Genomic DNA, 118,815 nt, shown 5'->3' with positions numbered 1-118,815 from the left:
TTCAAAACTGGGCAAAGGACTTGAATAGACAAATGGTCAATAAACCCATGAAAAGATGCTCAACATCACTAAACATCAGGGAAATGAACATCAAAGCTACAGTGAGATGCCACCTCACACCTATTAGGATGGCTCCTGCCAGAAAAACATAACAGATGTTGGTGAGGATGTGGCAAAACAGGTGCACTGTTGGCAGGAATGTAAAATGGGGCAGCCACTATGGAAAACAGTATGGTGGTCCCTCAAAAAATTAAAATGGAATTACCATATGGTGCAGCAATATCACTTCTAGATAGACACCTAAAAGAGTTGAAAGCAGGGTCTTGGACCCACTGTTTGGGAGAACGTATTTGGCAATGATGCATCTGATAAAGGGTTAATATCCAGGATATATAAGGAACTCATACAACATAACAAAAGGAAGACAAACAATCCAATTAAAAAATGGGCAAAGGACCTACATAGACACTTCTCCAACGTGAATATATAGGTGGCTGAGAGACATGAAAAAATGCTCAAAGTCACTGATCATTGGAGAGATGCAAATTAAAACAACAATGAGGTATCGCCTCACACCTGTCAGAATGGCTACCATCAACAAATCAACAAATGACATGAGCTAGAGAGGGTGTGGAGAAAAGGGAACCCTCTTACACTGCTGGTGGGAATGCAAACTGGTGCAGCCATTATGGAAAACAGTATGGAGTTCCCTCAAGAAATTAAATATGGAGCTGCCATTTGACCCAGTGATCCCACTTCTGGGGATATATCCTAAGAAACTCGAAACACCAATCAGAAAGGATATATGCACCCCTATGTTCATAGCAGCACAATTTACAATAGTTAAGATCTGGAAACAGACCAAGTGCCCATCAGTAGATGAGTGGATAAAAAAGCCATAGTACATTTATACCATGGAATACTATGCAGCTGTAAAAAATAAGAATGTCTTACCCTTTGAGGCAGCATGGAGGGACCTGGAGAGTATCATGCTAAGTGAAATAAGTCAGTCAGAGAAAGACAAGTATCACATGATGTCACTCCTGTGGAATCTAAGTAACAAAATAAGCTGATGAACGGAGTGGATCCAGAGACATGGAAGCAGGGAACAGAGTGTGGAATCTCAGAGGGAAGGCAGGGAAGGGATAGTAGAAGGGAGGTAATCCCCAAAGACCTTGTGTGCAAATATGCATGGCCCATGGACGCAAACAGTGGGGCGGTGAGGGTCTTGGGCCAGGGTGGGCTGGAGGGGGTCTATGGGGGGAAAGGGGGACATATGTAATACTTTCAACAATAAAGATGAAAAAGAAAAAAGAAAGCCGGGTCTCGGAGAGATATGCACAGCCGTGTCCCCAGCATTATTCACAGTAGCTGAAATGTGGATCCCATCAATGGATGGAAATGGATGAGCGAAGAGTTACTCAGCCGTACAAAGGAAACCCTGACACCTGCTACAGTGTGGATTGGCTGAGGACACTGCTCAGTGACATAAACCAGCCACTAGGCAGTGGTTCTCAACCTTCTGGCCCTTTAAATACAGTTCCTCATGTTGTGACCCAACCATAAAATTATTTTCGTTGCTACTTCGTAACTGTAATGTTGCTACTGTTATGAATCGGAATGTAAATATCTGATATGCAGGATGGTCTTAGGCGATGCCTGTGAAAGGGTCGTTCGACCACCAAAGGGGTCGTGACACACAGGTTGAGAACCGCTGCACTAGATAAACACTGCATGTGGGTTTTGTGACTAGCCCGGGGGTAGTGGAACAGAAGTTGTGGTGCTGCAGGAGTCCCGTGAATGGGCATCTTAAAAACAACAGTGAGCCCTGGCCGGTTTGGCTCGGTGGATGGATCGTCGGCCTGGGGACCGAAGGGTCCTGGGTTCAGTTCTGGTCAAGGGCACATGCTCAGGTTGTGGGCTCAAACCCCAGTGGGGAGCGTGCAGGAGGCAGCCGATCCATGATTCTCTCTCATCATTGATGTTTCTATCTCTCTCTCCCTCTCCCTTCCTCTCTGAAATAATAAAATAAAATTTAAAAAACCACAACAGTGACTGAGAACACCTTCACCTTTATGCTTTTCATAAAAAGGCTAAGAACACATTTGATGTTCACAAAGCAGCGGGAGGTGGCCCCGGGCAGGACGGCCTCTCCTCTGGGGCGGGAGCGGCTCGGCTGGGAGCACAGGGCTCCGGGCGGCACAGGTGCCCGTGTGGGGCCCTGCAGGCGGCCTCCGCTCCTGGGAGGGTCTGTCCGCCTCAAGCCCATTCTGACCTGCACAGGAGCCTCCGACACTCCCGGCGCAGATGGGAAGGGGGGGCCGCATGTCAGCACCCTTACAGGGTGGGGTCTAGGGGACCCTGGGAGAAAGGGGAAGACCACCTGTCAGCACTGTTATGGGTGGGGGTGGGGCACTGCGGGCGGGACCACGCGCCCCATGAGTTCCAGGTCCGACGGGCAATGCGGGCCACAAGCCGAGTCCGGGGCTGCGGTTCAGTCATTCCCCGGAAGACCCGAAGCCAGCCCCGCGTCCGAAGATACCCGCTCCGCTGGGCCCGTGATGGCGTCCCCTACGTCTTGGCGCCCCGACCCGACAGTGACCCTGAGAGACCCCGCCTCGCCAGGGGCGGTCCCGGAGTCCACCTCCCCCGGCCCGGCCCGCGCCCGCCCTGCCGTTCCCGGCATTGCCGCCAGGGGCTGCCGCCGCACCCCTATGACACAGCAACAATAGGGGCCTCTCTGGCCCGCGCGCCGCCGGCCCGCGCTTCCGCCGGAAGGGAGACGCCGGCGTGGGGGCGGGCCGGGGCGGGGTGATGGACGGCCGCCCTTGCCAATCGCTCGCGGGCCAGTGCCGGCCCGGCCTCTGACAAGGTCCAATCGGCGGAGAGAGCGGCGGGTAGGTGGGGCGAGCTGAAGCTTCCGGCGGGGCCCGGCAGGCGCCGAGGAGGAAGAGCGATCACGCACGGTACATCTTTCAGCCGAGTCTCCGCGTTGGCCAGGTTGAGTGGGGCGACCCGGGGCGGAGACGGCTACGGGGAAGGCTGGGGGCGGGGCCTGCGCCTCCGGGAGACCCCCAAGCTGGGCGCCGGGTCCGCGGAGGCCAGAGGGGCGGGGGGTTCGAGGTAGAGGGGCTCGGGGGCTGAGGGACGCGGGGGCCTGGAAGCCGAGGTCCGTGAGCAGTCCGGCGCTCTCGGGGGTTGGGGGCCCGAGGGTCCGTGCGCGGGGCGAGGACTTTTGGGGTCGGGGACCGCGGCGTGGACTCTCGGGCCAGCCTGGGGCCCCGCCCTGCTGCGAGCCGCCCCGGCCCCTCCGCCCAGCGCGGAGCCGAGGGCGTCGGGCTGCCAGGTGTGCGGGATGGGGCGGGCCGTGCACCCCGCAGACTTTCTGTGTTTGGAGGGAGCACACCTGCAGCTCCGCGGGCCCGTGTCCGACAGAGATCAGGCGTTAGGCCAAAGCCTTGCGTCCCATCTGATGTTAGCGTGTCCCCGTCCAAGTTTTTAAATTCTTGGGGGCGGGGGTCCCAGACTAAGGAACAAGTTTGCAAGTACAGAAAGTGGCCGCGCAGCGAGCGCTGAGCGTGCCGAGAGCAATTTCTTCTTTGAGAAACGTGAGACGTGGGTGTTGGCTCCATTGCTCAGGTGCCCCCCCCCCCGTGTTTTGAGCTTTGGGGTGCTCCCTGGCGCCCAGCGTAGCAGAGCCCGGAGGGTTGGCGAGGGCGCGTTCACCGGGTCGGTGCCGACCGGCATTTGAGTGGTGACTGCTGGCCCTCTTTCAGGATGGCGACTTCAGGCGCGCTGTTTCCAAGCCTGGTGCCAGGCTCCCGTGGGTCCTCCAACAAGTATCTGGTGGAGTTTCGGGCAGGAAAAATGTCGTTAAAAGGAACAACTGTCACCCCAGACAAAAGAAAAGGGCTCGTGTACATTCAGCAGACGGATGACTCCCTCATTCACTTCTGCTGGAAAGACAGGACGTCTGGGAACGTGGAAGACGTGAGTCTCTGCCCTCTGGGCAGCCACTGGCGGTGGCAGCACCGTGAGGCCGTGGGTGGGGTGTGTGGCGTTGCTGTTTGGCTGCCCATGAGCTGTTTTGATGTGCTTATTGGTCTTCCCAGTCCCACTGATGACATAGGTTTCTCCCGTCACTGTATATGCTTTATTTACTTATTACATTTTTATGGATTTCAGAGGAAAAGAGAGAGAGAGATACACGAATGATGAGAGAGAATCATGGATCGACTGCCTCCTGCACACCCCACACTGGGGATCGAGCCCTCAACCCAGGCGTGTGCTCTGACCAGGAATCAAACTGTAACCTCCAGGTTCATAGGTCGATGCCCAGCCACTGAGCCACACCAGCCGGGCGTCACTCTATATCCTTTAAACTTTGAAGATTAGGTACTAGAGTGGGCGAAGCCATGTAAAAGTCCTGGCCTTTACTCCAGCCCACCAGACAGCTCCCTCCAGTGGTCATTCTACTTAGTGTTCTTTGTCCTTCAGACTAAATTGTTCTGTGTTAGGTTCAAGGGCAGGTCAGAGTTGGCTTTTTGACTCATCTAGGAATGCTCCCACGATGTTTCTATTAAAAAATCCTTCACGAGCCCGCGTTCCCTGTTCAGCGCCAGGCGCAGGCCTGGCCCGCAAGCGCTTCTCCTTCCTGGGTGCCTCTGACCCTGGCTTATCCGCCCCGAGAGACCCTGCTGGTGAGGAGGGTGGTCTTGGCCCTGCGCCCTCCTCCCCTCCCTACACGCTGAGACACAGCCCAGCATGTGTTCCTGAGAGGCTCGGGGGCTTGATGTGTCACGGGACCATGACTCCCCCCTCCTGTGGCTCTGCAGGACTTGATCATCTTCCCTGACGACTGTGAGTTCAAGCGTGTGCCGCAGTGCCCCAGCGGGAGGGTCTACGTGCTCAAGTTCAAGGCAGGGTCCAAACGGCTCTTCTTCTGGATGCAGGTGTGTAGGTTTTGTTTGTATGTTTTCTTTCCTCCTTGTCTTAGAACTAGGTTAGAAACCTGCTCGCCAGATGGTAGAATTGGCTTCCACAACCAGCTGGGGCTGACCAACATGCTGCGGCGGAGCCTGGAGTCCCCTGTGTGGCCCTGAGTGCCTTTCAAGGGGTGGAATGCTTTGGCAGCAGATGGGTGACTCCAGGCTAGGCTCCATCTCAGGGCCTTGATGGGCACTTGGCCTGTGGTTTGCTTGTCCCCAGTGCCCCCTCAAGGGTCACGAGGACCCCAGGGCAGAAGCCAGGATGACGGTGTATAGTCTCCAATGCAGTGTTCTCTCCGAGCTCTCTGAGCCCTGCCGCTCCCCTAATGGAGTGCTCTGGAGTCCTGGGGTCAGCACGCACGCGTGCCCACGGCTGTAGGCCGTCCTCCACCAAGTCAAGCTCTTGCCATGTCTTGGTTGCTTCTGCTCGAGGCAGTGCCGTGACAGTCGCCTTGTGCCGGTTACTGCGTGTGTGAGGATAATGTGTGTGCTAAAATGGAGGAATGGCTTGCTGGTACAGTGGGCACACCTGTGCAGTTTTGACAGGTGTCAACATGTTCCCCCCCAGAGTCTGGACGTGGAGGGCCGGTGGGAAAGGGCTTCCTCTCGGGGGGCCCAGCTGCTCACTTGTGCCGAAGCAGCGGGGAAGTGGCCGGACCGGGAGAGCATGCCTGGGCGCGCAGCCCGGCTCCAATCCAACTTCATTTGCAGACTCAGACGGGGCTGAGGTTTGCAGCCGCTGGGGCAGAGCTTGTTTCTCCAGTTTTGCCAAGAAATCTTGTCAGAGGTTCGCCTCACACCAGCTGTTTTACCAGTTTTGCCCATTTGACATCTCTCCTGCGCGCCTGTGGAGTCCCTGTGTCCCCACACAAGCACATGCTCAGTGGCTGTGGACAGATCCATTTGGGCGCTCTGTCTGGCGGTTCTGGGCACTGACAGGGAAGCATGCCCGATGGCCCCGTCACACCCAGGGAGGGCTCATTGTGGGGCCCTGTTGACCCCGAGGGGCCTGGGCCGGGTGTGGTGTGTGGGCAGTGCCGTGGCAGAGGTCAGTTCATCGAGTGCATGTGTTGAAGGAAGGGCCTGGGGCCTGCGGGCCGGGACCTGCCCTGGCACGACTCGCGTTCTTAGTGCTTTTGTCTGTAATAGGCACGTCCGTCGTATGGGACTGCTGGGTCTTCTCCCTGGTGCCATGGGAACGTGGACAGTGGCTTCATCTGTCTGAGCCTAGGTCCCTCATCTGTAAGTCTGGTCTGTGGTGGGCGGGCTGCTCAGCTGCGGCTGTTGTCCTGTCTTCCCACAGGAGCCTAAGACGGACCAGGACGAGGAGCATTGCCGGAAAGTCAACGAGTATCTGAACAACCCACCGATGCCCGGAGCACTGGGGGCGAGCGGGAGTGGAGGCCATGAGCTGTCTGCACTGGGCGGTAATGCTCCCCCCCCCGTGTGCTCAGAGGTCCCAGGAGGTGTCAGATGGCCCTTGATGATGCAGACCATTTGTGGTTTTTTAAAACTGATTTGAGAGAGCGGGGGAAGGGGAGAGAAGCATTGCTTGCTGCTGCTCTTGTGCGCTCACTGGTGGGTCCTCATGTGCCTTGACCAGGGATCACACTCGCCATCTTGGCCTCGTGGGGTGGTGCTCTAGCCACTGAGTCCCTGGCCGTGGCCCAGACCAGCTGTTTTAAGTGCAAGTGAGGAGTCCCAGGTAGAAACCCTTCCCAGGTCCCCACTCCCATCCTCATAGGCGAGAACAATGTCAGAGACTCACCCACCGACTCATTTCATGCAACGCTCATGGAGGGGCAGTCCTGGGGGCTGTCGGGCTTAGCTCCTCGCCTGGAGGCGCCAGCAGTATGAGCCCTTCCGAGAGCACCTTCCCGAGGCACTGCGGGGCGGGCGCAGGCGGGCCCTGACCTGAGCACCTCTGTCTTCCAGGCGAGGGCGGCCTGCAGAGCCTGCTGGGGAACATGAGCCACAGCCAGCTCATGCAGCTCATCGGACCCGCCGGCCTCGGAGGACTGGGTAACGCCCTCTGGCCCCGGGGCCTTTGTTTTAATTTGGACAACCTTCAGCTTGTGGTTGCTTTTGCCTTGGAGTCCGTTTCCTTTAAGCTCCTATTTGGCTGAGTGGTGTCTATGTGTTCCCTGCGTTGCCTTCTCTGGGGGAGGGCCTGTGAGCCTTCTGGTTTGAGTAGGAGCCGAGTGGGCAAGGCCTTCCAGGGCCCCCAGTGAGGACCCCGCTGTGTGGCTCAGTGGAGGAGGGGCCTGCTGCCACCTTCGGGGTTTGGGTGGGTGTGTCTCATAGACAGCTAGGATGCACTTCTCTGCTGGATTTGCGCTGCTATTACCTTGACCCCAAGCATAATGAACGGAACAGAGGCATTGACTTAGGAATTGGCTTCCAGAACACTGATCTGAGCAGGCACCACCCGCTCACAGGGTCCACACCTCCCCCTGCTCGTCCCTTGACTTCCGTGCGGGGCATTTCTGCTGCTTTGGTGGGCGAGGCGGGCGCTCCAGGTGAGTGACATCTGAGCGTGTGTCTCCTTGCTCCTCGTAGGTGGGCTGGGGGCCCTGACTGGGCCAGGCCTGGCCAGCTTACTGGGGAGTGGAGGGCCTCCGGCGAGCAGCTCCTCATCCAGGTGAGCCTTGCCCCTGCCCCTGCTGCACCCTTGAGTGCCACCAGGAGTGAGTGCCCTTCTTCAAGAGGACTGGGCACAAGACTGCTTTCAGGGCTCACTCCTATAGTTTGTTACTGGAGAAGTTTCTCTGAACGTGTAGAGCACCCGAAACCATGAGGAGGCGCAGCGTTCTCTCCTGAGTGTGAAGCCGCCTCTTGGCTTGCTTCTGCAGCTGCCATTAGCCACTGATGCTCGTTCTTCTCTTCCTAATGAAAGAGTCAGAGGGAGAGAATGCCTTCTGAGTGGCTTTTGAAAAAAAAGAAGACTGGACAGAGGAGATGCAGGACAAAGTGGGCTTCTGGGAGGGTCCTTTCATAGCCCAGGTTCTTCCCGGTGCAGGGCCTTTGGGGCAGGACCAACGTGGTGAGGGTACCTATGTGGGCGCCTGGCGGCTCCACCTGCCCTGCTCTTCCCAGCTCCCGGAGCCAGTCAGCAGCGGTGACCCCGTCCTCCACCGCCTCTTCTGCCCGAGCCACCCCAGCCCCTTCTGCTCCAGCAGCTGCCTCGGTGACCAGCCCGAGTCCCACGCCCAATCCAGGTAATGGAACCAGCACGGCAGCCAGCCCAACCCAGCCCATCCAGCTGAGCGACCTCCAGAACATTCTAGCCACTATGAACGTGCCGGCCGGGCCAGGAGGCAGCCAGCAAGGTAACGCGCCTCGGTTCCAGGGGTGAAGGTGCCCGCTGCCCCCTGCCCACTGGCTTCCCCAGGCACAGCCGAGCGTGCCCCTGGGCCGAGCTGCCGTCCTACACATGCGCTGCCGTTGCTCCCTCATCTCCTCTCGTCACACCGCACCCAGCAGAGCACAGCCTAGTTCGTCGCAGCCCTGCGAATGGGCACCTGGGCCGGCCTCAGCCCTCATGGCCGTGTGCTTGCGTCCTAGTTGACCTGGCCAGTGTCTTGACGCCCGAGATCATGGCACCTATCCTCGCCAACGCGGACGTCCAGGAGCGCCTGCTACCCTACCTGCCCTCTGGGGAGTCGCTGCCACAGACCGCAGAGGAGATCCAGAACACACTGACTTCCCCCCAGTTCCAGCAGGTAATGCCACGGCCCAGCTGCCCGTCTTGACCTCGGCGCCCATCGCCAAGAGTCCCTGGCCTGCTGCCCGTGGCCCCGCCCCGTGCTTGCTCAGAGACGTCTGGCTCTTCTTTGCAGGCCCTGGGCATGTTCAGTGCGGCCTTGGCCTCAGGGCAGCTGGGCCCCCTCATGTGCCAGTTTGGCCTGCCTGCAGAGGCCGTGGAGGCCGCCAACAAGGGTGGTAAGTATTGCTCCTCCGCCTGCTGCTATGGCAGGACTTGGCGTCCTGTGGTTAAAGGCACAAGCCTCCTTGTTTGCACAACATAGGGCTGGCTGTCCCCAAGGCCCAGGAAGTTGGCCTCAGGCTTTTCAATGCGTTGTAGATGTGGAAGCTTTTGCCAAAGCGATGCAGAACAGTGCCAGATCGGAGCAGAAGGAGGGCGATGGGAAGGACAAGAAGGACGAAGAGGAGGACATGAGCTTAGATTAAGTTATTTGCTGTCTTTTACGGGCGGGGCTCCTGGCTGTGTGGACGAGCAGTGTGTTTGTGGGCCGTCGCACACCCTCACACCTCTGTTCTAACTTGCTAATAAATAAAAGTTTTTTCTTTTATCTGCCAACTCTGGTGTTTCTGTGCCCCGTCCCTGCGACGAGCTGTCCCTTGGTCCGCGGTGTTGGGTATTGTGACTTTGGGGAGGTGGGCCATGAGCCCCCCCACCAGGCTCTCCCCACGTGTCCCGTGCTGTCCCTCTTTCTACATTTAAAAGTCAACACTCATAGGGCATGTGCCGGGGGTGGGAACCACGGGGAGAGGTCAGTGGGGGAAAGGAGACATGTAATACTTTAAACAATAAAGAATGAGAAAACAGGTGTTAAAAAAAAAGTTGACACTCAGTTACATAAGCTCCTTTTTAATTTTTGTTTCAAGAGAAGGGACCAGTGATTTACAAATTTCTCAATTAAATTGATGGAAGGAAAATCTCACAATTATAAACGATACAAAAAAAACCATTTTATTGTATTTTAAAGTTTCATTTAAAACGTCAGACATAACTTAAGCCATTTCCTGTAGACTCAAGTCTAGGTAAGTTTATACAAACTTCATCTAGGAGACTGGCGGAGGGTGGTGGTGTCAGCAAGCTGTTAGGACAGCAGGCGCCCTGAAGGTCCTCCTATGTGGCCGGGCAGCCACTGGCCCCCACCGCGCCCTGGACACCCGCAGAGCGCGGCAAGGTGACAAAGGCCCGGTTCACCATCAGATTCCTCATGCAGCCTTGGTAGAATGGAGGCCAAGGGTGTGTGGGGGTGGGGTGCCCAGCCTGTGTGTCCGAGGGTCCTGGGGTGCAGGGGAAGAGGAAGGGAGACAGGTTGGAGGAGATTCCCACCACGGAAGGTGGAGTGAGAGCAGGTGACCCTGGTGCCTGGTCCCCGAGGGGCAGCTCCCCCACCTAGGCTGAGGTCACACTCACCGGGCAGGCCCCCCAAGTGCAGAGGCACTGGGGTGCTGTCTGAGGCCCGCAGCATGGGACCCAGGGTCTGGTTGCTCTGGGAGTCCACCTCCAGCCGGAGGGCGGTCCTGCTTTTGGTCACTGTGGGACATAGGCTCCTTGTGGCAGGACTGGGAGGGCCTCTCGGCAGCCGCAGAGCGGGAGGGCCCACCTGGAGTTTGGCCTCTGCAGCTTTGTCCTCCCGAGTCCCTCCCAGGCTCTGCTCTGCAGAAGCAGGGCTGCGGGATGTCAGGAGTATCTCTGGTCGTGGGACAGGGGGCCCAGCTCACCTGCCAGTTGGTGCCACTGCCCGTCACACAGCTCCTTGGAGAGTGTCACCGATGCGGAGAACTTGCCAGCACCATCGTCTGCCCACAGCAGGACCTGGGTGGGGGCTGGGCATCAGGAGGGCCCTGCCAACCCCAATTCTGCCCTTTGGCCATGGATTCCCTCCCCCACCCCAACTTACCTGCTTCTTCAGCACCTGCAGCTCTAGGTAGGGGGGCACCTGGAACTGGCCCAGGTGGAAGATGAGGCCTGTGGCTGTCTGGGGCCGCACCTCCAGCCTCAGGCTCACGTCAGGAAGGGTGGTCCCCAGGGTGTCTGCGGGGAGGGCCTGTGAGGGGACGAGGGCCTGGCCATGGCTCCCTCAACCCCACAGCCCAGGGCACATGCAGGGAGCAGGGGACAGCAGACAGACCTAGAGTGATGGCTCCCCTACTGCCGGCAAAGAACAGACCCATCTCCAGGGGTTCTGACAAGCAGGGTGTGACCCCCACCATTCGGCTGGGGGTACTCAGGGGCTGCCCGTCCACCATCAGTCTCCTCACACAACCGCTGAACCAGGAGCTGCTGATAAACATCTGTGGGGGCACAGGTGGGTGGACATGGGGTCAGGTTCAGGGGCTGCTGAGGAGGGTGGGCTGGGCTCGGACCGGGCAGGGGATGTGGGGGAGAGGCAGTTCTCACTGGGAGCTTGGGGCCGTGGACAGGAAGACCCCCCACAAAGAGCGTGTAGGGCTGGGGGCCTTCTGCCCCCTGATACTGCTGGCCAGGCTCCTGGCCAGGCTGCTCCTGGCTCTGAGTCCAGACTCCGTCCACCTGCAGCTGGATCCGAGTCCTCTGCCATCGCACAGACACCTGGCGGCGGGAAGAGGCACATCAGGCGGGAGCCCCCAGGGCCCCGCCCACATCCCCTCTCTTCAGTCCCTCACCTTGTGCCACTGGTCAGCTTTTGAACGCTGGTGACTCAGGACGCGGAGCTCGGGCCCTGGGCCTTGTGTCTGAGCCACAAAGTATCTGTGGCTCAGGAAGAGCGCCAGGGAGGGGCTGCCCGCCGCCAGGGGCACGGCGAGGAGCAGGAGTCCTCTTCGGGTGCGAGGGCGGACCACCATGGAGAAGTGGGCCCTGGAAGCCAGCAGCCAGGCGGTGTCAGCCTGGGCAGCCCTCACCCCCGCCCCCACCTGGCCCGGTCTTACCAGTTCTCAAAGGGTGCCAGGATGGCTGTGAACTCCAGATAACTGGACAGGGGACCTCCAAACTGGTAGGTGCCGTGGACGGTCCCAAGGGGCCGAGGAGGCGTGCAGGCGGAGTCCTGGTTGGGCTGCCGGGTGTGCCGGGAGACCTGTGGGGTCAGATGGGGATGCAGAGGTGCTGAAGGGCCATCTTCTGCCCACACCCAGCTCCACCTGCCTCCTGCCCTTTACCCTCACCCCCTGCCCTTGTCTCTCCCCCAATGCCTGTGGTGCCCACCTTCTGAGCCACTGTGGCCTGTAGTCCTCGAGGTGCCTGCACTGGTGCCTGGGTGCCAGGGGCTGCTGGGGCACACCCTGAGCTCACGTTGATGCCGCCCACGTTCTGCTGCAGGTCGAGCACACGCTGGGGCCCCATGAGCCTGTGAGGACAGCGGGGGCAGTCAGCAGCTGGAGGCACCCGAGTAGGTGGGGTCAGCACAGCCCCCGACACCGCTCAGCGCACCGTTGCACAAACACGTTGGTGATGCAGCCGCTGAAGTTACGGATGGTGTTGGACGCCCCCAAGCCTCCCAAGAGGAGCCGATGGGGCCCCTCAGGCTGTGGCTGTGGCTGGGGCCTGGGGGGCGGCCCCTGGTGGGGCTTCATCTGCTGAAGCTTGTCGTCCACGTAGAGCCAGACCCTGTGAGGAGAGCAGTGTTTCGCCACCCTGTCCGCACACCTGCAGCAGCTGCACCCAAGACCCCGGCTCCGCTGCCGCCCCACCCTGTCCCCGGCTCACCCTGTGGTATTGCTATAGAAAGCGACATAATGGGGGGAACCATCAGCAAAGCCCCCTGGCGTCTTCACCTCGGTCGTCACAAACCGGAGTGTCACGTGGCCCTGCTGCAGGGACACCTCACATGGCCCAACCTGGGGACAGTGGTCAGGTCAGCGGACCAAGCCAGGGGCCCAGACTTCCTCCAGCCACATGGGCCCCCCACTCTGCTGCAGTTAGTTTCAGGGAGGGCTGGGCAGAGGTGAGACTCGGGGAGGGAGGGCTAGGTCAGGCTTGGGGAGCAGCAGGCGGTCAGACCAAGACTGGGTGGACACACCGGGGACGCTCTGTGGTACAGCAGACCGCTGTCCTGGGTGCTGCGGAAGCCGAAGCCGGAGTAGACGCTGCTGGTGAGGGGGGCCACATCTGGGAGCTCCAGGGGCAGGAAGCCATGGCCATGGAATGTCATGGCCCGTCCCACCTACAGGGAGTGGAGTGTGAGGGCCCCAGCAAGCCTGCTGGAGAGGGGGCTGCTGGCTGGAGCGGGTGGGGGGCTCACCAGCAAGTCCGCGGTGCAGCCGGCACTGATGCCCGTGGTGTTCAGCCGCTTGAGATCCACATACTTGCCCAGAGCTTTGATGCCCTTGATGCAGCCACGCACGGAGCCTCCGGATGGGAAGAGCTGGCGCAGGCTGTCGGGCAAACAAGTATTGGGGCACTGGCCTTGGGGAGAGAAGGGGGGCTGGGCGTGGCTGAGACAGCGGGGAACCCCTGCCTGCCCTGTGTGTGCTCACCTCGGGGGCAGCTGGTCCGGAGGCGCACCCCCCAAGTAGTAGGCGTTGGCCAGCTCCAGTACATTCTCCTGCTCCACACTGAACACAGTGGCCCTCTCCACGCGCACCAGCACGCGCTTGCGGGGGGCCCCCAACAGGAACACCTGGATCTGATGGCAGGGCGGGGATCCTCAGCACCTGCGGTGTTCCTGCTGCCAGCCCAACCCTGCCTCGCCCTGCCGATCCTTCCCGCTTTAGCCTTACCGCCTTGCTGGCCACCGTCAGGGGCGGAGGGGGCTGCGTCGGTTTGGCCTCCTGCAGGCCCTCACCAAAGTCATAGAGCAGCACGAGGCGGCCTTCCAGCACGGCCAGGCACAGGAACTGGCCCTGTGGGGCGGGTGGGTCAGCATGTGGCGGGCCCAGCAGGCGGGGGCGGGGCCAGAGCGAGGCAGGCCGAGGGGTGGGTGAGTGGAGGTGAGTGAGGGTGGCGGGGGGCGGCGGGCTCGCCTGGTGCTGCAGGAAGAAGATGATCCCACTGTAGGACACCAGCCGCAGCTCCTGCTCGAAGCGCTTGGTGTTGCTGATCTGACTCTCCACTCTGATGCGGGCAAAGCCAGAGCCCTCCAGGTAGGAGCCGTCTGTGAGCCATGGGTCTCCAGTCGACTTGGTGCTGCAGGTCAGAGGTCACAGTCAGTGGGGAGTGGGCCGAGGAGGGAGAAGGGCGGGCCCAGGCCGCACATACCGTGCACAAGGCTTATCCACAGCTGTGTTGAGCTGGAAGGTCTTCTCGAAGTTGTAGAGACTGACCACCGCCTCGTTGAGCGTGCCCATCTCAATGCAGCCCCGGTAGTGGGGGAAGCGGAGGGGCTCCGGGGGCTGCGGGCACAGCACCTGGTCAGGGCGCCTCCCCGCCCAAGGCAGGCCCCAGAGGAGGGGCTCAGGCTGCGCAGACCCACTGAAGCCAGAAGCCCAGCAGGACTCGCTGGGACAAGAGTTCAGAGGGGTGGCCGAGGGGCAGGCCCTGCCAGGCTCACCGTGAAGTTGCTGGGGTAGCCGCCCACATAGAAGACAAAGTCGTCAGGGTGCAGGCTGAGCAGCCCCTCGGGCCCAGGGGCCACTGTGTCGCCCTTGGTCTCGTGGCTCATCTGTTTCTCCACAGTGACAGACATGTGGCCAAACTGTAGGGTCCTGCGGGCAGAGCGAAGGGGTTGGAGCGGATGTGCAGCCTGCCAGGGGCCGGGGGAGCACGGGGCAGGCCTCCCACCTCTCAAGGCTGATGGCTGCAAATTCCTCCCCAATGTTCTCGTCGATGCTGAGGGTCGCGGGGCCTGCGCCCCCCAGGCGGTATACCCAGTGCACCTTCTGGTTACGCAGAGCCACGCCCATGTAGTCGCCAGTGGCCTGTGGTGGTGGGAAACTCAGTGGGACAGGAACCCAGTATGGCCCACCCACTCCAACCTGATGCCCATCTCTACTCAGCCTGCTAAGCTGGCCCAGTACCTGGCGGCTGCCCATATAGAGCACAAACTGATCCTCAGAGACCTGGTCGGACATTGGCTCTGGGCTCTGGAGGTAGAACTTGAGGGCAGTGTAGGCAGCAAGGTCAGTGAGGTCCCGAGGGGCACGCAGCTGCACCCCCGAGCGCCCGTTGAACTTCATGGACACCTTGACCTGTGTGCAGGGTGCATGGCCCATCAGCATCCACCACCCAGTCCCCCAGTCGCCCCCCTTCTGGCACTCGTGCCCACCTTGCTGGCAGCTCCTCGGGCCTGGGCAATGAGCTCCCGCACACGGCCGATGCTGGCGGACAGGGCCAGGCTGGCGTTGTGCCCCCCACGGTTCTCTAGCAGGTTCAGCTTGGCCAGCAACTGTGGCAGCGTCTTCTCCAGGGTAGACACTGCAGGGGGTAGGGGGAAGGGGGGTGTGGCCTGAGAGCCCCGCTTCCCCCGGCCCACCTGCTCTCACGGGTGCTGCGTGCATGGGGGGCCCACCTGAGCGGCCGGCGTCCAGCACCACCTGCCCCAGATCCTGGCTCTGCAGACCCCCGTACTGGCCTTGCCACTGCTCCACGTTTCTCTGCATGTCTCGGAGCTGGGACTGCACTCGGGCGGCCGTGTCCTGTGCTTTGGTGGCCACAGCCTTGGCGTGAGCAATCTTCTTGCTGGTCTCGTCTGTGGCAGGCAGTGAGCAGGCTTCAGCAGGGTCAAGAGAAGACCCTCCTGGCCTCCCCTCCCATCAGGGACATCACCAAGTCCCCTCCACTAGGACTAGCACCGGGGGCGCTGAGGACATGGAAACCCACCCTCCCTCCCCCACCAGATGGCTTCTCCGTGCCAGCCTCTTGGGCCAGAGCAGGGTCACCCTGAGCCTCCGCTCAGCCCTGTCTCCCCATAGCCACCACTGCCACCCCAGGCCATGCTCACCTCCCTGGGGCCCTGCCAGAGCCCCTGCGCCCCATGGCCATGCTCACGATGATGCTCTGCCCTGGGCGGCCACAGGGATTCCTCCAAAGCCAGTAAGCTATGGCTCCTCTGCTGCGAGCCCCCTGGGCTCTGCCACCCGAGCCTCCACCTGGCTCTCCTGCCACACCAGTCCCCTTGCACCCCCACCCACCTCCGTGCCTGCCTATAGACTGTACCTTCCCCGATGTCCCAGCATCCTGACCTCCCTCCCCCATAATTTCTCTCCAAAGCACTTCCTGTCCCTTCCCAGTTTTCACTTGCTACTTGGGTCTATTTTGTTTGGTATTTGTCTCCTGACCAGAGGCGGGTCTCCAGGTCCAGGGTTGCCCCCTTTGGGGGTCTCTTCAGCTGTCCTGGTCACCATTTTGCATAGCACAGGTGTGGATGTGCCCCCACCACAGAGCCCTATGGGGCAGGGCTGGCTGGAGTGGCCGGGCAGGTGTCTGTTCACCTCTGGGGACAAGCAGTGAGGGCAAAGGCAGGAAGGAGGCGCAACCTACCTGTGTCCATAGCCAGCATGGCCTGCACCTCCTGCACCCGGGCTGCCAGCTGCTCCTTCTTGGCCCGGGTATCATGGAGCTGGGTCCCAGTGCCCTGGAGGGTGGCCCTCACTGCAGAGGAGGCAGCCATAGCACCAAAGAGCCCCCACCCCCACTGCACGTGTGCAGCCCACTTTGGCTCCCCTGACCACAGAGGTCTAAGGCGGGCAATGCCCACTGATAGATGAAGACATCCAGTCAGCAGGGCTCTGGCTCAAGGGGAGGGGTGAGAGTACCCCGAGTCTCAGGGCTGCCTCCCAGTCCCACAGCAAATATGTAATCCTCCCCATTTTATAGACGAAAGCATGGAGGCTCAGAAAAGCCAAGCCATTGCCCACAATTCTAGCTAAAGGGGGACCCTTCCCACTCCCCGCCTGCCCTTTCTCATCCGAAAGTCTGCCATGCACACAGCCTCCAGCCAGGGCAGCAGGAGGAACCATCAGCTGGTCCAGTGCCCTCTGCCCTCTACAGCCCCAGGGCGGACACACCAAGCCAGTGGGGAGCAGGGTCCCCACAAGGGGCAGCTGACACTAGAACAATGCACAAACCCACACACGTGCCCAGAAGCTGAGGGTCCCTGCAGAGCCCAGCACTCACCGCGGCCCAGCCTCTGCTGCTCCCTGAGAACAGCCTGCTCCAGGGCACTGCTGTTGGCCCGCAGCTCCCAGGCTCGGGGCGCCAGGCCCTGCTGCACCGCCATCTGCAGACATGGGGACAGGGCACACTTCATACCCACGCAGTGGGAGCAGCAGGGCAGGGGCAGGGGCAGGGGCAGGGGCAGGGCCTCACCGCCCACGTGTGGCCTGCCTGCTGCAGTGCCTGGCCGGCTGCACCCTCGGCGGCCTGCACAGCCCGCAGGATGCTGCTGTAGGCGTTGGCGGCCTCGATGGCCCGCTGGATGAACCGGTCCTGGTTGACTCCACGGATGATGCTGTGGAGGGAGGGGCCCAGATGTCCTCAGGCCAGCACATGGGCCCCCACCATCAGTTGCTAGGCCAGCCTGCCTGTGGGGCCGGCCTCCTGTGAGGACAGTGACTTCTCCCTCTAGGACCCGCCGGACCACCTGTGCCCCCTGGAGGCCTTGACTCCCCTGGCAGGGACCTGACTGTGTCCTTAGGGCACCCCTCGTTGGGCCCCGCACCTGGAGAGGTTGTGTGCCAGCTGGTCCAGCTGCCGCGCGTGGGCCTCAGCAGCCTCCACCAGATCCACCTTGCCACTGGCAGGGGAGAAGGCACGTATCTTCTCCAGCAACGGTGTCCAGGCCCCATCGAGGCTGGCAGCCAGGTGCTCATACTCCTGGGGGCAGAGGGGCTTGGTGAGACCCTTGTCCCCACCAAGCCCCTCTCGCTATCCTGATCTGGGACCCCAGGGGTCACACTGCATGCATACTCGTCCAACCTCTCCTGGGGTACAGCCCTGGGAGGGGCAGTGCTCACCTCCTTGGCCCGGTCCATGCCTTGCAGAAGCTCAGAGACCCGGGCCAGGGTATCGCTGGCAGCCTGCAGAGTGTCCCTCAGAGTGGCATTGTCACGGAACAGCTCCTGCTTCCAGTGCTGGAGGGATGAGGAGTGAACAGGAGGGGACAGAAACACAGAGGCAGGATGGGGTGAGGGGGTGGGTAATTGGGTGAGGGCTGAAGGGGTGAAGGAGGGTGATGGGAGAGGTGGGGCTTCAGGGCAGGGAGGATGAAAGGGTGAGAGGAAGTGAGGGGGTAAGGGGGGGAGAGGGAGGGAGGTCCCGCACCAGGGCCTCCTCCAGGCGCTCCTGGTTGCGGCTGTTGAGTTCCTCGGCCTCCCGCGTGGTGCCCACTGCCCGGTTCAGGGCTTCTCGCAAGTCCATGAGGCCAGCCTCATGCTGGGCCAGCTGGTCACGCGTGCGGGCAGCCAGTGCCTGGTTCCCCTCCCAGCGGCTGCTCAGCTGCTCCTGCACGCGGGCCAGCACTGGCAGAGACCCAATACGGGGATGGTCACTTGGGCAGTGACCACTCCATGCTGACCTCAGCCCGGGACTTCTGGCTGAGTCCTCGCCCCTCCCCACCTCTGCCCTGTGGGCCGACCACTTACGTCTCTGGGCCTCATCCAGCTCGGCCTCAGCCACTGCCCGTGGGGCCCCCAGGTCACGGGCCCGCATTTCCCCCAGCAGTCGGTCCACCTTGGCCAGTGTCTGACGCAGCTGCTCCCCGGATGGAGCCGAGGCATTGCCCGGCGACAGGTGGTCTGTCATGAGCTCTGAGGGTTTTGGAAGACGCCATCAAGCCCAGGGCCGACCTCGGCCCACTGGCTTCCAGGCCGAGGCCCTGCCCCAGCATCATCAGCACATCCCAGGAAGCTCCCTGCCAGCCTGGCCCTCTGGCCCACACCCCTCACTCCACAGCCCCACAGCCCCATCCCTCTGCTCAGCCACTCCCTTGGCCAATCCCTCCTCCGGTCCAGCGCTCAGCTGACTGCACTTCTCCCGGACTCTTGGGCTGGACCAGGTCCCCTCTGATCTCTTCTTGGTGTTGCATTTCCGTTTGTAGTGACGGTGCTCACCATCGAGTTTTCCCAGAGAGGTAGGGTGCCTGTGAGGGATGCTCAGGCCCATTCTGCAGTGTCTACCCGCCCTCGCGCTCTGGCCACACACGCCACTGCTCCCACCTCCCGACCGCCCTGCTGTTCCCTGGGTGAGCACATCTCCCCGTTGAAGCATCTGGACCCTGCCGGCTCCTCAAGGTCCAGCCGCCTGGAGGCAGCCCCTGCTCTGAGCCTTGAGCATCATTCTGCTCACCCGCTGCCCCGCCTGCCTGGGCCAGCCCCTACCGCTCAGGGTTCGGTCCAGGGCCAGGATGGCCTTCAGCAGCGCCTGTGCCCGGCCCAGTGTGGCCTCCGTGCTGTCCAGCAGCTGTCCAGCCCTGACTCGGGCCCCTGTGGCCTGTGGACACAGTACCCCATCAGCCCACAGCCTCTGCTGGCTGGAGGGTGTGGGGAAAGGCCAGGGGCCTGGGGAGTGGCCTTGGGCCCGAGCTGAGGGTCGGGAGTGACAATGGATGGTTTGGGGCTCAGGGAGAGGGGCCTATGAGAGGAATCTACTGAGGGGAAGGGGCCTAGGGGCCTCGGGTCCTGCCTGGCTGTCCATCTGCTGGGTGTCCTGCCCGAGGCTCTTGCTCTGTCTCTCCAGTGCCTCCAGCTGCTGTGCGGTCTCATGGCGGGGGCCTGCGGGGCTCCGGAGCTGGCTCTGGGGGGAAGGGACAGTGAGGGCCTGCCGCCTGGGTTGCGGAGGCCAGGGGCCACAGCTCAGTACCTGCAGGTCCGCGATGGAGGCATTCAGCCTGTGCAGCCGGGCCCAGGCCAGGGAGCTGGTGTTGACGCCTCGCAGCTGCTCCCGGATGGCGGGGAGGAGGGTGCCGGCCCGCTCCAGGTCGTCCAGGAGCAGGACCACGCAGTGGTCACACACTGCGGGCAGGCGGACAGGTCAGTGCAGGGCGTGGGGTGGCCATGGGCAGGGAGGTCTCGGGGTCCACGTGGTGGGGATGGGTCAGCCAGGGGTCATGGAGTTGGCATGGGGGCACTGAGCTGGGTTACGGGGACAATGCTGGTGAGGGCCAGAGGTCTCATTGGGAGGGGGTCCGAGGGTCAATGGAAGGACAGGTGTGGGGTCCCTCGGAAAATTGAGAGGGAAATTGAAGCCACAGGACTCCTCTGCAAGTTCAAGTTCGTGCTGGGGTCACCAGGGCAGTGCCAAGCTGGGGTGAGACGGGTGTGGTCAGATGGGTGGAGGTGACTGTGTGGACTCACCTTCGCAGTGCACACCACCGCTCCCAGGACCGCCAGGCACCAGCACCTGGTGCTGGTGGCTACAGGTGTCACAGCGCTCCCCGCTGAGCCCAGGGGGACACGTGCATCGGCCCGTGTGCACGTCACAGTGGCCCTCCTGGCACTGGCAGCCTGGGGCGGGGGAAGGGTAAGATAGGGTGTGTGGCTGGCAGAGGGACCTGGGTACCCGCCACCCTGAGGTGCCCCACCCCATGGTGCCCTGCCTGTCGCACTCACGCCTGCAGCCCTGCTCGGGGAGCCCCCAGTGGCCGGGGGCACACTCTCGGCACTGGAGCCCCCCAGCCCCTGGCCAGCAGTGACACTGTCCACTCTGGGGGTGGCACTCGGAGCCCTTGGAGGCTGGTCCACAGGCGCACGGGCGGCAACCCCCGCAGCCCTCGAAGCCGAAGTGTCCTTCCTGCAGGCACAGGTGTGGTCACAGCTCTGCCCAGCCCTCAAGACCCGGCTTCCTCCACTCCTTCAACCCCAGGCCCGCCTTCAGCACTGAGGCCCCACCCCTGCAGCCCCAGGCCCCTCCAGTCCCGAGGCCCCACCCCTGCAGCCCCAGGCCCCTCCAGTCCCGAGGCCCCACCCCTGCAGCCCCAGGCCCCTCCAGTCCCGAGGCCCCACCCTTGTACAACAAGGCTTGCCCCTCCCAGGCAGCCCTACCTGACAGCGGTCGCAGCGAGGTCCTGTCACACCTGCCTTGCACAGGCAGTACCCGCTATGGGGGTCACAGGCCTCTGTCCCACACGGGGAGCAGTCGCACCCTGCAGAAGATGGGCTGTGACAGCAGCCCTCCCCTCGCCAAGCTTCTTCCTGCCCTCACCAAGCTTCGTGAGCTCCTGCTCCCTCCTTCTCCTCCTGCCCCCACGGGAACCCTGGGACCTCACTTTGTACCCACCTCCTCCACCCCTGCTCCAGGCCACTCCAGACGGCCAGGCCCTCCGCTCCCATCACACAGCTGCTGTTTACGTCCCACTCTGCCCTCCTCCCCTGCAGCCCAGGCTCAGCCAGGCCTGGCAGGAGCCTCACGGATGCCTCAGCAGAGGCCAGGCCCCAAGCTGCCCTGGATCTCATGGGGGAGGACTGGCTGGGTCCACCCTCTTCCTGCTGGGCTCAGCATGGGACACAGCCTGCTCCCAGGGGACACCCAGCATCCCCTCCCACACTGGACCACTTCTCCCCTGGGGCCTACGGGTGCAGTTGCCAGGCAGCAGGGCGTTGCCATAGAAGCCTGGGGCGCAGGTCTCGCAGTGGGGCCCGGTGGTGTGGCGCAGGCAGCTGTGGCAAGCGCCCGTCAGGGGGTCGCAGTCCTTGAAGATCATGTTGGGGTCCCCGTTGCCACTGCAGTTGCAGGGCTGGCATGAGCTGCCCAGCACCAGCGGGTTCCCGAAGAAGCCAGGGGCGCACCTGAGACAAGGGCGGGGTCAGCAGCCGGTGTGGCTGTGCTTGAGTCCCGCCCCCACCCCCAGCCCAGCTTGCCCCCAGCCGCTCCTGCCAGGCTCACCGCTCACAGGAGGCTCCTGCGTAGCCGGGTTTGCAGAGACACTGGGGGCGGCCACCTGGAAAGACGCAGCCCACCGCGAAGCTACAAAAATGGAGGGTTGTCACGCACCTGCACACCCCGCGGGAGCACCTGCGCATCCAGGCGGGGCCCCCGCAGCTGCCCAACCTCCCGGAGGCCAGTGCCGACTCAGCCAGCTTACTTGTTGGAAGGCACCGACACCGGGCAGGGGCAGCTGACGCAGGGGGCTGCAGGGTCCTCTGTCCCAATGCGCACGAAGCCAGCCTGGCAGCGCTCACAGTGGTCGCCCTCGGTGTTGTGCTGGCAGTCCTGGGCGGAGGGACAGGTCAGCGCTGACGGTGGAAGGCCCAGTCCCACCCAAACCCGGCTGGGGGCTCTGCCCAGGGCGCTGACCCACAGGTCCCCACTGGCTCCCTCCACCGAGTCCCACTCACCATGCAGGTGCCCAAGCCTGGGATGCAGAGGTCTGAGTGGCCATGGCACTGACAGGGGATGCAGCGACCCAGAAAGAGACCTTTGATGTCCCGGTAGTAGCCAGGGGCACATTCCTGGGGGGGGGGGGGGGGCGGGCATCGGTGGTCAGGAAAGGAGGCTCATAGGTCAGATTCAGACCAGCGGTGGACGGGGCAGTGGATGGTCAAGGGCTGGCAGGGACACAGGGTGACAGTAGATTAGTAGACAGATGAGCAAGCGACTGGCTCAGCCTGCGGTGGGAAGGTCGGGGTGCTTGGAGGGTGACACCCAGCGGGTGGAGAGAAGGGTTGGTGACACCCATGGGGATGGAAGGCAAGAGTGGACGCTGGGAGGGGCGGGGGGCAGATGTGCGTGGGTGGAGCAGCCTGGCGGTGCCTGCCCCTCCCCGCCTCACCTGGCACGAGTCCCCGAGGTAACTGGCAGGGCACATGCACAGCTCCACATTGCTGGCCGGCGGTCCCCCGCCCATCTTGCTGGTCCCCTCCAGGGCCACCCTGCCCAGGGAGACGGCTCTGGAGAACTTGGAGAAGAGGGCACGGATCTGCAGCTGCTGCAGGCCGGCCAGCACCATCATGAGCTCCTCGCGGGACACGGCGCTGTGGGTCTCTGTGTGCCGGAAGTTACCCTGCAGGGTCACCACAGGTCCTCAGTGGGGCAGACCAGGAGCCCAGAACAGACCCTCCCGTGGGGACGGGGCTCTCGGGTCATGTGGGCAGGAGGGGGTTACACTCGAAGCTGGAACCACCCACCCTGGGGGGAAGCAGCGCCGGGTCCCTACCTCGTCACGCACAAAAGCCAGCTTGGGCATGTGAGATTTTAAACACACAAAGACAGTTTAAGCTTTTAGAGAAAACGTATGTGCGTGCTTCCTGATCTCAGAGAGACAAATACTTCCCTAAGAGAGACACAGCAATACTAACTGCCAATGAGAAATCCATGAATCTGAGCACATAAATGTCAGAACCGTTCTTCAGACGACATCTTAGCAAAGACAGGTGAGCCGGCAGCTGGGCAGCAACAGCCATGTCTCCAAAGACAGGAATGACTCAGAACTCCTCTCGGAGGATAGACAGCAGGCCGGGAGAGAAATGGGCGAACACACACAGGGCCCAGCTGGGAGCAGGGATGAGGGGCCAGCATGGGCTGGGAGCGCTGCCCACGGGCAACCACAAAAGCGAGCGTGGGACCAGCCCTGTCCTGCTCCTGGACCACTTTCCAACATGAGTGGGCACAGCAGTCCTGGCCCCTTTTGGCCTTTTCTGGGCCACGCTGGGTCCCAAAGGGACGTGGGCCTGCAGCCAGCGCCACTCACTTCCACCAGCTGCAGCTGCCCCTGGTGCACGTGCCCAGGCTCCGAGTATCCCGGCTCCAGGAACATGATGCTCATCTGGTTGCCCTGGGGAGGTGGGCAAGTCGTGGTCAGGGCTGCCCACTGACCTGGCTCGGCTGTGCCCGCCTCCCACCCGCCGTGCCGCCCCGGCAGCCACCTGCAGCAGCACGTCTGGCCTGCTCTCTGTGGGGAGGAACACGTCTCCCCGCTGGCTCTCCGCGTGCAGCTCATAGCGGAGCGTCCCCCCGTAGGACGACACCTGGAGAGGGGACAGAGGAATGTGACCTGGCCAGACCCTCGCCACAGGCCAGCGTCTTGAGCAACACTGGGCCAGTCCTGTGGGTTCATGGAGCCCCCACGCCTCCCAGGACACGGCACCCTCCTGAGCCCGATGTGCCCGCTCACCCGGTCCCCCAGGTAGGAGGGTGGTGCGTGCCAGTACAGCTCAGGAACGGTCTCAGGGACGTGCTGCAGGTCCGCGTGGAGCAGCCCCGCCTCCGCCCGCAGCTCGTGGGGCACCACTTGCCGGTCACTGCTCATCAGCATCCAGCCCTCCATGTCCACGAACTGTGGGTGCACGGGTGGGCACCCCGTGAGCCCCACGTCACAGGGCCCACCCCACACTGCAAACCCGCCGGTGGGGGGCAGCGTGTGTCCTCCCGGAAGTGGGGAGCCTCTTGCGGCCCTGCTCACTCACCTCCTGGCGGGTGTGGACGGAGCTCCCGCAGCGCTCCGTGGCACCGAAGCAGAAGCAGCGGGTGCAGCCTTTGGGGTTGGCAGCGTCCAGGGAGAAGGTTCCCAGGCGGCACTGGTCACATCGGGGGCCCTGAACGTTCTCCTGGGGCAGGAGGCCAGGGTAAGGCAGTTGGCCAGCGATGTCCTGGCCCTCAACCGCCTCGGCTCCCTGTCAACCCCTTGCCAATGGGCCACTCTCCCAAAAGCTTCTGGGGAGCCCGCCCTGCCCACCCCCCCCCCCCCCCCCGAGCCTCCTGTCCCTCACCTTGCAGTGACACTGGCCCGTGAGGGGGTCACACACGCCTGGCGCAGAGCCGGCCTGGTGGCAGTCACAGGGGCGGCAGCTGGGGTAGCCGTAGAAGCCAGGAGCACAGGTGTCGCAGCGGCGCCCAGCCACGTTGGGTCTGCACCTGCCGGAGGGGTGCAGAAGCGGACTGGGCCTCCCCGCTGCCAGGACCCCTCGCGCCGGAGCGAGAAGGCAGGCGGTCCCCTGCCCCTCAGAACTGAAGGAGAGGGCGCTACGACCAAGGAGGGCGTGTGGGCTCAGAACCCTCTGGGCCAGAAATGCCACCCTGGGCCCCAGGACCACCTGGCGGCGACGGGCACCGGCTGGCTCACTTGCACTGGCCGCTGTCCTTGTCGCAGGTGGGGTCTGCCAGCTCCTGCACTCCGGGCCTCGAACAGTTGCACTCCTCGCAGCCAACCAGCGGGTGGCAGCCGAAGGTCCGGGGCTGGCAGGTGACGCAGCCGGGCGGGACGGTGCGCGGGGGGCACAGGCAGTGGCCCGTGAGCTCGTCACAAAGGCGCCCCTCACAGTCGCAGGCTGCGGGGAGCGTGTACAGCTGGTGGCCCCTCTGCCCCTCACGGAGGCCCCAGACGGCAGCCCTGGGCTCGAGGCCAGGACAACCCTCCCCACCTCCCGGCCCTGCTCCACCCAGCTCTGGGCGCTGGCCTCAGGCAGCTGCTCGGATGTGGGCTCAGCCACCTGGAATCGCCGTCCTAGAACCTTCTGGACAACCCTGCAAAGCCTGGGCCGGCTGCTGCCTGAGGTCCCACAAGACAGGAGGTGGCTGGGCTGGTCTGCAGGCTCAATGCTCTCCTGACCAATGTCCACACTTCCTGGTGGGAAGCCCCTCTGAGTTTAGGCACCATCCCCTCGCTGGCGGACCCGTGGACTGAAGTACTCACGTCTGCAGTTGGGGAAGCCCCAGTAGCCGGTGGCACAGCGGGAGCAGTCTCGGCCAATGACGTGAGGACGGCAGGGACACTGGCCCCCATAGGGCTCACATGTGGGGCTGGTGGCACCCACTTCATGGCAGCCACAAGGCCGAGCCCCATTGTTATAGAAGAGGGAGAGAGAGGTGGCCGCATCTCGGCAGAACTGGGACGAGCTGGTGGGGCTGGGGTGAGGGGCAGGTGGTGAGGCCATCTCCCTGCCCGGAACCCCCGCCCTGCCCCCCCGCCCCCCGCCCCCCGCCCCAAGCCCACCTGATGTGGTAGCCATGGGCGGCACACTGGCTGATGAAGTCGTAGGACTTGTCCAGAGGCTCCTCCTGGAGGTAGCTGGAGCTGTAGGCATCCTCGGGGACCACCAGCACGTACTCCTAGGGAACCAGGGTCTGGTCACCTCCCATGGACCCAGCAGAGGACCCCGGTCAGGGGACTGTGCCACAGGCCGCCCGCCGGAGCTCAATTCCGGGGGCCTCTGCACTGGCCAGGCAGCTGAGACAGTGGGGGCATCACCCCAGCCCTGGGCCCCCACCTTGACTGCTCAGAGGGAGGCCAGCCTCCGTGGCCTAATGGGAGCTCGGGGAGCTCGGAGGCAGCACCGCGGAAGAGCACCCGGCCTCCCGGGGCCCCTCCCTCCTTTTCTGCCGGGCACCCTTCCTCTCCACCCCCTGGCCCCACCTCCTCCAGGGAGACCACTCTGACCAGCAGGACCTGGGCGGCCCCCTCTGGAGTCTTATGTGGGGGACCTGGAAGTCCCCAGAGGCTGCTGGCCCCTGACCCCTGGCATGGGGCTAGGCCATGGCAGGCAGGGGACGCATCCTGGCTGAATAACTGCTGGTGGTGTGACAAGTGTGAGGCCGGGTGTGAGGAGTGAGGTGTGCGCAGGTTCAGGAATTCTACATCAGGGACACCAGCCTCGGACTCACCACCCAGAGCCAGCGGCCCTCGGGCACACGCACGGTCACGGTGAGCTCACTGTCGGTCACGTCCAGGATGGCCTGGCCCTCACACACCACCAGGCTGCGGCAGCCATAGCCATGTGGGCAGAAGGTGGCATTGGCATGCCCTGGAGAGGCAAGAAAAGGCAGGTCATCCCCAACACTCACAGAACCCCGGCCCCAGGCCTCCTCCGGGCAGGGCCGTCCTGCAGTCACCAGGGAGGAGGGACGAGACCCTCATGCTACTCGGACCAGCCGTGGCCCCTGGGCTTGACTGAGCGGGAACAAAATAGGCAAACACATAGAACACGTCATCAAGTGCCCCGTAGCAAACCCTCGATTGCCTGTGGGTGACAGGTGACCCCTAACTCCTAAAACAGACCTGAGGAGCAGAGTCAGGGAGGGGCTGGGAGGCGGGGCTGCCGGCACTGGACACTGGGTGGGCCCGGGGGCATCTCGTTTGAGAACTGACGACGGGAGGGGTGTGCGGACCTGTCACTCACAGCCGAGTGACAGGCACCGTGCCATGGGCCACGGGAGCCACACACCGTCTGTGCACATTGCGTGGTGACCACACGGGGCTGTGTGGATGCGGGAGCCCTGCCGGGCACCTGGTCGGGAGTCCGTCCCGCCCCCCCGCCCCCGCCCCCCCGTCCAATGCGCTCACCCTGCCAGATGCGGCCCCCGTTCACGAGGACCTCCACGGCGAAGGTGGGGTGGGCGGGCTGGTAGCCGTGCAGCAGGAAGGCATAGCGGCCCAGGGCGGGCACGTGGGTGGTGAAGACCACTGTCCCCTGCAGGGCCAGGCTCCGTGAGTGGGCAGGTGTGTGGACACGGGTTCCCCTGCACATCCCGCCATGCCCACACCCGTCTGCGGGCCTGGGTCCTCACCTGGGGGTGTCGCAGCAAGGTGGGCTCGGCATCGGGGTCCACGGCAGTGGGGGGCCGTGGCTGGGGTCCAGACGGGGGTGCTCCCGGCGTGAGCTCCTGCGAGTGGGTCAGTGGGAGGCCGGGCGGCAATGGCAGCACCAGGCAGTCCCTGAGGATGGTGGGCTGGGGCGGCTTCGGGAAGCGGGAGGGCAGGCAGGCGGCACTGGGAGGGGCACGGGGATGAGTGCGGGCCTGGCCGTGTGCCCAGCAGGCCGCTCAGCCCTCCCGCCGCTCAGCCCCTCCCAGCCCCACTACCTGCTGGGGCTGAAGGCCCCGTGGCTGCTAACACAGCGGACCCGGGGCTCCACAAACTCCAAACTGAACGTCTCCATGGGCACCAGGGTGATACTGTGCTGTGGGCAGAGGGCCAGGCGTGGACGTGGGCGCGCAGGTGGAGTCTGTCCACACTGGTGTCCAACCCGAGTCCTGCTCTTGACACCAAGTCCCTGCCTGGCTCCGCCAGCTCCTCCTCTGGCTGCACAACCTCAGCCCTGAGTGCAGCTTCTGGGCCTGGGCACCTCCCAGTGGTCCGCCAGCCACCCCACTGCCACCTGCAGGTTGACCGCCTGCCCCCCAGCTCCCGGGATGGGTTTACGGCGGGCATTTCTGCCCAGTGCCGCCCACTGCGATTGGAGGTGCAAGCTTGACAAATGTGACCAAGCAGATGCACCGCAGCCGAGGCAGGAACGCTGCGTGGCCACGGCAACGCACGCGTCGGTCCCCACAGGGTCAGCGGAAGGGCGCCCTGTGATTGTCACAGAAAGTCACTGAACAGGCAGAGGAAGGGTGCTGCCCGTTGGGGGGTGGCTGCCTGGGCGCTCTCCCATGTGCATGGAAAGCTGGACACACCCCAGTCCACGACCACCAGGCCGGGCAACGCATGGGGTCCCAGCCCACAGCCCAGGAGCAGCCGCAGTCGTCCCTGCCGTTAGCACGGCAAACACACGGCTCCACAAAGAGGGACGAGCAACCCTGCCACGGCCACAGGCCGCCCTTCGCGTGGCCAGGCTCTCGTTGGTATTGGACGCTTGTATAAAAACGGTGCACCTATCGCTCTGAAAACGCCCTAAAGGCCTAGGGAAGTGGACGCAACAGAGGGCGAACGCCGTCGTGTCTGGCCGTGTGCTGACAAACCCTGACGCTTGGTTCTGGCTCCAAAACAGTGATGGGGGTTGCAGTGTTCTGTGACGGCTCAGTCACAACGGCTGCGTCAGCGCTGTGAGGCCCTGGGTCGGCCCTGCCACCATGCTGCTGGGCGTCAAGCTTCAGGACCCCGCACAGGCTCTTCCCAACCCCAGGGAGGGGCCCTGTTCACACGGGATCTGCTTTGGTAAATTACACCGGAAAATGGACTTTTATGAAGATCACCTTTCTTTCCTCTCCTACTCCACTGCATCGCACTTCCTTATGTGGCCATGGTGCTATTAGTAAATAAATAGACATGTTATGCCCCCAGGAAAACACCCTGCAGGTGAGAGGGTTCTGGAAGAACAGAGACAGGGCACGAGCTGACGGCGGCACTGGTGACGGGCACCTGGGCTCATTACAGTCTCCTACTTTCTTTGATGTTGTTAATCCTCACCTGAGGACAATTTTTCCATTGGTTTTTAGAGAGAGCGGAATGGAGGGAGGGAGGGAGGAGGAGAGAGAAAGACAGTGCGAGAGAGAGGGAGAGAGAGGAACATAGATATGAGAGAGACACATCGATTGGTTGCTTCCTGCACGCACCAACGGGGCTAGGGATTGAACCTACAACCCAAGTACATGCCCTTGACCAGCAATCAAACCCAAGGCCCTTGGGTGTGCAGGCTGACCCTCTAACCACTGAGCCACAGGCCAGGGCTCTTCTCTCCACCCTTTATGCGGGTTTAAGATCTTCTGAGAGAGCTGCCACCATGGAGGTCCTGGGCCATGAGGTGAGGTGTCAGGGCCTTACCAGGAAGAAGTGTGCCTGCTGGGCCGTGAGCCGGACGCTGGCCTCTGTGCCCAGGTGGAAGGCCACCAGGTGGTGCTGCTCGTCCAGAGCGGTGCCCCGGCAGAGGGTGCTGGGGTGAGGCAGGGGCAGTCAGCAGGTGAGCAGCCCTGGGGCCCACATCCTCCCACCTCCTCCCTGAGTACCTGTACAGGCAGGGGAGCAGAGTGAGCGCCCCCTGCTGGGGGAGATGCTGGGGCGTGTGCACGGCCACACCCACCTCCTGGTGGGCCTCCTCATTGGCGTACTCCACCACCAGGGCATAGCGGCCTGGCCTCGGTACCGCCACCTGCAGCTGGACGTCCACCTGGGGGGGCAAGGCAATCAGAGGCCTGCCCAGCCCCCACCTGGAGAACAGGACCCCACATGCTCCCTGGGACTCGTGCTTGCTACCCTTGCTGCCTGGGTCCCCCCCACCCAGCACTGCAGTCACTAGGCCCTCTGCCCTCTGCTCACTCTGGCCTCCCCGTCCCCCCAGCCTCATCTCTGCAGAGCACAGTGCCCAGAGGTCTGGCCTGAGCCTTGAGACTGAACCCATCACCCGCCACGTCCTCACAATGAGCCCAAGGGCTGGGGCCCAATACAGATGAGGCCCTGAGGGTGTCCTGCACCTGTGTCCTCTCACTGCAACATGGACCCCGTCCCCCAGGCCAAGGGTACCCTTCCCCACAGGCCTCGGCCCCGCCTGCCCCCCGTGGGGTCCCGGGACACGCACGTCGTTGCCCTGGCAGACAGCCAGCAGTGGGTGCGCGGGGCTGAGCTGCTCCCGGGGGCAGGGCCGGGGGAGGCTGTTGTCACGCAGACACAGGGCCTCGAGCCCAGGAGCCGAGGGGAAGCCATCCAGGGGCAGGTGGGTGTAGAGTAGGCAGCTGTGTGGGCGACACAGTCTTCGGTCAGCATGGGGCCAGAGGCCTGAGTACAGTGACGGTCAGGCCCCCACCCCTCGCCAGGCCGGCCCTCACTTCTCCCCAGAATGCTGGGCGGCCGGCCGGAACGTGCAGGCCTCGGTCACCCGCAGCTGCAGCAGGGCCGCCTCGTAGTAGGCGCTGGGCAGCAGAACCGCGTAGTCCTGCCGGTGGGAGGGGGGAGTCAGTGCTGCGGCCCGTCCACCCGTTCAGCCCCCCGCTGCCCTGTCAGCCCCCGCCTCACCAGGAGCACCCCTTCAGCCTCCACGAGCAGGGCCCAGGTGCCAGGGTTCAACACGAAGGGCTCCCCAAAGCCCCTCTGGGGCACGGTGACAAAGGCGGGCTCAGTGCTGGGCGGGAAGGCCACAGGCTGGCTCTGCTCGGTGCCTGGGGGTGGGGAGGGGGCGGGGCAATAAGAATGGACACAACCCCGACAGGTCACCCCAGGCCACACTCCGCAGGGCCAGCAGGCAGGCTGGCTTCCCCTCCCAAGTCGGGGCTGGGGCTGGGGCTGGGTGGGATGGAGGTGTGAGTGGATGCAGGGATCTGGGACAAGGTGGGGAGGGGAGGGGGGTGTGGGAGTGGCCCCCCGATGCACTCACAGTTGGCACAGGTGGCAAACTTGCCCTCCTCCTGCACAGAGACCCGCCCACTCACAGTCAAGGACCCACGGTTGACATATCGGAATACGAGCCAGAAGAGGTCCGGGGAGGTCACGTTCAGCCTGGCCACAATCCTGGGCTGGGGGGACATGGTAAATCGGGGTCACCCTCCCGCCATTCACAGCTGGGTCCTGTGGCCTCAGCGGCCTGCCCGCCCCACTGTAAGCTGCGCCCGGGGCAAGGGCAGCCCACACCCACCTGGATGGGTGCCATTTGTGCGTAGCCCCTCCAGCTAAAGTTCTCAAACTCAAGGGGGTTGAAGCCAAAGCGCACGGCGTGGCCCTCGGGCGTGGCCGCCTCCTCCAGCTCCAGGCGCAGGTGGTGCAGGTCAGGGAGGTAGTGGTCCGGTGCCGGCCTGGCCACAACATGGGCGTCAGAGCAACCCGCAGGCTGTTGGGGTGGGGAGGGCTCTGGGCCGGTACAGCCCCCAGGATCCCCAGGGACAAACCCAGAGGACCAGCTACCTCCCACAGGCTGCTGCCCCCCAACAATCGGAATGGGGTACCCACTCGCTGCAGGTGGGGCCATGCGTGTTGGGGCGGCAGCGACAGGCGCCCGTTCTCGGCTCACAGCCCTGGCCCAGCGCACCGCCAACATCACACCGGCAGCCTGTACAGGAGGGAGGGGCGAGGTCGGCGCTGCCTGGCCCTCGCCTGCCTCAGTGCTCCTCCCACAGCCTGGCCCAGGAGACAGGCCCTGGGGCTCCGTCCACCTTGTCAGGAGCAACAGGGGCTGAGAAGCCAACTGGGACTCTGTACCAGGGAGGCTCTGAGTCCAGGTCCAGGGCAAGGGAACTAGGAATGACTGGTGATGTCTGCTGGGGGTGCAGGACTGGAGGGAGGGGCCTGAGAGCAGAGCCTCTCCCACACCCAGCTCGGGCCTGGCCGGGCATCAGGCACAGCTCAGTGAGTCCCAGTCCGACATCTGGGCCTCCCCGTGCCCAGACTCCACCCGGCTCTTGACTCATCTGTCCCCCCCAGGCCTCAGCCCTCCCCAGGACGTGGTCTGAGGGCCCTGTAGGAGGGCACTCACTGCGGCAGCCGAAGTAGCCGGCCTGGCCCAGCCCGAAGAAGCCATCCTTGCACACTGCGCAGGCCTGGCCGCACACGCGGGGCTTGCAGAAGCACTGGCCATTGCCCTGCGGGTGGAGGGCGAAGGTGGGACTAGGCAGGGAAGGGTGTCCCAGTGCATCTGCCTCTAGAGCCCCAGCACCTTGACCCTCAGACTCACCAGCTGGCACTCGGCAGCTCCACCCAAGGTGCCCCTGGGGTCGCAGTTGCAGCCTGGGGGAGGGGAAGAGCAGGCCTGACAGTGGGGGAGGGAGCAGGAGGGCCTGGACCCTGTGGGGCCAACCCTCACCTCCCTGTCCCTCCAGGGTTCTCCCCCAGCCCCCACATCCACTCTGGGCAGACTCACGGGTGCAGCCCTCAGGGTTGCTGGAACTCAGGCCCCAGAACCCAGGTTTACAGCGATCACAGCTTGGCCCCTCCACATGTGCCCGGCATGTACATGGGGCCTGTGCCTGGGAGAGGTTGAGACTGAGGGTCAGAGTGGGCCCCTCCCCTCCTATCCACAAACTCTCAGCCCTGGAGCCCTGGCGCTGCACCATCTCCGGCATCCCCCGGAGTGGGGACAGAGGACCAGCCAGGGGAACAAATGAGCCTGGAGATTTCCATAGTGACCAATCAGCAGGGGAAGCAACGTCTCAGCCCCACCAAGGGCTGACGTGGGCTCACCTCAGGAAGGACACGATCGGCGGGGGCCAGGCCAGCAGGGTGGCAGGAGCCAGCTGTGGAGACACCCACTCGGTCATTCCTTAGTCACTGACCCAGGCCTGGCCAGGCCCCTTGGCTCCCACATGTGTCAACAGGCATGAAGATGTGCACCTCCATGCTCTGGTCCCCACACCACAAGGGCATGTGCCCTTCCCCCTCCCCAGCACATGGTCATGAACATGCCAAGCGCATCCAGCACATGAACACATGTGAACACACATGGACCCATGCACAACACATGGACACATGCACCGCATCTGAACACACATGGACACAACCACAACACATGAACACACATCCAGGAACAAACATGCGGAGATGTGCATGGACACTAACAAGGCACATGGATACACACCCACAGCATACGAACCTCACATGAACACATGCAAGAACAACCACATGGACACACGCATGGGCACAGAGCACACAGACAGTGGCATGAACGCCCAGCACATGATGTGTGAGCCTGTCTTGCACATGGCACCAGCCTCACCTTCACAGTAGGGGAAGTTGTAGGTGCCGGGCACACACGTGTCACACCGCAGCCCGGTCACTCGGGGCCCACAGCTGCACTGCCCGCTGCGGGGGTCGCAGGCTGCGTCCAGGGAGCCGTGGGCAGAGCAGTGGCAGGCTGGGGAAGGACGGGGGTGTGGGCTCGGGCATGCGGTGGGATGCGCACCCCTCCCTGCCTCCTGCAAGGACACTCACGGGCACAGGCGGGGAAGCCGTGGAAACCAGGGCTGCACTCCCGGCAGGTGGTGCCTGCGTAGCCAGGGCGGCAGCGACACACCCCGCCCACACTGCAGAGCTGATCCAGGGCCCCCTGGGGGTCGCAGTCGCAGGCTGCAAGAGACAGGGCAGGCCATGGGCACCGGCGGTGGCTTCCTACACCCCACCTCCAGGCTTCTGCCCAGTCCCGGCCCTCTGCTCACCTCGGCAGTCAGGGTAGCCATGGTGGCCGGGGCGACAGCGGTCACAGTGAGGGCCATCGAACTCGGGCCGGCACAGGCAGTGGCCAGCCTCGTCGCAGCCCTGGGACAGGGTCCCCGCGGTGCTGCAGCCACACACTGCGGGGCGGAGAGGGACACAGGCTGCTGAGCAGGGCAGACAAGACCGCAGGCCCAGGCCCACCGTGCCCACTGGGGAGGCCTTGCTCACACTGGCAGAGGGGGAAGTGGAAGTAGCCAGGGGCGCAGCGGTCACACGTGGCCCCCTGGAAGCCTGCCCGGCATGTGCACTGGCCCGAGTCACGGTCACAGTCACCGTCCACCACTCCGGGGCTGGAACACTGGCACGCTGCGGGAGGGGAGGCCACACTTGGTCTGGGTCTAGGGGGGATGGGGACGGGGACGGGACGGGGACGGGGCTGGACTCACGGTGGCAGTCCTGGCCATAGAACCCTGGGGCACAGAGCTCGCAGTAGATGCCCTGGAAGTTGGGTTTGCATAGGCAGCGTCCAAACTGCGGGTCCTTCTGGCAGGCGTTGTCCTGGGTCCCCCCAGCGTTGCAGTCGCAGCCTGGGTGGGGGCAGGACGGAAGCCTCAGAGGCCCTGCCGACCGGCCCCTCCGCAGGAGGCCTCCCTTCCCCACAAGCCCAGATCCGTACATTCTACTCTGCACACGTCTAGACTGAAAGCCCATCCAAGGCGGTGGCACTGGGCTTATGGGGAGATCACTTCATAAGGTGTACAAACAACTAACCACTATGTTGGACATCCAACACTAACATAATATTGTATAAAAACTGTAATTGAAAAAATATATTTTTAAATTTTAAATCAAACAAATAAATGACAATAAAAATCCCAAGAAGGGAAAGTCGATGTTCCAGGGAAAACAGTGGTGAGTGACGAGATGAGGCGACTACACACACGTGGACTCTTGGTCGTTTGTGATGTAGACACCAAGTCAACCATGGGCGTTCACACAACCACAAAACATTTACACTCAGAATCACGACACGCCAGGAGAAAATTCTAGTCTTTTTTGTTGTTATTAATCCTCACCAGAAGATATTTTTCCCATTGCTTTTTAGAGAGAGTGGAAGGGATGAAGGAAGGGGAGAGAGGGAGAGGGAGGGAAAGAGAGAGAGAGAGAGAGAGAGAGAGAGAGAGAGAGACATTGATGTAGACACATAGATTGGTTGCCTCCCGATTGGAGCTGGAGATCAAACCTGCAACCCAGTATGTGCCCTTGGCCAGGAATCAAACCTGTGACCCTTCGGTGTACAGGCCAACCACTAAGCAACACCAGGGGTAGGAAGAAAGGAGAAAAAATGTGTTAAAGTCTTAACTTGTGCATAAAAAGAGGGCCATACGTACAATTTAGATTTTGTTACTGAGAGAAAAAAACAGCTCAATATTTGTCCAAAGTATAAGGGTGACCATGGACCAGACTTTACAAACCCTCAGAGAAGAAAACACAAACCAACCAACCAAAACCAAAACATGTTTGGTTGCTCGACCAGCAAAAGGCAAGAGAGGAAAAATTAAGCAGAAAGGAGAAACGCCACCACCCCTGTCCCAGGCCAACTCCTGTCCGAGACAAAACCCTAAGGCGTCAGGTTGGCTCTAAAAGGACAATCCGGTCCGTCCTCCTGAAAGGACGCACCTCGAACTACTCAACAGGAAACAACGCCGATGACGCAGAGCGCTCAGCGCAGGCGCAGAGCGGGGAGCATGGAGATGAGGGGCGCACATCCAAGGCCACGAGCATTAATGGGGCACAAATGGGGTGTGTGTTGAGAAAATGGACTTGTGCCTCCTCACTCTGAGAGGCAGCAAACCCAGGCCTCTGAGAGCAGAAAAAACATGGTCTTAAGGTGCAGGAAGCTGAATAAACTACCAACATTTCAAGAGTTCGGCAAAACCAGACTCCTATAGAGACAGACTGAATAGGCTGTTCTCAGAATGGCAAAAACCACCCTCGGACAGAGTGGATTTAATAGCATAATTAACACGCGTGCTGGAACAGGTGCACACAGAGATCTGTATCCAACAGAGAACACATGTTCCTGCCACATGACCATGGAACAACCCAAAAGGGTAAAAAACAAAAGATTAAATTTCAAACACAAAAAGCAGAAATCGTCAGGCTACTGAATCTGACTATGATGTAGTAAAACGAGGACTAAACCAACAAAAAAAGGGCAGAGGCCTGGCCAGTGTGGCTCAGTGGTTGAGTGTCAATCTACAAACCAGGAGGTCATGGTTTGGTTGGTTGGGGCACATGCTGGGGTTGCAGGCTTGACCCCCAGTGTGGGGTGTGTGTGGGAGGCAGCCGATCGATGAGTCTCTTTCATTGTTGATGTTTCTATCTCCCTCTCCCTTTCCCTTCCTCTCTGAAATCAATAAAGAGATATTTTTTTTTTAAAAAAAGGGCAGAAAGAAAATCAAACCACCAAGAATGACAAACATGCTTCTAAGAACTCTGGTCAAAAGCAAATAAAAACTGAAACGACCGAGTATGTAGAAAAAAGCAATAGTGAGAACACAACAATCAACCTTGTGGGATACACCTAGCCAAAGTTATACTCTGAGGCAAATTGATAGCTTTAGCCCACGTTTCTCAACCTCAGTACCACTGACATTCTGGCTGGACAACTATCAGAGGGGTGGGGCCGTCCTATGCACAGTATGCTTTTTTTTTTTTTTAAAAAAAGATGTACTCTTCTTATTTTCTTTTAAATATATTTTTATTGATATCAGAGAGGAAGGGAGAAGGAGAGAGAACTAGAAACATCAATGATGAGAGAGAATCATTGATTGGCTGCCTCCTGCACACCCGACTCTGGGGATCGAACCTGCAACCCAGGCATGTGCCCTGACTGGGAATCGAACCGTGAACTCCTGGTTCATAGGTCAACGCTCAACCACTGAGCCACGCTGCCTGGGCATTGTATGATATTTTGTATACCCCTAGCCTCCCTCCACCCACTGGATGACAACAGCAGCCCCAGTTACAACATCCAAAAATACATTTTAGACATGTTCCTGTAAAGAAATAATTCAAGAAGCTATCAAAAACAATATTAAACCACAAGAGAGGGTAGAGAAGGAATTAGAGATTTTAGTTCCAAAATTTCTATATAAGGAAGCAAGACCTCTGCCCCACACAAGTCAGAGAAAAGCCCAAGCAATCCTGTGCTATAACCGTGGGCTGTCCTTTGAAAAAGCAATAAATTCAATGCACTTCTGTTAGGTCAAATGAAGGAAGAGACAAAAAGAAAGAAAGAATAAAAATAGACAGTCAAGAGTCACGGGTTTGATTCCCAGTCAAGGGTACCTACCTGTGAGCCCCTTTCCAAGTATTTTACAAGGCGACTTACACACCAAAGCAAGATGGCACAAACAAGCAAGAGCCCTTTCAACCAGCCTCACTAATGAACCCTTATGTTCATGGCGGGTCCATGTTAATAGAATTCGTCATATAATTCACAGGTTAAAAGTGAAATATGCTTGGGTGGGAACCTACTGAATTGAAGAAGATATTTGCAAACGCTACATTTGATAAGGGGCTAATATCCAAGATATATTAAAAATTCATAGCCCTAGCCGGTTTGGCTCAGTGGACAGAGCGTTAGCCTGTGGACTGAAGGGTTCCAGGTTTGATTCCGGTCAAGGGCACAAGCTTGGTTGTGGACTCAATCCCAGTAGGGGGCATGCCAATCAATGGTTCTCTCTCATCATTGATGTTTCAATCTCTCCCTCTCCCCTTTTCTCTGAAATCAATAAAAATATGTATTAAAAAACCCCTCATACAATTCAATATAAAAATAAAAAACCCAAACAGCCCTGGCGAGGATTTCTCTCTCTCTCTCTAACAACAACAACAAAAATATCAATGAAAAATATCGTCAGGTGAAGATTAAAAAACCCACAGCCAAATAATCCAATGGGCAAGGACCTGAAGAGACACTACTCCAAAGAGGACATACCGACGCCAAGAGACATAAGAAAACACGCTCCACATCGCTAATCACTAGAGAGATGCACATCAAAACCACAGTGAGGTACCACCTCACACCTGCCAGGATGGCCGCCATCAACACATCAACAAACGACAAGTGCTGGCGAGGATGCGGAGGAAAGGGAACCCTCGTGCACTGCTGGGGGGAATGCGGACGGCGCAGCCACTGTGGAGGACAGTGTGGAGGTTCCTCAAACAATTAAAGATGGATCTGCCATTTGACCCAGTGATTCCACGTCGGGTTATTTATCCAAAGAAAATGAAAACACTAACTGGGAAAGCTGTCTGGCCCCAGCGATCCCGCAGCCTTACTCACAACCGCCGACGCCATGAAAGGACGGTGCCTGCAGATCAGACTGTGGCGTGCCCTCCACCAGACAGGTCCCCATTCCAGAGACGCTCACGAGGAGGAGTGTCGCCCGTGGGTGAGGACCAGGCTGTCAATATAAACCTTGCTGTGTCCCAAAGCAGTGACTTGATTAACGCGCGTGCCAACGCCTGACGCTGGCAGATCGTTTCACCTGAGAACCAGCTGGCGTCCCAGCCCGAGCGCCCCACGTGTGCCTGCCGGGCCAGGCAGACCCTCTCTGGGAAACCTTCCTACAGAAGGACTGAGGAGTATGGGAGGCTTGAGCCGCAAGGATGTTTATCGGAACATTATTTTAAAAAGACGATTGGAAAGAGCCCGAAACCCCAGCGATTGCGTGTTGGCTGAAGAAACGCTACATCGTTCTGTGTGACACAGGACGAGAAGCGACATGTCTGCAGGGGGGCGGTGGGTGGGAAATGCAATTCTGCAACAGTAGGCAGAGCACACATCCGTGTGAGTGAATGCCAGTGTGCATGTCCAGAGGTCCCGGCGGCGCGAAGCGGGGTTGTTGGCGGGGCTGCGACGCGGGGAAATGTCTCCTTCGACGGTAAGCTTACTTAGATTTTTGACGGTTTTCTAGCATGAATATGTATTGTTTGCATAAAATGAAAAGAACCCAAATCAATGTGACTGAAGTGACTATCCCACCTCTCTGCGGGCCTCCGTGTGGCCCTCCTGCCCCTGCTCCAGGGGCACCGCGGCGGAGCGGGGGCCTCAGGGACACTTACTCACAATCTGTCCGGCCTGCTGCACCTGTGCCACGGAGGAGTTGCGGGGGGAGGACACAGCTGGGGAGGAGACACGCATGTCAGCCAGGTCGGCTCAGCACATGGGGGGAGGAGGGAGGACCAGAGGGTTCCCCAGGCCCGCCCCCGGCCAGCACCCTCACAGTAGCAGTGTGGGAAGCCCGTGAAGCCCGCAGCACACGCCTCGCACCGCGCCCCCGCGAAGTTGGGCCGGCAGTAGCAGCGGCCGGTCAGGTCCTCACACGTCCCGTCTGTGAAGTTTGACTCGCAGTTGCAACCTGGGTGGGGGCCGGGAGTCATGAGACCCAAGCCCAGGACTCGGGCCCTGGACGGGCAGTCTCTCCTCAATCCGGGCAGCGGGAGGAGAGCTGTGGCCGGGCCGCCCGGAGAGGTGGGAGGGCCCCAGGAGGCAGGGGGCCGGGGACCCTGGGATGCCCTGCTCCCAGCCACCCGTCCCCAGGACACCCCAGCCAGGTTGACCCCACTCACGACGGCAGGTGTGGGGCGAGTCCAGGGGCTGGTCGGGGTCGCGGTAGAAGCCGGGCAGGCAGCGTTCACAGTTGATGCCGGTGGTGTGATGCTGGGGGTAGGGGAGGGCCACTGAGTCCAGGGTGTCCCGTCCAGCAGCACCTCGGCCCCACCCACCCCGCGAGTGCCGCGGTCTCCTCGGAGCCCCGCCCACCTGGCAGGCGATGCACACGCCCCCGCCTTGGTAGACGCTGTCCTGGTTCTGGCTGGCATTGTGCCTGTCCACCTCAGGGTCGTAGTAGCAGTCGTCGGCGTGGCCATGGCAGTTGCAGGCTGGAGGGAAGGGCAGGCACCCAGCTGTCAGCAGGACCCCCAGGCTACATCCCACAAACCACAGACAACCTCAGATGTGGCCAACCACACACATGTGCATATGCACTGTCAGTGTGTAAGCTTGTGTGAGTACAGCTGTGAACATGCACGTGAGTGCCCGCACATGAGCGGGGGAGCACCTGTGTCCATGTGTGTACTGTACATGCATGTGCAAACATGTGTGTGCTCATGCGAGTATGTGTAAGCACGTGTGTGTGTATCCACGAGCACTGCGTGTGTATGTGAGCAGGAGTGAGCGCTGCCAGTGTGTAAGTGTGCATGAGACATGTGCACATATGAGCTTGTGCAGAAGCACGTGTGCACGTGGGGGGCACTCACACTGACACTCGTTGGCACTCTCAGGTGTGGCCGGCTTCCACTGCTGCTGGTTGAAGCCGGGGCAGCAGCGCTCACAGGAGCCCCCACACGTGTTGTGCTGGCAGGCGCACTTCAGCCTGTGGGACATATGGCACAGCGGGCTCAGACCCCGCAGAGGAAGAGGCAGGAGGAAGCGGAGGCGCAGGGGCTGTGCGGGTGGGTGAGCTGTGCACGGGGGTGCTGAGCGGTCCACCTGGAGCACTGGGTCCTGGAGCTATGCCATCCCCACCAGGCCAGGCCCTGAAGCCCAGGTCTTGCTCAGCAGGCAGCCCTGAGCTCAGTCAGAAGCCCGTGAGTCCAGGGCACTCCCCAGAGGCAGGTGGCCAAGCACAGCTCCCCCTTCCAGCCGGGGGCGGACACCCGTGGGAGGGCTGGAACCCTGGCTGCTGTCCTCGAGAGCAGCTCCTGTTGGCTCAGTGGCAGGGGACAGCTGGCCGCAGCTGGGAACGGAGGTTGTGGCCACCTCCTGCAGACACTCATGCCAAAGCCCCACCCAGCCTAGGCCATATGTCCACCAAGTTGGGGCCAGAGTGGGCCCCATCTGAGCTGTGTGTTTCTGGGTCCTGGGCCAGCCCTGTGCATGACCCAGAGCTCCAATCCCACCACCCTAGCCCCGTCCCCATGAGGGTCCGCAGGGCCTTGGGCGTCAGCACTGGTGTCCCTTGGTGTCCAGGGGCACCGGGAGGGCCTGCGTGGGAGAGGGGTCGGACAATCTGTCGCAGGGAGGCAGCCACAGGCTGCAGCTGCTGTTAGACTTTCCAATGGTCGACGTGGGCAGGGCACCCCTAAGCTAAGGAATTCGCGTAGAGTTGTGCCAGGTTGGTGATACCCAGCGTGTTTGGCAAAAGCCCTCACAAAGCCACTCTGGAGGCTTCTTCCCGATCCAGGGCACACGGGAGTCACAGAGGAGCAGGGCCGCCACCGCAGCAGACACAGGGCTGACCCAAAACCTTCACGGAGCAATGGGCAGACACCGTAAAACAAGGACGCTTAAAGACTGTCACCTAAGGCAGCTAAAATTCATGAAAAAATAGGTGGGAAAATTAAATTAAAAAGAAAAATAGGTGGGTGTGACTAAAGAACCAGTCAGAATTCCTATAGACAAAAAGCAAAAAGACTGCATTTAAGACTCAATGGGCAGAGACCGGTTTGGCTCAGTGGATAGAGCGTCGGCTTGCGGACTGAAAGGTCCCAGGTTCGATTCCGGTCAGGGGCATGTACCTGGGTTGCGGGCACATCTCCAGTAGGAGGTGTGCAGGAGGCAGCTGATCGATGTTTCTCTCTCATTGATGTTTCTAACTCTTTATCTCTCTCCCTTCCTCTCTGTAAAAAATCAATAAAATATATTTAAAAAAAAAAAAGACTCAATGGGTGGGCTGCGCAGCAGGTCAGATGCAGTGAGGAGGCTGAGCGGAAGAAGGCAGCTTGGAGACAGGTGAGGGTCCAGACGTCCCGAGACCGAAGGAAACCATAACCGAATTCCGGAAGGAGAAAAGGGGCAGACGAGGAGCCCAGCAGGCAGAGAGCTGACAGCCACGGGTGTCAAAAGGCCTGCGCCCTGGCCTGGCCGAGTGGCTCGATTGGTGGGAGCATCGTCCTGTGCACCGAAAGGCGGCAGGTTTGATTCCTGGTCAAGGCACACACCCGGGTTGTAGGTTTGATCCCCAGTTGGGGCATGTGCGGGAGGCAGCCGATCGATGTTTCTCTCTCTCCCTTCCTCTCTCTACCAAAAAATAAAAAAATAAACAAAAACCACAATTAAAAAAAAAAAAAGCATGAGTCCCGAGGCAGAGAAAACATGTCCACCCCTTAACACCAGAGTGGACCAGCAGAGCACCAAGACACAGAAACTTCCAGAAGATGCCCAGGCAACACGCGCAGGATGGGGGATGCTCCCAAGCACCCGGAGATGCCGAGAGACCACGAAGCGTTGAGAGACATGACCTGCAGCCGGAATTTCATAGTCAGCTGAAGCTTCACCCAAGAGTGAGGGCACACAGCCGTGTAGGCGACAACACACAGAACCGGGAAAGACTCACCAGCTGCCACAGACTGACGTGTCCCCCCAGTTCACATGTGAAACCTGACGCCCAGACGGCCTGGGGGTCAATGCGGGGGTCAGGTCATGAGGGTGGAGCCTTCATTCAAGGGATTAGTGTCCTTATAAAAGCACCCGGAGAGTCCCCTGCCCTTCTGCCCACCATGTGCAGGTGCAGTGAGAGGACGCCTCTGGGACCCGGGAAGTGGCCCCCAGCAGCCCCCAAAACTGTGAGAAGAGAAGCATGATCTGTGGTGTTTTGTTATAGCAGCCAGAGCAGCCAGACATGGCAGCAACCTCCACGACCTTCCAGGTCTAGGGACGGGGAGCGGAGACACTGGTGTGTGCTGGGTGCTGGTGCCTGGGCCTGGGGACGCTGTGCAGCCCTGTGCCGCGCCGGGGAGCTGAGCTCGTCCACGCCCACGTGCAGTGCCGGTGAGTCAGGGTGGGTGCCGGTGCCGCCCAGTGGGCAAGGGCAGACCTGCCTCTCTTCCGAGACCAATTTGGCAGCCTAGTGTGCGCCCCTCCCAGGCCTCACAAGTTCTTACTTGGCACCAAGTTTCTCAGAGCAACGACTGTGCCTGAGAGCAGCAGGCAGGAACCTGCGCCCGGGCGGCATGGAACCTGGACAGCAGGTGGGCCCCCAGGGCCTGCCTGTCCCTCCCTCTTTAGACCCATTGGCTGCAAAGGACTGGTTTGGGGTTCGCCTCTATGCTGTCTGGGCTTCACTTGTCTCCCTATAAATTGGGGTACAGACAAAGCAATAAAAGCCCAGCAGAAGGCACAGAGAAGACCCCAAATCCAAGAGCGTGGTGTGGGGGCTGCGTGATTTTGAGGCAAAGAAGGTACAGGGCACACACCTACTGGCCGCTTGTTAAAGATGCAGACGCCCGGGCCTTGCATTACTGGCTGACTCAGGCCCAAGGCTGCTGCCTGCACTGTGCGGGGCGCCTGTGGGGGCTCGGCACCCTCAGCTCCCCATCCGGGGGCTTGGGCCCTGCCTGTGGTGGGAGGTGAAGGTCAGGGAGGGGGGCGGCAGGGAGTGTGTTTGTGGGGTTGGCAGAGGACAGGAATGTGCAGCCGCAGGCTGACGCCTCCCTCGGCGACTCCCACCCGTCAGGCCCTGGGCTCAGGGTCTGGACAAGAACTTCACCTTCACTGGCAGCAGGGCCTAGGGCACTGCCCCTCCGCCTCGCTGTGCACATGGGAAAGACGCCATGGCGTGGCGGCCAGTGCAGCTCACAGGGGCCAGGGACACGGTGGGCAGTAGAACCAAGCCTCCTCTCCTGGGGTGGCAGGGAGCGGAAGATCTCACCTGAAGGGGTCTGCAGGGTCCACGGGGTCACACACATCCGCGTGGCCGTGGCAGACGCAGCGCCCGCCAATGCTGATGTCCTTGATGCTGTAATAGTACTGCACACCTGGTGTGAGTGTCGTGGCCCCCACGCCAGCCCGGCCCGCACACCTGGTGTGAGTGTCGTGGCCCCCACGCCAGCCCGGCCCACCCACCTGGTGTGAGTGTCGTGGCCCCCACGCCAGCCCGGCCCGCACACCTGGTGTGAGTGTCGTGGCCCCCACGCCAGCCCGGCCCGCACACCTGGTGTGAGTGTCGTGGCCCCCACGCCAGCCCGGCCCGCCCACCTGGTGTGAGTGTCGTGGCCCCCACGCCAGCCCGGCCCGCCCACCTGGTGTGAGTGTCGTGGCCCCCACGCCAGCCCGGCCCGCCCACCTGGTGTGAGTGTCGTGGCCCCCACGCCAGCCCGGCCCGCCCACCTGGTGTGAGTGTCGTGGCCCCCACGCCAGCCCGGCCCGCACACCTGGTGTGAGTGTCGTGGCCCCCACGCCAGCCCGGCCCGCACACCTGGTGTGAGTGTCGTGGCCCCCACGCCAGCCCCGCCCGCACACCTGGTGTGAGTGTCGTGGCCCCCACGCCAGCCCGGCCCGCCCACCTGGCTGTGAGTGTCGTGGCCCCCACGCCAGCCCGGCCCGCCCACCTGGTGTGAGTGTCGTGGCCCCCACACCAGCCCGGCCCACCCACCAGGCCCCCCTGGCCCAGACCCGCCCATGTGATCCGAACCCCCCACACCAGCCCGGCCCACCCACCTGGCTGTGAGTGTCGTGGCCCCCACACCAGCCCGGCCCACCCACCAGGCCCCCCTGGCCCAGACCCGCCCACGTGACCCAGACCCCCCACACCAGCCCGGCCCACCCACCAGGACCCCACATGGCCCAGACCCGCCCACGTGACCCAGACCCCCCACACCAGCCCGGCCCGCCCACCAGGTGTGAGTGTCGTGGCCCCCACACCAGCCCGGCCCGCCCACCAGGACCCCACATGGCCCAGACCCGCCCACGTGACCCAGACCCCCGCATGTGACTCGAACCCCCCTCGAGGCCCGGCCGTCCGGCGTGCTCACCCGGCGGGTGACGGTGGGGTCCCGCAGGGCCTTGCCCATGAGGTGGCCCAGCAGTGTGTTCGTGCGCAGGAAGCGCAGGCGGATGTTGGTGGCTTTGGTGAAGTCACGCAGCAATGGCGAGTAGGAGAAGTTCATGGCCCCCGGACGCCCGTTCACCAGGGACACCACAACCTGCAGATAGGATGGAGTCAGGCCGGCACCTGACTGCCGCCACCCCCCGCGGGGCCCGCCGCTCCCGCCTGGCCCACCTCGCCGTTCTCCAGGGGCACGATCCGGGAGTACTCTGTGCTGCAGATGACATCGTCGTCCTGCGTGATGCGCTCCAGCCTCGGCACCCCGAACCGCTCCAGGCAGTCCCTCCTGGAGGCTGCGGAATGGGGGGCGGGGGGGGGGGGCGGCGGGTGAGGGTGCAGGGCCAGGAAAGCGGCCTTGCCCTGTGTGCCTGAGCTCCCCAGAGCTTCGTGGCCTGGTCTGTGAAGTGGAACTGGTCCCACGTCAGGGAAGGGAGCCACTCAGCCCCACCTGCCTTTGGGGTGCGCCCCCCACAGTCTTGACCCAACAGAAGCTGGGTGTGACAGAGCGGGCAGTAACGCCACCCGGACGCGCCTGCCAGCCCTGGGCTCCGAGAGACTCACAGGCGAAGAACTGCCAAGGCTGGTAGGTGTGGCCGAAGTCCACAGAGCGCTCCAGCACCCAGAGGTCCGGCCGCGGGGAGTTGGCAAACTTGATGAGCACGTAGGCCACATGGAACACCTGCGGGGGGAGGGGGTGATGCCCGAGGCCCTCCTCTTGCCTGGAGGGCTGGTGGGAGGGATGGGCGTGGGCTCCCTTCTCCCACAGTGGACATCTGTGCGTTTTCCTGTGAGGGCCAGCCACTCCCAGGGGAGGGGGCCAGCCACACCCAGGGGAGGGGGCCAGCCACACCCAGGGGAGAGGGCCAGCCACACCCAGGGGAGAGGGCCAGCCACACCCAGAGGAGAGGGTCAGCCACACCCAGGGGAGAGGGCCAGCCACACCCAGGGGAGAGGGCCAGCCACACCCAGAAGAGGGGGCCAGCCACTCCCAGAGGAGGGGGCCAGCCACACCCAGGGGAGAGGGCCAGCCACACCCAGAAGAGGGGGCCAGCCACTCCCAGAGGAGGGGGCCAGCCACACCCAGAGGAGAGGGTCAGCCACACCCAGGGGAGGGGGCCAGCCACACCCAGGGGAGGGGGCCAGCCACACCCAGGGGAGGGGGCCAGCCACACCCAGGGGAGGGGGCCAGCCACACCCAGAGGAGAGGGTCAGCCACACCCAGGGGAGGGGGCCAGCCACACCCAGAGGAGAGGGTCAGCCACACCCAGAGGAGAGGGTCAGCCACACCCAGGGGAGGGGGCCAGCCACACCCAGGGGAGGGGGTCAGCCACACCCAGGGGAGGGGGCCAGCCACACCCAGGGGAGGGGGCCAGCCACACCCAGGGGAGGGGGCCAGCCACACCCAGAGGAGAGGGTCAGCCACACCCAGAGGAGAGGGTCAGCCACACCCAGGGGAGGGGGCCAGCCACACCCAGAGGAGAGGGTCAGCCACACCCAGAGGAGAGGGTCAGCCACACCCAGGGGAGGGGGCCAGCCACACCCAGGGGAGGGGGCCAGCCACACCCAGGGGAGGGGGCCAGCCACACCCAGGGGAGGGGGCCAGCCACACTCAGGGGAGGGGGCCAGCCACACCCAGGGGAGGGGGCCAGCCACACCCAGAGGAGAGGGTCAGCCACTCCCCGAGGAGGGGGCCAGCCACACCCAGAGGAGAGGGTCAGCCACTCAGGGAGTAGCCCCTGGGCTGGATGACCGCCCATGGCCGCTGAGGCCTACACCGGGGACACTGCCATTCCTAAGGGCTCCCCACCTGGATCTGGGGGTACATTGGTCCAGGGCCCAGACCTGCCTGCCTCCCCATCCCTGCCCCGGGAGCCCAACAGCCACACTGGTCCTAGGGCTCTGAGGCTAAGACTTGGGGGGCAGCCTATCTACAGACCCTACAGAGGGGCTGGGCAAGGAGAAGATAGGAGCTCACCCTCCCCCCCACCCGTCACACAGCTCCGATGGGCAGTGGCCAGGCACGGCGGCCTGCCCCCATCATGCCTGGCCTCATCGCGCAGCTGGCAGGTGACACCCCCTCCTGGGGACGGGTGCCTGTGCTAGTCTCACCTGGTCAGATCCCATCACTCTCACAACCAATCCGAACCCGCCCCTTCACTCTCTGACAGCCCCCAGGCACTGAAGCACCCCCGCCCCGGGGGGGGGGGGGGGGTGGACGGGGCAGGCGCAGCTGGACCCAACGCCTCTGTTGTGACAGGTCCCAGGGAGGAAGACAGACTGGAACATGGGAGCTGGTTCTCACTGCCAAAGACACCCCTCATCCCGCTCCCCGGGATGATGCACACGGCGGAGGCCCACATCACATCGGCACCTGGAACCCTGGACCCCAGGCCCAGCCCCCAGGAAAGACCCCTGGGCCCCTGGGACCCCTGGGAGCGTCAAGGGCTCAAAAGCACCTGCTCAGCCCGAGGCCTCGATGGCGAGGCGGGGCCACCCAGGCCCCGAGGTGGGTGCGTGACAGGCTCACCCTCACACCTCTGCCCCCACAGCCCCCTGGGAGCGCCCACCCCAGGCTCGTCTCCCACAGGGAAGGACGGTGGTTCCCAGGCAGCTCTGAGGACAAGCCCCTCCCCTCGGCCCCAATGCCAAGGGAACAGCAAAGCCGACAGCCATTGTACATGCTGAACTCTGTGTGTGGAGTGTGGGCTCCAAGGAGATCCGTACAGGGTAGTGGGGGGACACAAGCACCCCCAGTCTGCATCAGGAGTGGGAGGTCCAGACATGCTGGTAAACATGCCACATGTAGTGCGTGTCCACCCCGCCCCCCACACCAGGGCTGCTCACAGGGGCACCCCCTGTGGGCTCTGAACTGTCCACAGACCCCTAGGGTGATATGCTCCAGGCCACCGTCCGTACCCTCCGAGGGCCCTGCCCAGCCCAGAGGAGCAGGTCCCCTTTGGGCGTCCACTGGTCTGAATCCACCTGCGACCAGTTGAGGCAGAGCAGGGGTCCCCTCCAGGGCTGCCCAAGGCCGCCATGGTGACCCCATGGAGGGACGGTGAGCCCTCAAGGCCCAGCCCTTCGGAGGCACAGGCTGCTAAGAATGCCAGCGGGAGCAGGTCCCGCCCGGAGCCACGCCTGTGCTGAGGTGGCGCTCCAGGAAGGCCTTGTCTCGGGGACGGCCCCCCGTCAAGCCCGGGGCCTTCCTGGGCGGGGGCAGGGAGAGCCTATTCACCCATGTCCAGGCTCTGAGGTCATCTTCCCTCCCTGCTGGGTGGGGGAGGGTGCGCCCCGGGGGACAGACCCTGTACCCAGCCAGCACCTTGGCCAACCCTCAGCATTCCAGGGAGCCCCAGGGGACCTGGCTGTGTGTGAGTCACCCAAGGCCCCCAGGAGACTGAAGGCTCCCCCCAGCCATGGGGCCCACCCCCGCCTTTCCTTGAGTGAGGCCACCAGGCTGCAGCCGCCACTGGCCAGCTCTGCCCCCCCATCGGCGGCAGCTGCATTTTTCCCAGCTGAGGGCACTTGCACAAATATTGATTTGAAGACACTGATGAGGCAGGACCGGACGTCATGGGAACTGCCCCCCACGCCCGTCATGCTGGGACGTTCTTAGAGAAAGACCCCGCCCCTGCGGCTGTCCACCTGGCCATCTGTCTGTCACACAAGAGGCCCTGGCACAGGCTGGAGGGGAGGAAAGGCATGAGCCCAGTGCTCTCTCTCCATCTGTCCCCGACCTGGTGCCGCTCCCAAGGCCACACTGGGCATGACCCGGGAGAGCCTGGCTGCCGCGCCCGCTGCCCTGCCCCCACCGCCCGCCGGCTCTGCTGCCAGCGCAGGCTGACCTTTCCCGCTGCAGAGTTCTTTGCAGAAGGAAAGAACGTCTTTTAAGCAAAAGCCAAACAAAAGCCTCCTGAGTTATTTTTAACAATCTGGCTATTTTGGGGCAGGCACGTCTCCAGGACAGCAGCCGGACGGCCTCTCGGTCACTACACCCTGGCCCCCATTCCTGGCCTGACCACAGAGGGCCCCCCAGGAGGGCTTCTGCCCCCCCTCCACCCGTGACCAATGCCTGACAGGGGCCAGGCCAGAGCAGGAGGTCCAGGTGGGCTCAGGCACTAATGGCCAAGTGACCCCGAGTAGCCACATCCCCTCCTGGGCACAGGAGCAGTGGAAAGAAACAAAAGGGCCGGAGGCACAGAAGATGCACCTGTCCCTGAGGTAGACAAGCAAAAGCAGCAGCACCTGTCCGGACACTGCGCCGGGTGCCGCGCTCCGCTCCGCAGTGCAGAGGCCCGGTGGGGAGGGGACTGCTCGCTGGGCGGCCGGGGCTGGGATTTGGACACTAGAGAGGAATGAAACCTGGAGGGTGCAGAGGGTGGCCAGCAGCCTCCTGGGCTCAGGCACCTCTGTCACCAAGGGCAGGGTGGTGGCTGGAACCCCTGGTTGCAAGCACACCCCATCTCTGCCCTGGCCCATCTCAGAGCGAGGAAGAGCCAGGCTGGCCAGGAGCAAAGGGCCCAGCCCCCACCCACCAGGCAGGCTGCGTGAATCACTGGGCAGTCCTGACTCAGCCCTGGCCCTGCCGGAAGCAGGGCTGATTCCTGGGGCTGGGCCAGGGTCCCAGGCTGTGGCCGGGTGGAGGCAGGAAGCCCCTCCTAGACCGAGCGTCCGGGCTAGCTCCCAGGCCATTCCCCTCGAGTGAGCAGTGGGGCACCCAAACCTCCTGGATTCCCTGCCCAGGTGCTGGGCCAGCTTCTGTGTCCCCACCCCTGTCTGCTGAAAGCACCCGGCCTAGCCCCTCAGTCTGCCCTCTCCCCAGTGTGCCCACCCTCTCAGCAGAGACCCCTCTGGAAACCTTGATAAAGATGAACGCCACAGCAGGGGCTGGCCCGGCCTGCAGGGGCCAGGGCAGAGCAGGGCAGGGCAGGTGAGTCTATGCAGGCCCCCACCGGGGTAAAGAACAGCCGTCCACACCAGGTCAGGGAGGACCAGCTCCAGGAGAGCGGGGAATGGAACAGTAAAACATGGAAGTGCAGAGGGACAGGCAGAGGCCAAGGGGCCTGGCTCTGCGGAAGGGTGCCCAACCAACAGGAGCGCAGAGCCGGTGGGGACTCCAGGGGCGGGGTGGGTGAAGGGCCCTGCCGGGTGCTCAGGAGCTCACCAGCTAGAGTGGAGCGTCAATGCTCGCGTGGGCCAGAACCTCAGTGTGCTCCCTGCCCCCGTCCCCTCCTCCCTGCAGAGGCCCAGGTCAGGCCAGGTGGTCAGCCCCAGCCACAGGAAGTGGAGTTTATCCCAAGGGGACCTCAAACCCAAACAGTTTAGTCTCTGGTGAGCGGCACTGCTGGAGGTCAACGTTGTGGGGTTTGTTTAAAAACAGATGGGCCTTAGCCAGATAGAGCGTCAGCCTGCGGACCAAAGGGTCCCAGGTTCGATTCTGGTCAGGGGCAGGTGCCTTGGTTGCAGGCTCCTCCCAGGCCCTGGCCCTGGCCGGGGCTCGTGTAGGAGGCAACCAATCGGTGTTTGTCTCACATCGATGTTTCTCTCTGTCTTTCCCTCTCTCTTCCATTCTCTCTAAAAATCAATGGGAAAATATCCTCGGGTGAGGATTAACAACAATAAAACCAGCCAGCCCTCACCGGTTTGGCTCAGTGGATAGAGCATCGGCCTGCGGACTGAAGGGTCCCAGGTTCGATTCCAGTAGGGGGTGTGCAGGAGGCAGCTGATCAATGTTTCTCTCTCATCGATGTTTCTAATTCTCTATCCCTCTTCCTTCCTCTCTGTAAAAAAATCAATAAAATATATATTTTTTAAAAACCACACACACAAAACAATAAAACCAAACAAACAAACAAAAAAACAAAGAAGGGAGCCCAGCCGGTGTGGCTCAGCAGTTGTGTTGACTCAGGAATCAAGAAATCCCTGGTTCGATTCCGGGTCAGGGCACATGCCCGGGTTGCAGGCTCAATCCCCAGTGGGGGCGTGCAGGAGGCAGCTGATTAATGATGTTCCTCTCATTGCTGTTTCTATCTCTCTATCCCTTTCCCTTCCTCTCTCTCTCTCTAAAAATCAATAATAAAAAAAAAACAACAGATGGAAAACAGGAGCCTTGGGGGGGGGGGGGGTGTCTAGTGTGAGGGGCGGGGGACATCTGTGTGCACCCAAGTGAGCAGAGGCGAGCAGCCGGGCTGGCTGTGTGGCTGCTGAGGGGCTGGAAGCACCAGGCCAGGGATGAAGGGCTGTGTCAGCAAAAGGCCAAGCAGAGGCAGGGTTTCATCGATTCTCACAAGGAGACGCCTGTGCTGGAACAGGAGGTGCCTCTGCCTGGCCACCCAGGACCTCCCCATGGCCCACCCCAGGGAGCCCAGCTCAAGAGGTTGTGTCCAGTCCAGGCCCCACACCTGTCCTGGCTGCTGGGCTCAGTAACCAGAGCCTGGCCAGCCTCGGCTGAACTTCCTGCCACTCCCCTCGAATAACCCTGCTGGCCCTTCTGGGGAGCCAGGCCAGCGGGCATGCGGGGACCAGGCGGCCTGCACAGGGCGCCCCGAGCCAACCTGCCTGCGGGCGTGGTGCCTGGAAATGGGGACCAGCCAAAGGAGCTGTGTGCCGGGGCCCTCGCTCAGGTACAAAGGCCCTAAAGCAGGTGCCCAGGTGCCCTGACCGCCCCCCATGTACAGAGTAGGAAACTGAGGCACGGAGACCAGATGAGGTCTTGGTCTCTCCACACGGGTGCTCAGTATGCCCAGGTGCCCAGGGCAGCTCACCCGAGCTCTGCTCCTCAGCAAACCCATCTGATGTCCTGTCCCCCAGGGAGGACACAGACCCCTCACCTGGCATTTTTAGCCCCCAACCCACACTTCTGGCCTCACAGCCAACCACCCGCCTAGACCCCAAGGCTGGTGCCATCCCTCTGTACCTTCACCCCGCTGGGCCCCTCCACCTGGCCCCTCAGCATCGGGCTCCAGCGCTCCTCACCTGGATCTGGGGAATGTGGGCTGCAGCCACAGTAAGGGTCACCAGGGAGATGTCTGGAGAGGGAGGAGGACACTCCATGGGCCTCAACTCACCTGCCCAGGTCCTTAAAACTACTGGGCAGAGGGCCTGAGACCCCATGGCAGAACCCCTGGTAGGGGCAGAGCACTTGGGTCAGGACCTGCCTCGCCATGTGGCCTGAGCCCAGGAGGTCGGAAACAGCACCCACCCCGCACTGGGTGCAGGGAAGGGAGAGCCCAAGGCAACAGGAGGTCCCACAGGAGAGACAGGAGATAAGCAAGAACCTGTGGCCCCTGGGAGGACCCTCGGCAGGTCACACCACTGGGACTCGGGACACAGCACCTCTGGCACCAGCCTCGGAGCCTTCCTGGCCCCACCTGGAGGCTGGCACTAATGGTTGTCTCCGGCCTGAGGGTGCCTGGCAGAGACCCATGCAGGGAGCGGGGCAAGGTCCCGAGGCCCGAGCCCCTGCATACCCTCCCAGCTAGGACCTGGCTCCTGGGACCTGCTGCTGCGTCGGCAATGGGAAGGAAGAGGGTCCCGCATCCCCCGCCAGGGGAAAGGTCAGAACAGATGCAACAGCCATTGAAGGAGGGCAGGCTCGCTGCCCCCGCCAGCTCCGGGCGACCCACCAGGCAGAGGAGGAGCTGTGAAACAGCCACGGTCCTTCTCAGTCTCCCAGAGGCAGGAAGGCCTCCTGATGCCCATGCTGGCCACCCCACCCCCTTTCCAGGGCATCCGCTCCAGATCCCAGAACAAAGGCAGCTGGCAGCCTGCCACCGGAGTGCCCGGCCCTGCTGCCCACTCAGCCCCACTTCCTGAAGGAAGCCCCAGCCCCACCCGGACCCTCGCCTCCAAGGATTACCCAAAGTGGGAGAACCCCAGTCGGGGGTTGGGACCCCTGGGCTTGGTTAGCTTAGCCCCTCCCGCCCAGCCTGTCTCTCATCTGCACCAGGGAACGTGCTTGGAAGTTCTGCCCTGGGCACCTCCTCCATCTGACTGTAGGCACAGGTGCTCCTGACACCAGATCTGGGTGGACTTGGAGGCACAGACCCCGGGGTCACTGTGAGGGCCCAGGAGGCCCGCCTGCACCTCCAGATGCCTCCCCAGTGCTTCGACCCCCAGAGCCCTCACTTCTTGCCCTAAGTGGGCTCCTCTGCCCCAGACTGGGTGCTGAGAGCAGGACCTAGTCTCCGTCCCCAATCCCAGCAAGTGGCGCCCCAAAGAGCCAGTCACTGCTCGTGCTCAGGGAGGAGGGCAATGAGCCCGTTTCCCGTTTCCCCCGGAATTCCACCCTCTCATCCTGGAGGGAGCTGGGTCCATCGTCCCACCCAACTCCAGCGCACACGGTGAGCAGGCCCTGGCCCTGCCCCGTCCCGACCAAGGCTGGCAGCCCCTCGGCCAGACCAAGACAGGGGCTTGGTGGGCTCTCGGGCAGGCAGGGACCAGGTGTGTGGGGGGAAGATGGGGAAGAGGGTTCGGGAGATGGAGAGAGGAAGGAGAGGGAGGGGAGGGAACCGTGGCAGGTAGATGGGCGGGTCCACCTCCCCACAGACCTAGAAATGGCCCCTTGCTCCTGCGGGTCATTTTACAGTTAGGGAAACTGAGGCTTGGAGAGGCAGGAGGTGCCCACGGTGAACCCTATCCCTGGCCCAGGACCAGTCTACCGAGCAAATGAGCTGCCTGCCACCACATCTCCAGCCAGGTTCACAGCGGCTCAGGCGGCACAGAGCCAAGAGGGGCAGGGACCCCGCGAGCTCCTCCTCAGCCCCACACTGCACCTCGGCTGCAGGCACTGTGCCCACCTGCTCTGAGGCCACTCTGGGGTTGCCATGGAGACTGGGCCATAGCACCCCCAGCTAGGGCCCTCGCCCCTCCCCCAGCCTGGCCAGGCCTGTCCCAGAGGGAAGGGAAGAGGAGCAGGAGGAGCAGCAAGAACCACCAGCTCAGCACAAGTTCCCTCTGACCGACCTGCAGTACCAGAGCAGGGGGCCCAGGTCACACAGGGTTCTGAGGTCCCTCCCAGGCTCCCAGGGACAGTAGAGCACAGACGTGCTGGAAACCCCATGAAAGCCCCAGCCAGACCTGGGCCAGGTACCAGCACCAGCCCTGGGACCTGCCTGCAGGAGCCCGTGAGGGGCAGCCTTCTCCCTAGTTCCCACCCAGCCTCTTTCCCCGCCTCCTCAGGACATCGCAGCCAATCCAGAGCCCCTAAAATTTCAGGCCACCCGTTAGAACTGAAACCCACTCCTCTCACTGCCTACCCAACCACTGGGCCAGGCCGGTAGAACTCCAGGGAGGTGCCTGACACTGTCCCCCAAACCTGCCCGTGGGGTCTGCCCTTCCAGTGAGCTCAGGTGAGACACTTCAGCACCTTCCTCGGACCCTCAGGGTCGCACGCAGCAGGAGGAGGCTCGGCAACAGGCAGGCGCACCGGGTCACGCGGCCTGGACTCTAGCGTCTAGACCTGACTCCTTCCCCGCCTCGCGGGGTGTGGTCTGGCAAGATCAACCTTGTCACCCCAACTCCAGGCAGGCCTGGCCTCATCTACCCGCCCCCACCCCATCCCAGGAGGCGACGGGATCGCTGGCCCACTTCACAGGCCAGGATGTCAAGGCCAGGCCTCTGGGCAAAGTAACACAGTACCAGGACACACCCTGGACCCTAGTCTGACCCAGCAGGGCCCACCAAGGGGGACTCTTGTCTCTGGAAAATGCCGGGCCCCACCCTCCTGCCTGCACAGGGCCCGGAGCAGGCACACCTGACCCCGGGCCTTTGCAGCACAGGTATCCCAGGAATGTCCACTTCCACCAGCCTCCTCCACATTCCTGGGGCCCCTCCCACACCAGCAAGCCAGAGCTTGGCTCCCTGCAGAAGAATTCCCCAGAATACACACCAGGGCTCAGCATTAGCCTCCATGCTGGACCCTCAGCACCCCCACCCTAACTCCCGACGGACGCCTTTTCACCACAGGGATGTGGAAAGAGCACATGAGGTGCCTGCGGTCACACCTGTGCTGGGCCTGCCCCCGGGGAAGATCTGCCCAGACTCCTGGCTGGCCCGAGGGTGCTCAGGTGGGGACCCTGGGCTCAGAAATGCAGAGGTGGGGGCTGTGACGGACAAAGAAGGAACCCTACCTGGCCCAGGTCCAGGGTGACGTTGACCTCATTGTACTCCAGGCCGCGGGACAGTGGTGGGCTCTGCCACCAGCGCTCGGTGCCGTCGACGGCATTGCTCACGGGGTGCGCCTTGTTGCTGTTGGCGGCTGTGCAGATGTCACAGTACTGGCCCTGGGGGGACGGAGCAGTCAGATGGTGGAGAAGGGCTGGGACTGCTTGTCCCCTCCACTCACTCTCCCACATCATAATCCAACCTGGGGATCCTCGCTCACCATTCACTCATTTTCTGTGTCTACTGCGTCCCTGACTCAGGAGGCATAGCTCATGTGAGAGGTGGTCACATCCATTGTGGAGAGACCAAGAGGGGGAAGGAAAGGGACACCCAGTTGGTTTATTTATTTATTTACTTACTTACTTATTTAAATATCTTTTTATTGGTTTCAGAGAGGAAGGGAGAGAGAGAAAGAGTTGGAAACATCAATGATGAAAGAGAATCATTGATTGGCTGCCTCCTGCACTCTCCACACTGGGGATCGAGGCCATAACCCGGGCATGTGCCCTGGTTCATAGGTTGATGCTCAACCACTGAACCATGCCAGCAGGCTATGTATTTATTTTTTTTATATTTTTATTGATTTATTTTATTTTTAAATATTTTATTGATTTCAGAGAGGAAGGGAGGAAAGAGAAAGATAGAAACATCAATGATGAGAGAGAATCATTGATTGGCTGCCTCCCGTACACCCCCCACTGGGGATCGAACCCGCAACTGGGCATGTGTCCTGACCGAGAATCAATGTGACCTCCTGGTTCATAAGTCGATGCTCAAGCACTGAGCCACGCTGGCCGGACTTTATTGATTTTGTTAGACAGGATGGGAGAGAGGAGAGCATCGATCGGTTGTCTCCCATACAGACCCTGACAGGAAACCAAACCAGCAACTTTTTGGTGCGTGGGATAATGCTCAAACAACTGAGCCACACTGGCCAGGGCAGGGACACCCACTTTAGATGGGAAAATCCAGGTGGGCCTCTCTGAGGAGGTGGCATACTCTATAAGGAGGGTATACTCCGGGCAGACTGCCCGCAAAAAGGCCCTGGGGCAGGAAGAACCGCTGGAGCTGGGGGGAAGGGGCCAGTCAAGGGGCAACTCACTTGCTCCCTGCAAACAGAAGGCTGGAATCACCTGGAGGCGAGGGGCCCAGGGGGCCAGGAACAGTCAGACAGCCAGACCCCCTCCCCGCCTCCCAATGGCGTGTCTCCCACACATCCCTGCCAGGCTTCCACCCAGAGCCATCTGGACTAGAGGCTCCAGAGAGACAGAACCAAGCCGTTCCAGGGGCCTGTGGGACAGGCCCCAGAGTGGAGGCATGTGGGCAGCCAGCAGGCAAGGCCTGGACCTCTTGGCTCTGCTGCTTCTGGGCGCTGGGACCTGGCCACGTCACGACAGCTGCTAAGCCTCAGTGTCCCCGTCAGAAGAGTGGGGTAATGCTGGCACCTGCCTCAGCTGTCCCAGGATTAATGATCCCACCCCAGCCCGGCAGCTGCTTCCATCACAGTCCAGACACCTGCCGGGGCCTGTCCCCTGGGGGGACAGAGGGCTCCCAGCGTCCTGGCCTGCTGTTCCTATCACGGAGGAGCAGGTGCCCAGAGCCTGGGGTGAGGTGGGGGCAGGGCTGGGCCCTGGCCACTGGCCCAGTGGAGCCTAACCCTCCCTCTCCCCTCCCCGCCCCAGAGGAAACCAGACCTGCCATCCCTCCACACACAACAAAGGCGGCCCTTCGGGACCGGCAGTGATTGAGGCCAGAGTCTGGGAAAGGCAGCCACCACCCCCTCAGCCTCCCAGGGGGCCAGACCTCATTGGCGGAGTTAGAGGTGGGAGTGTGGGATGCCCCACCCCCACTCCCAGGCCCCACATGTGCACAGCACCCGCCTCCCCTGGATGGGTCTGCCCCGGGCTCCTTCCATGCACCTGGGAGGGCGAGACCAACAGGCAGCAGCTGGGCTCCCCGGTCCTGGTGCTGGGTGCTTTGAGTCCCTCCTGGTGCTGGGTGCTTTGAGTTCCCCCATCTCAGACCTTGCTCCTGCCTGGGGCCTTTGCACTCTGACCTCCTGTCCTCCATCTCAGCTCAGAGGTCACCTTCATAACAGTGCCCCGATCCAGACCTAGTAGACCACCCAGGATGCTGCCCGCCCCCCCCCCCCCCCCCCCCCCCGCCCCCAGACATCACCTTGCTTTTTTAATTCTCCCTCCAGACCTGGAACTGTCTGGCTATTAGTGATTCTGTGTTTACTGCCTCCCAGGGGCTGCGAGCTGGGGGTGAGGGACACCCATCTTGTTTTTAACTGTGTTCCTGAGCTCACCATGAGAGCGGCCACACCTTGGGGACAGAACCATGGAGGACACCGGAGAAGGGCGTGAGCCAGGCGGACCGTACTGCCGGGCTCGGATGGTGAACCTAGGTTGGAGCCTGGAGCTCTGGCTCCCGGGCCTGTGGGAGCTCTTGGGCAAACAGAGGAGGGATTCAAGGGTGTCGCCAGAAGTACCGTGCACATGGGTACAGGCTGTCAGGGCCCTGCCTGGCGGGGAGGTTTCACGGAGGAGGTGGGCAAGGCATGTGGCTGGGGTGGTGGCATTCCGGGAAGGCTGCCTGTGGTCAAGACCCTCCCAGCCTGTGAGCCCGTGTGGCTTCGGCCCGGCCCCTGCAGACAGTGGGGAGAGGCGGCCCTATCGTCCTCACTGGGCCTGGCCGGGCTCACCGCGGGCAGGGGTGCAGTGTCCTCCACACCTTGGCTGCAGAGGGTCCTGCTGGAGCAGAGTGCGGAAACCGGGAGCGGCGATAAGAACTTCCCCTCCCAGTGAGTCACCACACCAGCAGCCTAGCCCCCGACTTGCCTGCGGGCCTAGGGCCAGCCCTGAATTCCTCCCATGCCCACCTGATGCTGAAAGGGCTGCCTGCACAGGACCGCCTCGCCAGCAGGGCTCCAGGTGGGACACCCTGCCTTGGCCCCGCCAGCTTCTGTCCCGTCTCCTCCAGGGGGTCCCCTCGGAGCTGCGAGCCTGCAGCCTTGGGCCCCATGTGCTCTGTGACCTCCCCCCTTGTGGCATAAGATGGAGAGAAGGTGGGCTGTATCTCCCTGGCACCTCACCAACCCAACCAGAGACCAGGGCACTGAGCAGACCCACTGTCCCCAGAGGAGACGGTGGAGGTGCTGGGCAGTCCAGGGACTTGTCTAAGGTCCCATGGCTGTTCAGCTCACGTCCATCTGGCCGCCAGACTTCCTACCATGCCTCACCCCAGCAGCCTCGGAGCAGGTTCTAAGCCCTGAGGCCACAGGCTTTTGGGGAAAGCTTTGGCGACTAGGCAAGCAGGCTGATACTTCTCATTCAAGGCCAGCTCTGTGGCCCCAACACCAGGGCTGCCACTGGTTGCCAAGCAGTCACTGTGTGACAGATGGCTTCCCAGTCTCCAAATCGAGGTAAATGGGGCCCTCACACCGTGCCCATTTTACAGACGAAGAGACTAAGGTTCTGGGAGGAAAACCACGCAACTAAGGAAAGGTAGAGGACAGGGGCTTTGAGCCCTGCTCCAGGCTGCTCCTTTACGCGCTATGAGGGGACACTGAAGGGCCCCTCCCTGCAGGGATCCATGCAACTGGCCCTCCTCAAGGGTCTGCCATCTGGGGCCAGGCAGCGTGGGTGGGGAGGAGTGGTCTGGGGTTCAGAGGAAGCCAGGAGCTTCCACTACTGGAGTGGCAGAATCTCAGCTGAGCAGTGAGGAGGGGCGGTGGGGGCTGGCCAGGCCCCCTGGGGCGGCTTTGGAAACCCCCTACAAGTTCCTTCCCTGGATCCAGCCCCTTTGACGTCAACCTGATGTGCCAGGGCCCGCAGTGGCCTTGGTTTTCATTGCTCACCCCAGCCAGGTCAGTCTGGTTGTGAGGCTTCCACAGGTGTCTGCACCTTTTCAGGCCTCAGTTTCCCCATTTGAAATGTGAGCATGAGACCGCCTATCTCTGCTGTGCGGGGCTCAGAGGAGAGCATGCAGGTGAATGGAGGCGTCAGCAGGAGGCAGCTCTCTGCCCAAGAATGGCTCTGCCACACCAGGGTCCCCCGCCCCAGCTCCTCCCTGCACTGCGGGGGCGAGGGCGGGCAGAAGGCGGGCAGTGAAGGCTCCTTCATCACCCACCCCAGCTACTCCCCCATCCAACTACCTTCCTCCCCTCCCCCAGCCTCTCCCACCAGGAAGGTGGTGGCCTGGACCTCCTCCCGGAGGAGACGCTCCGTTTACATCAGCCCTGGGGACCCCAGACTCTCCTTAAGGCTCCGCAGGAATGGAAAGATGGGCCTAGCATCGGGTGTCAGGGACCCGAGAGCAGACCCTACCTGCTCCCCCAGGGCAACCCCAGGAGCCTCACAGGACCCCAGCCCTCAACCTGCCCTGAGGGCCTTGGCAGCCCTGCTTCCCGGGGGAGAGGGGTCCTGTGAGGGGCACCTAACCCACTCCCCACCTGCAGGCTCCTGGCTGGGGAGGGCACGCCCTGCCCAGGGTCTTCCACCCGAGGACTCCCCCACCTGTGGGGGCAGAGATGCCGCCCTGACTGAGCTCCTGTCCCCATCCCGTCAGGAATCCGGCTGTTTGCCACCTCCTCCACCGCCAGGTCCCCACCAAGTCCCCAGACGCCGGAGGGACGGCTTTTCCCTGTGCAGCGCAGGGAGAGCCTCCGGGGTCCGGCCCCTCCCGCCCGTCCCAGTGCCTTCCGGACGCCAGCAGCAAGTTCCAGCTCGTCCTGGGGGAAGGCGGGCGGCTCCGCCCCTCCCCACGGGCCGCGCCGGCTGCTGCCAAGTCCCACCTCGCCCGCATCCCGGGACTCGGGCGGCCAAGGACTGGGCACCAGCCCGCCCCCTCCGCCCCGCAGTCCGCGCCCGGACGCTACGTCCCGCCTTCCCGGGGGCGGGGGGCGATGGGAACACGCAGTTCTCTGGCACAGCCTGAATGGCCGAGTTGGGGGTCCCGTCTGTTCTCTGCAATGTGGAACCGCAGAGTCGGGGCGGGACGCGGGGGCTTCCGTCCGCGCCGGGGCTCTCCCCGGCCCGGGGTGCTCCCCGCCAAGTCAGCCTGGAGTGGCAAGAGTCCGAACCCGGGCGCACCCGCCCGCGGCGACCCTGCCCCGGCCCGCGCTCACCTGGATCGTCTGGTTGGGGTCCCCGCCGGCCACGGGGCCCCCCACCAGCTTGCAGTAGAGGTCCTCGGTGGGGCGCGGGGAGCCGCGCGCCGGGGCCTCCTCGCCGCAGGTGGCCGAGGCGGCGATGCGGGCGCCCTCGGCCAGATTGAAGTAGGGAGGGTGCAGGCTGAGGTCGCCGCCCGCCCGCGCCGCGCCCAGCAGGGCCAGCCCGACCAGCAGCAGCGGCGGCGGCGTGGGGCGCGACCTCCCCATCTCGCAGGTCCGGGCCGCGCTCGTTCGGGGACTGCGCGCCGCGGAAGCCCCGTGGGGTATGAGCGCGGGGCCAGCCGGCTCGCTCCGCCCGCGGACGTCAGGCCCCGCCCCAGCCCGCCCGGGCGCTGGAGCCCCGCGCCCCGGGGACGGGCAGGGGGAGGGGCGGCCGGCGCCCTTAACCCTTCCGACCCCGGCCGGTCGGCCTCCGGAAGGGGCACCTGCTGGCCCCGGGCCAGGCCGTGGGAACACGAAGCGGCCCAGGCCCCCCAGGGCGTGACTCGGGTCCCAGGCGACATCCCCGCGCCCCGCGGCGCCCCCGGTCCCGACGCGCCCGCCTGGCTGGTCCCAGACTAGGGACTCCGCTCTTTGTTTCCATAACTTCGGGCACCTCTCGGTGGCCGAGCGCCCCCGGCGGCTCGGGCTCTGGCGGGGCGGCCGGAGTCGGCACGATCTCGCATCGCCCCGCGTCCAGCCCGGGGCATCTGTCCTTCAACGACTCAGCGCGTCCCCGCCCGCACCCCCAGAACCGCACAGCGTCCCCAGCGATGGCCACACGGGAGCCTAGACGTTTGGCTACACTCCCCCACCCCAGTTGGACGGGGTGCCCTCCGGAGCCCCCCCGCCCCGCCCCAGCGCAGCCTCCCCGCTCCCCCAGGCCGGTTTTCGGGTTATTTCCCTCATACCGCCCCAAGTCTTCCCCATCCTGCAGGTGTGCTAGAAGGTGCTGTCTGCTCCATGTGTGGCCGTGGTGGGGCCCTGGAGGGAATCCCATTGGCAGAGGGACAGAGAAACCCCATTGCAGATCCATGCTTCCCTGGGGTGTCAGGTCAGATTCATACACTCCCTCCCTCCCTGCGGTTTGGTAAAAGTGTATTCAAACAAGGAAATGGATCGGGAGGGGCTGGACCCTGCGGCCCGCAAACAGTGCAGGAAGGGTGCTCATGGCCCGGTGGGTGCAGGAAGCCTGGAGGACATGTACTGAGCACCTGCTGTGCGGGTGGGGGGCGTGGGAACCTGCCCTTGTGCCAGGCGGTGCCTATGCTTGGGGGCAATGTGGGCCAGGCTGAACCCTCCCGTTCAGGGCCATTCCCTGTCCAGGGAGGGCACTGGAGGACGCCCAGGAAACGGGACAAAACCCAGAGGCCAAGCTGGGATTTTGTCCCAGCTGTTTCTGCGTTTGGGAGGCTCCTGACCCAAATCAGCCTCAGGGGAAGCCCGAGGGGGTGGGGAATGGGGCCGCAGCTTCGGGCTGGCAGCTCCCCCCATTCTCTGAGCCAGGCCAGCCGGGCGTCTGTCCCACGTGAGACCCTCTGGACAGTCCTGGGGGCCAGGTGAGTTCGTGGGGCCGCATCCTGCTGGTCCTGGTGGGGGTCCTGCCCCTCCCCACAGCTGGTCCCGGAAGCTTGCACCACCTTTGGCATCTTCCTGGCTGCCCCCCCTCCCCAGCCTCCTGCAAATCCTGAATCAGGGGGACTTAGGAGTTGGGAAACAGGCAGTGGGAACAACCCTCCCTACCCTCTCCCTCTCCACTTCTTAATTCTGTAACTTCACTTTTGTTCTCCACCTGGGGGTGGGGACGAGGAGAAGACGCAGTTAGTTCCCTTTGCAGAAGCTCAGGGTGGGGGAGGGCCGGCTCAGCGGGTGGGCAGGAGACCTGGAGGAATCTGGAGTCACCAGACAGGCCGGCTGGGGTAATTTATGATCCCTTGCAAAGGACAGCTGCCTCCAGGCGTAGTGGCCCAGGATGGGGGATTTGACCTGCCTCACCCTCCCTCCCTCCCTCCCCGAACGCCCCCATCACAAACACCACAGCAGTACACTCCTGCCCCCAGCACCCCCATGATAGCGGGGGACCCTGGCAGTCTAGAGGCTGGGAAACCTCCCCCTGATCTAAGTAAGCTTCCCAATATCCCTGGAGGGGCCAGTGGGCAGAGGTGGTGGGTGGGCTCCCTCTGAACCCCTAGGGGCCAGGTCTCCACCCACTGCCCAAGAGCAGGAGGGGCCGGCGGCTGCCGAGAATGTGCTGAGTCCCAGCACCCGGCTGGAGGAGCGTTCATCACAGCTGCCGGGAGCAACTGATGGCTGTGGGAGGTGGGGCGGCAAGAATGTGGTGCCCACTCTCTGCCCCACTGTGTGCCTGTGTGTCCAGCCAGGGAGGGGACAGCATGGAGAATGGGGGCATTGAGAGGAGGGGAGCTGGGGAGGGGAGGGGAGGCCCATTGCTGCCCACTGTCACCCCTGCTGCCCAAGTCATCCCCAAGTGCCCAGCGAGTGTGTCTCCCGCCTTCCTCACACTCCCGGGCCACAGTCACCTTTCCTATTAAAAACTGGAAAACTGAGGCCAAAAGGTCCAGGGGTGAGTCAAGAGCACAAAGTTAGCCACTCACGGCCTCCCCCAGGTTCCTGGCACTACCCCCAGATCAGGTAGCCCAGTGTTCTGTCCTAATGCCCAGCAGAGGCACTCCCAGTCCTGGGGCGGGGGTGCCCCAAGGAGTCCTGTCTTCCTCCCCCTCCCCACTGCAATAGCACCCCAGGAGCCCCTGCTGCCCATCTGCGGGGCAGGTGTGGGACCTGCAGGCCAAGCCCCGGCTCACCTGGCTCAGCCAGAGGCCCTCCAGGAAGCAGCTGCGCAGGGCGCCCACTGCTCCGCACACAGCGTCCTGGTGCATACAAGGACTAACAGGTGGCTGTGCCAGCCTCCAGGCCCCAGTCCCCGGCTGTCCCTGGGCCCTGCACCCTTGAGAGGAGCATGTCGAAGCCGGGGCCGTGCAGTGTGGCGTGAGGAGGGGAGCCGAGGCTTCCTGACCTGTGTTTGTCTCAGGAAGGCGGCGAGGGAGCTGGTGCTGTGGTTTGAAGCAGTGGGGCCATTCCCTTCCTGGTGCCCTTCCAGGGGACCCAGCAGGCAAGCGCATCTACAGCAGGGCACAGAGAAGCACCTCCCCGCAGGGCACAGAGAAGCATCTCCCCGCAGGGCACAGAGAAGCATCTCCCCGCAGGGGACAGAGAAGCACCTCCCCGCAGGGCACAGAGAAGCATCTACGCGCAGGGCACAGAGAAGCAGGTGCTCCCAAGGCTGACCGGGTGGCTGGCGCTGGAAGCCCCAGGGGTGGAGGACGACATTAGCCGGGTCCCTGAGAACTCTCAGCTGGAAGCAGCCTCATCAGGTTGTACACCCAGCATGTCAAACGCAAAGGCGACCACGGGCCCAATAAACAAGGTGTAAGGGTACATGGGCCGCAAAAAAAACAAAAGCTTCCATTTTCGTAGAAATGTAGGTTTATGTCAATAGGGACATGCTGAATACAAAGGGCTGAAGTAAATGAGTCATCGTTAGCATAAAATAACAGAACAGGGACTCTCTCCCCCTCCCCACGTGGGAGTCTGTACTTGTTCTTCAGTAAATTTCCACCTTTGCTATAAAAAAATAATAGAACATTTTAATAGAAATTAATATCTTTCTTGAACATTAACTTACCAGACACTGAATAACTGCACAAATTAATAAGTGTAATGCAAATAAACCTATTTTTCTTGTTCTCCGAAAGCGAAATATTTCCTGTTGCGCACACCAAACAAGTCAGGGCAAGACTAATGACGTGGCAGTCGGCTGCTAAAATATTCGCTGCTGGTATTAGTGGAGAGAAATGGTGCGCCTGCGCTTAAGGGAAATGAATGCAACATGATTATAGTAATCAGTCATTAGTGAATGTTGTAGTTCCTTATTAATAATTATGTATAACAGGATATTGTAAAAATTATGTTACGAAATTTTTATTAAAACGTTTCTTACATACCGTTATTTTGGTTGGGCCTCAAAAATACTCGTGGTGGGCCGCATGCAGCTCGAGGGCCGAGAGTTTGATATGCTTGACCCAGCAGGATGGGAGCACTCCCGCCTCTTTTGGCCCTCGGCTGGCACGGTTCCCTATGGGAGCCAGCCCAGCGCCTAGACCTGAGGACCAGCAGCAGGCCCAGAGCAGCAGCTGGACCCCTCCCAGGCCAGGTACCCCTACCCTTGTGGTCTGCCACCCATCCCCCTACCCAAGGGCTGCTGTCCTCAGACGAAGGGGGTCAAGGGAGATCCCTGGTTTTTAGCAGAAGGACAATCGGGGACAGGCCCGTGTTGCTCTGGAAGGAGTCCTGCCTTCCCCTCCCTGCTGCTGTCTGGACTCGGCCACCTTTGGGCTATACTCAGCTTCCAGGGCATGAGGTCCTGGAAAACCTTAGAGGCCACCAGGTCAAGGAACAGACAGTTTTGACTCACACACTGCCTGGCCACAGCCCCTCCTCTGGGAGCCTTGTGACCTCTGTGTCCCTGATCCTCAGGCATCCTGATGGGGGGAGGGGCACAGACAGGCTTAGGTGCGATCTGGTGCCAGAGGCCTGGGCTGGCCATCCCCGTCCCAGGTCCTGGACTCTCCGCAGAGGTTCCCCAAAGCTGCCTTCCCCGACTTGGTCACCTTCCCAACAGGCATCCTGGCCGGGCAGGCCAGGCCCTATGAAGAGCACGAGTACCTGGATGCTCAGGAACATGGGGCTTGTGGCTCTCGATGGGGTGATCAGCCTGACGTCAGTGCAGATACCGGAGTCCAGAGGCCAGGGTCCAGCTTGGATGCCCCCTCCCACGGCTCAGTGCCTCCCTCCCAGGGCTGAGTGTTGGAGAGCCCCCTCCCCCGCTGACACCGGGACCCTGGATCTGTGAAGACTGGAGGAATCAGAAGTCGCCATGGTCAGGCTGTCCGCGGTGGACTGGAACCCTTTTGATAACAGCTCCAGGGGCTGAGTGCCTGCTGGGCGGGCCGCGTGCCTCCCCCCAGGCAAACTGGGCTCCTGTTTGGCTTCAGATGAAAGCCAGGCCCCTGGCTGCCGCCCAGCTCTGCCCCCGCTTCTGGTCAGCCCTTGCCTGAGGATCCTCCAGTCCTGGGCCTGGTTACCTCCACCCTGAACACAATAGAGCTCCTCTCCCCCCACCCCCACCCGCCCCCCGCCTTGACGTAAGAAATGTCCAAACCTGCAGAGAATTTTTATGAGATTTATTTGAGCCAAACATGACATTGCCAGGGGGCAAGATCTCAAATGCTTCCCAGAAATGACAGTTTTCCAGCTTCTTTTATGCATTTGAATTGAGGAAGAAACGTCCTGTGGGTGGGAGTGCAGGGCAGTTCAGTTCCGAGCGTTGCTGTGTTTTAGAAGGAGGGTCAAAGGCACATTTCAAAGGTGTGTGAACCCAGATGTACAGAGACAACGGACGGACCGGGCTGGCTTCAGACAAAGAATGCGTTTTATGCCTGGGGCACGAGACCCAACACCACACCTGCCCACTTAGGGATTTATGATCATCTCACCTTGTAACTTCTTTTCTGTAGACCCCCTTTTTTGGTCCACACTCCTTTGTCTGGCCACCTCCCTCTCTCCAGGCATCTCCCCAGAGAGCCCTTGTCAAGTCCTCTGCAAGTGCAAAGGGCTGGTCCCACAACAGGCTGCTCTTGGACCCAGCCCCATGCCCCTCCCTGGAGGGGGGCGCAGCAGGGCACCTCCCAGCACCTTACTGGGCTGTGAAGTTGGGAGTCCAGGCCTCCTGATTCCAGATCCCCCATATGTCGCTGTGTGTCCACACCAGTACCCCACCCCATCCTTGCCACCTTCCCAATCCATACCCCAGCCCTGGAGGGAACAGGCAATGTGTGGGGACTCTCCAGCACAGAGGCAGCCCCAGGCCTGGCCTGCCCACCCTCCTCCCTCAGGGACCTGAGCTCCTGTAGGTCCCTTCCCACGCCTGGTCCTTGGCGGCCTGGCCAAGCTCTGGTTCCCGTGGGGGGCAGGGTAAGGGCTCTACAGCTTTTCCACGAGGTGCCCACAGACGGCCTTATATGGCCAGGAGGGCTCCAAGCCCGGCAAGAATCTGATCTCAGGAAGGGCAGGGATGGGACAGGACGGGCTGTGGGTGAGTGATGCCTGGATTGCCGTGATGGGCCCCCAACCCCAGCCTCTGTCCTCAGTGCCTTCAAGGGGCCAGATTAGCCCTTGACCCCTTGCCAACTTTGGATCTGCAGCTCCCCAGGCCTGACCCTGCTGGGGCTGCCATGGTCATGAGCTGCAATTTGAGGTCAGCCTGCCCCTCCTGGCACCACACAAACCACACAAATGCCCAGCAGGTGTGGCCCTCCTGCCCACCACTGGCCTGGGGCCAGCAGCAGCCGGCCCGAGCCTTGACCAGCCAGGCCACTTGCCCTCAGCAAGTCGTCTCCCGCCTTGGCTGCTTCCTCAGAGCAGCACCAGACAGCTGGCCCGGGGCTCTGCTGGGACTCAGCTCCCCACAGCACACTGCCCAGCTCCCCCTCCCCCTCCCAAACCCTCCCCTTCCCTCCAGCTCTCCACTGCTCTGTCTCTGCCTTCCCCTCTCTTGTCTCGCATTCTCTCCCTCTCCCTGTCTCTCAGTCTCTCTCCGCAGCTGCCCTAGATTAGCCAAGCTCAGCCACTCCCACCCCCAAGTCTGGCCTCTGAGTACCTGTGTCTTCTGGCATTTGGAGAAGGGACTTGTTTCTGATGAGGGGCAGCAGCCTGGTCACAGAGCCACTTCCTGCCAGGCTTTCCCACCCGCCTGCCTGGGGAGCTCTGGCCGCAGGGCCCCAGCTCCTGGGTATGTGCCCAGAAGAGGCGTGAATGAGTGTCCAAAACTTGTATGTGACTGTTCATGGCAGCGCTGCTTCTAACCGCCGCAGTGGAAGCAGCCAGTGTCCTTCATGGGCGAGGGGTGGGTAGATCCCCACAGGCCCTAGCTGCCCCTTTCCTGCTCAACCCTCAGCTGCACCCGTGGGGGCGGGGAGAACAGCTTCAACCTCCTGATGGAGAAACTGAGGCTCAGGGCCCTTCAGCGGGGAGGCCGGCTCCTGGAGGAGGCTGCCAGGGGCCAGGCGGCTGGTGCACCTCGGTCACTGCCTCTCCCAGGTGTTGAGAGGGAGGCTCAGCCAGGCCGAGCCCACCTCAGACAGGATTGTGCGCCGGGCGGGAGCTGTGGGGCCAGGCTCAGGTGGGAGCGGGTGCCCGGCGAGCCTTCAGGTGGAGATGGTGGAGGCACTTACCTCAGGCGCCCGTGGGCCACCCACACAGCCCGCTGCATCTGCATCCTGCTTCCTGTGACCAACAGGGAGGCATGGGCCTGTGTTTAGGGCCGTGGTTCTCAACCTTCTGGGCCTTTAAATACAGTTCCTCATGTGGTGACCCAACCATAAAATTATTTTCGTTGCTACTTCATAACTGTAATGTTGCTACTGTTATGAATCGTAATGTAAATATCTGATATGCAGGATGGTCTTAGGCGACCCCTGTGAAAGGGTCGTTCGACCGCCAAAGGGGTCGTGACCCACAGGTTGAGAACCGCTGGTTTAGGGCCATGGTGAACCCAAGACAACCAACCCTAAACCGGGAACTGACTCAGTCTGCTAGGGGTCCGTGTGGTCTGCAGAGGTGGCTGCCACGGCCCCTCCAGCCCTTGGGGAGGGCCTGCGGGGGCCGTCCCTGTGTGGGCCAGCCTGCTGGCTCCTCCCTGGAGGCCTGACAGTGAGCCCCCCCGTCCCCCAGGAGGCCTGACTGGGGTTCCCCAGGGGTCCCCAGTGATTCAAGTACAGCCCCAACCACTCCCATCTACTGTCACCCCAATTTCATAAAAGGAGGGCCCAGGACACCAGAAAGGGGGGAGAGGCATAGAGGTCCACCTAGGCCGGGCAGGAGCCCCCATCCTGCCTGCCCATCTGGGAGCCTCCAGCTCCATTGGGCTGGCAGGGAGGAGAGGGGTGGGCCAGGTGGCCTCCCTCCAGGATACTCTGCCCCCACCCCCTGCGCTCATAGAGGGAGTGGGCTCAGCTCCAGGCCTCTGTTTGCCTCAAGTTTCAACATTTACAAAACATTGGTCCTGGGCTCTTCTGGAGAGACACTTCCTGGGGGAGTATAAACATGTGGGCTCAGAGGCTTCTTGTCCTAAAAAACGATTGAAACCTGTAAAGAATTTTTGTGAGTTTATTTGAGCCAAACTGTCAGCAGACAGTTTGGGAAACAGAACCTCAATGAATTGAGATAATGCTCTGGAGAATGGCGGGTTACATCTGTATTTATACATTGCAATCAAAGGAAGGGATGTAGGTGGGTTACATGAAATCCATTGGTGATAGACTAGAGAGGCAGGAGAAAGCAAAGTGGGGAAACCCCTGGGATTGAATAAAAAGTAAAATAATAGATACATACTTAGGTGGGTGCAGGAATAATTAACATGATAATGAAGGAATCTGTGGTCTCTGTCCTCGTGTCCAGCACATTAGGTTGTGCCCCAAGGGGTCCAGAAAAAGGGAAGCTACAAGTTACCCAGACATTTTAAGGATATGTTACCATAGATGCAAAAAGACAGACAGGCTCAGTTAAGGTAAAAGCTGACCTTGTCAGTGAAGATACTGGCCTAGGACTTCACTACCCACCATAACTGCTTTTAAAGTTTAATTTCAGACCATCCTTTGTGGTGACTTTAGGTCTCTGAGTTTGAAGACTGCCATGCAGGCCTCCCCTGAGCTTGTCAGGTTCGCATGTGGCCCCTTCATTCACAGGCTCCTCCAGGCCCCTCCTGGGCACCAGTGGGGGGTGGGGTGGGGGGCGGGCTCTGGGGTCTAAAGCTGAGAGTTCCCAGCTCCCTGGGCTTGGGCTTGCCATGTGCTCTTGCCTCCCTGTTCCCCCAGCAAATGAGCTCTTTTCCTGCCTCACCTCCACCATCTGACTTTGGCCCTTTGGCCACCTGCCACCCTGTGCCAAACAGCCAGTGCCCTCAGGCCTGGGCTAGGCCAGTGCTAACGGGCACCCCCTAACGTCCTGCTCACAGATGGGGAGCCGAGAGGCTCTGCCCCTGAGTGACACTGCTCCCGGCTGGCCAGGAGCTCTGCTGATGACCACACAGGCCTTATCTGCAAGGTGCTCAGCTCCCAGCCCGGAAGGTCTGTGGTGGCTGGGCCTGCACCCACACGCTCTCTAGCAGAGGCTGACCCTGAGTGTCCTCAGCCAGGCCCGAGGCCCCTGTTCCAGGAACTGCAGGAGCTGACACAGACCGCCTTCCCGCCCCATCTCTGCTAGGAATGCCCGAGCCCCCCACCCAGGGAAGAAAGCAGCAGAGGCCCTGGAGCTGGGCCCTGGGGGAGAGGGTGGTGCAGAGCCCACCTCCCGAATTGCCCAGGCCAGCACCAGACCCACCTGCCCCCCTGCCCTCACCCCAATGTGCCTGGCACCCCCAGTCTTCTCCTCAGGGCTGGTCACTGCATGACACTGTCTCTTCCTCAGAGAGGCCTTCATTGGGTCATCACCCTCAGAGCCCCAGGCCAGGCACCGTGGGCATTCTAGGCTGAGGCCTCCCTGCTGGCTGTCCCGGTCCTGTCGGGTACTGAGCAGCATTCCTGGCTTCCACCCCTTAGTGGCCAGTAGCACCATCCCCTCCCCCAGGGTGACAGCTGGGCATTGCCATGTGTCCTGGGGAACCACCCAGGTGAGACCCGCTGCCCTAGACCCTCCTGAGATGAGATGTGTATTGTCCTCTTCCCCAGGCCGTGAGCACCCTGGGGACAGGACAGCCTCTGGCCCCACACAGCCTCCTGCCCACAGCCACCTGCACGACCACGGCAGGTGGAGGGGTGATGACTGCCTGGCTGAGCCCTGCTGACACCCAGGGCCTCAGAGTCCCCACACTTGCAGAGCTGGTGGGGAGGGGAGAAGCTGCTGGGAGCCAGAGGAGCTGGGTGGGGTGGGGCCAGCCAGACAAGCCCGGCCAGGTCTGCTCACCTGGGGCAGGAATTTGGGTGCAAACCTTTGCCTCTGGGCGTGTTCCAGCAGCTACTGACACCTGGCTGGCTTGGGCGTGTTCCAGCAGCTACTGACACCTGGCTGTCACTACCCAGGGGCCTGAGGAGGAGGGCCACCTCCTCCTCTAGTCCCCACTTAGGGATCACCAGGGATGGGAGGGGAGATGGGACCTCTAACCGCTGCTCCTGACGCGCCTGAAGTCCCCTCACTCCTCTCCTCGCAGTTCAGCCCTGGGCGGCGGGATCCTCTCCTGCATCTTACCCTCCACCCGGAGCCCGAGGCTGGGTTTAATCTCTCCCTGCACCCTAGCACTGTGACTTTGGGGAGCCACTTCCTCTCCCTCAGCCTCAGTTTCTACTCTGTAATGGGTTCATTAGCTACCTCCTCACAGGGTTGCCATGGTCCTTCTTGACGGGGCCTCACCAGGTGCCAGGCCGGTGGTCAGGACCTCCCCAGGGCCTCGCTGCCATGTGGCCACTGGACACACCCGTTCCTGTGAACCCTGAGTCCTTGGGCTCTGACACGTGGCGCCAGGGCTGCTTGCTGACTGGCAACGCTGCGTATTCCTCCACGGGCAGGAAGAAGCACGCCTGAGACGTATCCCATGTCACCTCCCAACAGGCCGGCAGACCAACCGGCAGACCGAGCAGCAGCAAAGGGCTGGGCATGAGTCGCTCCCCTGCGTGCTCCTGTCCCCAGGCACAGACAGGATGCGGCCTTTCAGAGCCACCTGCCCTGACAAGGCCCCTAGCTGCCCCTTTCCTGCTCAACCCTCAGCTGCCCCCATGGGGGCGGGGAGAACAGCTTCAATCTTCTGATGGGGAAACTGAGGCTCAGGGCCCTTTCTGCCCAGGGTCAGCGATTAGCCTGGAGCCAGGACATGGGCTCAGTCTGTGGGGTCAGCTAGGGGCGCCTGGCTGGCCCGGGCTTGGGGTGGAGGCGGGCCTTGCTGCCGGTGTCTGCAGCCTGTCCCTTGGACCTGCAGCTCCACTGGGTTTGGCTGGAATGTCTTGGCCTCCGGCCAGCAAGGCCAGCCCTTGGTGTATCTGCTGGGACAAGCCGGCTGGACACACTGTGTGCTTCTGGGATGGAAGTGCCTCCTGTCCTGTCACTAGGCTCAGTCCTCTGGCCAGTCACCATGGAGAAGTCAGAAGATGGGGGGTCTTGGGTGTTTCCCACCTCACAGTGTCTCTGCTGGGGGTGACCCAGGCAGGGATCTCTGTTGGCTGGCCATCCAGGTGGACTCCGTGCACAGGCCAGGCCCTGGATGCCCAGCCCCAAGCACCTTCACCTGTAACCTGGGAAGGATCCACAGGAGTCTCCCGGGAGCTGAGTGGGGAAGGGGACCGACCCATCCAGACCCTGACCCAATGCCAGCGAAGTCAGTAGTGGGCCCCGCCTGCCTGGTGGACACGGATGTGAAAATTCAGCGGATGGGACACCTGGGGTTGTGCTCTTTATCACGTGTGGGTCATATCTCAATGAGAAAATCTAACCAAGTACAATGAATACGGTGGTAAAACAGCGGAACAAGATGCTGGCCCGGCTCCTTGGCTCCCTGGTTCCCTGGGGCTCTGACAGCCAGTGAGTAAGGCTGCTGATGGCCCCGGGTCCCCTCAGGCCTGACCCACGTGTGTCCTTGAGCCTCACCCACACTGGGAAGGGCCAGTGATGCCTGCATCCCTCACACCAGAGGACAATCCCAAATAACCCCTGGGGGGCAGTGGTCCAGGACCTGCTGGAGGACGGCTGGCTGAAGCCTGTGCGCTCCCACCCTCCACAGTGCCCTCTGGGGTGAGACTCTGTCCAAGCAGGGCAGGCCAGGAGCCACTTCCTCTTCCTCAGCCTCAGCTCCTGTTGAGGTCTGCGTGGGTGGAAGCCTGATCCTAGGCTCTGATCCACCAGTCACCCTGGGCCCCCGCCCAGGCCTGGAAGGAAGTTTCCTCACTTGGAGCTGTTCCCTTCCACACACAATGCACTTTAGGCTGGCCTGGCCCTGCCTGGCCCAGAAACAGCTGATCTGGGAGGAGGAGGGAGCCTCCCCTAGAAGAATGCACAGGCACCTCCTACCTGTCTGTGAGGTGAGCCCAAAGACGGTGCTGAGAAAGTGCAGGGGGCCACACACTCCAACCAGATCTTACTGGCCACTGTCACCTGCCTAGGCAGTCTGAATGGGGACCTGTATGAGATTGGGGTAGTTACAGTGCAGCTCCTATAGTCAACAGCCCAGGATTCAAATATACCCATGTGACCTGGGGCCACACATAATAGCAGTACTGACTGTGATGGTGTGATGATGGTGATGCTGATGGTGATGGTGGGTGATTATGGTGGTGATGATGGTGATATTGATGGTGATGATGATGGTGATGATGGTGATGATGATGGTGATGATGGTGATGATGATGGTAATGGTGATGATGGTGATGATGCTGGTGGTGATGATGCTGGTGGTGATGGTGCTGGTGGTGATGGTGCTGGTGGTGATGATGGTGTGCTGATGGTGATGGTGATGATTGTAATGGTGATGATGGTAACGGTGATGATGGTAATGGTGATGATGGTGATGATGGTGATGACGATGGGATGATGATGATGGTGGTGATGATGATGATGGTGATGCTGGTGGTGATGATGGTGGTGATGATGGTGATGTTGATGATGGTGATAATGATGATGGTGGTGGTGGTGATGATGGTGATGGTGGTGATGATGGTGATGGTGGTGATGATGGTGAAGTTGATGGCGATGGTGGTGGTGATAATGATGGTGATAGTGGTGATGCTGGTGATGGCGATGGTGGTGGTGGTGATGATGGTGATGATGGTGATGATTGTGAAGGTGATGGCAATGATGGTGGTGGTGATGATGGTGAAGTTGATGGCAATGGTGGTGGTGGTAATGATGGTGATGGTGGTGATGATGGTGGTGGTAATGATGGTAATGGTGGTGATGATGGTGATGATGGTGATAGCGATGGTGGTGGTGGTGATGATGGTGATGGTGGTGATGATGATGAAGTTGATGGCGATGGTGGTGATGATGGTGATGGTGGTGATGATGGTGGTGGTAATGATGGTGATGGTGGTGATGATGGTGAAGGTGATAGGGATGGTGGTGGTGGTTATGATGGTGATGGTTATGAAGGTGATGGTGAGTGCTACCACACTGAGCACCTACTGAGTGCCACACCAATTCTGAGCCCTGTTTGTGTTAACGCATTGAATGCAGATGGCCCAGCACTGTGGGATGGTTCTATTACCATTGTCCCAACTTCACAGCTGGAAGGAGGAGGCAGTCAAATAATTTGTCCAAGGTCACAGAGCCAAAAGGCAGAGGGAGCGTAGGAACTTCACCTATAATCCAATGTGATATTGGCAGTCAAGGTTATGCAGAGCGCTTTGGGGGTGGAGGGTGGGCAGGAAGAGGTGTATGTGCTGGAGTGGATGAGGGGGCATTCAGGGACCATGTCTAGGACTACCCTGCTGAACAGCTGCTACTCTGAGCCTCTGGGACTGCCCTGGAATCTGCAAAAAGGGCTCAGCTCAACAGTGTCTTCCAGTGCCAGGTCCTCCTGCCCACCATGCCCTTTGCACCACCTGGCCTCTGGCCCTTTCCCAACCCACCAGCAAGGGGCTAGGGACCTAGAGCCGGAGGAAGGTGGCTCAGCCCCCTTCAGCTAACAGGGAAATAAGCAGGCAGCAGGGCTGCGTGCAGGGCCAGGTGTGCTCTTGGATGGGTGGTAGTGGCTGCTGGGGACAGTGTGGGCAGGATGTGGGGATGTTATCTCCTAGCTACCAATACCTGTCAGTCCGCCGCTCACCCGACCCCTACGGTTGCCAGGAGGCCCTGCTGCTGAGACCCTGCCCCGCTCCCTTCAAGGGACCACTTGTTCCTGTTTGTGTGATCCGGACTTTGGACAACAGGGTTTCTCAAAGAGGGGCTCCTCCAGACTTCATGGCCCAAGAGTGGGGAGCAGTTTCCCTTCAAAGAACTTGGCCTTGGGATCCTGCTCCAGGAAGAGAATATCATGATGCCTTGTGTGTGTGTCCTATATTTTGAATTGTTTTTTAATGTGGTAAAATATCTCTCTATATAAAACCCTAATATGCAAATAGACCAAACGGTGGAACAACTGAACCACTGGTCGCTATGATGTACACTGACCACCAGGGGGCGCGTGCAGAACATTGTGGGCATCACCTGCGGCGAGATGGTGGAGCAGGTGAGCAGGGGCGCCAGACCAAAGAGAGGTGCTGGTCGCTGTCATTGGGGCGAGCCTCTAGTGCAGTGGTTGGCAAACCAGGGCTCACAAGCCACATGTGGCTCTTTGGCCTCTTGAGTGTGGCTCTTCCACAAAATACCACATGTGGGCGCGCACTTACAGTGCAATTGAAACTTCGTGGCCCATGTGCAGAAGTCGGTTTTCAGCCTGGGCGAGTCTATTTTGAAGAAGTGGCATTAGTGTCATGATTTAATTTTATGGATATTGTAAGGAATTTAATTTTATCAATAAATAATATCGTTATTAAGTATGATATCAAGTTTTATTCAATGTACCTATAGTTTAACTAAGACTTAAAACTTGAAGTAAAGTTTATTAAGTTAATTTTAGGGAAGTTGTGGAGTGAAAGAAGATGTAGTGTCGAGGACTGAGAAAGGTATGTTGAGATGGGTTGGACATAAAGAGAGGATAAACGAAAGGAGATAGACAAAACAAGTATACAAGACGAGTGTGGATGGGAGAGTTGGAAGGGGTCGACCTCAGCAAATGTACCTCAATCAGATTGAGGACGTTTTTAGCAAAGGCCAGCTTAGGAGTACCCAAATTAAGTTAATAACAATGTACCTACCTATATAGTTTAAGTTTAAAAAATTTGGCTCTCAAAAGAAATTTCAGCCGAACCAGTTTGGCTCAGTGGATAGAGCGTCGGCCTGCGGACTCAAGGGTCCTAGGTTTGATTCCGGTCAAGGGCATGTACCTTGGTTGCAGGCATGTCCCCACTGGGGGGGCGTGCAGGAGGCAGCTGGTCGATCTCTCTCATCGATGTTTCTAACTCTCTATCCCTCTCCCTTCTTCTCTGTAAAAAATCAATAAAATATATTTAAAAAAAAAAAAAGAAATTTCAATCGTTGTACTGTTGATATTGGGCTCTGTTGACGAATGAGTTTGCCGGCCACTGCTCTAGCGTTTACTGAAAATTCTTTGCTCCCATGCACTGCGGTCCTTCCGGGTGATCACACCTGCTGCCGGCACTGACCCCGCTCTCACCCCACTGCCGGTGCCCAGCGCTGATCACTCAGCACCATCAGTGGGTGCGAGCGGTGACTGCCAGCCCTGATCGCTCCTGAGGGCTTCTTCACCTCCCCCTGCTCCTGAGGGGTGATCTGGGCAGCAGCCGCTGCTCGCTTGCACCTGCTGACGGCACCGGCCCCAATTGCTCTGCGCCGTTAGCATGTAGGAGCAGCAGCAGCGGGAGCGGGGCTGCCAGCAGACAGGGGACCGGGCCGTGGAGGGAGGGGCCTCGGAGGTTGGGCCGAGACCCGCCCCTGTGCCCACAGCAGCCTCACGGCCCACAGTTCCTTTCAAGGTGCATGAATTCATGCACTGGGCCCCTAGTATAAATAAAATTTACCATTTTAACCACGTGTAAGTGCACAATTCAATGGTGTAAATACACCAATAATGTACTACCACACCACCACCATCTCCAGAACTTTTTCATCCTGTAAAACTGAAACTCTGTCCCCATTAAACCCTCACTCTCCCTCCCTAGACACTGGCACCCACCCTTCTACTCTCTGATTTTGACAACTCTAAGCACCTCCTAAATTGGAATCATGCAGCAATTGTCTTTTTTGTGACTTATTCCATTTAGCATAATGTCAAGATCAATCCATATGCATGTGTCACACTTTTCTTCCTTTTTTATGCTGAATAATATTCAATTTTATGTACTTATCACATTTTGTTTATCCATTCATCTGTTGATGGGCACTTGGTTGGCTTCCATGTTTTAGCTACTGTGAATAATGCTGCTGTGAATATGGGTGTGCAAATATCTGTTCATGTCCTTGCTTTCAATTCTTTTAGGTGTATACCCAGCTGCAGAATAGCCAGATCATATGGTAATTGTTTTTTTAGGAACCTCCATGCTGTTTTACATCTGCACCATTTTATTCCCACCAACAGTGCACCAGGGGTCTGATTTCTCCACATTCTCACCAATTCCTGTGTTGTTTTTTTTTTAAAATTTTTTATTGATTTCAGGGAGGAAGGAAGAGGGAGATAGAAACATCAATGATGAAGAGAATCATTGATCAGCCTGCAACCCAGGCATATGCCCTGACCAGGAATCGAACTGTGACCTCCTGTTTCATAGGTCAACACTCAACCACTGAGCCATGTCAGCCAGGCTACTTCGTTTTTTTATTTTGTTAATCATACTTGAAGATATATGTTCCACTGATTTTCAGAGATTGTGGGAGGAAAAGAGGGAGGGATGGAGGGAGGAGGGGAGAGAGAGAAATATCAATGTGAGAGAGACGCATCAATTGAGTGCCTCCTGCATGCACCATAACCAGGCCAGGATTGAACCTACATCTGAGGTACATGCCTTTGACCAGGAATCAAACCTGTGACCTCTGTACTGGGTCGATGCTCTGACCACTGAGCCACACCAGCCAGGGCTTTTTTTTTTTTTTTTTTTAATAGTATCCATTCTAACAAGTGTGAGGTGGTATCTCATAGCTGTGACTTGCATTTCCCTGATGATTAGTGATATTGAGCATCTTTAAGTGTACTCATTGGTCAATTTATCTCTTGTGAAATGTTTATTCAAGCCCTTTGCCCATTTTTGAATCAAGTTGCTTTTTTTTTGTTTAGTTTTAGGACTTCTCTATATATTCTGCATACTAATCCCTTAACAGATGTGTGATTTTCAAATATTTTCTCTCATTCTGTGGGTTGCCATTTTACTCTGTTGATAGTTTTGATGCACAAATTTAAAAAATTTCAAGTCCGACTGTCCTTTTTGTTGTTGCTGCTTGGGCCTTTAGTGACCTACCTAAGAAGTCATTGCCAAGTCCAGTGTCATGAAGTTTGGGCTCTAGTTTTCTTGTAAGAGATTAAGGTCATGCCGAACCGGTTTGGCTCAGTGGATAGAGCGTCGGCCTGCGGACTCAAGGGTCCCGGGTTCGATTCCGGTCAAGGGCATGTACCTTGGTTGCGGGCACATCCCCAGTGGGGGGTGTGCAGGAGGCAGCTGATCGATCTCTCTCATCGATGTTTCTAACTCTCTGTCCCTCTCCCTTCTTCTCTGTAAAAAATCAATAAGAAATATATTAAAAAAAAAAAAAGAGATTAAGGTCTTACATTTAGGTCCTTGATCCATTTTGAGTTCACTTTGTATATGGTGTGAGGTAAGGGTCAGTTTCCCCCTGTATGTGGATGTCCAGTTTTCCCAACACCATGTGTTGGACACCCTGGTCAAAAATTACTTGACTGTATATGTGAGGGCTTTCTGGGCTCTCTATTCTGCTGAATACTCAAGGGAGACCTTCTGCAGACCTCCCTCTGCCACTCTGGTACTCAAGCTGCCTGTCTCCTGCCTTCCAGCTACAGAGAAAATCCCTCCATCACTAGGCCCAGCTGGGCTCACCCACACAGACAGACAGGCAGGCCAGATGTGCAGATCCCCAACCTCACACATAAATCATGTGTACGTACATTATGTCTGTGCACATGCCCAGGTGCATAGCACCCACCTCTCAGGGCCTACATGAGACCTGCTTAGAAGACCCGGGGCTCAGTGACCTCACTCCTGTTGCCCCGCTGTTGGGAGCCCAGTGGAAGCAACAGCAGACACACTGCCCTCACAAACACTGGTTTCCAGGTGTGAGGGCACCTGCAGCCCCACATGCGAAATCCCCCCAGAGCCATAAAGCTGGCAGTCACTCAAACAGGGCGCTGTGAGGCCCGCTGACCAGGATCCTTTGCACATTATCCCACAGGCGCAAGCAGCCCCGGGTGAGAGCCCCGGGTGGGGAGGTGATGTGGGGCTGACCTGGCGGATGAGGGCTATTTCCCGGCTCAGCCTAGGGCTTCCCCTGTGTGTGTGTGTGTGTGTGGGGGGGGGGTGGGGGGGTGGGGGGGGGCGTGGGGGGAATGGGGGACAGGATGTACATGGTCTCAAGCCCGTCCTGAAGGGGTCTTCTGTTTCACCCGAGCCCGTTTTAGCCGGCTGCCCTGCACACTGTCACAGGGGCTCTAGCTGTGCAGTCTGGGGTTTTCCCATTTTCTTTATTGATGGGTCTTGGCACCAGGACTCCGGAGGGCCGGAGCGGGGCGGTGGGAGCGGGGCGGCGGTCCTGGGAGCGGTCGGAGGGTGCAGCGCAAGGGCTGTGGGCTTGACCTGGTTCTGACACCAGGCGTGGCCCAGCGCCTGCCGCTCGGGCCTCGTACTCCGAGGAGTTGGCCTCTAGGTCCCAGGACGGCGCCCTGCCCCGCCCCGCCCCGCGAAGGATCCGGCACGAGCCGCGCTGTTCAGTCTCTGTTCACCGTCTGTCTCATCACCCGAGTGTTCTCACTCGGCTGCTTCCGCGGGGTCCGTTCCGGCAGCCGATGAACACCCCGGGCCGACAGTTAGCACCGCGCGCCGCCCTCACCGACGCGGAGGTCTCCGGCCCGCCAGGGGTAGCGACACCTCTGTCAGCCAGCACCGCAGAGCGCGCGGCCCCGGCCACCCATTCGCCGCCGGAGGTGCCAGCCTCCGCCCCCGCCTGCTCCCGCCGGAACCGGAAGTGCACCAGCGTGGGGGGGGGGGGGGGGGAGCGGCCAGGCTCTGCGCAGACTCGCGGGCGCGCTGGGACCCGGAAGCACTCGCCGAGGCCCCGCCCCGCCCCGCCCGTCGTAGTGCTGCCGGGGGACGTAACGTGCTCTTTCTGCCGACGCGCTCGTGGTGGTGGCAGCAGGTAGGCCGCGTGGCCCAATGCCGGCTCCGCGGGATTCCAAGCGGGGTCGGCGTGAGGCCATGGCGCGGGGTTGGGGTCCGGGTGCGCGGGGGTCGGCGTGAGGCCATGGCGCGGGGTTGGGGTCCGGGTGCGCAGGGGTCGGCGTGAGGCCATGGCGCGGGGTTGGGGTCCGGGTGCGCGGGGGTCGGTGTGAGGCCATGGCGCAGAGTTGGGGTCCGGGTGCGCGGGGTCGGGGTCCGGGTGCGCGGGGTCTGAGGTGAGGCCACGGCGCGGGGACCGGGGACCGGGGTGAGGCCAAGGCGCGGGGCCCGGGTCCGGGCGCGCGGACCCAGCTTGTTCTCACACGCGGGGTCTCGTAGGCGCACTCGACATGCAGAACGACGCCGGGGAGTTCGTGGACCTGTACGTGCCGCGGAAATGGTGAGCGCCACAGCATTTAATTTTACTTTAAAACGCAAATACAAAAACTCGTGACTTCCCACCCCTCCGCTCACTACGTTCTCCCCGCAGCTCCGCCAGCAACCGTATCATCGGCGCCAAGGACCACGCGTCCATCCAGATGAACGTGGCCGAGGTGAGCCTGGGGCGCTAGGGCTTGGACGAGGTCCATCCCAGACTAGAGCGAGGTCTGGGCTGGCCCCGGGGTTGATGATCCCCACACCCCAGATTTAGAGCTAAAGGAGCTCTAGTGCCCGTCTGATGATCCTCATTCTCCATCAACAGGTTGACAAGGTGACAGGCAGGTTCAACGGCCAGTTTAAAACCTATGCTATCTGCGGGGCTATCCGTAGGATGGTGAGTCTCCTGGAGGTGGCTCATCTGTGGGCTTCTGGGGGTGGGTGGGGGCGTGGGGCGGTAATGGAGAATGGTGTCTTAGACGGTCTCTCAGGCCTGACTGAGTCCATTTGTTGCAGAATAGGTTTGAGCCTATGGGACTGGGTTGCACTGGTTGTCTGCCTATTCCTGGGGGTGGTGGGGTGAAGGGTGGAAAGGATGCTCAAAGGCTGCAAGCAGGACCACCCTTTTACCTTGGAACCTCCCACTTATCACACTCCATCTCCAAAGGCCTTTCCCTGTCCAGTGAGGTCTGAGTGGTGAGACTGGGAGAGAGCCTGCCACTAGGGCTGGGTGGTCCCTGGTGGACCTCCTGCCAGCTCATAGTTCCAACGTGCTTTTTCTCAGGGTGAGTCAGATGACTCCATTCTCCGACTGGCCAAGGCCGATGGCATCGTCTCAAAGTAAGCCGTCTCAAAGTCGAGTTTGGGGACGGGCTGGGACTTTTCCAGAGACGAGGCTTTAATGTTGTTTTTCCTTTTGTTTAGGAACTTCTGACTGAAGGCATCACAGATGTGAAATTTGTCATAAATAAATAGTGGAAACACCCCCCATGTTGGTTCATTATGTGCTGGGCTCTGGAGGGTTAGAGCTGACATTCTGCTGTGAATGGGTGAGGAGGGGGTCAGCTCACTGAAAGGAGGTGACTTATAAAATATGCTGCAAAACCACATTTTACTTTAAAGCACAAATACAAACACTTGTGATACAACTTAGCATTGAGGTCAGATAGTTGCTTAACGCACATTTAAAATCCACAACTGCTACTGGGTTCTGAGCGAGTGGCACTGGGCCGTGGACCAACTTAGAGGTCGGTTGGGCCTTCTTCTAGAGGACAGGGATTCAGGCTGAGGTTTGGCTTAAATACTGGCTTTTCTGCAGGGATTCTTGAGTACCACACAGTGGCAGCTCCAGCATTACTAAAGGACACAGCTGGGAAGGTTACAGATGAGATGGGCAAATGACTAAATCTTACTACAAAAATGTGCAAACTTAAATTACCATATTTCTCAGCTGGTCTAACTTTAGTCCGTATAGAAATTCCTGAAGAGACAGGTCCTTCGAGGCTGAGCTGTAAACCGGACGTTTTGAGAGTCCCTTACAGTGCTTAGAACACAAGTGTTCTTGAGATATACGGTGGCAGGACAGGTTGCTTTCCAGAAGTTGCCGGGGCCTAGCACCTTACGCCCTCCGATCTAACTTGGTTGCATGTTGGGTTTAGGAAGCCATCTTGGAGAGGGGGGCACACTGCAGTAAGTTTGGACCATGGACACAGGCGTGGTCCTCCATCCCGCAGTCTTCCTTTGAGTGGCAGAAGGAACAGACCCGTAGGCAGCAAGTGGATGGGTGGTTGGCCTGCACCTCTGCTGGGGTCTGGGCTGAGTTGCTGGTGGTTGGGTGCTGTGATGAGCAGAACTGGCTGTTCTGCAAAAGCACCAGCCCACGCGGAGAGAGTACAAGGTGGGGGCTGACCTAGGGCCCCTCCAGTCACAGGTCTGTAGCACAATAGGAGCAGCTTGATCATGGCCATCTTTCAGGCCAGCTGACTCACCAGTCCTTAACGTGTTTTTGGTGGGGCAGCGAGCTGGAGAACTGGACAACAGAGTTCGTGCAAAGGACAACAAACCTGGAAAAGCAGAGCATGGGTCTTTGTAGGAGTGAGGATCACTGGCAGCTGGGGTCTGAGTGTGATTGCACCGGCCAGTTGTCCTGGACAGCCTTGGGAGAAAGGCATTGAGCCGACCTCTTGGGGAGGCTGTGCTGTGGGCTGTGAAGTAGTCAGTCTCCTCCCAGCTTGAGCAAGTGTGGTTTCAACTCACAGCTTTACACATTTAACTAGTTTGTGTTCCCCTATGAGAAACTCCTACAGAACAGAATCCCAAATGACAATAGGCTGCTCTGTCATAATATTGCTTAATAAGATCAAAAGCCACACTCCAGCAATGCAATCATCTGAAGATCCCAGTGTCGCAGGCCAGTGGGTTTTCTGGATAAGGTGAAGGGGGCAGCTTGTGTTTGCAGAGGCCTGCTGGCCTGCGTGACACTCAGGTACGAGGACTTCACAGTGACATGATGCTTGGAAGAACAGGTCCAAGAATAAAACTCATCAAAACCAGGAGTCTGCTCTTTGCTCTGCTTGTGGATGTGGGGAGGGGAATGGACAGTGGGCTGGGCAGGGTGTGTTCCAGTGCTTTCCACATCCAGAAATTGGAAAGTCAAGATTAATGCTTTACTTCATTAGCTTCAGGGACTTGAGTGTGCTCAGCAGCATCTGGAAACAGTCACCACTGTGATGCCATTCAGTGGCTACGATGGTATGTGGAAGGCAAAGCAATGCAAAGGAGAAAGATGCCATGACATCAGGATCCAAGGCATAAATTACGGGTCCTGGTGCCAGGCCAGTCTCAGGCACGTGAAAAAAGGAAAATGACAAATCCCACATTCTGTCCACATGAGGAGGCAGGAATATTCCCCAAAATACCATGGTGATGTGGTGCTTTGGAATGAAAGCATGGCCCCCAAGGAAGAAAGTGTGAAGGCAGGGTCCGTGTGTCCCAGCCGGGAGGGTGAGGCCACGGGGGCCGGGGGTGCACTCCACTGCCTGGGAACAGCTCCTGGGGCCACAGACGGTGCCGAGAGGCATAGGCAGCAGACTAGAACTGCTGTGTGAGGCGTCTGTAGTGAGGTAACACCTGGTTCTCGGGAAGATAGAGAGCAAGTTCCAAGGCCACAAGCACGGTGAACTCAAACCCAATTAGATCCCGTCTGTTGAATCGGAACCTTTCTTCTAACTTCTGCATTGAGGAAGAGAGAAGGGTTAAGCCGAGGGCCCTTGCTCTGGTTCCTAAGCCAGCAGGTTTGGGAGTGGTGGCTGGCCCCGCTCCAGGCGAGTGGGCAATGACCTCCCTCTCCAGGGGTAGTGCCCAGCCTTCTAAGTGCTGGCTGGGGTGAGGCCTGGGGGGGCAGCACTGGCTTGGGATGGAGTGGGGACTGGGGGGCCAGGGGGGCCAGGGAAGGGTTGAGTGCACTCACGTCTATGAGCTGCTTTACTTCGTTCTTGCGGAGGTCACTGCTGATCTTGGCAGCAAGCAGCACACAGGCGCCTGCGCACAGCTTGCGGTTTTGCTTGTTGAGCTTGCCTTGCAGGACAAGCTTCTCGAAGTACACGTAGGCCATGGACACAGTCACAGGCTCCAGGTTGCACTCCTCAGATAGGTTCCACATCTCACGTTTTAAACTGCAGGTTTATAGGGAAATCAGGTGCTCTTGGGGGGGAGGAACACCACCCCCTCCATGACACAGGGCCATTAGAACAGCTCTGTTCCTTCCAGGCGGGCGCAGCCCAGCACCAGGGCCCACAGCTTGGTGGGTAAGCAGTGTGCTGGTCTTGGGCCCCACTTGCTCCTTGGCTGAGTCCTATGCCGCCCCCCCTCCCCCCTCCCCGCACTATACCAGGTGTCCCACACTGTCCTCTAGGGCCTGCCACAGAGGATAAAGTCCCTGCTCTCCTGTGGTAGCAAGAGGACCCTAGGAGCCCTGGAGCTGCTGGGGTGGGATGTTAGTAGTAGGATTTGGCAGCGCAGGACCCCAGAAGGGGCAGTGACCAGGAGCCCTGCCTCGGCCAGCAGCTCCAGCACTTGCTCACTGTGAGGCTATAGGCAAGCTGCCTTGGCCTGCGAGTTCCTCTACTGAATAGAGACAATGGCGGTGCCTGCCTCATGGGGTGTCGTGGGCACCAGTGAGGAGGGCTCAGTGGGTGGGGGCAGCTGCAAGAGGCAAACAGGCAGCCTGACTGGCAGAGGCGTGCATGTGTATGCATGTGCATGTGTGCGTGTGTGTGTTACTGGCCTGGTCAGAGGGTGGGAGGGGGCATCTGGATCTTCAGGCTCAGGAATCAACGGGAAATGGGAAGATAGGCCTACAGGACCTCATAGGATGACACACATTAGAAGTGGGTTTTGGGCCACTTGGTTGGTGTGGCTCAGTGGTTGATTGTTCACCCAGGAACCAAGAGGTCACTGGTTTGATTTCCAGTCAGGGCACATGCCAGAGTTGCGGGCTTGATTTCCAGTGTGGTGTGCAGGAGGCAGCCAATCGATGTTTCTCTCTCATTGATGTTTCTCTCTCTCTCCCTTCCTCTCTCTCTAAAAAATTCAATAAAAACATTAAAAAAAGTAGGTTTTGGGGATGTCCTTGGCCCTCCCTACCTCCTAATTTTGCTCAGTGTTAGTCTGACGTGTGGAAACTTCTCTCGGAATGTCTCATTCATGTCCTTCTTGAGGTCGGAGGGCTTCACGTATTCAATCACCGTGGTCTGAAACACAGAGGGCAGCAGGGTGGGGCCGGGCCACTGAGGCAATTTCCCGCGGTCAGGCCTGCAAACGTGAATGCACTGAGCCTTCAGAGCGCACCAGGTCTGTGAGAATGACACGCCTCTGGACAGAGGGCAGTGGAGCTGAATGCACAGCAGGGATCCAGGCTGTGGAGCACGTGGGCTGAACCCTAGGGTGGTGGGGCCAGCACTGCTCTCTGGCCTGCTGCACACCCCCTCCCCGCGGTGCTGCTGGTGTCCTGGGGGTGAGGGCACGTCAGCCTTGCCCTGGTGGTGCTGGGCTCCCCAGTGCTGGGGCCGCTTGCTCACAGCCCACCCCCCAGCGCCTGAGGGGCAGTGCTGCTTGGTGCTTGCCGTACCATGTAAGATGCAAAGATGAGGACTCGCTTGTGCTTGCCACAGGGCCACTGCGGGTCATCCAGCAGGTTGGGGTTATACTCCAGGGGATCCCCTGCATCACTCCCTGCAGGCAGAAGGCAGCCCTGACCCACCACGAGCCCCGAGCTCTGGGGTCCAGTTCCCATCAACCCAAGCCTCAGCAGAACCTTGTAGCGCCCAGGAGCAGCTGGGGCTGCAGCTGTTCTCCAGGAACAGGAAGCAATGCTCCTGGGGTCTGGGAGGGGTCTAGGCATGGGTGGGAGGGAAGGATGTCCTGATGAGGATGGACCCCCCCCGCCCTCTGCCCCAGAGCCATCTGTGGACACAACTTCTCTTCACTGCCTGGCTGGGTCTGCTCCACCGCGAGTCCCGCCTTCCATTCTGAAAGGCTGTACCCCAACCCCACGCCCCAAGCCCGCCTCTGTCTAGACTAAGGACTGTGGGCTCAAATGTGACTCACTGCTCTGCTGCCCCTGGGGGTCACTGGCCTGGCTGGCATAGCCGCCTGTCCTGCCCCCATGCGCCTGGTTAGGGTACCTAGCTCCGTGCTGATCGGCGCTGACTTGGCAGCAGCAGGTTTGTATCTTGATGCTGGCATAGCCCGGGGGAGGCTGGTCCGGGGCTGGGGTGGCGGGCCGTGGCTGTCTGTCTTTTGTGCGACCAGGGCGTTGGTAGGGTACAGGAACTTGGCGTAAGATACGACCTGGAAAGACAAGCACGGCCAGGTCAGTCCGGCTCCTCCTTGCTGCTGCAGGAACCCCTCCCCCACCCACCACCCCCACTCCCCTCTGTAGCCCAGCGCAGGCCTGATGTTAGTGTTCTCAGTAACAAGAACATTCCAGAACGTCACCCTCACCAGCTCTTATCTGGATCTGTAGCTCAGGAACCTTCTCCCTGCCTCTGATGCCCTTGACCTTCGACCACCAGTGCTGAGGGCGAGGCCCATTCTTACAGGGATGTGGCTTGCTCCCACTGCCCATTGCATTTTAGAAGATCAAAGGGAAGCACAACTTGATGTGCTCATTTCCTCCATAATGTGAGATCTGCGCCCGCCGGCCTGTGTGCACAGCACCAGCTCTTGCCTTTCCATCTGCTCCCAGCTCCACACCTTCCAGCTCAAAGACCATCTCGGAAGAAACAGACACGCCACCGGACGGATGTCTCTGCTTCTGGCTGTCCACCCTCAGGTCACTGCAACACAGGGCACCGGAGAGAGACTGGGTCCCTCTGCCCGAGCGGGTGGGGCAGCAGAACCTCACCTCGCAGACGCTCGGGCACGAGTTCTCATTGGAAGAACCGCGGCACTAGATTCACTGGGTACACAGTGAAGGATGCTTGTCCAAAGAACTGTCTAGTCTCTCCTTCCCTAGAACCAGCCACTTCCTGTTAAAACACCGGTTGGCAACAATATGGCCCCGCAGCGCCGTGCCGTGCCGCAGCTTAGGCCATGCCCGGTCTTTAGGGGTGTGTCCCCCACCCTGCAGTCACACTGGGCAGGAGGCTTCTCCACCCTGACGGCCATCTCCTTCTTCCTGGGTTACACGCAGGACACAGTTGCCTGGACTGGTCACAAGGATGCAGTGCCCCCACGAGGAGACACGTCTCGGCACTGACATTGAGGCAGCTCACACTGAAGTAAGGTGCGCACACACCCCTCCCGGAGAACCAGGAGAGGGGCAGAGCTTCTGAGAAGATTCAGTGGAAGCTGATCTGCTGACCACCTTGTGAGGCTGCCCAGAGCCTGGTCCAGCCCAGCCTGTGCCTCCGGGGCCACTCACCTGACCCGCAGGCCTTCTCCATAGGGCAGGACCGAGAAGGCCGCACACAGGGACCGCTTGGCGCAGATCAGCACGATCCTGTGGGGAGAGCTGGGTCAGAACAGGTGGCAGGTGTTTCCTGGGGAGGGGAGAATGCCTTCCCGCCTAGACTCCGGTGACAGGAACCACCCCAGTTGTCCAGGGGACTCTCAGGCCAAGAGGCCCGGCGGCCAGGGTCAGTGGGTCTGTCCATGCCAGCTCTCACTGGTCCCCCACACGTAACACGCTGCACAGGAAGGGTCTCACCTGGCCCCTGGCAGGGTGGAGGCCAGAGGTCAGGACCCTAGTTCGAGAGGTCAGGCTTTGGAGGAAACACGAGACAGAAGTGTGTGCCCAGAGGGCCGTTTGGTTCAGGGAGCCCCTCCTCAGCCACCCTGGAAAGGTGGGGGACTAATAGTGTCAAAAAGCATCCGTTCAATGTCCCCAGCCAAAGCGACCCTTGAGGTGCCCCTGCATGGAGCACAGAGCAGGAAGGACAGCCTTTCCCCCTCTGGGATGGCTCTGCCCAGCCAAGCCCCAGTCTAGCAGGAGGACAACAGTGAGGCTCCCCACTTTTCTGGCTGGATGACTGGGCACTCAGTACCCACTGAGGCCCACCTGGCTCTCAGGCCTGCTTAGTGCCTGCTCCTCAGGACTAGGCCCAGCCCCTCATGCTGAGGGACCCAGGACTGTCCAACCTATGGCCACTAATGGGAAGGGTGGATGCCTGAAGCGTGACCTCCCATGGGAGGGGGAACAGTGTGGGGACCCTTTGGGTCAGGGTGATGAGCTCAGATGCCTCAGGGCTGGCAGGGTGGTGCATGAGGGACAGGTGACAGGAGTGGCCCTCACCTAGCATCTGCAGGCACCAGGCCTCCGAAGGTGCACCTGCTGCCACGGTAGTGATTTGGGGCAGCCATGTTTAGGTTTTAGTCCACCGCCCCACGCCCCCAATGCTTCCTGGATGACACCAAGCCCTCTGTCCTGGATGCGTCCCATCATGTCACCTGCTCCAATGTCCCTTCATTCAGCACCTCCACTAAGTCTGGTGTCCCCAGGGTTCTGGGGAGGGAGAGGCAGTGGGCTAGCCATGGAGTTGGAGCTCAGCTAATTTGGAGGGAGGCCAGTACACTTGGAAAGGGACATGTATGGCTGGGATGCCGAGCACCTCTCTCCCTGTGGCTCCAGGGCAGGAGCCGGCCCCCAAGGTTTGATGGAGGACACGGTAGGCAGCCCCCAATGGCCGGTACCTGCTATTCTTGGTGTCATACTGTCGCATGTTCTTGATGAAGTGAGTCTTCTTCAGGCCCTTGTGTCTGGGGGATCCGGGTATGTGCTTGGTTCTGCAGGTGAGAAACAAGTCACTCATCCCTCCAGGACCCTCTCTGGCCCCCAGGCAAGTGGTGGCGGAGTATGCAGGGCCTTAAGGCTCTCAGGCAGCAGGCGGGATCTTTACCTTTGAACCGAGGGACATCCCACGGTGTCTTCCAGGAACTCGAGGGAGCAGCGCTGGGAGGCAACTCGCCTTCTGTAAAGAAGATGCACAGGGCTCAGAATACAGACCAGGACCATGCAGGATGGATCCAGCCAGGATGGTGGGCGGGGCGGGGGCGGGGCGCTAAGGGAGGAGTGCAGCGGGACTTTCTCAGGCTCATTTCCTCCGGTAGTTTGCCAGGTGGTGCCCAATGGCTCCCGCACACCTGGGACCTCATGTGTAGAGCCCGGCCAGCAGTCCCTGTGAGGTGCTGGGCAGATGCCCTGCAGCACGAGCAGCACCCACACTCCCCAGCCGCCTGGCCTCTGGCCCAGCTCGCTCTCCCGTTGACCCTGGTTACTACAGGGATGGCGCCATCCATGTCTGAAAATCTGTTCCCAGTTGGTTTCACAGACCTTTGTCGGTAACTTTCTTCTACCTTCCTTGAAACATAAGGAAGGGAATAATAATACCAGGTGGGTGGTATTATTGCCCTCAGTTTACAGGTGGGGAGCCTGAGGGACAGAGCTGGGAAGGTGGAGCTTTCCCGCTCCCGCACATGGATCTTACCCTGCCGCCCGCCCATGGGGAGCTGGACTCCAGGCGACTCCTGCATCGGCTCTCAGGGCTCCTTCTCTAAATGCAGCGCGCTCACAGCCAGGAGAGAAACCACTGCTCATTAGCGTTTGCAGTGCCCATGGCTTCCTGCACTTCGTAAATGAAGAAAGCCCAGCGGAGGAAGGGCTCCTGTCTGAGGTCTGAAGACCACCAAGGCTGAGTGAGGGGTTCTGGGAAGGGCTACAGGCCATCTGAGAACACTGACCCCCTCACCCCCACTGAAGTGACTACCCTTTATATCGGGCACCTCACAGGTGCCAGTGCCAATGATTCGGAACCTCCTCTGGGGCCCCTGGAGGGAGCAAGGCCCTGCCCTCACCCTGCTGACTTGTGATCTCTTAGAGGGCAGAGGAAACCCTGGGATACTGCAAGCTGTCCAGTGGGGGGCTGCCCCACTCCCGTGGGAAAGGCGGGTAGGAGAGGAGAGGAGCACCATGCTGTGACGGGGCGGGGAGCCGGCTCTGGCCTGGCTTGCACGTGCATACGTATTACGTGCTGAAATGAAAACAAACACTGTGCTAGAAGTCCTGGGACTAAAAACTAGGGTCCTGATGGCTCACTCACTGACTGAGCAGGAAAAGCTGCTCCAGACTGAGCCCCAAGTGCCCGGACTGAACCTCACTGAGGACTGCACTGAGCCGAGCGCTCTGCAGCCTGGCTGTAACCAGGGTCTCTGCTCGCCTGTCCGCCACCACGGCCATCCTCGCTGAGCTCTGGATGTTGAGCCCTGGACACTCATCTGACCTCACAACAGCCTCTCAGGCACATAGTGCTTAACGTAAATCCATTTCATAGGGGAGCAAACTGAGGCCCAGAGAAGCCATGCCACCTGCTCAAGGTCACAAAGCCACTGAATGGAGGAGCTAGGATTCCACCAGGTCTGCTCCTACAGCAGTGATGGCGAACCTATGACACGCGTGTCAGAGGTGACAGGCAAACTGATTTTTTTGGTTGATTTTTCTTTGTTAAATGGCATTTAAATATATAAAATAAATATCAAAAATATAAATCTTTGTTTTACTGTGGTTGCAAATATCAAAAAATTTCTATATGTGACACGGCACCAGAGTTAAGTTAGGGTTTTTCAAAATGCTGACACGCCGAGCTCAAAAGGTTCGCCATCACTGAGCTAGAGCCTGGCTCAAACCACAGTCACAACACAGATTCTGGGAAGAGAACCTCAGAATTCTCTCCATTCCTAGAAAACAACAACCTTCTAAAGCCAGCAGCTGGAAGCCACTGTGCTAGGCTGGCCACCCTCCCATACTCAGCAGCAACTCTGCTGAGGCCTGGGGAGCACAGAGAGAAGTGGACAACCCTGACCCTGGGTGCCTGCCATCCGTCAGGGGGGGAGGTGACCCCCAGACACAAGGGCAGGGCCCTGAGCTTGGCAGCAGAGCCCGAGGAGGGACAACTTCTCAGGGACAGGTGCAGCCCTGGGAGCAGGAAGGACATCTGAACGGGACTTGAAGGCCAAGTAGGAGGGAGAGGCAAGGGGTGGAGGGACCCGGGACTGTGTGGGTGCAGAAGGAAGGCCCTGGGACACCGATTCAAACTACCTCCCAGCCTGCCCCCCGTCCTCCCCAGCGTGGGCCCTCCATATGCTCTCTTCAGGAACGCAGTGCCCTTCCTGCCAGCTTGGGGCCAGGGCAGGCTGCTGTCTGTTCACAGGGTCTGGCCCACAGCACGGGTGCCCCAACTGTTCACTGAACTGACGCCTAAAACCACACATGGGCTGCCCAGTACTCACACCCAGACAGAAGAGCTAAACCGCACTTGCCAAGTGCTCTGGGCGCAGCCCTCCCAACCAGAACCCCATCGCCCTGGCCTGCCTGAGGGCCAGGGGCTGGAGGTGACGACACCAGGGCAGCCACGGTGACCTCAGGTAAGAAGGGTCACCTCTGAACTCCAGGGGGCGGCGGGCACCCGGGGGCTCTGCACTCAGCCCCTCCTGCACACCTTCAGGGCCAGCCTGTGGGCACCACCTGCCTGGCGGGAGAAGGGCTGTGCCGAGCAGGCAGTCCAGGGGCCCAGCCCAGGAGCCCGTCCCTCAAGGGAGGGCTGTGAGGGGGCACCTCAGGGTCCGGAGGGAGGGGCCAAGGAGGCAAGGTCTCTCTCTGGAACCTGAGGCTCTGCTTCTGGGAGAAGGAAGGTGTCTGGCCCCCAGGGCTGAGCTCAGGGTGGGGGCTGCTCCAGATGGGCTGAGGATTCCTGGAGGTGGACTCAGGATGGAGGAGGAGCAGCCACCTGGGCAGTGACAGGGCGGCACGGAGCTCAGCCGGGGCTGGGGGCGGCGGCTGGCCTGGTGCAGCAGACGGAGGCTGGATGGCAGTGCGGGAGGCCCCTGGCCCACAGGGTGGGGTGCAGGGGCAACGAGGGGCGCCTGGGCGTCTGTCCAGGGGACATACCCGTGGGCTGGGAGGGGGCGTGTCCAGAGCCCACAGGCCTGCGTCTGGGGGTGGATGAGGACGGAGGGAACCCCGAAACTCACGTTCAGGGCACTGACCAGGCTGAGAGCACCGTGACCCCATATTTAGGGCTGGCAGGTTGAAGGGGACCATGCCGCCTATGTCTGGGGACTGACAGGGCCCGAGGACACCCCATCATCATGTCTCAGTAGTTGACAGCGCACCGATGACCCGGCCCTGACATCTTAGGCCCACGGGGCCCTGGGTCACCTCCTGCTCCCCGCGTCCTGGGCAGACGGGCCGCCCCACCGGGCTCATGGCCCGGGCACCGCCGCGCCCCCGCCCGCCCCGCCCCGCTCACCTCGACGCCACTCACCTCGGGCGTTGCGCATCCAGGCCGAGGCCGGCAGGCGCGGGCGCGGGGCTGAGCAGGCCCTGGGGCGCCGAGGCCCTGACCGCGCTGCCGGGAGGGCCGGGCGGCGCGGGCTCGGGCCCGGGAGGCGGCGGCGGCGGCGCTGGCGGCTCGCGGGCCTCGGCGGGCGGCAGCGGCGGCGGGAGGTTCTCGCCGACCGGGCCCAGGCTCGGGGGCCGCCCGTCCAGGGAGATGTTGTTGAGGAAGAAGAGCGCGGCCTGGCGGCGCCGCAAGTCCCCGCGCCTCCGCAGCGCCTGCGGCGGGGCCCTGGCGGCCGGGCCCGGGCCGGGGGCCGGGCCAGGGGCTCCTCCCGCCGCGGCCGCGGCCATCCTCTGACTGAGCCCGCGGGCCGCCCACCGCCGCCACCGCCCGCGCGCACGCGCCCGCGCTCGCCGCCCATTGGCCACGACGCACCCTCATGCAAATGATCGCTGTCGCACCCGCCCATTGGTCAGCGCGGAGCCCGGGGCGGCTCCCCTGGGTCTTAGAGGGGGTCCTATCGTCCAGAGGGTCCGGGCGCCGTGGTCCGCTCGCCTGCGCTCTCGCGGGGTCTGCCCCGGGGTGGAGCAGTGGCGGCGGCCTGGCGGCCGCGGCGACAGGGCTGCAATTCCAGTCCCCGCCTCAGAAGCTGGGCTCTTGCTGGGCTGCGGCGTTTGTGGTCAGTCTCCGTCGAGCCTGCGCCTTTAGGCTCCAGTGCACTTCCTCTTGGGTGTGTGCCGGTGCAGGGGCTGAAGCTGTGCCTCCTGCCGTGTGGGAGGCCCCTCAGTTTGCAAACTGCCATCTCTGTCACTTCTGGGAGCCCCAAGGCTCCCCGAATGGCCGGTGGTGCCACCTGGCCTCCCTGGTTGGCTGAAGAAGAGACAGAGGGTCTGAGTGGAGAAGGGTGTGGGGTGACAGGCAGGCTGGGACAGGCCTGCACTTCCCTCAGCAGCAAAGTGCCTATGCTTCAGTGTTCTGCACCCGGGTTCCCCTGACTTCAGAGCCCAGGGCTTCCTGCCCAGGTGCTGCCTTCTGGAGCCCCAGCTTTCCCCCTGCGGGCTCACTTATCCATACAGTGCGGAGTGTGACTCAACTCCAGGTATTGTCAGGATGAAGCTGGCCCCGATGTCACCAGCGCTGGGTTGCCATGTGCTGGAAGCTGGGCATTTGCTGTTTGGTTATACAGCCCAGTGAATGATGTGGGTGTGCTGCCCATTGCCTCTGCAGCTCCTGTCTCAGGAGGAGGCGGGCATCGACCTGCACCAGGGAAACGGTTGGCAAGTTTCTGGTTTTGAGGGACATGAAGAGTCATCACCATCATCAATCAGGGCCCGCTGCATGGCCCCTTACCCACCTTTCACCTTGGCGTATCCCTCCTAGTGACCTCATTTGCCAGCACAGGCAGGCCCACCCACTGCCCAGCCTGTCCTTTCCTTTCCCTCTGCCCTTTCAAAGTGCCCAAGAGGCTTCACCACCCAGGCCTGCAAGTCGGATGGGAATGGAGGTTTTTTTGTTGGTTTGTATTTTTTTGTTTTTGTTAGTCCTCACCAGAGGATATTTTTTCTATTGGTTTTTAGAGAGTGGAAGGGAGGGGGAGACACAGAGAGAGAGAGAGAGAAAAACATCGATATGATGTGAGAGAGACACATTGATTGGTTGCCTCCCTCATCCAGTACTGGGGATTTAGCCTGCAACTGAGGTACATGACCTTGATGGGAATTGAACCCGAGATGCTTCGGTGCCCAGGCTGACACTTGAACCACTTAGCCACACTGGCTGGGGCCACAGGTTCTGTTTTATTTGATTTTGGGAAAATCAAAACCATCTTTAACAGCTGGGAGAGTTCACGGGCACCTGCACACAGACATCCCTAGACTTCTCTCTTGGGGATTTAGTCTCTGGTCTCTCAGAATAAGGTGGGGAGCAGTGCCCTCGTTAGTCAGGTTTGCTCCCCCAGGCCTCATCAAGCCCAGTTATTGCCCCATGTCCTGCCTTTGTCTTGGAAAGAGCAGTCCTCAAATTTCATGTGCAGGGAAATTGCCCTTTAGAGCTTCTTTTTCATTAAATATTTTTATTGATTTCAGAGAGGGAGGGAGAGAGGGAGAGATAGAAACATCAATGATGATGGAGAATCATCGATCGGCTGCCTCCCGCACGCCCCACACTGGGGACCAAGGCTGCAACCCAGGCATGTGCCCTTGACTGGAATTGAACCCAGAACCCTTCAGTCCGTAGGCCGACGCTCTATCCACTGAGCAACACCAGCCAGAAGCCACTTGGAGCTTAAATCCTGATCCAGCGGGCCTGGGTGGGCCCAGGAACCGTGTAAAGTCCTTTCCTGGAGGCCTCTGAGACACACCCTCTTAAAGAGACAACGGCCTGGGGGGCAGAATAGCCTGATGCCGAGGGTGGAGTACTGGGTGGGCTGCCCTGTGGTCATGCAGAGGGCTGACCAGTCAGTGGCAGGTGTGGGGCCAGGGGCTCAGGTGTCAGTGAGGAGGGGCTGTGCACATTCTCTGTTCCCTGGCCACCCCCAGAGAGTACCTGTGCCTGAAACGCTTTGCTGGTTTTGACTGCCCTCCTGTAAGGGAGTGACGTCCTTGGCCCTGAACGCAATCAAGAGCCTCTTGAGTCACTTCACTTGCCCAGGCAGGTGTTGGCCCGGCTGACCCTGACCCTGACCCTGCTAGCCACATAGGCCATCCTTCTTTGCACCTTTATTCTCCCAGCACCCTGAGGACCCTATCTGGGAAGGCCTCTCGCCACTGCCTTTCAGCCTCCCTGAGCCCTTGGACTACCTAAGGGGTGGGCAAACTTTTTGACTCGAGGGCCACAATGGGTTCTTAAACTGGATCGGAGGGCCGGAACAAAAGCATGGATGGGGTGTTTGTGTGAACTAATATAAATTCAAAGTAAACATCATTACATAAAAGGGTATGGTCTTTTTTTTTTTTTTAGTTTTATTCATTTCAAACGGGCCGCGGCCTGCGGGCTGTAGTTTGCCCATGGCTGGTAGGCCCTCAATGCCCAGCGTCTGTATGCAGGATTCCACGAGGGGGCGCTGGAGACCGATGCTTGCAGCTCCGTTGCCCCTCAGGGAAGGAGTGGCCAAGAGTGCAGGGCCCTTGGAGTCTGGGATGCCAGTGGAGTAGGGCGGGCGGGGAGGGATGGGGCTGGTGAGGGGCGCTGCCCGGTAAGGGCTGTCTGTGTGCTGCAGGGGTGGGGCTGGGCTAGGGCCTGAGGATCCCTGCCTCCTGTGCTTCTCAACTCCTGTTCCCCGCAAGGGAGAAGGTGCGGGGGAGAAGGTGGGATGATAGGTCCAGCCAGTCATCAAGATGCGTAGAGAAGAAGGGTTCCAAAACCCAGCTATAGACTCCTTCTCGGCCTTCCCAGCCCCTCTGGACATGGCCAGGATTCAATCTCCTTCCCCCTGAGCTGGGCTGGGCTGGTGGTGTGGGCTGTCCTGGCCTCGGTGGGCAGAGCGCGATAGGGCTCCTCCCAGATGCTGTTGCTGGGTGAGGGGCTGTCGTCCTTGGGGTCTTGGGCTCCTGGGCCCTTCAGCTGGCCTCAGGGGCTCCCCCGGGATTCCTTCTCCCTCAGGACAGCTTCTTGGAGGCTGTGGGAAGTGGACTGAGGTTAGGCTGGGACGCCCGGCGGTGGCCTCGTGGGTCCTCCCTTGAGATGACACGGGGCTCTCCCCAGGGCCTCGAGGGCAGTCTCTGGCAGGGAACTCAGAGCCCACCTGGCAGAGGTGACTTGTGCTGACAGCGGCAGACCCAGAGCCGCAGCGGCTCCATTGGAATTTGGTGGAAGCGTGGACCCTCTCCCCAGGCGTGCAACCCGGAGGCCGGCCCAGCCCTGGCCCCCCACCTCACTGCTTTGCAGAGAGAGGGCCTGGCACATTTTGGATAACCTGCCCTGATGGGGAAAGGCTCTCAGGATCCCGAGACACTGGCTGGGTGCCTCCGTGGGCCTGCCTTCGGCCGGGGCCACAGGGGAGGGTGTCAGATCCTTAGGACCCTCGCAGGGGGTACCTGCCAGTAAGCCCCAGGCTTGTCTCTGATGTGGAACAAGATTCAGACCTGGGTCAGAACCAGGTTGGAATCCTGACCCCGTGTACCAGTTTTGTGACCTTGGGTGAGTTCCCTCACCTCTCTGTGCCTCAGTTTCCCCACCTGTGAGGCAGTGAGGTCCATCACTGGGCAGGGTCATGAGGCCCAGAGGCAGTGATGACTGGACACTGCTGACACCCTCCATGGGCATAAGCTACAGGGCGCTACTGCTGGTGCTGAGCCGTGTGGCACTGTGCCTGGCACATCGTGGTGTGGGCCACAAGCTGGGCAAAGGCCCTGTTCTCACTGACCACCAGTGTGGGCGTTGTGAGGTGTCGGTGCCTGACGGGGAGCCCCTGCACTGGTCCAGGTGGGAGGACCAGGGTTGGGCAGCTCAGCTCCAAGTGCAGGGTGGGGCAGACACCTGTGCGCCCCTATGGACTGTGCCTACCAGGACTGGGCCAAATCATGCCCAGCAGGAAGTGCCTGGAAATCAGGCAGGTGTGCTGGCCTCCTCCACGGCTCGCCCGAGCAAACACGGCTCTCGGGCACCTTCCCAGCAACAATGGCGCATTGTGGCAGCCAAGCCGGGCCTGCCTAGTGGCAGACCTGTTCGGACAAACACCAGGGCGGCATCCATTATTAGCTTATGCGTTCAGTCTCTCTGGCACCTGGCCAAAGCTGCCTTTGTGGCCAGAGCAGGAAGTGGGGGTGTCCTGGTACCCTCGGGCTGGGGCCTCTGCTCTTGCTGCCCTGTTAGGAGGAGCCAGGCCCACAGGCACCACACATTTGAGCAGCCCCCACTTCCCCAGTGGAACAAACACACCCCACGCATCAAGGTGGCCAAAAGGGTCCAGGAGTCCACCCCTCCAGGTTGAAGGGCCTGGCCGGGGCTCCCGTGAGGAGGAAGTGGACCAGGAATCACCCAGGCCCGACCCCTGGCCCCTCCTCTTAAGGGTCCTGCTCTGGGAGAGCTCCAAAGACTGGTTTCAGGGTCTGGGTTCCAGTCAATTGGAGGATGCCATTCCCCAAGGTGGGGTGGGGGTGTTGGGGCTGTGGGACTCCCCACCCCCCACTGCCCTGGGCCCATACCTTTGTCCCACAGGTCAGAGGACTGGACCCACTTCCTCTTCTGCTGCAGGCCCTGCCCGGGTTCCTTGGTGCAGAAGCACCGGGGCCCCTCCCCCGGGGTGCTGGATGTGGCCCCCGCCTCTGGGCTCAGGCCCACCTGCGGGGTGAGGGAGTATGGTCAGGGCCAGGACCCTCCCCCGAGCCTGGGAAGCCCTAGCTTGGGGCCCCACCTGAGCCTGGGACCCACCTCACTGTCCGAGGCGTCTGGCTCATCCAGCTTGTCCGACAGCGGCCACTGTGCCTGGGCCTTGCTGAGCTCTGCGGGGTGCAGGGCGTGGGTCAGGCCAGGCTGGTGGCCCGGGAGTCTGGTGGAAGCAGGCCTCGTTCTAGCCTGCCAGACCAGGATGAGTGGCAACAACTCTGCAGATGAGGAAACTGAGGCACAGAGGGGTGCAGTAACCTGCCCTAGGGTCCAGCGCCTGCACAATGACCCCACCAGCTGGGGTGTCCCCTGGCTTGACCACTGTAATGGGAAACCCACATCCTGCCCCCAGACTCTAATTGCTAGGGCCCTTTCCTTCACTGCCTGTGGTCAGAGACACACCTGTCCAGACCCCCACCTCCCTTCTAGGTCTGCCTGTGGGGACCCTAGGGTTTGGCCTGTCAGGCCCACACTCAGCTGGTGCTGACCACTGCACATCCCTCCTCTCCTGGGGCCACATTTGCTGGGCTCTCATGACCCCGACACTCACCCTTACCTGGGTGGCCATTGGCATCTGGACTCTGTGGGTGGGGGGACGGTTTTGGCCTCTCTCTGGACTCATCTCCTGTCCTGCCTGGAGACGGCAGGCTAGGCTGGGGCTCTGGGAGAGGATGTGGGGAGTCCTGAGGGGAAGCACGTCGGTGGCTTGAATTCATTTGGGGAGACTGTCTTGCCCCCCAACCCAGCCTTGGGCACAGCCTTCGGGACCCTGGCTGGGCTCAGCTGGAGGGTCAGCTGCCCTGCGCGTGAGCGTCAGGAACAGGCTTTCTCACTGGGCCCAGCTGCTGGCCTGGTGTGGGCACATGAGGCAAGACCAGGGCTGGGCCTCACCTCGGGCAGGGGGGCCGCTTCTGGCCCTGGTGCTCTGGTCCCCTTGGTGCCATTGCTTCGCCCCCAAGGTCCAGACTGGGCAAGTGGCTTTGCCCCCTGGGGTGGCCCAGGGCTGGGAGTGTGGGCAGTTTTGGGGCTGAACCTCCTTGGCCGGCCCACGGGCTTGTGGGCATCCCGGCCCCGCCCCCACTCAGAGAGGTCCAGGGGCTTGTCTGGAACAAGGTCCTCTGTGACTGTGGCCTCCTGTCCCCTGGGGCTGCCAGGGCCTGTGGGCTGCTGGTGCCGCCTCCTGGGCAGGGCTGCCCCAGCCACCTCGCCCTCTGACCCCTCAGAGTCAGAACAGATTGGAGGGGAGGGTGGCGTCTCCCCTGGCCTGGGAGGCCCCCTCATCCTGGCACTGCCAGCCTGTCCTCGTGCCTGCAGCTGCTGGGCCAGGAGCAGGCTCAGTGCTCCCTCTAGCCGAGGATCCCGCATGTCCACCAGGGTGCCCGGTGGGCCCAGTAGCCCCGAGGGCACCTCCCAGGCCTCTGCCTCTCTGGCCTTCAGGATCTGGGGCTGGGGACCGCCAGGGGCTGCGGCGGGGGCCTGGGGGCTGCTTTTGGGGCTCCGAAGGTGCAGGGACCGAGGGCGATTCAGGAGGCAGAGGTGGTCAGTCTGGAGGGCGTGCTTCAGGGACTTGTGGGGACTGGCAGAGGCCTGAGACGCCCGCAGGAAGCTGGGGTGGGAAGAAGCCCAATGACAGGGGCTCACGGTCAACCCCATGTCCCAGGGGAGGCCCCGAGAGGTGAGGAGAGCGGGCTAGGTCAGGGGGAAGGTAGGGGAGAGGGTGGGTTCCTGGCCCCCTCCCTCCTCCCAGCTCTGGAGGCCAAGCCATGTGACCTGGAGCCTGGGGCTCTGTGGCCTCTCCCCTTTTGGGCATCAGCTACCTGCCCTCACTGGAGCGCTGGCTCCACCTCTCCCCCCAGCCCCCCACCCGTCCTGGCTGTTCAGGAGGGTCCCCGTGGGGACTTCGTGATGGGCAGAGTATCCAGGAAAGCAAAGCCTTGGGAGGGCAAGAGCTCCTGCCGTGCCATGGAGGGGCTCCTGGCCACTGCCCCCCTCTCAAAGGTGGGACTAGATTGGGACAGGTGCTCAGCTGAGGTCACTCCTGGTGGTGGCTGTGGGCAGAACCTCACCTGTCCAGGGAGAGGCTGTGCTCGTAAGGCGGGCTGGGTGGGCTGCTCTGGGCAGAGGGCGTTCCATTGGCGGAGCCCCGGTCAGCGGAGCAGGCCCAGGCCCCCGGCCGCACCACGGCAATGGTCCCGTGTAGCTGGTTGGAGATATGCTGGGGGCTCTGCACAGGGTGGGCATGGTCAGCCTGGGTGGGGCTGGCTGGTGCCCTCTGCCCTTGCTCTTTGTGGGACCCACCGGCTCTGAGCCTTGCCTCCACCCATGTTGAATGGAGCTCAGGGGTCCCTGTCTGTCCCAGAGGACAGCGCGTGGCATGTGGCTGGGGCTGGGAGAGGTGGCTTGGGGTCCCTTGTTCTCACCATGTCTGAGGTCCGTGGCTCGGGCAGGTTGGCACCCTGGGAGATTTTGGCCACTGGAGACATCCTGTGCTCCAGCTTTTCTGTGGGAGGAAACGTATTGGATGGCTCAGCCCCTGCCCAGAGGCCCCCTGGCCTGGGATGCCACCCCCGCACCCCCGCAGCCTCACAGCACCTTCTCCCCGTGGACTGGCATCCAGGGGGTGGTCCTCGGCCTCCTCGTGGCCTCCTGGCAGCTTCTCGGTGCTGGCCTTCCAGGGGCCCGGGGAGATGAGCAGTGGGGGTGAGGAGGGGTCCGAGGAGCTCTCCCTGCACTGGGGCTTGGGTCTGTCTCCCGAGGGGAGGGGAGAGGGAGGGCAGTGCCCCCAGACACAATCAGAAAGGCCAGGGTGTCCTCCTGGGGGCCAAGCCACCACTGCAGAAGGACCCAGGTGACCCAGAAAGAGGGCCCTTGACACCACCCGAGATGTGCCCCCAGGTGCAGAGCCCCGAGTGGCAGAGCGGCTGGCCTACTGGGGACCATCCCTGTTTCTAAGGGGTCCACTGGGCTCCTGTCCATTTACAAGGCACCTGTGCTGGTTGCTCTGAGGTCCGGAGTTGGCTCTGTGGTGAGTGGCCATGGGACACCCACCCCAGCACTGGGCTGGTCCCCCACAGGGTCCTGTGCCCCATGCTGTGCCCCTGGTGCCCCATGGATGTGTGGCGGTGCCTGCTGTGAGCTGGGTATAGGGATCAGGGTGCTCAGGCGCCTGGTGCCTTCCCCACTCACCCTAGGCCCCGAAGCCGGGCCACCTCTTCCTTCAAGGTCTCATTCTCCTCCTGCAGTCGGGTCATCTCATTGGCTGCAAAGACACTGATTAGCGAAGGACTGGGGGTCCTCACAGCCCCGGGAAGTCTCCCTTGTTGTCCTGTCCCCAGGCCAGGGCCTGGCATAGCAGGTGCCCCATGCATGCTTGCTGCCTGAGGGGATGGTTGGATGTGACTGACTAAACTGCGCCAGCCTTAAGGCTGAGGAAAGCGATGGGGACCTTGTCCCGGGAATGTCCCCCAAGGTAAAGGGGGCCTGCTCTCCTCACGTGGGGCCTCAGGGGCCTCTCGTCATCGCAGGAGGGGGGAGTTGAGGCCGAGAGGGCAGGGGACTGATGGATGAGGGATGTGCCAGGGCCAGCTGGGGCTTCGCATCATTTGTCTGTAAATTGGGGTGTGGGGTGACCATCGGACAGAGGATCACCTTCCCTCTTTCCCTGTGATGCCATGTCAGGCTGAGCAGGCCCTGGGGTCATGGCCCACAGAAGGGGACAGCAGGCGGCTCACTGAGGATGAAGAGGTGCTGCAGGTTCTGGAGGAGGGAGCTCTCGAACTCCTGCTGCTTCTTCCTGGCCAGCTCCTGGGTGACAGTGCAGCGGTCGCACAGGCCGGCCCGCAGCCTGTGGCGTGGGGGAGGCAAGAGGTCACTCTGAGGAGGCAGACTGAGGCTCATCGAAGGGCTGGGACCCTCCAGGGATGTGCCCCTGCCTTTCCCAAACTGTGGAAGCCTGCCCCAACCCCTAAGTTTGGGAAGGAACCTTGAAAATACAGTTTACTTAAGGCTCTGAGAAGTCCTGCAGGGAAGGTGGGGGAAAGCTGTCTGGTTTAGTTTTACCCTAGAGCTTCGCAAACGCATCCACAGACCCCTTGTCTCCCCCCCCCCCCCCCCCCCATCAGGAGAATGGTCAGGCGGTGGCCGAGTTCTGGCTCACCATGCCCCAGCACCTGGCTCACCTGTGCCCCAGCATCTGGCTCTCCTGTTCTCCAGCACCAGGCTCACCTGTTCTCCAGCACCTGGCTCACCTGTGCCCCAGCACCTGGCTCACCTGTTCTCCAGCACCAGGCTCACCTGTGCCCCAGCATCTGGCTCACCTGTGCCCCAGCACCTGGCTCACCTGTGCCCCAGCATCTGGCTCACCTGTGCCCCAGCACCTGGCTCACCTGTTCTCCAGCACCTGGCTCTCCTGTGCCCCAGCACCTGGCTCACCTGTTCTCCAGCACCTGGCTCACCTGTGCCCCAGCATCTGGCTCACCTATTCTCTAGCACCAGGCTTACCTGTTCTCCAGCACCTGGCTCACCTGTGCCCCAGCACCTGGCTCACCTGTTCTCCAGCACCTGGCTCACCTGTGCCCCAGCATCTGGCTCACCTGTGCCCCAGCATCTGGCTCACCTGTTCTCTAGCACCTGGCTCACCTGTTCTCTAGCACCAGGCTCACCTGGTCTCCAGCACCTGGCTCACCTGTTCTCCAGCACCTGGCTCACCTGTTCTCCAGCACCTGGCTCACCTGTGCCCCAGCACCTGGCTCACCTGTTCTCCAGCACCTGGCTCACCTGTTCTCCAGCACCTGGCTCTCCTGTGCCCCAGCACCTGGCTCTCCTGTGCCCCAGCACCTGGCTCACCTGTTCTCCAGCACCTGGCTCACCTGTTCTCCAGCACCTGGCTCACCTGTGCCCCAGCACCTGGCTCACCTGTTCTCTAGCACCTGGCTCACCTGTTCTCCAGCACCTGGCTCACCTGTTCTCCAGCACCTGGCTCTCCTGTGCCCCAGCACCTGGCTCACCTGTTCTCCAGCACCTGGCTCACCTGTTCTCCAGCACCTGGCTCTCCTGTGCCCCAGCACCTGGCTCACCTGTTCTCTAGCACCTGGCTCTCCTGTACCCCAGCACCTGGCTCACCTGTTCTCCAGCACCTGGCTCACCTGTTCTCCAGCACCTGGCTCACCTGTGCCCCAGCACCTGGCTCACCTGTGCCCCAGCATCTGGCTCACCTGTGCCCCAGCACCTGGCTCACCTGTTCTCCAGCACCTGGCTCTCCTGTGCCCCAGCACCTGGCTCACCTGTTCTCCAGCACCTGGCTCACCTGTGCCCCAGCATCTGGCTCACCTATTCTCTAGCACCAGGCTTACCTGTTCTCCAGCACCTGGCTCACCTGTGCCCCAGCACCTGGCTCACCTGTTCTCCAGCACCTGGCTCACCTGTGCCCCAGCATCTGGCTCACCTGTGCCCCAGCATCTGGCTCACCTGTTCTCTAGCACCTGGCTCACCTGTTCTCTAGCACCAGGCTCACCTGGTCTCCAGCACCTGGCTCACCTGTTCTCCAGCACCTGGCTCACCTGTTCTCCAGCACCTGGCTCACCTGTGCCCCAGCACCTGGCTCACCTGTTCTCCAGCACCTGGCTCACCTGTTCTCCAGCACCTGGCTCTCCTGTGCCCCAGCACCTGGCTCTCCTGTGCCCCAGCACCTGGCTCACCTGTTCTCCAGCACCTGGCTCACCTGTTCTCCAGCACCTGGCTCACCTGTGCCCCAGCACCTGGCTCACCTGTTCTCTAGCACCTGGCTCACCTGTTCTCCAGCACCTGGCTCACCTGTTCTCCAGCACCTGGCTCTCCTGTGCCCCAGCACCTGGCTCACCTGTTCTCCAGCACCTGGCTCACCTGTTCTCCAGCACCTGGCTCTCCTGTGCCCCAGCACCTGGCTCACCTGTTCTCTAGCACCTGGCTCTCCTGTACCCCAGCACCTGGCTCACCTGTTCTCCAGCACCTGGCTCACCTGTTCTCCAGCACCTGGCTCACCTGTGCCCCAGCACCTGGCTCACCTGTGCCCCAGCACCTGGCTCACCTGTTCTCCAGCACCTGGCTCACCTGTGCCCCAGCACCTGGCTCACCTGTTCTCCAGCACCTGGCTCACCTGTTCTCCAGCACCTGGCTCACCTGTGCCCCAGCACCTGGCTACCTGTTCTCCAGCACCTGGCTCACCTGTTCTCCAGCACCTGGCTCACCTGTTCTCCAGCACCTGGCTCACCTGTTCTCCAGCACCTGGCTCACCTGTGCCCCAGCACCTGGCTACCTGTTCTCCAGCACCTGGCTACCTGTTCTCCAGCACCTGGCTCACCTGTGCCCCAGCACCTGGCTCACCTGTTCTCCAGCACCTGGCTCACCTGTTCTCCAGCACCTGGCTCTCCTGTGCCCCAGCACCTGGCTCTCCTGTGCCCCAGCACCTGGCTCTCCTGTGCCCCAGCACCTGGCTCACCTGTGCCCCAGCACCTGGCTCACCTGTGCCCCAGCACCTGGCTCACCTGTTCTCCAGCACCTGGCTCACCTGTTCTCCAGCACCCGCACGTTGTCTTTCAGAGCCTTCTGCTGCTCCCTGAGCTGGTGGTTCTTGGCACAGAGCTCCTCTACCCTTTGGGCATCCCTGTGTGGGGGGGGAACCAACGAGATGGGGTTTCTCTCTTGCCACCTGCAGTTCTCTCTTGCTACAGAACTGAGCCCCATCTGAGGCCCTCCCCTCAGTTCTCGATGTCTCATGACGTGTGTTCCCACTGATAATTGTTGGTACTGCAGGCGCCTTGAGTGGATGTGGCTTGCCCAGACCCATGGAGGGTCCCAGTGCTGGCTCACCAGCTATTGGATGCATGACATGGGCCAGTGGCTCCCTCCCTCCTGCCCATGCGGAGCCTGTTTCCCTTTGTACATGGCGGGTTGGAGGGGTGGGGGCTCCCTGCATTTGGGAGGATGAAGCGAGTGACTGGTGAGCTGCTGTCCTTCGCATCCGTTCCTACTGGGCCAGACCGTCTGACTCACCGGCACCGCTCCGAGTTCAGTTCTAGAAGCTTGTTCTGCAGGCCTGGAGGGTGGAGGAAGGGGTGGAGGTTCAGGCCCAGCTGTGCAGGCAGCCCCTGCAGCAGAGCCCAGGGCACCTCCGGTTCTTCTCCACACCCGCACCCCTGATGGGTCGCCTCACTGACTCAGTCTCGGGACTGCTCAGGACCGCTGCTCTGGGCCCAGTGTCTCCCTTCCCCATGGGGGCTCTGACTCTGCCGTCTGTCTGGAGGTTGGTTGGAACCACCTAGCCAGGTCCTGGGAGGGGCATTCACTTTGGGTGCAGCTAATATTGAAGTAAAATGGGCTCTTGCGGGGGGACCCTGGCAGACTCCTCCATGCCCCAAGCAGACCTGCCTCTCTAAATCTCTGGGGAGGTGACCCAGGCCCTTTGGGACCTCTGGGGGGTGCTTGTGGGATGGTTGGCCTCAGGAGGGTCTGGCCAGGGCCCAGGGGCCCAGGGAATGGAGGCACAGGTGTGTGGGCGGGGCAGAGCTCAGCCTGGTGTCCAGGAGTAAAACGGAGGATTTCAGATCAATGCCCCGGATGGGCCTCCGGACTCGTGAGCTCCCATTCTTAGAGAGGGGCCTTGCTTCGGGGGACGCCGAGACCCCTGCCCTGAGCGAAGGAGGCTCCTGGCTCTCTGCAGCGGGCCTGGCTTTTTATTTCCACTCGGCCTGGGCTGACTGCTGGGAGAAGCCCTGCAGGGCACACTTGGGGTGCTGATCTGAGGCTGGTCACCTGGCCACGTGGATGCTCTGGGCTCTGAGGCATTGCTCCCTTCTGGGCCTGGAAGGCGAGGTCCTAGGTTTGGAGGCGATGTGTGGGAGCACCCTGGCCTGGCCTCGGCTCTTAGGCCACTGGTCCAGGTGAGAGCCACCTGTGGAGACCGGCCCCACCCCCACCCGCCCTGCCCCCGCGCACTCACCCAGGACCTCCTTCTCATGGATGTCCTTCAGCCTGTTTAGGGACTCCATGAAGCTCTCCATGGCCCTCAGGTGCAGGATGCCCCTCGGTCCTACTGCCCCTCTGTTCCCAGCCTGTGGAGCAGGAGGTGGGAGAGGGGCTCTTTGGCTTGGGAAGGGCCTATGGGCTGTAGGGTCCAGTCATGGGCCACTGCCTGGAGAGGGGCTAGGTGCTGGCCCCATGGGTGTTGGTGGAGTGTCCTGTCTGTGGGCCACCCCCACCCCCCACTGGGTCATGTCCACACTGAGGACCCAGTGGGCTCCTCTACACTGTCCTGCTCTTAGCTTTCATACTTCGGGGGAACTTGGAGGGGACAGGAGGGATGGGGCCTGTCCATTCAATATCCACCACCTAATCCCGGCCTCCCGCAGGCATGTCCCCTACTCTCCGCCCCCCCCCCCCATGGCTGCAGATTGGACCCAGGCCTGGGAGGCTGGACCCCTCGTCAGGAGCCTTGGCTGGGCCCGGCCTGCAGTGGCTCAGAGCACCCACGTCATGCTCCACGAGCCCATTAGCCGGCTGTGACATGCAACCCCCTCTGGGGAACTCTCTCCGGAACCTCCTTCCGTGAGGGGTGGGGGCACTGCCAGCTATGGGGTGTCAAGGGCCGCCAAGGCTCAGGCCTCAGCACGGGCCCCCTCACGCAGTCTGGTGTGCTCTGTCCTGGCGTGGTAGTGTGCGCACGTGCACTGTGTGTGTGTGCGCACATGTGCGCACATGTGTATGTGTGTGTACGTGTGTGTGCGTGTGCGTGTGTGCGCGTGTCACGGTGCTGAGGCCCAGCGCTCTCTGTGCCCACCTCGAGTCTGAGTAGTTGTGGATGCTAATTTTGACCCCAGGTCTACATTTACTGAGGCTGAGCCAAGCCCCCTGCATGCCCGCTGCAGGGGTGGGGTCTGTGGCCAGCTCCCTGGGGCCCTGAGTCTCATAAAGAGCAGAAGGATCCTGTCCTGCCTGCCCGAGGCCAGAGACCTCTTCCCTCTGGGTCTTGCCTCCGGGCCACGGTGAGGTGGCCCCTTCTGGTCCTCAGCCTGAGGAGCCCTGGGGGCCCCTGAACCCTGAGAACAGACAGCCAGGCTCCTGTAACTCCAGAACCCTCTCCTCCGGCCGCCCGCACTGACCCCTCAGTAGCAACTGTTGGCGGGACTTCTACTTATGCCCAGAATTTCACCTTTCCCTCCTTGCCACCCCTCACTGGGCCCAAGCCACCATGGGACCAAGTTGCATCTCCCGGGCCACTGCACCTGGCTTCCTGCCTCTGCCCGGCCCCAGCATGCACTCTGCACAGCGCAGCCCCTTGAAACCTCTGCTCAGAATCCCCCCTCGGCTGGCCTGAGTTCTCGCCAAGTCCACAGAAGGGGGCGTGGTCTCATTTGCATTTCAAAGGTTGCCCTGAGGATGTCTGAGTTCGCAGCAGCACCCTACAAAACAGCCCCAAACTGGAAAACCCCAAATGCCAACTGCCAGATGTCCCTGGCCAGAGGAATGCCCCCAGCCCCCACTGCCGTCACTGAGTGACGCGGGAGCAGAGCGGAAAGCCAGCCTGCTGCTTTGGGCTCTCGGAAGTGGGGGTGGCAGGTGCCATGGGGTCACAAGGCCTGAATGGAGCAGGTCTTATGACCCCAAGAGAAGCCAGGGGCAGCAAGCACAGGGCTAGGACTGCCACCGGGAAACACCAGGAGTCTGGCTCTCAGCCGGGCCCTTGAACCTGAGTCAAAGAACAGTGGGAAGCCTGTACTTCTGTACGGGAGACAGCCCGGCTGGAGGACAGGTGAGATCCTGTGCCCTGCAGTCCAAGGAGCCGGCTGCGCAGGGCCTGGGGGTGTGGTGGAGGGTGGAGCAGCAGGAAGGCCAGGCTCCCCAAACTCGTTTACCAGACTTGCCTGGGCTGCGGGAAGTGGGGGTGCCCGCATGGTGACTCTGTGTCAGATGATGAAGGAAAGATGCTGCATTCAGGAGGCCGGGGAGGCCAGGGCTGGAGCAGAAGGGGTATAAATGGGATCGGCCAGTTTCCTGAGCGCTGTACACACCGTCACTTTCATGACAGTCCAACCCTGACCACACCGTAAAGAGTCCACTCTCCAGATGGGGAAACTGAGGCCCCAACAGATCATGTCACCCTCCCCAGCTGCCCAGTGGAGGCGGAACCCAGGGTTTGAACATTCTCTGAGGGCTGTGGATGCTGCGCCCTCACCTCATGGGGACAAAGGACATGTCCTAGTCGTCCCGCTGTGCTCACTGTGCTGACCTCACCTCATGGTGGGGCCCCCGAAGGTAAGACTTTGAACTGGGGCCTCCATGGGCTCAGGTCTCTAGCAGGAGGGTGAGGAGGGCCGGGGAGGGGCTGAGCCGCAGCGCCTGAAATTCCACCCAGACCTGCCTGACAGGTGCCTCTTCCCTCCAGCAGCTGTGGTGGCCGTGGGCTGTGGGCTGTGGGCTGGGCCAACGCCCATAAAGGAGGCGCCCAAGGAAGCCCTTGGTGTCATGGGCCGGGAGAAGCCTGTGTGGGCTCTGGGTCCAAGCAAGAGGCAAACATTGGTCCTGAAGAGGTCACTGTGGTGCCCTCTGCTGGGTGCCACCCCTGCCCCTCCAGGCTCCTCTTTGTGCCCCAAACTGCCCTGCCAGCCCTCCGGGCTGCTTTCTCTCAGGGTCCCCAAAGGACGGCAGGAGACACCCTGCATGCTGGGCAGGGGAACAGCATGGACAAGGGTCCTGGGGCAGGCCTGTGCGGGTGGCTGACAGCAAAGTTGGAGTCTCCTGTCTACACACATAGTCCAGGGCCACCCAGCCCCTGTGGCAGTGCCATGGGGACAGTGTGACTTTCCCAGGAGGGCAGGTGACCGAGTGCATTGTCTGAGGCGAAGTGGACAGTCAGCCTCCAGGGGCACTGTGGGTAGCATGGCCCTGGGTTGTAGCTTCCTGCTGGGAGGTCAGCGGGCCTCCCTATCATGCTGGCTCTGTGTCTGCCAGGAGTGCCCAGGGCAGTGGGGGCTGGGGGTTCAGAGAACTCTGGAGGCCTGTGCACAGGAGAGGTTGGCCTGAGCTGCTCTCGGGGGTGGGGCTTGGAAGCAAAGACCTGAGTTGTGCTCCTTAGGGCCCCAGACAGGCCAGGGCTCCCCAGCCCTCCACCTCTGGATGCCCAGGCTGCAAAGCTTCCACTGGGGCTGAGCCCCTGGAAGGGCAGGTGGGCAGGCCATGCTGAGTCAGCCAGGCCAGATCGATAAAGACATGGGGGTCCAAGCCATAAGCCTACAGCCCTGGTAGCGGCCCTGTCCTACCTTTACCTTCTGTGCAAACTTGGGCTAGTGGTTTTACCTCTCAGAGCCTCAGTTTCCTCATCTGGGGGTAACACTACCTTTCATATCAGGGACTGTGAGGCTCCTTCCCAGTAACACGTGCCCAGGGGATACCCATCCAGGTTAGATATGTCCAGGGGATGTCCGTCCAGGTTGTATATGTCCAGGGGACGCCCGTCCAGGTTGTATATGTCCAGGGGACGCCCGTCCAGCTGAGACATGCTCAGCCCAGTGCCTGGCAGGCTGAGCGCTCAGTTGACTACAAATGGAGACCCTGTGTCCCCCGCCTGCAGTCTTCCGATAGTGCCTCCCTCACATGCGACCCCAGGCACTGCCATTTCTGCTTACAGGAGCCCCTCTCCTCTTGGGCCAGTTCAGGCCCCATTGCCACGAAGGCCCTTTACAGGAGGACACCGCCCCCCGCCCCAATTCAGAAATCTGTAGTGACGGTGCACACTGTATAGACACTTCAGGCCACTGAGTCTTGGTGGCTGTGCCCAGGGCAGGTGTCATCTGGCCCCTACGCAGGGAGGGCACTGAGGCCCCAGCTGTAGCCCCCAGCCTGGATTGGGCACTGTCAGGTTGAGCGGCAAAGCCCCAGGGGTGTGGTTTCTGGCCCTGCTCCTGGGCCAGCGGGGGTCCCTGGCTCCTCGCCCCCTCGCTGCCTCCCTGGCTGGGGCAGTCCTGCTTCAGCAGCCCTCGGTGCCGGAGCACTGTGGCCAGCCCGTATGCTGCTCCTTCTCCGCCATCGGTCTGTCTGTCTATCCACCTACCCACAAAACAACCATGACGATGCTGCAGTAGCAGCAGCTGCTGCTTCCTCATGCCCACTGTGCCAAGCATGCTGCCAGGGTTCTACATGCTTGCAGGGCACTAAAACGGTCCCAAAGCTTCTCTGAAGGAGTGTGGAGAGGTCACCGGATGTACCGTCCCCAAGTGACGGACCCTGACCTCCTGCTGGGCCTGCAAGGGGCCAGGCACGCCATCGGAGCCCACTGCACGTGCGGCATGGGGATTTGTGCACCCACTGCGTGCCCAGGCTCGGTGCGTGCGGCCATCTGAGGAGGTGCTCATTGGCCCGCTCCACAGGCTCCGGCCCTGAGTCCTTGTCCACCCTCTGAGGGGGCCTCTGCGCGGCTGGGCAGTCACTCACCTGGCTGAGCCTCAGTGTCCCTCTCCACACAGACAGAGGTGAGCTCTGTCCCTTGCTCCTGGAGGAGGGGGTGGTCTTTGTCACCTCAAGCTGTCAAGACTCCTCAAACACAGTGGTCAGGGGCCATTCTGGGAGCCCCCACATGCCAGCACCCAATAGGTGCTCCATGCTGTGGCTCACTGGGTCTCATGCTTGCCCATGGAGTGGCCACGCCAACCCTGTTTATAGAGGAGCAAGAGAGGTTCACAAGGACACAGCCAGGGCAGAAATGGGGCCTCCTAATGACCCCTGGGCCAGCTCAGGGTGGAAGGTCATGTCCAGAGATGTGTCACTGCCAGGGAGGTTTCTAACGTCACCAAACACATAGACCCGTGACACACATGCACGCCTGATGCCCACACCCATACACATGGATCCTAATAACATCCTAACACATGTTAGAGCACATCCCAACACACGAGTGCCACACACACATGTGCTCCCCTCAGCCACCTCCCCCACCACGCACCCAGCACTGCCCTGGCCCAGGGAGAGCTGCACATGAGTGTGCATGCATGCACGTGTGCACACATAGTTGTGCATCCCACAAGCACGTGCACATGTGCACAGAGGAGCAGGACAGGGTGCTCCCAGGTGGGCTGAGGCTGCTTCTTGGCTCAGGTAACTGTGGGCCTTGCAACCTGACTTCCAGGGCATGGGCTACCTGCTGTACCCCTGAGGCCTCACTGGGGGAGGCTGAGCAGGACCCATGGCCCCCAGGAGCCCTCCCTTTGCCACTGCCTCCCCAGAGACACCAACGTTAGGGCAGCCGTGTCCCACAGCCCCGTGCCCCTCCTCACCCCCAGGGCTTCACCCTGCCCATGAGGACTCAGCTGTGGGGCAGATCCAGGATGAGGTGCCTGGCCAGCAGCCCATTCCTGGTGCCCCAGACCCTCACTCCCAGTCTTGACTCTGCACCCTGTCCCTGGCCAGGAAGCTCACTGGGCCCCCTTCCCCCTGGACGAGGCACCTCAGAACAGGTGGCTGCACCCCTCTTACCAGCCTGGCCAGCCCACCTCCTGCCCAGCAAGCAGGGGCTGGGGTGCCTTGGGTGACCCCACAGTGACCCCAGCCCCTCCCCTGCCTCCAGCGGCTGGAGCTGTGGGGTCCCGGGGGGCCCCGGGTACTCACATGGCCCCTCGCCCGCCCGTGTTGACCTCCGCGGACCTTCCTGCCCGAGATGGAGGCAGCAATGTGTGAACCTGCACAGGCAGCAAGACGCGACTTGGCCAAACCCGCCGGGCAGGTTCTGGGCTCTCCTTGCCAGGAGCAGAAAGGAGGCAGGGCCCAGAGCCGCCCAACGGGCTCTGCCATTGCAGAAAGTGGTGGAACAGGTCGGGTCTGACCCCACATAGAGCTGGGATTGTTTCTCCGTAACACGCATGGCCCACACCTCTGGCCAGTTAACAAGGAGACTCTGGGGCCTCCAACGTGGTGGGGGGGGGGGGGGGGGAAGGGGCGGGGAGGGCGCTGGGGTGGGGCAGGCAGGAGGCAGCTGGCTCCTCTCTTGTCGCCTTGGTGCAGGTGGGCAGCAGGGCCCTTCCTCCTCACATCCTGGCTGGCAGAGGGCTCACCTTTCTGGCCTCGGTTTCCCTGTCTGCAAACTGAGGATAAGGAGACAGGGCTTGTTCCCATGGGAGCTCAGGGGACGGAAATCTGGAGCTGCCATTGGAAGTGGCCCCACTGGGTCTGGGGGCTGCCCTGCCCAGTGGTGCCCCCTCTAGCTCTGGCTGAGGACAGCAGGCAGGCCTAGGAGTGGGGCAAGTTGGGGGGCCCAGTGGGGATGGGCCCAGGGGTTCTGCTCGGGTATGGAAGGGGCTGGCATGTGGTTTACATGTTTGTTCTCTGCACAGGGACCTTGTGGCGCCACTCACACAGCAAAGAGCTGGCCTCTGAGGACTGCGGCCTCCCCATGCTGCTGCCCCTGCCCCCCCGCCCCAGGCCCCATGCCACCCTCCATCCGCTCCCTGCACATACCCCCACACTGTCCTCCCTGCCCCAAGTGCCCACACCTCCTTCATCCCCACCCCAAGCTCCTCCCTTCACACCCCTCGACTCCCCTCACCCTCACTCAGCTCGGAGCTCCCAGGGCTCAGAGGAGGCCCCAGGTGAGGTCCCAGGGCGGCCGGGCTCTTGGGAGGGAGCAGAGTCAGCCTTAGAGCTCTTCGGATGTTCCTGCGTAACGCCCCCCGCTGGCTGCCCTGTGAGAGGATCTGTGCGCAGGCCGGAGACGTTTTCATGTGCTTGCGTGTGCTTGTGTGTGCACTGCATAAGGGAGTGGTGTGGCAAGTGTGGGTACAGCCTGATGTATGGGGGCCTCCCCACGGCTTCTGCCAGGTCACACCCTCCACCCCAGACATGTGCAGACACTGAATATCCGATGCTCATTCGTGCACACATACATGCAACAGGTGCTCGCTGAGTGCTGCAGCGTCAGGCAGGTGTGTGACCAGCCACTGAGGTCGCACCGCACCTCTGTTGTGGGATCAGCCAGGGTACAGGTGAGACGGCCACTGCAGCAACCTTAGATCTCACCTGGCGTGTTCATCCCGCAGCTATTTACAGAGCGCCCACTGTGCGCAGGCCCTGGTGATACAGAACAGAGGTCCCTGTTTACAGAGCACCCACTGTGTGCAGGCCCTGGTGATGAGGGTGCCCTGAGATGGAGCGCAGGACAGGAGGGAGGAGTGAGTGGGGGACACAGTGGGGGAACAGAGAGGGTGAAGCCACCTGGCTGGAGAGGGCCTGTGAGGATGGGAGGGACCAGGGGTCCACAATCACGCCTGTGGCTGGCCAGGGGACAGGTGACACTACTGGGCCAGCCAGCGGCTGGAGGGACACCAGGCCAGCATTGTCAGCCTCTGAGAGCCCTGAGCAGAGGGAGGGGAAAACACTAGAGAGGGGAGGAGGGCCACTGGCGGGGGGGGGGGGGGGGGGGGGGAGCGCGAAGTGCCGGGGGGTGGTGCATGTGGGTGTTGCAGCTTCCCACAGTCCCGCCTGGCTGCTCCGTGGGTCACGCACCTATTTGCTCACACAGCCATCCAAGGACTACTTCTTTGTTGTATGCTTGGCTCTGAGTACATGCATGGTCGTGACTGTGCCCAATTTTTTGACCTCCTGCTTGGTAGCCTGTCAGAATCAGACACACAGCGGCGCTCTCTGAGCCTGTTTACTCACCTGTAACCCAAAGACAGAGTTTCCTACTTTGCAGAGTTGATGTGAGGATTAAATGAGATTATATCTTGCATGTATTCATGCATTCGTTCACTCATTCTGTTTGCTGAAGCCCAGGATGCTGGGTGCTGGGGAGTGGGACGCACTAACCAGGCAGCACCCCTCCTCAGACATCACCCGGCCAGCCTCAGGGTGACCGCCTGAATGACACCACAGACCGTGGCTTCACCACCAGCGAGCCCAGGGTCAGCTGGAGACCAAGGCCCAAGTGGGCTGGGGGGCACCTGCCAGGGCTGCAGGGGGTTAGGAGCAGCTCCCCAAACCCAACTCAGAGCTCCCCAAACCCGGACCAGGCAGTTCTCCTGCATGTGAGGGGCTAGGGCTTGGAGCCTGGGAAGGGTCTGTGCCCCAGAGCGTCTCCTGGAACAGCTGGAGGCAGAAGTGCCCAGGGATCCGCAGTCTGGCTTTTACCCAGGGCGGGGTGGAGCGGGAGATAAGGCTTCAAAGGCACCTGCTAAGGCTCCTTTAGGAGCCAGGCCTGTCCCGCTGCTTCGCAACTGTTTGTGTTACTGGATTGATAGATGGGGGTGTGGGCAGCGGCCAGGCCAGGCCAGCCCTGAACCCTGGCTCCCAGATAAATGGGTCACCTATTAATATGGCCTTGCAGAGGGGCCTGAGGGGCGAGGCTGCCTCCCTCCATGTCTGGGGCCTCTGTCCCCACCCCACAGGCTCCTGAGGGCCAGGGACTGGGCCAGACTGCAGCGTGGGGTTGGTCCAGTCTGGCAGTGGGAGGGGCAGGGGGCCTTGGGATGTCCTCGGGGGGTGGAGGCACCCCCACATGGCCTCAACACAAGGCACCCTTTTCTGAAAAGTACACTCTGATAGCACAGCAGTGCGAGGATGGGTGCCTTCAGAGCACTACACCGTCACAGGGAGGCCACAGGCCTTTGTGGTCGCTTCCACGCCTCCCGGTCACCTCGCTGCTCGGACTCTGTCTCCTCCCAGGTCCTTCTCTGCAGGACCCTCTACCTGTGCCTTTCAACCCTGTCAAGTGGACAGTCCGGGGCACGCGGCACACTCACGCGTGCGCAGCGTCTCCACTGTCGGACTCAGGACACTGTCATCCCCCAAGGAGACTGCGTGCTCGGCAGCTGTGGCTTCCTCTGCACAACCCGTGGCAGCAACCACGCTGCTCTGTCTCCGCGGACCTGCCTCTTGCAGTCACGTCCTGGAGTGGACGCGCGTGTGTGGTCTCTGTCCGGCGGTGTTCCCTGAGCGTCATGTTTTCGAAGTTTGCCCACTTTGTGGCTTGAGCCAGTCCTTCCTTTCGAAGGCTGAGTAAGATTCCGTCATATGGAGGGGCCACTTGGTGCTCACCGTCCTCTGTCGGTGGACACTTGGGTTGTTTCCACGTTTTGGCTGCTGTGAACATGTGTGGACCAGCCTGTGAGCACCTGCTCTCAGTTCTCTCGGGCGTACACCCGGGTGGACGGGCTGGGCCCCGGCGATTCTCTGTGTGACTGCCTGCGGCTTTGGTGATTTAATTGCTCAGCCTGTGAGAACCAGGATGGCGAGTCCTGCACAGCTGCTGGTGGAGTCATCGGGGTTCTTGCTAGAATCTGGGCTGCGGGGCAGCCAGAGGCAAAGGAGCCGGCCCGGCCCTCGGGGGTCTCGAGGGAGAGAGTAAGGAACTGGGTGAGGAGGAGAGGAGAGGTCAGGAGCGAGGCTACCTGGGCGGGGATCAGGATGAGGACAGTGGGTGCAGAACTGAAGGCAGCACTAACACTCAGTAATCAAGAGAAAGAACATATTTTTGGGGTTTGCTTTCATTAAAATTTTAATGGAGAAAATTGTGGAGTCACATGCAGCTGCAAGAAATATATAGGGGGCCTTGTGTGATCTTTTTATAAAAGGTGTCACCCCAGCGATGGCATGTTACCCAAATTCATATGTGAGAGAGTGTGTGCATGCGCTAAATTGTACGTTTTATTTCCTCCTACAGAGTCAAGACAGCACGTTCCCAGCACCCTCCTGGGACCTTTGCCTCCCCCTTTTCCAGCCACACCACCTCCCTGCTTCCCTGTTGCTACACCTGCAGCCACTGCTCTGCTCTCCATTTCTGAAATTCTCATTCCAAAAATATCATCCGCATGGACCGCACCGTAGGCAGCCATCTGGGCCTCGCTTTTCTGCTCAGGTCATTACGTGTCTGTTCACTCGTTTCTTCCTCATGGTTGCGGAGCAGAGCGCCATGGTGGGACGGCCCCCCCATGAAGAGGCGTCCACGTAAAGTGTGGTGAACACTCGTGGACAGGTTTTTGTGTGGGTGAAGTTTCATCTCTGTGGATACATGCTGGGTGCAGTCACTGGGACCTATGGCAGTTGCATGTTTAGCATGTAAATAATTGCCAATATTTTAATGCAATATTTTAAAAGAGCAAAATCTTCCCTGGCTGGGTGCTCAGTTGGTTGGAGCATCGTCCCCATACACCAAAAAGTTATGGTTTTGATTCCTGGTAAGGGCACATACCTAGGTTACAGGTTTGATTCCTGGTTGGAGCATGTATGGGAGGCAACCAATTGATATTTATCTCACATCAATGTCTCTCTCTCTCTCTCTCAAATTATAAAAACATATCCTTAGGTGAGGATAAAAAAGATCAAAACCAATAGAAAAACCTGCAATGAACAAAATATCAAAGTTTTAAATAAAGACAAGACTAGAATGAGGGGAGCAAAGAGCTCACACTCGGGGGTGTGCAAGCACAGGGTGGAATCTTTTCGGTGCTGAATAATACCCCTGTCTGGGTGGACCACGGTGACTCACCCACCCACCTGCGGGAGGACGCCTGGGCTGCTTCCCGTCCGGTCAATCAAGAACAAAGCTGCTGTAAACATCGGTGGGCAGGTTTTGTGTGGACATCGCTTTCAGCTCCTTTGGGTAAATAGCAGGGAGCGTGACTGCTGGGTCCCACGAGTCTGTTCAGTTTGGTAAGAGACCACCCAGCTGTCTTCCAAAGTGGCTGTGCCCCCGCCTTCCCACCAGCAGTGAAGGGGAGTTCCCGCTGCTCCGCGTCCTCGCCGGCACTTGGTGGTGTCAGTGCTCTGGGTTTTGGCCGTTCTGATAGGTGTGCAGTGGAATCTCATTGTTTAATTTCCATTTCCCTGATGACTAGGACTCGGAGCATCTTTTCATTTGCTTACCCGTCATCTGTGTATCTGTTTGGTGAGGGGTCTGGGAAGGTCTGGGCCATTTTTAATCGGGTTCATTGTTTTCTTTCTGGGCTTAGAATTCTTTGTATCTTTTGGAAAACAGTCCTGCATCAGATGTGTCTTTTGCAAATATCTCTCCTCTCCGTGGTTGTCTTCTCATTCTCTCGGTATTGTTTTTGTAGAGCAGAAGTGTTTTTTATTTATTTTTATTTTTTATTTTATTTATTTATTTATTTATTTTAATTAAATCTTTATTGTTCAGATTATTACATTGGTTCCTCTTTTTCCCCCCCATAACTCCCCTCTACCCAGCTCCCACCCCACCCTCCGCCCTCACTCCCCACCCACTGTCCTCATCCATAGGTGTACCATTATTGTCAAATCTCTTCCCGCACCCCCACACCCCTTTCCCCCCCAAGAATAGTCAGTCCATTCCCTTTCTATGTCCCTGATTCTATTATAATCACCAGTTCATACTGTTCATCAGATTATTTATTCACTTGATTTTTAGATTCACTTGTTGATAGATGTGTATTTGTTGTTCATAATTTGTATCTTTACCTTTTTCTTCTTCTTCCTCTTCTTAAAGGATACCTTTCAGCATTTCATATAATACTGGTTTGGTGGTGATGAACTCCTTTAGCTTTTCCTTATCTGTGAAGCTCTTTATCTGGCCTTCACTTCTGAATGATAGCTTTGCTGGATAAAGTAATCTTGGTTGTAGGTTCTTGGTATTCATCACTTTGAATATTTCTTGCCACTCCCTTCTGGCCTGCAAAGTTTCTGTTGAGAAATCAGCTGACAGTCTTATGGGTACTCCCTTGTAGGTAACTGACTTTCTTTCTCTTGCTGCTTTTAGGATTCTCTCTTTGTCTTTTGCTCTCGGCATTTTAATTATGACGTGTCTTGGTGTGGTCCTCTTTGGATTCCTTTTGTTTGGGGTTCTCTGCACTTCCTGGACTTGTAAGTCAATTTCTTTCACCAGGTAGGGGAAGTTTTCTGCCATTATTTCTTCAAATAGATTTTCAATATCTTGCTCTCTCTCTTCTTCTGGCACCCCTATAATTCGGATGTTGGTACACTTGAAGCTGTCCCAGAGGCTCCTTACACTATCTTCGTATTTTTGGATTCTTTTTTCATTTTGCTTTTCCGGTTGGGTGTTTTTTGCTTCTGCGTATTTCAGATCTTTGACTTGATTCTTGCGATCCTCTGGTCTGCTGTTGGGAGTCTGTATAATATTCTTTATTTCAGTCAGTGTATGCTTAATTTCTAGTTGGTCCTTTATCACAACATCGAGGGTCTCACTAGATTTCTTGAGGATCTCACTACATTTATCGGCGGTTTCTAGAAAATTCTTGAAAAACCTAAGAAGTGTGGTTTTGAACTCTATATCCAGTAGTTTGCTTTCCTCCATTTCTATCATTTGTGTCCTGTTTCTTTGTCTCGGCATTTTTTATGCTTCGCTGTTTCAATAGAGTGGCTTTCTGTGCTAAGTGTCCCAATTACCTGAGGTAGACACTCTTGGTGCACCCCCTTGTGGGCTTTGTGCACAGTCTTGTTGTAGTTAAGCCTTGATTGTTGTAGGTATCACTGGGAGGAATTGACCTCCAGGCCAATTGGCTGTGAGAATCAGCTGTGTCTATGGTGGGAGAACTTCTGTGCTGAAGACACCCTTCTGGGGCAAGACTTGCTTCAGTGGGGCTTTGGTGCTCACTGAGTCTGTCCCCTGAGTGTGTCCCTTATAGATCTGAGGAGTTGTAATTGGATGGTCCCACTCTGACCACTGGGTACACTGGCTCTTGTGTCTAAGGAGGTGCTAATCTAGCCTCTGCCTGAGGCTACCCAGCAGAAGCCAGCTGTAAAGCAATGCAAGTTGCCCTGGGGCCTTGGGGCAGCTGCAGTTTGTTAAGTAATTTTCAGATTACAAAGGGCCAGGCCTTTCATATGCAAAAGCCTCCGTGCATGGCTTGGGCAGGGCGGGTCCCAGGGGATCAACAGGGCGGGCGGAGCAGTTATGGCTGCTCTCAGTCCTGCCTTCAGAGGCCCCGCTTCTCAGTGTCCCAGCAATTGCTGCAAGCACCTCTGAGAGAAAGCTGCCCTCGAGTTCCAACCGATGCCAGACAGTCCAGTTTCTCCCGTATGAGTCTGGGTCCCCAGAGACTCGCCCGGAACTGGAGCTCAGAGCCTGAGACTCCCTCCCGATTGAAAAAGACAATCGTGTCCTCAGCCACCAGCCCTCTCCGCATGCACCTCCACACCTTTGTATTTTACTTCCGCACCGCACCTCCTCTGAGTCTCGGTATGCTTTTCTCTTTCCTTCTAGTTGTAGAAATTCCACTCAGCCAGCCTTCCTGTGGTTCTGGATGATGTCCGTTATGTCTTTTAGTTGTATTTTTGAAGTGGTTGTGCGAGGCAGCAATCTCTGGTGTTTACCTATGCCGCCATCTTGGTTTCTCTTATTTATTTAAAAAAAAATGTTTTATTGATTTTTTTACAGAGAGGAAGGAAGAGGGACAGAGAGCTAGAAACATCGATGAGAGAGAAACATCAATTCAGCTGCCTCCTGCACACTCCCCACTGGGGATGCGCCCGCAACCAAGGTACATGCCCTTGACCGGAATCGAACCCGGGACCCCTCAGTCCTCAGGCCGACGCTCTCTCCACTGAGCCAAACTGGTTAGGGCCAGAAGTGTTTTTTAATTAAGTTCAGCTCATCACTTTTCTCCTTCATGGGTCGTGCCTTTGTTGTTGTAAAAAGTCACCTCCAAACCCAAGGTCCTCTAGGTTTTCTCCTGTGTTACGTTCAGGAGTTTTATAGTTTTGCGCTTTACGTTTAGGTCTGTGGTCCGTTTTGGGTTAATTCTGCGTGCAGATCCTTGTTTTGCGTGTGGATGTCCAGCAGTTCCAACACCACTTATCGAGGAGACTGTCCTTTCTCCATTGAGCTGCCGTTGCTCCTTTGTCGAGATCAGTTGACCATATTTACGGGATCTATTTCTGGGCTCTCTGTCCTGCTCTGTTGGTCTGTGTGTCTGTTCTTTCACCAGTAACCACGCTGTCTTGATCACTGTAGCTTTACAGTCAGTCTTGAAGTCGGTGGCGTCAGTCCTCCAACTCTGTTCTTCACCTTCATTGTTTATTTATTTATCTTATTTTATTTAAAAATATATTTTTATTGATTTCAGAGAGGAAGGGAGAGGGAGAGAGATAGAAACATCAATGATGAGGGAATCATTGATTGGTTGCCTCCTGCACACCCCCTACTGGGGATCAAGCCCCAACTGGCACGTGCCCTTGACTGGAATTGAACCCGGTACCCTTCAGTCCGCAGGCTGATGCTCTATCCACTGAGCAACACCAGCTAGGACTCCTTCATGGTTTCTTTGGTTGCTCTGGGTCTTTCGCCACCATGTAAACTTTAGAGTCAGTTGGTCCATATCCACAACATAATGGGCCAGGTTCTGGGGAGATTGCACTGACGCTCTCACACCCCCTGAAAAGCCTGCGCTGGCCGTGGGTGGGGGGTGGGGGGGGCTCTGGGGGAAAACCAGCGGGCGCCCTGGGCATTTCCCAGCTCAGCTTTCTTTTGGGGACAGTGGGGGCCACTGTCCCTGGCAGGTGTGGGAATTAGATGCGAGAACTACCCATGGATGCCGGGCAGCGCCTGGCCTGCTGAGTCCTCTCAAGTGGCCACTGTTACACTGTTTTTTATTTTGACATTTTTTGGGGTCAGCAGCTG

General features: G+C 60.5%; 5 protein-coding genes and 1 non-coding gene across 12 annotated transcripts; 3 read left to right on the top strand and 3 right to left on the bottom strand.

The window, feature by feature from the left end:
- The first annotated feature begins 2,911 nt into the window (after positions 1 to 2,911).
- On the top strand, positions 2,912 to 9,309 carry ADRM1 (ADRM1 26S proteasome ubiquitin receptor). Of its 3 annotated transcripts, none has more exons than XM_070419653.1 (10): positions 2,912 to 3,000; positions 3,777 to 3,990; positions 4,836 to 4,952; positions 6,292 to 6,415; positions 6,924 to 7,010; positions 7,548 to 7,629; positions 8,085 to 8,206; positions 8,553 to 8,710; positions 8,828 to 8,930; positions 9,073 to 9,309. In XM_070419653.1, the coding sequence occupies exons 2-10, from the start codon at positions 3,778 to 3,780 to the stop codon at positions 9,177 to 9,179; spliced, it is 1,113 nt and encodes a 370-aa protein (XP_070275754.1). In that variant the 5' UTR covers positions 2,912 to 3,000; position 3,777; the 3' UTR covers positions 9,180 to 9,309. The 3 variants fall into 3 exon arrangements, with proteins under 3 accessions (XP_070275754.1, XP_070275752.1, XP_070275753.1); XM_070419651.1 differs by having other exon boundaries at positions 8,085 to 8,317; XM_070419652.1 differs by having other exon boundaries at positions 2,919 to 2,966; positions 8,085 to 8,317.
- On the top strand, positions 7,707 to 7,915 carry LOC139014820 (small nucleolar RNA U3). The gene has a single exon (XR_011472352.1). It is a non-coding gene; the product is annotated as a small nucleolar RNA U3 (small nucleolar RNA).
- Positions 9,310 to 9,590: 281 nt separating the features above from the next.
- On the bottom strand, positions 9,591 to 59,850 carry LAMA5 (laminin subunit alpha 5). Its single transcript, XM_070419650.1, has 80 exons — positions 59,576 to 59,850; positions 54,411 to 54,563; positions 44,842 to 44,959; positions 44,455 to 44,573; positions 44,207 to 44,377; positions 43,105 to 43,202; positions 39,713 to 39,828; positions 39,216 to 39,334; positions 39,023 to 39,113; positions 38,677 to 38,811; positions 38,516 to 38,575; positions 33,826 to 33,966; positions 33,608 to 33,745; positions 33,382 to 33,516; positions 33,158 to 33,292; positions 32,943 to 33,080; positions 32,411 to 32,463; positions 32,091 to 32,196; positions 31,905 to 31,957; positions 31,707 to 31,812; positions 31,184 to 31,283; positions 30,873 to 31,029; positions 30,615 to 30,753; positions 30,257 to 30,399; positions 30,070 to 30,176; positions 29,823 to 29,976; positions 29,254 to 29,414; positions 29,072 to 29,180; positions 27,391 to 27,488; positions 27,097 to 27,298; positions 26,873 to 26,999; positions 26,194 to 26,333; positions 25,526 to 25,641; positions 25,226 to 25,437; positions 24,656 to 24,860; positions 24,303 to 24,447; positions 24,000 to 24,140; positions 23,708 to 23,869; positions 23,460 to 23,561; positions 23,285 to 23,368; positions 22,367 to 22,597; positions 21,933 to 22,046; positions 21,680 to 21,807; positions 21,481 to 21,561; positions 21,169 to 21,383; positions 20,640 to 20,740; positions 20,208 to 20,388; positions 19,953 to 20,102; positions 19,459 to 19,610; positions 19,282 to 19,392; positions 18,978 to 19,089; positions 18,243 to 18,407; positions 17,923 to 18,119; positions 17,616 to 17,732; positions 17,321 to 17,475; positions 16,969 to 17,110; positions 16,777 to 16,879; positions 16,141 to 16,251; positions 15,170 to 15,349; positions 14,927 to 15,075; positions 14,679 to 14,849; positions 14,443 to 14,579; positions 14,213 to 14,366; positions 13,921 to 14,054; positions 13,686 to 13,848; positions 13,443 to 13,565; positions 13,200 to 13,348; positions 12,965 to 13,097; positions 12,743 to 12,886; positions 12,430 to 12,560; positions 12,154 to 12,330; positions 11,929 to 12,070; positions 11,655 to 11,800; positions 11,391 to 11,583; positions 11,146 to 11,316; positions 10,877 to 11,039; positions 10,646 to 10,779; positions 10,467 to 10,560; positions 10,159 to 10,278; positions 9,591 to 10,025 (listed from the first exon to the last, which is right to left on the bottom strand). The coding sequence occupies exons 1-80, from the start codon at positions 59,825 to 59,827 to the stop codon at positions 9,862 to 9,864; spliced, it is 11,079 nt and encodes a 3,692-aa protein (XP_070275751.1). The 5' UTR covers positions 59,828 to 59,850; the 3' UTR covers positions 9,591 to 9,861.
- An 18,686-nt stretch (positions 59,851 to 78,536) lies between these two features.
- Positions 78,537 to 80,014, top strand: RPS21 (ribosomal protein S21). Its single transcript, XM_070419649.1, has 6 exons — positions 78,537 to 78,631; positions 78,991 to 79,051; positions 79,142 to 79,205; positions 79,355 to 79,426; positions 79,814 to 79,869; positions 79,954 to 80,014. The coding sequence occupies exons 2-6, from the start codon at positions 79,002 to 79,004 to the stop codon at positions 79,961 to 79,963; spliced, it is 252 nt and encodes an 83-aa protein (XP_070275750.1). The 5' UTR covers positions 78,537 to 78,631; positions 78,991 to 79,001; the 3' UTR covers positions 79,964 to 80,014.
- Positions 80,015 to 80,121: 107 nt separating this feature from the next.
- CABLES2 (Cdk5 and Abl enzyme substrate 2) lies at positions 80,122 to 91,215 on the bottom strand. Of its 2 annotated transcripts, none has more exons than XM_070419647.1 (10): positions 90,849 to 91,215; positions 87,429 to 87,500; positions 87,223 to 87,315; positions 85,955 to 86,032; positions 85,259 to 85,367; positions 84,714 to 84,879; positions 84,158 to 84,261; positions 83,674 to 83,780; positions 82,499 to 82,703; positions 80,122 to 82,260 (listed from the first exon to the last, which is right to left on the bottom strand). In XM_070419647.1, exons 1-10 carry the CDS (start codon positions 91,211 to 91,213, stop codon positions 82,120 to 82,122), a joined length of 1,440 nt encoding a protein of 479 aa, XP_070275748.1. In that variant the 5' UTR covers positions 91,214 to 91,215; the 3' UTR covers positions 80,122 to 82,119. The 2 variants fall into 2 exon arrangements, with proteins under 2 accessions (XP_070275748.1, XP_070275749.1); XM_070419648.1 differs by lacking the exon at positions 90,849 to 91,215 and adding an exon at positions 88,017 to 88,136.
- Positions 91,216 to 93,876: 2,661 nt separating this feature from the next.
- RBBP8NL (RBBP8 N-terminal like) lies at positions 93,877 to 109,867 on the bottom strand. Of its 4 annotated transcripts, none has more exons than XM_070421358.1 (14): positions 109,821 to 109,867; positions 104,164 to 104,275; positions 103,218 to 103,260; positions 102,733 to 102,828; positions 99,920 to 100,032; positions 99,375 to 99,447; positions 98,781 to 98,932; positions 98,609 to 98,688; positions 98,255 to 98,412; positions 97,080 to 97,794; positions 96,739 to 96,871; positions 96,234 to 96,304; positions 96,008 to 96,143; positions 93,877 to 94,479 (listed from the first exon to the last, which is right to left on the bottom strand). In XM_070421358.1, exons 2-14 carry the CDS (start codon positions 104,222 to 104,224, stop codon positions 94,460 to 94,462), a joined length of 1,851 nt encoding a protein of 616 aa, XP_070277459.1. In that variant the 5' UTR covers positions 104,225 to 104,275; positions 109,821 to 109,867; the 3' UTR covers positions 93,877 to 94,459. The 4 variants fall into 4 exon arrangements, with proteins under 4 accessions (XP_070277459.1, XP_070277457.1, XP_070277460.1 ...); XM_070421356.1 differs by having other exon boundaries at positions 96,234 to 96,421; positions 96,745 to 96,871; XM_070421359.1 differs by having other exon boundaries at positions 96,745 to 96,871.
- Positions 109,868 to 118,815: the final 8,948 nt, after the last annotated feature.

Source organism: Myotis yumanensis, unplaced genomic scaffold (genome assembly GCF_028538775.1).
Source record: "Myotis yumanensis isolate MYYU_CA2020_CCGP unplaced genomic scaffold, mMyoYum1.0.hap1 SCAF_7, whole genome shotgun sequence".
NCBI classification, from domain to species: Eukaryota; Metazoa; Chordata; class Mammalia; order Chiroptera; family Vespertilionidae; genus Myotis; species Myotis yumanensis.
Note: the sequence above shows the minus strand (reverse complement) of the source record. Positions and strands in the feature narration are given on the sequence as shown.

Coding starts and splice junctions, on each gene's coding strand:
- ADRM1 (XM_070419651.1), top strand. CDS start 3,778: ATGGCGACTTCAGGCGCGCTGTTTCCAAGCCTGGTGCCAGGCTCCCGT. Junction 7,011..7,547: donor CGCCGGCCTCGGAGGACTGG/GTAACGCCCTCT, acceptor TGCTCCTCGTAG/GTGGGCTGGGGGCCCTGACT. Junction 8,931..9,072: donor GGAGGCCGCCAACAAGGGTG/GTAAGTATTGCT, acceptor AATGCGTTGTAG/ATGTGGAAGCTTTTGCCAAA.
- LAMA5 (XM_070419650.1), bottom strand. CDS start 59,827: ATGGGGAGGTCGCGCCCCACGCCGCCGCCGCTGCTGCTGGTCGGGCTG. Junction 31,813..31,904: donor GAGCTGCCGAGTGCCAGCTG/GTGAGTCTGAGG, acceptor CTCCACCCGCAG/GGCAATGGCCAGTGCTTCTG. Junction 14,850..14,926: donor CCCGAGGAGCTGCCAGCAAG/GTGGGCACGAGT, acceptor CCCTGCACACAG/GTCAAGGTGTCCATGAAGTT.
- RPS21 (XM_070419649.1), top strand. CDS start 79,002: ATGCAGAACGACGCCGGGGAGTTCGTGGACCTGTACGTGCCGCGGAAA. Junction 79,206..79,354: donor TCCAGATGAACGTGGCCGAG/GTGAGCCTGGGG, acceptor CTCCATCAACAG/GTTGACAAGGTGACAGGCAG. Junction 79,427..79,813: donor GCGGGGCTATCCGTAGGATG/GTGAGTCTCCTG, acceptor GCTTTTTCTCAG/GGTGAGTCAGATGACTCCAT.
- CABLES2 (XM_070419647.1), bottom strand. CDS start 91,213: ATGGCCGCGGCCGCGGCGGGAGGAGCCCCTGGCCCGGCCCCCGGCCCG. Junction 87,501..90,848: donor CTGGATGCGCAACGCCCGAG/GTGAGTGGCGTC, acceptor TCTTCTTTACAG/AAGGCGAGTTGCCTCCCAGC. Junction 84,262..84,713: donor GCCGATCAGCACGGAGCTAG/GTACCCTAACCA, acceptor TTCTGCCTGCAG/GGAGTGATGCAGGGGATCCC.
- RBBP8NL (XM_070421356.1), bottom strand. CDS start 104,224: ATGGAGAGCTTCATGGAGTCCCTAAACAGGCTGAAGGACATCCATGAG. Junction 98,933..99,374: donor GCCCGGCTTCGGGGCCTAGG/GTGAGTGGGGAA, acceptor CTCGGGAGACAG/ACCCAAGCCCCAGTGCAGGG. Junction 94,480..96,007: donor CTCTGACCTGTGGGACAAAG/GTATGGGCCCAG, acceptor CACTTCCCACAG/CCTCCAAGAAGCTGTCCTGA.